This window comes from Aplidium turbinatum, chromosome 2 (genome assembly GCF_918807975.1).
Source record: "Aplidium turbinatum chromosome 2, kaAplTurb1.1, whole genome shotgun sequence".
In the NCBI taxonomy this organism is placed as follows: domain Eukaryota; kingdom Metazoa; phylum Chordata; class Ascidiacea; order Aplousobranchia; family Polyclinidae; genus Aplidium; species Aplidium turbinatum.
The window spans coordinates 24494387-24638565 of record NC_137473.1 but is presented as its reverse complement, the minus strand read 5'-3'; the positions used below and the strand labels follow the sequence as shown (position 1 = coordinate 24638565).

The 144179-nt window shown below is 38.4% G+C and overlaps 2 protein-coding genes and 2 long non-coding RNA genes across 6 annotated transcripts in view; 3 read left to right on the top strand and 1 right to left on the bottom strand.

Annotated features, from left to right (window-relative positions):
- LOC145785884 (uncharacterized) overlaps positions 1-1647 on the top strand; it is a 3907-nt gene extending 2260 nt beyond the window's left edge. The window contains exon 3 of the long non-coding RNA XR_014291223.1: positions 1382-1647. This is a non-coding gene — a long non-coding RNA (uncharacterized LOC145785884). The remainder of the gene's footprint in view (positions 1-1381) is intronic.
- A 17129-nt stretch (positions 1648-18776) lies between these two features.
- Positions 18777-21540, top strand: LOC145765329 (uncharacterized). 3 transcript variants are annotated; one of them, XR_014288559.1, is made up of 6 exons: positions 18777-19008; positions 19332-19404; positions 19549-19681; positions 19952-20320; positions 20504-20634; positions 20727-21540. It is a non-coding gene; the product is annotated as an uncharacterized LOC145765329 (long non-coding RNA). The 3 variants fall into 3 exon arrangements; XR_014288560.1 differs by having other exon boundaries at positions 19952-20634; positions 20730-21540; XR_014288561.1 differs by having other exon boundaries at positions 19952-20634.
- Positions 21541-48120: 26580 nt separating this feature from the next.
- Positions 48121-93773, top strand: LOC145764883 (glutamine-dependent NAD(+) synthetase-like). The gene is made up of 13 exons (XM_082576577.1): positions 48121-48335; positions 53232-53387; positions 62202-62295; positions 68940-69123; positions 69247-69456; positions 71404-71689; positions 76782-76929; positions 79956-80148; positions 80644-80760; positions 81685-81842; positions 82786-82937; positions 91825-91985; positions 92368-93773. Exons 1-13 carry the CDS (start codon positions 48132-48134, stop codon positions 92405-92407), a joined length of 2103 nt encoding a protein of 700 aa, XP_082432703.1. The 5' UTR covers positions 48121-48131; the 3' UTR covers positions 92408-93773.
- Positions 93774-99496: 5723 nt separating this feature from the next.
- Positions 99497-135345, bottom strand: LOC145765074 (drebrin-like protein). Its single transcript, XM_082576812.1, has 18 exons — positions 135225-135345; positions 126903-126958; positions 123002-123114; positions 120836-120910; positions 120326-120463; positions 114332-114409; positions 113978-114069; positions 113340-113460; positions 112520-112585; positions 108243-108320; positions 107889-107980; positions 106571-106691; positions 106123-106203; positions 105584-105678; positions 104225-104613; positions 102355-102387; positions 101816-101914; positions 99497-100476 (listed from the first exon to the last, which is right to left on the bottom strand). The coding sequence occupies exons 1-18, from the start codon at positions 135305-135307 to the stop codon at positions 100340-100342; spliced, it is 1947 nt and encodes a 648-aa protein (XP_082432938.1). The 5' UTR covers positions 135308-135345; the 3' UTR covers positions 99497-100339.
- Between the last annotated feature and the right edge of the window lie 8834 nt (positions 135346-144179).

Below are 144179 nucleotides of genomic sequence, written 5' to 3'. Positions count from 1 at the left end.
AGAGAGAATTTTTTTTCCTTTTTTTTTGCTTGTGAAAATGCACGTGGTTTTTATCAGGGCTCTGGAATAGGAGTTTTAAAAAAAAAGGCAGACTGCAACTCCGGCTGCGTACAAAACGATAAACAATAAAAATTTTGTTTGCAATTTTAACCTGCATGCAATGAGATATATAAGACCAAGCTTCTATTACTTACAACAAGTACAACACAACTTAATGCACAACGTTTCATAGAACCACTGATTATTATTCTTTTTGTATTCTTTTTGAATACTCCAAAAAACAATCTGGAGGCCCTAAAAAACCTTAGTACAACACTGAAGCCGGAGTCAGCCAGTTATAAATCGAGGAGTCGAAGTCGTATATTTTTCGCCCAACTCCACAGCTCTCGTTTTGACACATTAAAGCTTTGGATGGTTTAAAAGAATTTTATTTGAGCAAAATGAAATTTCAAGAAACGTGGTGAGAAGCAAAACTAAATAAAAGAATTGAAACTGAAACGAACCAATAATTTCAAGTAGCTTTCGGATTAATTTAAAAAAAGCAATTTATTTTTATGTTTTTTTATTTCTTTGTCTTAGTTTCGTTTCGAAATCCGGCAATGTTGCAATTCGAAGTGTTCGGTTTGCCCTATTTTCTAGAAACGTAAGTGCGTTTGAAAACAAAATCGTGTCATGACGAATTTTTGTTTTGTTTTTTTTTTTATGCACAAATTCTGCAAAAAAGTCAAAGTGTTTATGTTAAAAGAGTTTTTTTAACCATAAATAAATTCACATTGCAAATTAACATTTTAAAAACAAAAACGACATAACAATCGTTCTCGGTTATGCAATATGCATCTAGTAGTCTTTATCAAGCCTTTAAAACATCTTATACCTTGAATAAGAAATACTAAAGATTAGACAAAAGTATACAGGATAACAACAAAACTATGGTCTAATCTAAACAATTGAGAAACTGCTTTATCTTGCACACATACAAAATGAGAACTAAAGTTACAGGTCTTAAAAAAAAAACGTTTTGTTTTGCCTAATTGAAGATGAAATTAAAAATGAAATGCAGACGAGATGATCAAAATTGAATTGAAATTTGAATTCTATTGAATAAATATATGATTAATCAGATCGTAAACAGTTTTTCGAGGGTCGCATTTTGCTGCTGAATACTTCATTGGCCTGCCATTTTTATATTGGTACGAAATTGTTACATTGCCAATAATTCTGTATAGCTTATTTGTGTGCCATTGAGATGGTAGTGTGCCACAACAACAGAATTCGTTTGCATCATATAAATCTATACCTTTTCCAAGTATAATCAGTTTTACCATAGGCCAATAATTCTTATAAGGTTGGATCAATGCTAATGTTACATATTGTTTTACAGGATGGCAGTTTCAGCTTGACAAAAGTCACAATCACAACTCCTTCTCCGGAGCACATCCGAGGGATTTTCTCTATACGTGCACAAGCAACTGCTATGCCACATCGAGGAGCCTGAAACTGCACTGCTTCTGCTTTTGTACACGTATTGGATATTTGATATTAACTTTCCCCAAGAAGTCGCCGAAACGCTACAACTTTTAAATTACCTGTGTGACATTTCCCGGTTTCGTTGATATTAGCACACCTGTGCAAGCTTTAATAAATCAGTTTTGAATAACAACTTGGTAGTGCTGGTGTAAGGCAGTGATTTTTAACATGATTGTGTTCCGCGGTACACTATATCGTTCCGTAAAAGATCGTCAGGTGTTCCGCAAGAAATTGTTAAAATGGACTAGCGTTCTATGGAACACAGGTCGAAAATTAATATCACAACGGCTTTGCGTTTGCCTTTCTGCAATTCCTGCCCGAATATCAACTTTGTGCAATTGTGCTCATCCAAACAGGCCAAGATATCGCATTGAGAAAAACTGAAAGTGAATAAACTGTTGTTGTATTGTTTATTTTATTGCATTATGGATTAGCCCATATTGTAAAATCCGATTTGGTGTTCCGCAACATTATTTTAATACATAAAGTGTTCCGTGGCTCAAAGAAGGTTGAAAAACACTTGTGCAAGGAACACTTTTTACGCAACCTGACGGATAGGGAGGCAGAAAGTGCAACAAAAAGATACAGGAACACGAATTAATGCGATAAAAAAACAGTCTGAATTGTAGAGTGGACATTTCCAACTCAAGCAAAAGGAACAAGGTAAAAATTAGGACCATCCTAAAGGGTGGAAATTTAGACAGCCCGAGAGTAAATGCTACTGAGGTGGAAATTTCTACCTTAGATGAAGGGTGGAATTTTACACTTTTTGTGGTGGAAAAATCCACCCTATGAGTGTATAGGCCTAGGGTGGAAAACAGAGACTAGGGTGGAAATTTCCACAGTTAAGGGTGGATTTTGCTGGGGGTGGAAATTTCCACCATTGCTCAAGGGTGGAAATATCCACCATTTTTGGTGGAAAAATCCACCCTACAGAAGCATAGGGTGGAAAACAGAGACCACCCTTAGGGGTGGAAATTTATATACCTTTTGCTTAACAGTGTATACGGTCTTTCGCACTCTCTCATTGGATGCACACTGTCAGTTTTTGTTTTATGTATGTTTCGGCGTTTCGCATCCAAACAAAAATAAAATGACCATCCATCCATCCAACACCTTCGAAGAGTTTCAATATTTAGAAAAACGACGAGGAAAAAAGAGCAAGGAAAATTTTTTAAATTATATTGGTAAAAACAAAAAATAATAAACAGTTGCTATGTTGATCGGCCTTGGTGCGTTATCAAGAGTGTTGATGGTCTGGAGGGGTGCGTTATAGTCATGGGGTGGGTGTCTCATCATGGAGGAGAGCAAGCTATTGAAGGTATTGCATCATGAAGAAGAGCTCCATTCAGCTACACTTACTGGATGGAATAATAACAACACTTCAGCAAACGAAACTTCACTCTGCCAATCTAGGTGACCGGGCCAGCGGCGGTGGTTCAAAGCCTCTATAAGTAGGCTATGGGAAACTACAAGAATTAAGCTTTCAAAGAAGGTTTTTTAGTCCAAGAATAGAAACATCTCAAAATCAATTATCATTCCGTTGGCTACACCTAGTGCCGCCGCTCGGCACACTACGGTGCCACGGCATGCTGGTTACAAAGTAGCCCACTGGGCTGTAATGATGTTTCTGAAGAAAGGAATTTGAAAACCTTTACTTTTGTAGTTGGTGCATATAGGGCCTAGATGATGAACTGTTTTATTTTGATCAACGTCGTCGTCGTCGTCGTCGTCGTCGTCTGAGCTTCTGGGGCCGAGGGTCTATCCTTTTACCACCCCAGATTCACGATGTTCCCGGGCTACACTGGAAGGCTGCTAGAGAGCAGCCAGTCTTTAGTTTCATCATTCATGACGCGCAGACCTTCCACTCCGTTAGGTGGCTTGAAGATGGTACAGTCAACGACTTGATCAACGATGATACAGTCAACGATTTGATCAACGACGCACGAGTACAAAATAATTGACACGGCGAGAAGAACACAATAAACATAGCCAGGTCAGAGACTTTAAAGAACCGGCCTGCCACGCCCCGTGGAGGCGGGAAGCGGCGTGATTATGGGGTGGCGATGCACCTGGAAGGGAAGTCCACCAGCTTAGGTCGCGGGGGCCAGGCTGGGGAGTCTAGGTACCTGTGGAAGGAAAGTGTGGATCGAGAATTTTGTGCGACTCGTCCGCAAAAGTTAGAATGGCGGAACGGGCCAGGGAGACGGGCTTTGCTTTCTGCAAACGCAAAAAGGTCAGCTCACGACGGGCCAGGCGACAGAAGTTTTATAAAGCCAGGCAGCGCCCACGTCTCCATCACGTGACCGTAATACAGGTACGTTTGACTCCTATACCCGGTCTGCCCGTAGGAAGAGCGGATAAACTTTGGGGTCTCCCACGAGGAAGAGAAGCTTAGCTACAAGGACGATTTGAATACTCGTGGGAGACGAAAATTATATAAAATCTGGAGCAAAGGCTCAATTAATTGGTGTAAAAAAAAAGATGGCAAGTGGGAATATATTGTATGCTTTACCTACCGAAAAAGTGTTGACGTTGAACCAACGAGCACGGATGTGCACTGGCCAGACGTTGAGGCAGGTTCGCCCAGATAGGTCGGGGGGACTAGCGATCGAAGCATAGATATGACTAGGCTACGTTACCAGGAAAAATATAGAATAGTGGGATGATACTTTGGAGGTTGCATCGAGTTGATCGGGAAATCATGTTTATCGATGAGTTAAAAGCAACGCGAGGTTGATCCGAGCGGGAAAGAGCAGCATATCGGGAGAAGGTAGTGTGTGATAATCTAAAATATTGCTTTAACTGCAGACAGTGCACACCGTTTCGACCTCCCGGTCTCATCAGTGCAGTAGTTAAGGTGTTAAACTGTTTTATTCACATCAACAGCGCACGGGTACAAATAATTGACACGGTGAGAGAGCACAAACAAACATAGCCAGGTCGAAGACTTTCAGAAACCGGCCTGCCACACCCCGCGGCGGCGGGGAGCGGCGTGCTTTAGGGGTGACGATGCACTCGGAGGGGTAAGTCCACCAGCTTAGGTCGCCGGGGCCAGGCTGGGGAGTCGAGGTACCTGTGGAGGGAGAGTGTGGATCGAAAACGTTACATGACCCGTCCGCAAATTTAGAATGGCGGAGCGGGCCAGGGAGACAGGCTCTTTCTGCATTGCCCAGAAAGATGGCCTGCGACGGGCCGGGCGACCCGTCGCGTGTGGACGCTGGAACCGGCAGTAATTGACCGCCGGACGGCGCCCACGTCTCCCTCACGCGACCTCGGCGCAGGTACTTGACTCTTATATCCGGTCTGCCTGTAGGCAGAGCGGATAAAATTGGGGTCTACCATGAGGAAGAGATTTTTTTTTTTTCTGAGGAAGAGAGTTAACTATTTAAGGATAATTTGGCTCTCGTGGCAGACGAAATTCAAATAAAAATGTGGAGCAGAGGCTTCCCATTTGTGGTGCCTAAACAGTAACCAAAAATGGTAGCCTGCTACTGCCTGATATTTTTTCAATGTTTTTGCAAACATTGGGAAGTTAGAAAGTGAATTGGCTAAAGACATTCATCGTGTTTGAATCATCATCATCATCGACGTATGAGCAGGTCTTTCCAGGCTAGATTGGAGGGCAGGAAGTCATCAGCCACTCAACAGTCTCGTCGTTCAGGACCCTTAGGCCATGCGCACAGTGTGGAAGCCGGTGGATTAGGCAGTGGTGAATGACAGGGTCTGCGGTCTGTTCTGTGGCGCCACACTCGCGTTCTGATGGAGAAGCCAGGCCCCACTTGTGCATGTCCGAACGAAAGCGGCCGACGCCAGTTCGCAGGCGGTTAAGCCTGATCCACGCAAGCCTTGCGAGGGACATCCCCGGCGGACGGGGATCGGCGTCGGGTATGAAGTCACGGAGCGTGGAGGTATATGGTTTTGCCACTCCGTGTTCCACATGTGGTTCGTCCAGTGTTCCCCACTTAACCCAAGTTCTTCTTCGTTCTTAAGTAGTTGTTGTGCGGCAGGCACAAAGGGGCGTCTTGATTTCAGTCGCTGCTTTATAGGTGGTGGTCGCTTGAATGTTGCATGGAGGGGATGGTCGGGGTCCAGAGCGCGGCGAGCGAGAGGAATCGTGGCTCTTTTACGACGTTGCTCAGCAGATTGGATGCCTGCTAGGATAGGTAGACTTAGTCTGTCGGGGTGGGACGCAGGCATCCAGTCACAGTACGCAGCGCATCGTTGATGGCGGTATTAATATGGTGGGTGTGAGAACTACGGCACCAGACTGGTGCGCAGTACTCAGCAGTGGAATGAACAAGGGCTAGGGTAGTTGTACGAAGAGTTTTAGCACCAGCTCCCAAGCAGGAACCCGCCAATCGCCTCAAAAGTGCGAAGCGTGTAAATATTTTTTTGCGCAGTGACTCCAAGTGTCGGCCGTACGTGAGTGACCTGTTCTGGGTTATGCCGAGATAAGTAGGTTCGGAAAGTAGGGAAGGCGTTCCCCGTCAATGTTGATGTTTATCTCGCGCTGTGCTTCCCAGTTGTTAAGGTGGAAGGCCGCCGACACTGTCTTAGCCTTGCTGAGCTGTAGCTTCCATTTCTGGATATATGCTGATAGTGTTTGCATGTCTTGGCTGAAGTTCCTCTCCACTGACTGCCAATTTCCCTCTGAGTGCAGGAGTGCCAGGTCGTCTGCGTAAGCATATTTCGTGGAGATGGTGGGGGCATGTCGTATGTGTAGGCTATGTGTTGAACAGGACAGGAGCCAAGACTGAGCCCTGTGGGACGTCGATTTTGAGTCGGCATAGTCTGCTTCGACGACCGCTACCGGTTGTGAGGGTAAAACTGCGGTTTTTCACAAGTTCCATCATCATATGAACCATGTGTCTGTCAGGGAGCAGACGGAGTAACTCGCAAGTAAGGCCGCTATGCCATACAGTATCATAGGCATTAGGCAGCCGTGAGATTGACAACACGGCGCCAGCCTTCTTCTTAGCCGAGAAGCTGTCCTCAATGTCTTGGGTCATAAGTGTGACCTGATCTACGGTTGATCGTCCGTGTCGGAAGCCAGCTTGTTCACGGGGGAGCTGCGGATCTTTTATTCGTTCGACACGGGCGTAGATGAGTCTCTCGAGGATCTTGAAGGGGATGCAGAGCAGTGACATTGGGCGGTAGCTCTTCGGGTCCCCTGGGGGCTTCTTTGGCTTAGGAACTGCAACCACAAGGGCTCTTCTCCAGATCCTGGGAATTCTCAAGTGGCGCAAGCAGCAGGAAAGGAAGTCTTTTATCCAGGACTTTGAGGAGGCAGCAGCATGGAGTATCAACTCCGGGCATAGGTGGTTAGGGTCCGGGGCTTTACCTGGCTTTATGTGCTGGAGGGCGGCGGAAAATTCGTCCGTGGTGAACTCACCCGAGATGTTGTCTCCGTCTGGGGTTGTTACCCTCCAGAGGTCCGTCATTTCTTGTAAGACGAATCTGTCTGATTCACGGTCTCTCGGTTTGTATTTCCCGTTCTCCACAAGTTGTGAGGCGATGGAATTTGCTGAAACGGGACGTTGTTGACGAGAGCGCATGTGATCTGCCAGTTAGGTTGTTCAATGTACTCCATGCTATGCGACTGGAGTGCGTGAAGTTGATTGATTCAACGGCTTCTGTTCAGCGCTCCTTCCTCTTTGAGTCCAGCTTTGCCAACAGGGCTGTGGCTGAACTGTTGGTGTCATTGCCCTGAGGGGCGTGGAGGAAGTCGGAGAAGAGGCTTTCGCACTCCTTGTCCCAGCACGGCATGTAGTTCTTTCGTCGGCCGCGGGGGATAGAGTGTTTTGCCGCTGATGTTATTGCATCACAAAAGTCCTAGTAAGCTTCTTCCACGTTCTTGGTGTGTGGTGATGGAAGATACTGCCTGGCTTCGTTGGTGAGGAGGCTATAGTACTCCCAGTTAGCCATTCTGAAGTTCCATCGCTTAGCAGGCTTGCTCGGGACAGGCATTGTGAGCGTTGGAGCCGTGATAAGCGAGGGTCGGTTTTGGGACTTGGGGAACTTCTCTAGCACACGTTTGTCCGGTTGGCCATTATCGGGGTCATCACTCACGAAGCCAGGTCGGGGTTTGTACCAGTGTTCCAGCGCCCGGAGAAGAAGCTCGCTGCACCCTTGGGATCGTGCAGTAGGGTGAGGTTATTATTGGCTGATCATGAGGCCAGGCTTTCTCCGTCTGTGTTGGTGGTGTTGTAGCCCCAGTGAACGTGGTGGCAATTAAAATCGCCAGCGTAGAGGCTGGGTTGGAGGAACTTTGTTTTAATTCTCAATTGATTGATTTTAATGCATTGCCATAGGCTACTTCATTATTACATTGTTATAGGCCTACCCTAAATAGTCGAAGATGAGCTGCCATACTGTATTTTCTGGTTATAGGCTACGATAGAAGCTGACTTTTCTCACCCTGTGGTATTTCACCCCCATCCAAAGTAGGACTTGAGTATGGTATCAGCACCATACGCATGATAATCGAAATAGCCTACTGCAGCAGTCCCCAACCTTTTTGCTCTCATGAACCGTTTTTAAATAAAAATAGCCTTGCGGACCGGCGATAGGAAAAACAAAGTTTGACATCTACGTATAGCCCAGGTCCAATTTTTTATTGCGGTTTAAACACACTTTGAGCAAGATTTGTAAAATATAATAGACAATGTAACAGTTGAGGTCGGAAAATGAAGCTAGTTTAGCAGGGAGTCTGTGAGGATTGCTCCCCAGAAAATTTTGACTAAATTTACTTTGTTTTGATCGCATTTTGATGCACTTTTAGGCCCAATAATGATTTATTTATGAAGTCGCACACCTTGTAATTGATCAACATCATCAAATTAAAAATAGATTTTTAGAAGTTTGAGTGACAAATTTTGATTTAAATTAAAGTTACTTTTTAAATATATTTTCTTTCTCGACTACAGAAGGATTTCAATAATTTATTTGTTAAAAGTTTGTATGTAGTAGTATATTGTATGAGCTTAAAGTAAAATTTCGAAAATCCATTTCAGGTGCCCCCACATTTCATATATAGCTTATACAATGCACGTTTCACCTTATACTTCAATTTTATTGTTGGGTAGTTGATTGATTGATCTTTATCCTCGGACTGGGAAAGCTTCTTTGAGAGCTTAATCCTGACAGTTTCGCGTACTTGTAGAGGCTTTGAACCAGCCGGTCACTGAGATTGACGGAGTGGAATTTTCGCTTGTGTTCTTGTCGGTGTTGAAGTGTTCTTGTCGGTGAATTATTCCATCTACTTGGTGCCACTAAATAGAAAGCTAAACTGAAATGCGTTGCTCAGTCAAATACACACCCCGAGTGCCGAACCAGCGCCGCTTGATCTTGTTTAACTGTAATTAGTTTATTCTATGGCTAAGGACATACTGGGTCGCGACCCGGTTATTGGGAACCCCTGGCCTACTGTACAGCATAGCTTACTCGCGATCTTCATATTTCAAGCTGCATCGAAGAAATAAAAACAAACTGAATCTCACAATGAAGATAGAGTGGAAAGTCTAACTTTTATAAGCTAATGTCTTTCTTATTCCAATTTTGCAGTTCGCAATTTGAAAATTCGCATCTCGAGTTGGCCCATGTTTAGTCAAAACACCAAGTAAAATGCAGAGCTTTTTATGATTATATGACGATTCAAGATAATGGAAATAAAAAACACGATAATCGTGGATGCGCAGTGTGAAACATGGCTTTGGAGTCGGAACCTGGCGTATTCAGACAATGCCTGGAAATCCTAGACAATGCTTGGAAATTCCCAACAATGCCTGAAAGTAGCTACTCTACAATGCCTGACAACCCCTGAAAATGCTCGACAATGCCTGAAAATGTTCTATAATGCCTAACAAACCCGTCAACCACTGATAATGATCGACAATGCCTGGAAATCCTAGACAATGCCTGGAAATCCTAGACAATGCCTGGAAATTCCCAACAATGCCTGAAAGTAGCTTCTCTACAATGCCTGACAACCCCTGAAAATGCTCCACAACACCTGAAAATGTTCGACAATGCCTGAAAATGTTCTATAATGCCTAACAAACCCGTCAACCACTGATATAATGATCGACAATGCCTGGAAATCCTAGACAATGCTTGGAAATTCCCAACAATGCCTGGAAGTAGCTACTTTACAATGCTTGACAACCCCTGAAAATGCTCGACAACCCCTGAAAATGTTCGACAATGCCTGAAAATGTTCAATAATGCCTAACAAACCCGTCAACCACTGATAATGATCGACAATGCCTGGAAATCCTAGACAATACCTGGAAATCCAAGACAATGCCTGGAAATTCCCAACAATGCCTGAAAGTAGCTACTCTACAATGCCTGACAACCCCTGAAAATGTTCGACAATGCCTGAAAATGTTCTATAATGCCTAACAAACCATTCAACCACTGATAATGATCGACAATGCCTTTAAATCCTAGACAATGCCTGGAAATCTTAGACAATGCCTCGAAATTCCCAACAATGCCTGAAAGTAGCTACTCTACAATGCCTGATAACCCCTGAAAATGCTCGACAACCCCTGAAAATGTTCGACAATGCCTGAAAATTTGTTATAATGCCTAACAAACCCGTCAACCACTGATCATGATCGACAATGCTTGGAAATCCTAGACAATGCCTGAAAGTAGCTACTCTACAATGCCTGACAACCCTTGCAAATGCTCGACAATGCCTGAAAATGTTCGACAATGCCTGAAAATGTTCTATAATGCCTAACAAACCCGTCAACCACTAATAATGATCGACAATGCCTGGAAATCCTAGACAATGCTTGGAAATTCCAAACAATGCTTGAAAGTAGCTACTCTACAATGCCTGACAACCCCTGAAAATGCTCGACAACCCCTGAAAATGTTCGATAATGCCTGAAAATGTTCTATAATGCCTAACAAACCCGTCAACCACTAATAATGATCGACAATGCCTGGAAATCCTAGACAATGCCTGGAAATTCACAACAATGCCTGAAAGTAGCTACGGTACTCTACAATGCCTGACAACCCCTGAAAATGCTCGACAATGCCTGAAAATGTTCGACAATGCCTGAAAATGTTCTATAATGCCTAACAAACCCGTCAACCACTAATAATGATCGACAATGCCTTTAAATCCTAGACAATGCCTGGAAATCCTAGACAATGCCTCGAAATTCCCAACAATGCCTGAAAGTAGCTACTCTACAATGCCTGATAACCCCTGAAAATGCTCCACAACCCCTGAAAATGTTCGACAATGCCTGAAAATGTGTTATAATGCCTAACAAACCCGTCAACCACTGATATAATGATCGACAATGCTTGGAAATCCTAGACAATGCCTGAAAGTAGCTACTCTACAATGCCTGACAACCCCTGCAAATGCTCGACAATGCCTGAAAATGTTCGACAATGCCTAAAAATGTTCTATAATGCCTAACAAACCCGTCAACCACTGATAATAATCGACAATGCCTGGAAATCCTAGACAATGCCTGGAAATTCACAACAATGCCTGAAAGTAGCTACTCTACAATGCCTGACAACCCCTGAAAATGCTCGACAATGCCTGAAAATGTTCAATAATGCCTAACAAACCCGTCAACCACTGATAATGATCGACAATGCCTGGAAATCCTATAGACGATGCTTGGAAATTCCCAACAATGCCTGAAAGTAGCTATTCTACAATGCCTGACAACCCCTGCAAATGCTCGACAACCCTTGAAAATGTTCGACAATGCCTGAAAATGTTCTATAATGCCTAACAAACCCGTCAACCACTGATAATGATCGACAATGCCTGAAAATCCTAGACAATGCTTGTAAATTCCCAACAATGCCTGAAAGTAGCTACTCTACAATGCCTGACAACCCCTGAAAATGCTCCACAACCCCTGAAAATGTTCGACAATGCTTGAAAATGTTCTATAATGCCTAACAAACCCGTCAACCACTGATAATGATCGACAATGCCTTTAAATCCTAGACAATGCCTGGAAATCCAAGACAATGCCTGGAAATTCCTAACAATGCTTGAAAGTAGCTACTCTACAATGCCTGACAACCCCTGCAAATGCTCGACAACCCCTGAAAATGTTCGACAATGCCTGAAAATCTTCTATAATGCCTAACAAACCCGTCAACCACTGATCATGATCGACAATGCCTGGAAATCCAAGACAATGCCTGGAAATTCTCAACAATGCCTGGAAGTAGCTACTTTACAATGCCTGACAACCCCTGAAAATGCTTGACAACCCCTAGAAATGCTCCACAACCCCCCGAGCAGCCGAAAATGCCCGACAATGCCTGACAATGCCTGACAATGCCTGACAATGCCCGACAATGCCCGACAATGCCTGACAATGCCTGACAATGGGTATTTAGAGGTACCCACTGCAATCTCCTTTGCTTTTTGTTTACTGTGTAGGCCTACACAGGCTACACTTAAAACTCGATTTGCATGAGCTAATTCCAATCTCTTAACTCAATTGCAAACTTATTTGTATGAGCCAATCCTAAGCACACTTGCAAAAACATTGACTGCAATAGGAAAGTAAGGAAATGCAATTCTTGAAATGAGCGCTTGTGGTTGCAGATTTGCTAGTAAGAACCAATAAGCTGCCAATGTGACAGTTACACTAAAATCTCATTTAGTTATTTACGAACAGTTTAAAAAACTCCAATTACAGCAAATAAAATGCTTAACTTGAATATCCACAGCCGACCGATGAGTCTGCAACCACTTCTCAGTTGCCGCAGTGCCATTTCATAAATGAGGAGGTGGTCCATTGACGCTGATGAACAACAATGCTGAAACAAGTGATTGGTCAGCCGTGATCGTAGCTGTGTGATGACCAAGTTCATTTGTGAAAATCCACGTTCGGCTTCAGCAGAACTTATAGCAATCATGTCTAGTAGTTAGTACTATGTTCTTGAGCAACTTTATTGTATCTGGCATATGACAAGGATTGTCAACATACAATCGAAAATAGGAGTGATGACATGAAATCTCTCCTCCATTTCGATTACGATCAAAAGAAGGGTAGTCTCTACGTCGAGCTTTGAACTGGCCCAGTGTTATGCTTTTAAAGGAGTAGTTTTTTGTACTACCCGGACTCAAGTTAACAACTTCATCAAACGAATACTTTCCTTCTTGAACAGCTTTTTTTATTTGAAGTAGAGAATTCACAGTCCATTTGACATGACGATTTGCTACTACGAAGTTGATATTCCCAGTCTGGAGAGTTTCTGACAAAAGTGATAAATGCCGAAGACAATCATTTAAAAGCGCCAGATCTTCTACGAATTCCTTGGTGGTCATTTTGATGGGACCTAATCAGAGAAAACGGCGATTGCTATCAACTTATGTTCGTGTTTTTTTGCAGTTATGTTGTGAGAAAGCTGTTAAAGTGTTACTTGTTCAGTCGAGAAGTTTGTAGGGTTTTTACGTGTCTGAAGCCCCTTAGTGTAGGGTTTTGCTTGTAGGGTTTGGCTGTCTAGTTGTCGTACTTTGTTATAAAAGGAAAATAAAAAAGGATATTAAAAAAGGCTAATTTAAAAGGATTTGAGAGACTCTAAGTCTCTATTTAAAAGAGGATAATTTAGGCTTCTGGCTGTCTAGTCTAGGGGTATGACTTCCTACAAAAAAGCAAACGAATTAAATAGAATGAATCATTTTTTATTAAATCAAAGTTTCAAATTTGCTATTCGGGAATTGAAAAATATCTCTAATCAATATAATTTAGTGCGACCGGTGTCAGAAGAGTGACATTCCCCAGTCGTGAATTTAACCTTCTTGTTCTAAAATCAGTCCGTTCGTTTTGCTAGTCAAATTTCGAATCAATGTCTTTTTCAATTCCCCGCTTACTTCATAATATACCGGTAGAGCCTTTTCATCAATAACAGCTATCGTAAGAATCAAGGGAAAAGCTATACCGGTTTCATAGTTATGTCGCTTTAGAAATACAGATGTGTTGAGCTAGATTCTGTGTGAGTGGCGTTTGTTAACAGGAAGCTTGACTTATGTTCTATGAGAACGTTAGGTTTTGAATTTGCAGCATTGAAATGCATTTTGCAATACTGATAAATTTCGGTTAAATGTTAAAATATAAATTTGTTAGTTAAAAACATGGTACATGTTACACACTTCCCTCCTTACGGCAAAATAACAGATAAATAATATTACAATAACTCGGTTATACATGTTGCAACAATATATAGGTGTGTGGTTATAAGATATGTTTTTTACAAAGAAAATTGACAATTGTAGGCTAACAATTGCTAGGGGAAGACACATGACCCCCCTCCTTTCGTGGGATGAGGAGATTGGACGCACACATAATTTAACAAGTAGTCGATAACGTGATTGCAGGGATAACAGTCGTTTATCATAAGAGATAAGGCGATGTCTTAAGTTCCCTGGGAGCCATTTTGGCTTAGTAGGCTACGATATCCAATAATTACAGGACTGTAATAGGCTACAGTAATTGCGGTTACAGGGGTAACAGTCGTTTATCATAAGAGATAAGGCGATGTCTTAAGTTCCCTGGGAGCCATTTTGGCTTAGTAGGCTACGGTATAGGCCTACCGTACAATAATTGCAGGACTGTAATAGGCTACAGTAATTGCGGTTACAGGGGTAACAGTCGTTTATCATAAGAGATAAGGCGATGTCTTAAGTTCCCTGGGAGCCATGTTGGCTTAGTAGGCTACGATATACAATAATTGCAGGACTGTAATAGGCTACAGTAATTGCGGTTACAGGGGCAACAGTCGTTTATCATAAGAGATAAGGCGATGTCTTAATTCCCTGGGGTCCTTTTGGCTTAGGACGATATACACAAATATGGTAGGCTAGGCTATATAGGCAGGTGAGTGTCCTTGATTGTTCATGCCCCGCGTCCGGGGAGATAGGCTTGACACTCATAGAAGCAAACATAATAATAATAAAATAACGGCGAGCGGCGCGTGCGCGAAGGTTGTACTAGCTAGACAAAGATGGCGTTTATGAGAGTAATGTATTTGAGGACCAGATATGCTATGTAGTTCAAGCATGTTGAGTTCGAGACTATGACAAGCAGTGCTGATGAGCAGTTCAGTTTATGTCTGTTGACGGATGATGAGCAGTGAGCACGACATGAATGAGTAGTCAGCTTGTAAGGTCGCAAGCTGTAAAGCAGACGTCTTGAGCAGCTGGATGCTGGATAGACAGTGCAACTGTGGTGCACGTCGGTGTGTCGCAAGCAGCAGTGCTTCTTGTGTGAAGAAGGCTTGAGTGCGTAACAATGCAACTACGCGTGGTGTCGCAATGTAGCAGTGGACATGGGATTGACCATGTTGAAAGGTAACGATGCAGCTTCGGTGCATGTAGGCGGCAATGAGGTTAGCCGAGTTGACGTCGTGTCCGTAGAGCTTCTTTAGTAAAGGCATGTCTGAATAGAGGCATCTCACGTGGAGGTAAGTTGATGAGGGCCACAGTGTGGTGGCGATGACGTTGATAACTCTGTCGTGTCATCCGTCGTAGTGCTGTCAGTCTCTCAATGTCTCTCGCATCCCGTCGTAGCAGCAACCATGTGGCGAGGTGGCGCTTCTGCAAAAAGCGATACAGAGTAGCATCCGCAAGGTACATGTAATAAGTAAGGTATGTAGACTACACGATAGTATAACACAATAATAAAAGTATAGCAAAATTGTTGAAACAACTGGGCGACATGATTTAGTCATGGCGGCAAATGCCAGCATATACGAGAAACTGTTTAATATGAAAACAGGCGAGAAAATCGGTAGACTGTAATTATATACAATGTGATACAATACAGGGGATGCAATGTCAGTGTATAAGCGAAGTCGTTGAGAACGAATAGCTTAGTTAACGTAGGCAAGGTGAAATGGTGAGCACCTGAAATTGTAATAAAATGCAGTGAAAAACAGGTGATGATGCGATATCAGTGAATGAACAATGTCAGTGAGACATGGCTTAGCTTGAAGTACGATATGTAAAAGCGGTAAATAATAAGATAGGGTAAATGGAAATACTACGTAACATGACAGTGTCATGGCGTAGGCTAAGCTTACGGCTAATAGGGTGTATGTAACAGGAAACAGTAATGGTTCAATAGAACATACCGAGATAAAATCGGTAGGCATAAAACGTCTAGCATGTTTTGTAATGGGTAATCAACGTTTGAACGACGTGGGATGAATGGTGCTGTTTAATCGATTTTAGAACGTGGCAGCGCTCCTGCCTTATCAAGAAACAAAAGAAATTACATGGCCAAATGCCAACCAAGCTTTTGCACACAAAGTTCCATATTCAGGGTAAATAACTGTGCATATACTGCAATTCCAAACAAAAGAAAAACAGCGGCTAAAATAACTAAACAAAATTCCTCAAATCATGCTAGCTCCTAATAATTATAAAAGAAAATGGGAGGAACGATAACAACCTTATGTGTCCAGGCGGCTTCGCATGATTTCCCCTTTCCTTTGCCCCAGGGAGTTACACGAACTGATGGCTTCAGCTGAGAACGTATAAGGGTACCAAAGTGTCTCCTAGCCGGAGTAAAAACACGCACAAAAATTACGATGGTTGCTTGGGAGCGAAACCACAACGCTTTGCAGAGCGGTGCCTGCACGTCTGTATAAAATAAGATTGGGACGGGGTGTCCTGCAATCTGCGATGCCGAGTAAGGCAAAATAAAAGGAATATTAAAATGAGCTAAAAATTCAAGTTACATTTGACGCTGTGAATTTTAAACAAAAAATTACATGGTTATGTTTCCCTGAAAAGGCAACTTGTTGGTAATTACTAATTAGTAAATCTAATTATTCTAATGTGAACGTTTAAAAATATTAAAAGTGGCAAATGGCGGTTTAGCATGTAAATAAATTGTTGACATCGGCGTCTAAATGGGCTGTCTGCCGCTGAACAATTCGCTTTATTACTTTCCATGAGCAAACAACAAAAATCAGTTACGTTTGACAAGCAATAAATGCCGGCGTTGCGCTTAAGAGTACAGTAGGCTACACATAGTTTGTTGGCGAATCAACGTGTGAAATGTTATCAAGTAAGTTAACATGTTTTTAAAAGATATTTATGATAAAAATTGTAGCATAGGGTACTTACCAAATTTTTTTATAGCTAGTTTGAAGAATATTTCTAAACTTACTTGTCTGAGTGTCACCAATGTGGTAGGCTAACATTTATATTACATATGTTAAATTAAAGGTTTAATAAGTTAATTATATTAAGACTGTCTGACTACCTGATAAATATTCTGTCTAATTTGGCTACACTAAAAAATTTTTCACAAACTAAAAATTTTTTACTTTGTTTGGACGAGCCCCCAGTGTAGGGTTTTTACGTGTCTGAAGCCCCTTAGTGTAGGGTTTTGCTTGTAGGGTTTGGCTGTCTAGTTGTCGTACTTTGTTATAAAAGGAAAATAAAAAAGGATATTAAAAAAGGCTAATTTAAAAGGATTTGAGAGACTCTAAGTCTCTATTTAAAAGAGGATAATTTAGGCTTCTGGCTGTCTAGTCTAGGGGTATGACTTCCTACAAAAAAGCAAACGAATTAAATAGAATGAATCATTTTTTATTAAATCAAAGTTTCAAATTTGCTATTCGGGAATTGAAAAATATCTCTAATCAATATAATTTAGTGCGACCGGTGTCAGAAGAGTGACATTCCCCAGTCGTGAATTTAACCTTCTTGTTCTAAAATCAGTCCGTTCGTTTTGCTAGTCAAATTTCGAATCAATGTCTTTTTCAATTCCCCGCTTACTTCATAATATACCGGTAGAGCCTTTTCATCAATAACAGCTATCGTAAGAATCAAGGGAAAAGCTATACCGGTTTCATAGTTATGTCGCTTTAGAAATACAGATGTGTTGAGCTAGATTCTGTGTGAGTGGCGTTTGTTAACAGGAAGCTTGACTTATGTTCTATGAGAACGTTAGGTTTTGAATTTGCAGCATTGAAATGCATTTTGCAATACTGATAAATTTCGGTTAAATGTTAAAATATAAATTTGTTAGTTAAAAACATGGTACATGTTACAAGTTTTTGTTCAGCCAGAAAAGCTGAAAAATGGCAGCTTGAACGAGCCCCCCTGAGCCCCCCCTACATCAAGCCTTTTCGTATTTCGGGGGGCTGAGCCCCCCAAGCCCCCCCAGGAATGCAACCCTGATCCTAATCACATGTGTTACCATGATACGTTTTGCATTGTGTAACCATATCGTAATCATATGTGTTGCCATACGTTTTGCATTGTGTAGCCATATCGTATTCATATGTGTTGCCATACGTTTTGCATTGTGTAGCCATATCGTAATCATATGTGTTGCCATACGTTTTACATTATGTAACCTAACCCCCAAATGATCTCTCTTTCATACTATAGTAAACCTGCGATCCTATGCATAACGCCTTTCATTGAAAGGGGGATGTTGATGACGTCATATCATTACCAGTGGCGGCTCGTCAGAAGGTGCTGCGGTACTGCAGCACCCCCTAGCGTAATTTCACTTGTTACAAATATAACTTAATGTATAACCTAACCTTTATTGAAGAACCTAATATATCTGTATTTCTTGAAAATCTTCTCAAACCTATCGTCATATCTAGAAAACAATAGCACAAATCACCGCATTAAACAAATTCTGGTACGGAAACTCTGGTACTGCAGTCCCAGTTTCGGCTAGTTTGTGCGGTATTGCGCATGCGCAAATTTCTCACAAGCGACGATTTTGGCTGGGAGAGGGACTGCGTTTTTTGCAGTACCAGAGTTGCCATGTTGTAGTCTTGAAATTTCTCTCACGACAGAAACTGCTGGACTGTAAGCCAGTGGTATTACTATTGGCAACCCTGTCAGTCAAAGCTAGTCAGGCAGCTAAATGTGTGTTCTCCCTCACTATCACCATCTATGCTATCACTAACTTGCAGACTGCAGTTGCTTTTTGAGCTGTTTAGAGTTAGACTAATGTAAATTAAGTATTTTTGTAGAGTTAGACCTAGACGTCAGTGTTTTAGACAATTATGATGTTGGACTAAGAACAGATGCTTACAGCATAGGCTACATTTATTTTCTTTAACATTTCTCAGTAGGCTATAGATAGACCTATGCATAGCATTAACTGGTTACCTTTTCCTGTTTATTGGCATGTTCGTATACCGTATTGATGTTAGGTCTATATTGTAGCTTTCACAACCATTTTCATTCCAGACACGTTAATGATAAAAATAAACTGAACTACCGGTATATGGCAACAGTGAATAGGCTATGAATCTTTAAACTGCATAGGCTACCGTATGAAACATCAAATCCATAATGCCAGATCAAACCAAAGTGACTTGTGCAGCCAAAGTGACTTGTGATGTAGCAACACAATATGACACATCGGATTTTAGTGTTTCACTGTCAAAAGGATGCCAAGCTACAATTAAGCCCAAAAAAAGCTTCAAAAAGTAAGGAATGTTTAACACTAATTTTCTGTACAAAAAGTTTATAAAGTGCACATTAGTTGGTTTGTGAAATAGAATTATTGTGAAACAGCGTATTTCTGCCAAACGGTAGTACAAAATCTACAACATTAATATGTAAATATGTTGAAACACGTGCTTATTGGAATTTTAAGCTCTGCAGACTACATCTGAAGAGTTAAAACCTTAGAGGGAACACCGAAACCTTCCCTTGCCGAAATTAGGCGAAAACGAAAAATTATATATATCAATGTGCAATTTGCACGTCGTGGATAACCACAACTATATTTATAGTATTTTTATTACAGAAGAGGTGATTATTTACTTGGCATATATGCAGCATTACAACAGAACGGTAGCAGAGCATGGACAGCAACAAAGGTATGTAACTGAGTTTGATTACTTTTGTTAACGCCATGGTCAAAAATCGGCATGCTGAGTTGCTATACCATGTTACGGTTGCTCACTGTAAAATCTTCACGATTGTTGATGTAATTCAAATAGTAACAACGTTCATGTATGCAGGCGTTATAGGCACGCAGCTTATCGGCAGTTTGTGCGTAGGGTGGTGGGGTCAGGGTCACCTTGGCTGTTCAATTCGTGTACCTGTGCCAGCGCCCAGCATATGTGATCAACAAACTGAGGAGAAGTTTTCGAGGTAAGTTTATGTTGAATTCAAGTATCCGGACCTTCAATAAGATATTGTTGCATGAAATCGAATTTCATTTACTTTGAAATAGTAGCCTAATACGGATTGGTATACAGCAAATAAGCCTTCAAAATGTTTCTGAGTTCCCAAATGAAAAACTTGGCTCTGAGCTTTCCGGGTGCCCTACCTGCATTTCAATATTATTGCCGATAATATTTTGTTTCATTCAACGTACGTCTTTGCACTATGAGATTGTTATAACGGTTATTTTTTCCAAAGGTTACGTCAAAGATTTAATGGAGTTGGCAGTGGCACTTATGCGATCATAAAAGTTTGACATCATACCGAGCTGAGTGGGAGAGTATATCTGTACACAAACGCTGATGCTCTGAATTTTCACGACCAGACCCCATTGATGCGGCTGCGTTATGCCTTTCTGGATTTTCCGCTCCAAAACTCTCCTATTTTGTTTGATAAGTCCATAGTTATTGTTGCTACTTTTACCATTATCTTGAAAACACAAACAGCACTGTATAGCCCATGCACAATTTTTTATATATACATCTTTTCATGGGGAAAATACCTTTTAATGAAATGCATTAAACGTAGTGGAAACATCAAACTTGAAGTTTGAAAAATGCATTACAGGTAGGCTATTCTACATGTTTAAAATTTGTCGATTAATAGAGACTGAATTACGATTTTTGTTTTTTTATTATTGTTTTTCTTGACCTGATATTGCAGTTACAGAAGACAAATTTTTGCCTGTTGCTGTCAATGCTTTACTAGTATTTTTATGTGACCACTGACCAGTTATTTTTTGGCATGCAGATGCTCGTGTTTTCAATGAATTGGCTTGGAACATCACAGCACAGCTTGTTCAGCATTTTCAGAAACTGCTCGATACATCAATTTTATCACCAACGTTTGGAAAGTAATGTCTTTTAAAACTTGCTTTGAAGGTATGTACAGTCTGTGGAGGTCAAAGACACAAGCAGTCTAGTGCAGATATGCAGTATAGTGCAGATGTATTAAATTTTGGTAATTTTTTCAGAAGAGAAAGAAAGAGATCACAGTGTTCATGCTATTAAGTATCAGCCATGACCTGGACGACGAGACTGTTGAGTGGCTGGTGATTTCCTGCCCTCCAATCTAGCCTGGAAAGATCTGCTCATACACCGATGGTGAGCATCAGCCATGAAAAATCATGTCGGGTTGCCTTTTTATGAAGGAGGAAACAAAAATTTTGAAGAATGGCGTGTTTGTGGAATAGCTGGGCTTTCGAACGAAACATTCACAGCTTGCATTCAGTCCATGGGAGCAGTAGTTGAACTTTCCACCTACCTTCAAATCAATCATGGTTTTGATTATCTGCTTTCAGGCAAGATTATGTGCAAGTATTACTGTATAATTGCCAAGTCAGGTTTTTCGTTTTAAGAAAAAACAATTTTTTTGTTTCAAAGTTCTAAAAATCCACATTTTCAACTGCTTAAAATTTTTATTTTTTGTCCTGAAAACACCAGGAATGGCATTTTAGAGCATATAAAAGTGCAAAATTTTCTGGGGGGGCATGCCCCCAGACCCCCCTAGGAGGCTCGCGCCTTCGGCGCTCGTCCGTTCCTGTCACTTTATGACGTCATATTCAACATCACCATTTACAGCACCCCCATGGCCAAAAGTCACGAGCCGCCACTGATCATTACGCAACACAATACCTGTCCAGAGATCAGTCACTTCGCCTTTTTCTATTCTATGACCACGTGAGCTAATCCGTTACCGCCATTATTGTGACACGATTTCATTCTGTTACTGAAGTGCTTCGTATCAACAACGTTCGCAATAAAGCTCGAGACATAATAAACACTAAACTTATTATATATTTGCTTATTGCAAAAAAATACAAAAAATGTTGAGTCAATTGCTTGTTGGCTATATGCGGCAACCGCAGGCTTGGCGTTTTTATAATTATATTTTCTCTGCAAGTTCTTCTACAATCTTGAAAATCTTGGTAGGCTATTGAAATGATACATACAATCAAATTCTTTTCTAAACTTTGCTTTTCTCCAGACTTTAATTGTTTAATTTGGGCCTGAAGAAGTGAACTTATCGAAACAAAACGCAAAAAGTCATGATCTGATAGCTCAATTGGTTAGCGCGTCACTTCTGCAACGAAGAAACTTCAACATCAAAAGCGGCGCTGGTTCGACTCTCGGGGTGTGCGCTTGAGCAACGCACGTTAAGGACTGCTCTCCATTCAGTGGCGTCTAATGGATGGAATAATTCCCCGGCAACAAGACTTCAACAATCGGAAACTTCACTCTGTCAATCTCGGTGACCGGGCCTGCGTCAGTGATTCAAAGCCTCTACAAGTATGCGAAACTGCCAGGATTAAGCTCTGCAAGAAGCTTTCCCAGTCCGAGGATAAAGATTCAATCAATCAATCAATCTCAAGCAGAGTGGAAACCCGCTATCCAGTGCTTCCACTTCTGACAATTGATAAATCCTCTTCAAATTCCTTTTTTGTCCTGAAAAATCCCTTTTTTCTCAGTCGGAAATCTTTCAAAATTTCCTTCATAGGCGAGGTTATTTTTGACATTATTTAGGTTAAAAAAGGTGCTAATACAACTTTAAAGTTATTATAATCTCAGTTAAAGCCATTGTAATCTCAATTTTATTCAGTAGCACCGGTATGTCAAAGCAACGTTGTTTTATTAGAACAGTAGGCTGCACAAAAACAGCCTATATTTTACAATAATATGGTTTACTTCCTTTGTTCACTGTCCATCCAAAAAACTGCTTGTCAGTTAGTCGGTTCTGGGACATTACCACCTGGTCCTGGACATCATTTACGAACTACCACTCTCATCTTTTCTACCCGGACTCCTAACCTATCCCTAACAGCGAAAATGTACAGGTGGTAAATGTCCAGTTTCAACAAATTATCCATCCAGATCCATTAACAAATTTATTTTTGTGTTTAGTTTTCCTTGATGCGCTAAGCCGCTAACTTAACACTATTGGCTAGGCTATCTCTTTTTTCTCCTTGTCAGTAACGTCTTCACAATCATCTGAGACTGACGAAAAACTCAAGGATACTAGACCTATTTATGATACTAACTCAGTCTGACTGTGTACACTATACATGTTGTATACACACTACATAGCCTAGCCTCTATTATTATGACACCATAATCAGATAGCATAGGCAAAAACTAACTTTTATAAACCGGAAGCTTATCATACCTAACTGTACGTCGAAGGTCGAACCTCAGTGAACTTTGTCATTGCTACTCAACTTCAACTGTAAATCAACGGATTACCTAATTTTAACTAAAAGAACTGAGAACTTACTCACTCACTGCAGTCTGCAATCATGTCCAATTCCCAAAATGGCGAGAAATGAAATCAAGTGACAGAAAGGTGAGGATGGGAGAGAGAGCAAGAGGAGTTCCGGATGTCGAGGGACGACGGAAACCAGCTCTTCATCGTTATTTCAATCGTTGTTAAAAAATTTTAAAGAGTTTTTTTTTTAAATTGCTAAAAACAACAATTCCCTTTTTAAGACAAAATTTCCTTGTAAAATTGTTAAAAATCCTTAAAAAATCCTTCCTATCTTCATTTCCCTTTTTTATCCTTCAAAGCGTTGAAAAATCCCGATTTCGGGATAAAATCCTTCAAATTGGAAGCACTGCCGCTATCAGTTTTATTAACCTCGTTTTGCAAATTACTTACCTTCAAAGCGTCAACAACGGCGGAGTGTTTTCTCTTCTGTTTTTTATCAAACGTTTTTAGTCTTTTATCGAATGTATACCGTATATACTCGAGTAGCCTATAGGTCGAAATGTTCGCAAGTGATTTTCACCTCAAAAAGACAAGTTCAACTTATGCACGAGACAAGCTGTTGTCTCCAGTTTGCAGTTTTCAAAATGAACGCATTTTTGCTGCGGCAAAATCATTTCCGACGTAGATTACGGAGTGTGAAATGGCAGATGTAAAAGTTTTGAATATGTTTATTTGCAGTAATTCAAATTTAATTTTCAATTTAATAATTTCTTGTCAATTCTAAACTTTATGCACTTGTTGAGCAATGCACAAAGCTCATGAGACAAAACAGTAGATAGAGCTGTTTTAAGAGATCATTTTTTTTATGCGTGTAGAATATAATCGTTCTTAATATGTAACATTCCATGATCGTTGAAGTCGGTGTCAAACCTTGGCTAGGTGATAATAGCGGTGAGAGACGTCGTTAATGCAGGCAATATCTGAAACCAAGACTATTAAACACCTTTTCTTTTATCGGTTTTCGATTTAATTCTCACATATTGTGAACAAAATAATGCGTTCTGTTGAATCATAATTGATCTCATAGTTACTATGACATAGTAGGAAGACCTCATTGAAAATAGCGCGTCTAATTTAGCTGGTTTATTAATATTGCAGTGAATAGTTACGTGAGTAACCTATTCGCAGCGCAAGTTACGGTACAATCTACTTTGAAATTTCCATACTGTTATGTCAATATCAATACTTGGAGATAGGCGGGACAAACATAAAACAATGATGTCAGGTTGGCTAGGTGATAATAGCGGTAAGAGACGGCAATATATGGGACCAAGACCATTAAACACCTTTTCTTTTAGGCAGTGGCTATTTGACCGCCTCCGGTCTTTTAATCTGAAACACTATTTGAACGGTCATGATGTAGCCTATTTCTTCTTCTTCTTTTACAAAGCAAAAGACGAGAAGAGAAAAGCCCAGACAACTCAATTAGTTAGCGCGTGACTTCTGGAACGAAGAAGCTTCAAGATCAAGCAGCGCTGGTTCGACTCTCGGTGTGTGCGTTTGAGCAACGTACGTTAAGGACTACTCTCCATTCAGCGGCATCTAATGAATGGAATAATTCCCCGGCAACAAGACTTTAACAATCGGAAACTTTATTCTGTCAAATTCGGTGACTGGGCCTGCGTCAGACATTCAAAGCCTCTACAAGTATGCGAAACTGCCAGGAAAGCTCTACAAGAAGCTTTCCCAGTCCAAGGATAAAGATTTAATCAATCAATCAATCAATCAAAGTGCCTATATAAGTTTTAAATTTAATAGTTTTATTCAAATGAATCAGCAGCGCGTACGATGTTTCTCAGTCTTGTATCCCCTAGGGCAGTGGTTCCCAACCTTTTTGTTGTCACGGACCCCTTTAGACAAATTATTAATTCTGCGGACCCCTACCTAAATTTTGCTTGAAACTCATATTGACTATTGCAAAGAAATTTATTTTCACACGAGTCAGTTCAATCACAGTAGGCCTACTATTGACTATTTGTAATAATTATGCTGCTCAATTACTGTAGCCTACTGTGTCATATTGCATTGTCGCTGTGACTTCTGCGGCAAATATCAGGTTAAACAGTTGCTCAAATAAGAAAATGAATGGATTGTTCAAGAAATGTCAGCAGTATTTGAATATAGTGACCCAAAGTGCCATGCCGAAACATTTTCAACGTAAGCAAATTTAATGAGATGGTTGTTGTTGCCTTTCCTGAACTAAACGACTGAACTGTGGTTGAGTTTTTGACAATGCAACACGCATGTCATCTTCAACGTCTACTGTCCAGGCGATTTCGATGTTGTTTTTATTGTAACAAGAGCTGAGAATCCTGCCTCGCAAAGGTTAAGTGGTTATGAATGGTAACAAAACAATAATCGCTTGCGTTGCCAAGAATGGGTAGGTTTGCAGTTGTGAGCACCAAAATTCTTCCACAGTTTTTGAATGAAATTCAATACGTAATAACTCTTTTGATCTCAAATCAATTAGGTCATCTTTACTGAGATCGTCATCGCTAATATTGTTCAAGTCAAAAAGAAAAGGATTTCGAATCCACGTTTCAACTTCGTTCGGCAGGTGTTCTAAATTAAAATAACGTTGAAATGACATTTGCAGGGTTTCAAGTGTGCGCAAAATTTTTCTCTCATAGAGATAAAAAGAGTCCATTCTCTTTGAGTTTCATCTATTAAGATAAGATCTTCTAACATTGGAAAGTTAGCGTAATTACCTGCTTCCAATCTGCGTTTCCAAACCAGCAACTTGGCTAAAAACGCTTTCAGTTTTTCAGTTGCATCAATTAGCCTATTGTCACACCTGGTCCTTGAATGCCACGATTAACATGGTTAATATGACCGAAAATATCGGCTACGTAGACCATGCCGTACAGAAAACTTTTACTCTCGAACAATTTTGAGAGGCTACTTCCTATTGCTTTCAAAAGAGTTGATACCTCATATTTAGCTGCTGCAGTCGTTTTAAAACTTCTCTAGATAACCAACGTACGGTTCCTTAGAATGATACGAATGCACTCCGTAATCTGACCCTACTTCTTGAAGTGGCCGAGTGGTTAGCGCGTTGGGCTTGCAGTCGAGAGCCTGCATGTTCAACTCCAGCCACCGGCACTTGCTGTTGTTTCTCTGTGCAAGAAACTTTACGACAATTGCCTCTACCCAGTGATCGATTTCGAGTAATAGGTAGTACTAAATTTAAGTCATAAGTAGAGTAGACAACCGGAAACAGACATTGCCGTCGGCTGCAGCGTGGGTCAGGTGTACGTCGAAAGGCGTACACCGATGCATAGCGCTCAAGTCCGCTTTCCCGCAATGCAGGATAAATATACCTTATGAAAAACAAACAAACAGAGCGCTTTAAAAGTACGGTGGTTTACAGCTCTGCTTTTGATGAAATTAACGACTTTCAAGCAATTCGTCAGAATTTCTTTGAGACTTGCTAGTATAGCCTAAAGTTTTGCTGCTAAGACGTAGCCTACCTGTGCAAGAAGCAATGGGTAACAACCACGCGAGGAGCTTCATTTTTTACTAAAGCAGCAAACCCGGATTTGTTCCCGAGCATAGCTGGTGCTCCATCCGTGCATATAAAACAAAGTTTTTTTTCCAAAATTTATCAAGGTAATCACGGACCCCTAAATGCTTTCTCACGGACCCCCAAGGGGTCCGCGAACCCCAGGTTGGGAACCACTGCCCTAGGGTATTAGTTCAATACTACCCAGAAGCATTTTATTTCAAACTAAACTGCCTGCTAAAAAACACTGCCTAAAAGTAAACTTTTTTTAAAGAAGTATTGTAACTTTTTACAACCACCAAACTAACTTGTTGAGAGCAAAAATGTAATGCGGCGTTTGGCAAACACGGTCACATCCTCTTATGACGAACGCTAACTTACCCAGAGAAATTCTCAAATTCCAGCAAATTAAAAAAACTCTAACTTTATTACTCATATTTGAAAAGACATAAAAAATTGGGCTGTAAGCTACTCAAAAAATTGACCACAAAAATGTAGCAGCCTGACGACTGAGTCACTTCGTGTCAAAATTTAGTTACTTAAAAGAACGTTTCCGGGTAGTATCGAACTCATTCCCTCGGGAACACCAGCCCGAGAAATATCGTAAGCGCCACTGATCCAGTTGAATAAAATTGTCGAATTTAAAACTTATATAGGCACTTTTTTTCTCTTCTCGTCTTTTGCTTTGAAAGAGAAGGTGAAAGAAAAAATACGTTATGTCGTGCCGGCCAAATAGTGTTTTAGATTAAAAGACCGGAGTCGGTCAAATAGCCACTGCCTCGTAATTTCAACTCGATAAAGTTTGCTAAAATCGATTTCCTGTTTGAAGTCACAAAACATGTAACGGATGTTTGGATAACTCGTGAAATGGGAATTGATTAATTGATTGTTATAGTTTGTTTTATGTCGCTTTACAACATCTAAGGTCTTTTAGCAACAGTCATTATTATAATAGCCATTTAGCACAGTTAGAACACAACAGGGCATAGTGAAGGGTGCAATACGACACAACATAATCCGATACAGTAGTTTAAACACATCATTAGTGGAAACGAAATTCTTGTAGAAGGTTAGGCCTACAAAAGTCAGATACTTCTATGGAATTGCACGTTTGGTGTAACAAAAGGAAACAAAATAGGAAGTGGCTACATTTACGGCGCCGTAAATACAGCCGTTCCAGGCCTTTTTTTAAATCTTTACATCGCTTTTACTGCGCATGCGCGCTGGTGCGTATTTTTTCTTCTTTCTCGAAAGAACAAATGAAAAAAGTGCATACATAAGTTCTAAATTCAACCGCTTTTGCCAAGTGAATCTGTGGCGCGTGCGATCTTTGTATGGCTTGTACTCCCAAGGATATTTTATAATAATAATAAATATTTGATGTTGTAAGTACCGAGGTGCTTTTTCATCATACTGATATACATAACGCATTTGCTGTTAATTTGGTTAACAGCTAGTTTCATAACTAATAACTCTAACCATCAATAACATCTGATCACATATAGAAACTTTTAGAAGACATATTAGTGGGAGCAGAAAATGAAAAAAAAATACGATCATATGTACATGAAAAATACATACACAATAGGGATGCAACCTAGTTCGTACCATGAACAGTTCGGACCGTCAGTTTGTACCTTGAAAAGATCCTGAGAAAAAATTAAAAAAAGCCGAAGTCGCTGATCGCAGTTTCCGCAATCATTTAAAAACTTTCCCCCTGAAAAGATCAAGAGAAAATATAGCTCAAAACCGAAGTCCGCTGATCGCAATTTCCACAAACATTTTTCCTCAGTTTCCGCTAACCTTAACTCTAACCATAGAGTAATCTATGCTCTAACGCTAACCCTCGCTGATCGCAGTCTCCGCAAAATTTTTTCCGCAGTTTCCATTAACCCTTACCCTAATTCTAACCATAGAGTAATCTATGCTCTAACCCTAACCCTCGCTGATCGCAGTTTCCGCAAACATTTTTCCGCAGTTTCCGCTAACCGCAGTTTCCGCTAACCCTAACCCTCGAGTTTGTATCGGGGAAACTCCGATCAGCGACTTCGGCTTTGTGCTATTAAACTGCGATCAGCGACTTCAGTTTTTTTAATTTTTTCTCTCGATCTTTTCAGGGTACGAACTGACTGTACAAATGGTTCAAGGTACGAACTAGGTTGCACCCCACAATAGTACTGTCGCTTAATACATATCATAAGATGATTTCAAGGTAAATTTCAATGGATCACTGTTCCAGTGTTTGTCAAGTCTTGCCTTGAATACATTCAAGCTAAGTGCATTTATGACTGTTGGTGGTAAATTATTCCAGGCATTTACTACACGTACTGTGAAAAAGTTGCTTCTCAGCCTTGACATAGTTTGTGGCTTATACAATTTTAAGTTATGGCCTCTTGTATCATAGGTATTTGGATTCATTTGAAACAATACAGTATAATTTACATCATAAAAACCATTTAAATATTTAAACCATAAACAGACATAACTCAGCAACAACACTACATTTAACATTATAAAAACAAAAAAACAAAAAGCGAACGTTTTCGGCTAGTCATATAGCCCTTTTCAAGCGTTTCTTTTCAACCGAAAACGTTCGCTTTTTGTTTTTTGTTTTTATAATGTTAAATGTAGTGTTGTTGCTGAGTTATGTCTGTTTATGGTTTAAAAGAGTTACCTCTCTACCCAAATTGTATTTAAATATTTATACAATACACTTGAATAATATCATGGCGAAGACGTCGGAATGCTAGAGCAGGCAAGTTTAATTTTTCTAATCTTTCAGAATATGACAAATGCCTTAATTCAAGAACCAATTTGGTTGCACGCCTTTCAGTTACAGAGTACTTATAAATATGTTAGGAACCAGATTAAATTATTGTATTCCAAAATTGGACGCATTAAAAAGAGTGACAAATACTGTGGTATCAAAATGAGATATAGAACGTCGATTCAGTCCTACCTGTTAGCTCTAGAAACCATTTTTTCTATGTGTTTTCTGAATGATAAGTCCTGATCAATAACTACACCAAGGTCCTTATAGTCACTGACAAATGTCAATTCCTTTCTTGAGTTGTCAGTATAGTCTTGAATCATGGTATACTTGAATGTTGGTGGGTCTTTTCCCATTCTTAAAATACAGGACTTTTCTGGGTGGAATTTCAATTTCCATTTTTCTGGACCACTCATTCAATGCATCAAGATCATTCTGCAGTTTTAAACAGTCACTTCTGTCCGTTATTTTTTTTTTTTAGTTCTGACCATCATATCACAACGAAAAAACAATATATGACAAACATAGCAGAGTAAGGTAGAAGCGACAAACACGGACGTTACAGGCTAGCGTGCATGATACCAAAGCAGGACAATCAGTTCAAAATATGGCACGGCCGCAACACCTTTATTGAAATTTTTATAAATTGAAAACAGAGAGAAAAAAAAAGGCTAGTGAGCTTTTTTCTTTAACAATTAATATGAGTAAAAAAAAATTCTTGAGTTCATAAAATTTTGGTGCAAGTATAGAATCCGCCACCCTGGTCAACATGACGTCACAAAACGGACGCAACTACTACACAAGGGGTGAAAAAAAGGATGCTGAAAAGCGGCGGAATGAAGGTGATAAAGCGGAATGGATATGGATTTTTTGACAATTTTAGTGTTTTTACAATAAAAACATTAAACCAACGTCGAATGTTGAATATAACTACCTAGAATGACATAAAATTTACCAAATTGCATCAATTCAACTAAAAATTTACCCAATTAAACTTTAAAAATAAAAATATGAAACGGTTGCTACTAAATGTATTGTAGCTATGTAATTTTTGCTCGAATTTTAATGTTTACAATAAAAATACCAATCTAAAGCAACTGCAAAGGGTATGTCTTGCTTTATGCACGTGGAAATCTTATCTACAAAGCGAGCAATCGTCGTTTAAACGTAGCCGCTGGGCGAAACTTTTTACCAATGCGTTGTAAAGGCGAATCGATTCTTATTCAGTATACGCCTGTACAGTATTCAGTATCAGTATATACCTGTCTGCTGTGATCAGTAAATAGTGCTTCTACTAAACTTGCGGTAGTTTTCTCGTTTCTGCTCGGATTTTAACAATTTTGCCATCGTTGGAAAGCAAGATCATACATCTACACGAATCAATTGGCTACAAATCCAAAACAAGTACCATCTTTTTCTTGTGATAACTTAAACTGCACCAACTTGTACCAATTCTCAGCAATTTACTTTATACAATAAAGTTATTAATCTTTTGCAAATTGAAAGAATATGTCTTGATTTATGCACATGAAAAGTTTCAAGTTTATAGCCTATCTCATCTACCAAACGAGCAATTGTTGTTCAAACTTAACCGCCCAGCGAAGCTTTTTTCCAATGCATTTGTTCCCGACAATTATTCACCAAATCAAACGTCATATAAAACCGTTTGGTCTACTTAACCTAGCTGGCATCTTACGTCATGGAAATTGCTAGAAAATGTCCAAATATTGCACCATCGGTCGTAAGACCTGATGAAATATTGCATCAGCCTCTTTGAACACCTGTTTGAATGACTTCATAATTGTCTTTCATTATTACGTCACAGAAACTGCTGACGTGCCTTTGAAATATTGAAAATCATCCTGGTCATTCGTAAAATTGTTTGTTGGAAGTCAGTCGCATATTTAACTGTTTGCTTGGTGCTTGCTAGCTGGACAAATTTTCCGTCTTTTATCTAAGTAATCTGTTCTGTAGTGACAAGTTTTAGTGGTGTACGGCGTTGCATCCAATTTCGACAACCAGGTGGCTAATTTTACAGAAATACAAATTTGAATAGACGTTTCGAAGGAGTGTTTCTTTTTCGGTCATTACATGCAGACGAACGGATTCGGGAATCTTATGTTACAATTTTCCTACGAAGAGATTATGGTTTACCGCTGTGACCAGCATTGTAAATGCGAATCGATCCTTATTCAGCATAAGCCACCCCCTGTTTGCATTGATCGGTAAATAGTCCTTCCACTGAAAGTGTTGTAGCTTTCTCATTTCTGCTCGGATTTTAACAATTTTGCCATCGTTGGAAAGTACAATTATATATCTACCCGAATCAATTAAACACAAGCACAAAGTAGGTAGGTAACTTTATCTTGTGATAATTTTAACTTCATCAAATTGTAACAATTCTCAGCAACAGAATTTTTACAATAAAATCATTAAATCTTTGCAAACTAAAAGAATATGTCTTGCTTTATGCACCTGAAAGGTTTCAAGTTTATACCCTATCTATAAAACTGGCAATCGTCGTTCAAATGTAGCCGCTCAGCGACACTTTTTTCCAATGCATTGTAAATGCGAATCGATCCTTATTCAGTAAACACCACCCCCTGTTTGCAGTGATCGGTAAATAGTGCTTCTACTAAAATTGCTGTAGTATTCTCGTTTCAGCTCGGATTCGTTGGAAAGTACAATTATATATCTACACGAATCAATTAAATGCAAGTACAAAGCAAGCACAAAATTTATCTTGTGATAACTTAAACTTGACCAATTTGTACCGATTCTTAGCAATTTAATTTTTACAATAAAATCATTAATCCTTTATAAATTGAAAGAGTATGTCTTGCTTTATTCACCTGAAAAGTTTCAGATTTATATCCCATCCACCAAACGAGCAATCGTCGTTCAAACTTAACCGCCCAGCGAAGCTTTTTTCCAATGCATTGTAAAGGCGAATCGATTCTTATTCAGTATACGCCACCCCCTGTTTGCAGTGATCGGTAAGTAGTGCTTCTACTAAACTTGCGGTAATTTTCTCGTTTCTGCTCGGATTTTAACAATTTTGCCATCGTTGGAAAGCAAGATCATACATCTACACGAATCAATTGGCTACAAATCCAAAACAAGTACCATCTTTTTCTTGTGATAACTTAAACTTCATCAACTTGTAACAATTCTCAGCAATTTATTTTAGCCTATAGGCTACAATAAAATTATTAATTTTTTGCAAATTGAAAGAATATGTCTTGATTTATGCACATGAAAAGTTTCAAGTTTATATCTTATGTACAAAACTGGCAATCGTCGTTCAAACGTAGCCGCTCGGCGACACTTTTTCCAATGCATTTTAAAGGCGAATCGATCCTTATTCAGTATAGCCTACGCCACCCCCTGTTTGCTGTGATCGGTAAATAGTGCTTCCACTAAACTGGGCGGTTAAGTTTGAACGACGATTGCTCGTTTGGCAGATGAGATATAAACCTGAAACTTTTCAGGTGAATAAAGCAAGACATACTCTTTCAATTTATAAAGGATTAATGATTTTATTAAAAAAATTAATTTGCTGAGAATCGGTACAAACTGGCGAAGTTTAAGTTATCACAAGATAAATGTAGTACCGTACTTACTTTGTGCTTGCATTTAATTGATTCGGGTAGATATATACGTGTACTTTGCAACATGGTAAAATTGTTAAAATCCCAGCAGAAACGAGAAAACTACAGCAAGTTTAGTTGAAGCACTATTTACCGATCACAGCAAACAGGAGGTGGCGTTTACTGAATAAGGATCGATTCGCCTTTACAATGCATTGAAAAAAAGCTTCGCTGGGCGGTTAAGTTTGAACGACGATTGCTCGTTTGGTAGATGAGCAGTGGCGGATTCAGAACGTAATTTATGGGTGGGCCTAGTAAATATCTTGGTGGGCCTTCGCCAATAATGCCACGACAGGCCAGCATACAAAACTTAGTGTTACCGAATATCTCTTACAAATGCTGTGAAATAGTGATGCCACAGACAACTCAGTGCCACTTGATTGTTCTAGTGTTAAACATTAGTAGGGGGAAGGTGGGGCAGGACGGGACACTTAACTTTAATCGATGTTTTGCAGAATTCCTTTTTATCAATATCGGTAACTTTGGTATCATGTTATTTCTATTGCACACCACTACCAACCAGCAAGATACAAAGACTCAGTTAGTATCGCATGACCTTATAATTAACAAAAACAAAAAAAATTAATTTGTCCCATCTTGCCCCACACCTGGGGCAGGACGGGACACGTATTGCTCATATGAGGAATCACCTGTAAAACCACAAATCTACTGATAATATCTTGTAATTTCAAAAATGACTTGCATTTACAGCACACGTAATTACATCAGGGCAAAATGACAGACTACTTTTTTCCATAAAAATCACATACAAAATTGCCACGCCCATTATAAGCAGAACAGATGTCCCATCCTGCCCCAAGCAGCTCTGTCCCGTTTTGCCCCAATGACTGACATTTTGAAATTTTCTGTTTGTTTATTATATATGCAACTCACATCTAAAAAGTCAGATGCCCCAAAAAGCACTTTTATTACTGTATCTCCAGACCACGTATCATCTTCTAAATTTTTCTGAAATCATGCTAAAATGTGAAAAGTTTTGATAAGATTTCTTATAGCAACTAGCCTCTAATCAGTTATCTTGTTGCCACGACCACGTTTTTTCTCTGAACATCTTTTTTTTTGCAAGTCATCAAGAATCATGGTGTCCTTTAACATCTAAATGGGTAGAGGACGCTAAAGCTAATACTTTTAAAAATATCCACGGTGTCCCGTCCTGCCCCACGTCCCATCTTGCCCCACCTTCCCCTATGTTTTTTTTATGAATCTGATTTTGGGTGGGCCAACTGTCAATCTGGGTGGGCCTGTACCAACCAGGCCCACCCGGTAGATCCGCCCCTGTAGATGAGATATAAATCTGAAACTTTTCAGGTGCATAAATCAAGACATACTCTTTCCATTTGAAATAAATTAATGATTTTATTGTAAAAATTAAATTGCTAAGAATCGGTACAAGTTGATGAAGTTTAAGTTATCACAAGATCAAGTTAGTACTTACTTTGTGCTTGTGTTTAATTGATTCGTGTAGATATATAATTGTACTTTCCAACGATGGCAAAATTGTTAAAATCCGAGCAGAAACGAGAAAATTACAGCAAGTTTAGTAGAAGCATTATTTAGCGATCACTGCAAACAGGGGGTGGCGTATAGGCTACTGAATAAGGATCGATTCGCATTTACAATGCATTGGAAAAAAGTGTCGCTGAGCGGCTACGTTTGAACGACGATTGCCAGTTTTGTACATAAGACATAAACTTGAAACTTTCTAGGTGCATAAAGCAACACATACCGTTTTAATTGCAAAGTTTAATAATTTTATTGTATAAAATAAATTGCTGAGAATCGGTACAAGTTGGTGAAGTTTAAGTTATCACAAGATAAAGTTAGTACTTAGGCTACTTTGTGCTTGTGTTTAATTGATTCGGGTAGATATACAATGTACTTTCCAACGATGGTAAAATTGTTAAAATCCGAGCAGAAACGAGAAAATTACAGCAAGTTTAGTAGAAGCACTATTTACCGATTAATGCAAACAGGGGGTGGCGTAATGGCGTATAGCCTACTGAATAAGGATCGATTCGCCTTTACAATGCATTGAAAAAAAGCTTCGCTGGGCGGTTTGAACGACGATTGCCAGTTTTGTAGATGAGATATAAACCTGAAACTTTTCAGGTGAATAAAGCAAGACATACTCTTTCCATTTGCAAAAAATTAATGATTTTATTGTAAAAATTAAATTGCTGAGAATCGGTACAAATTGGTGAAGTTTAAGTTATTACAAGATAAAGATAGTAGCCTACTTGTTCTGGATTTGTAGCCAATTGATTCGTGTAGATGTATCATCGTGCTTTCCAACGATGGCAAAATTGTTAAAATCCGAGCAGAAACGAGAAAACTACAGCAAGTTTAGTGGAAGCACTATTTACCGATCACAGCAAAAAGGGGATGGCGTTGGCTATACTGAATAAGGATCGATTCGCATTTACAATGCATTGGAAAAAAGCTTCGCTGGGCGGTTAAGTTTGAACGACGATTGCTAGTTTGGTAGATAAGATATAAACCTGATTTCCTTCTGACACATTATGAGATCTTTGCTTCAGGAACGCCGTTGGGAGTCTTGCACACTGGCCTAGTTATGTCTGATTTCAATTTTTTTTTATCTTTTATTTGAAGACGGAAGCCTAACCTACTTCTCCAGTCCACTTACCTCAGGAATTATGGTTTTCCCTTCTCACTATTGTCACTTATTGTTTTCCCTTCGCTGGCACAAGAGTTGGCCAACCTCCTAAGAAGAAGCGACAGAGAGTCTACGTTGAGCAACAGCAACGTTTGAAGGACCTTGTGGCACGGAGCAGCTAAATCCGTTTTCGGGGTTTTGCTTTACTTCGTTACGTAGGCAAACCTTGTGGCCGAGTGGTTAGCGCGTTGGGCTCGCAGTCGAGAGCCTGCATGTTCAACTCCAGCCCAGGGATATCTAGAGAAGGGGATATGAAGGCTCGCAGCCATTGCCTTATTCTCGTGACACTACCAGGGCGGTAGTTTGTAACACGTTAAACATGTGGTTCTTTTTAAAATCGCAGAAAGTTTTGTAGTGCAGCTGGTACAATGAGCTACAGAAGACAGTTAGCAAATGTTACGTAGAGCATATTCAAAGAATACTTGTCTACAAAGACAGTTGAAAAGTTGCCAGTAAGCTGTTTTTTTAACAAAGCCAATTTGCAGTAGGCTAGATGTAAAGCAAGTATATGAGTAGTTGAATTAACAAGCAACCATGAGCATGCAGTGAGTATCCAAGCCTGATGCTAATAGCGCAATGCAAGTTGTCATACAAGATTTATTGAACTACTATCGGTACCAATTGTTATTTCACGATAAACACAGATTATTTACGATAAACAAAAGCCCTTCTATTGTCAGACGTAATAAAAGCCTTCGTATCCCCTTCTTTAGATATCCCTGCTCCAGCCACCCGCACTTGCTGTTGTTTCTCTGGGCAAGTAACTTTACGATAATTGCCTCTACCCAGTGATCGATTTCGAGTAATGGGTAGTACCAAATTTAAGTCATAAGTAGAGTAGACAACAGGAAACAGACATTGCCGTCGGCTGCAGCGTGGGTCAGGTGTACGTCGGAAGGCGTACACCGATGCATAGCGCTCAAGTCCGCTTTCCCGAAATGCAGGATAAAGATATGAAAAACAAACAAACCTAAGTTGTTTCTGATAGAACACAAGGTGGTTACAGCGGTAAACCCAGGGATACCTAGACACTAAGTCCAATATCCCTAGGTAAACCATAATCTCTTCGTGGGAAAATTGTAACATAAGATTCTCGGATCCGTTCGTCTGTATGTAATGACCGAAAAAGAAACACTCCTTTGAAACGTCTATTCAAAAAGTGTATTTCTGTAAAATTAGCCCGCGGCTATCGAAAATGAGGTGCAACGCGATACACCACTAAAAACTTGTCACTACAATCCAAACTACTTAGATAAAAGACGGAAATTTTGTCCAGCTTATTCAAGCAATAAGCAAAACAGTTAAATATGCGACCAACTTCCAAGTAACAATTTTAAGAATGAGAGAATAAATTTCAATATCTCAAACTCATGTAAACAGCTATGTGACGTAATAATGAAAAGAATTGTGAAGCAATTCAAACAGGTGTTCAAAGGTGATGATGCAATGTTTCATCAGGTCTTACGAACGATGGTGCAATATTTGGACATTTTCTAACAATTTCCATGACGTAAGATGCCAGCTAGGTTAAGTACGGTAGACCATAACGATTTTTATATGACGTTTGATTTGGTGAAAATTGTCTGTAACACAAGGGTCGACTTGCCTTCGCTGAGCACCTCAACATCGGAAGCACCCACTCTCGCATGTAAGGCAACGTCGACCAACGGGTGTGAGGACTAGGACCCTCCCCCGCAACTTCTTTTCGGAAATTTGGAAGTTGGAGTTGCAGACAGCTACAGCATGGTGGGAAAAAGGGCATCAAGACTTCAAGCAGCAAGTGCGTTTAAAACAATCTGGTTGAGGAGGTCGTCATCCCTTGACATGTAGACTCATATGATGCTTCTTCTGCTCACGTCATCTCCAGATGTTCATAGAAGTGATGAACAATCGATTGGCGCATAAAGTTGGTAAATGCCAATCTTGGTCTGGCACCAAATCAATTGGCCAAATACGTCTTCCCAGTGAGTCGATGGGCGGATTCTGCTTTGATATTTTGCTCCAACGTTTCAGCAACAGCATCTCTAAGGAAGTTTTTTTTTTAGTTCGTTTTGCAAACAAATGCTTTGCTCAAACAGTTCACTTATTCCGGGATGAGTTTCTTCCATTTTTAGCATGCTATCTTGTGGTCCCAAAATCCATCTTAATGTAGGCTATAATTTGGTTGGTTAAAAATGAAGCACAAGCTCGACATCTCCCTTATGCTGTGTATAAGGGTTGTTACTCACTACGTCTGCTACATTTGTTACCATATTTCATCTAGCCTACCCGTAGGCCCATAAACAGCTTAGGCTACTGGCAGGCGCGAATCTAAGAGTTTTTTTCGGGGGGGAGGCCCAGAAAATTTGAAAATCAATTAAAAAGAAAGAAAAGGCTAAACAGATATGAACAATGATACTACGACGTATACGATATGCTATAAAATAGACATTAAAAGAACCATTTTCATCAATTGTGATGCCGAGGGACTAATATCAGCTGTTTAGAAGCTTATTAAACCATTTGATGCGGAAACATACAATTTTTCACAAAATTTTTGGGGGGGCCTCCCCCCATAAATCCGCGCCTGGCTACTGGTAACTTTTCAACTGTTTTTTTTTTAACAAGTTTTCTTCAAATATACCGTACTCTACATAACTTTTGATAGCTGTCTTCTGTAGCCTATCGGCTTTCGACTACAAAACTTTCTGCAATTTAAAAAAGAATCGTATGTTTAACTCAGTAGGTTATTGCAATCTCCCATCTAGTGCCGTGAAAATAAGCCAAACACTGCGAGCCTTCGTACGGTATCGTACCCCCTTCTTTAGATATCCCTTTATAAACCGAAGAATCGGTGTTGAAGTCGTATACGTGGTCTGAAAGTTACGGTGATTTTCAGACCGCAATAACTCCTTGACCGTTACTCCAGTAAATCTTCCATCTGGGAGAGAAATAGAAAGGGTATCGCCAACGAACAGGAGCTGTTTTCGTGTCGCAAATCCACTTTTCCCATCAGGAAACACAAAGCATTTTTAAAGGGAGTTCCCCTAAGAAAGGATTGTAGAATCGAAATGTTATTGTTAAATCATGGTTGGATTGGATCGCCTGGCGCTTGCGTAATTTGCCTGTTTCTGCGTGTGTCTTAAATGTATCAAACCTTATACAGTTGGATTGATGGCTATATTTACACTACATAGTGTAGTTATAGCCTCAATAGTGTTGCCAGATAAGGAATTCTGCCCTAATTTGAGAAAAGTTTAAAGCTGTTGAAAACAAAAACTTGTATTTTGGAAACTTGGGCAAAGATCAAAACCCTAACCTTATTCCTAACTCTAACCCTTACCTTAACTAGGCTTACCATACGTCCCGTTTTAGGCGGGACAGTCCCGCTTTTTAACGTCTTGTCCCGGCGTCCCGACCGGTCAGCCAAACGTCCCGCTTTGGCGTTCAGCCAGCATAATACACGAACATTACCAATTAGCATGTTCTCGTTACTGTTGTTGCTGTGTAGGTGAATGCGTGATTTTGGGCAAATAATGGGCAAAATAATGCAAAGGCAAAAGGGCAAAATAATGTTTTCTTCAAAGTGAAAGAAAAGATCGAAAGAGATCTGACAGGGATCGGATGTATAATACAGCTCATATTGTTCACAACTGCCTCCAACATGCTGTGGATACTCTCCCTGTATGTGTCGAAAGTCTTGTTGTGAAAATCTATAAATTTTTTCACATTTACACCGTTCGAGTTACTGAGCTGAAAATTTTTTGCGACTTTGTAAATATTGAGTATCAGCGTATCTTGCAACATGGCAATAAGTTACAAGATTTCTCTCTTTGCTACCAGCTTTGCAAATAATACTTGAAATGTTCCAGGGATTGAAAGGTTACTTCAACTCCCAAGAAGGTTGTCCTACTCTCATCAAAAAATGCTTCGAAATTTGTTCATGGGCAGTTGAAATACTTTAACGAGACTATTCTAAAGTTAGAAAAGAAAAACGCTAGTGCCGTAGCTGGGGCACATGTTCTGTCACAGCTAAACCTAAACTTACTTGAAAAGAAAGAAAACAACTTCATCCCATCTGCAGCATTGACTCTCTTAGACAAGATAGAAGAAGCAGGCGAAGTAAACGTAAACTTGTTTTACAAAGATGCAAGATATTTTTACGATAAATGCTTATCGTATCTGGATCTTTATGATGGTAATTATAAAGATGTGCTTCCTCATCTTTGGATCGACCTAAACAAAGAAATATCCTGGGGGCGGTGTGTGAGTCTGCAGAAAAGATCAACATGATGTTTGGGAAGCAGGTGATCAACAGCGACTCTCTTTTCGACGAACAAGTAGGCCTACTTGTGAAGCGGCACATGTCTGAACGTTGTAAGAAAGAGAGCTGGCAAAATGCGTCTTTGGAACAAAAGTGGGTCGAGATGTTCAAAGAATTTGAAAAAAACATGCATAGCCTACGCGTTGCAAACTTTCAAAAGCTGGTAGAGTTCATATTTTTTTTACCCGGAACATCCGCAACCGCTGAAAGATTTTTTTTCCATCATGAAGAGCATGTGGTCTGAGAGCAGAAGCAGGATGCTGGAGCAGAACGTGAAAGCTGTTATCACATGTAAAATCAATACTGATTCGTCCTGCTCTGACTTTTACGAGAATGTAAAATTGAACAATGTCTTTTTGAAGGTGTTATCTACAGAAAAGTATGATTGGGCGAATAAGTAAATTCGCAAATGCTTGTACTCAGTGTTGGGTAAATTCAGTGCAATTGAGAGTTACTTATCGACTTGAAAACCGCAGGCTATTTTATTATTCTTTCTTCCTTTTGCTTTACAGAAAAAATCTAAATTCGAATTATTTTGTATCGTTAACGTCAATTCCTTTCTATTTTTCGAATTGAAACCGATATTTAGACAGAGAATACGCGTATGAACTCTCGATGACAACACGGTCAATGAAGACAGCCGGGATGGCTTTAAATGTAGGCCTATGTAATAATATCTGAAAATGTAAAGTTAAAAAATCACAGCTAAGTGGTCTTGGTCTTTGGAGGCGTCCCGTTTTGAAGTCACAAAAATATGGTAAGCCTAACCTTAACCCTTCCTAACTTTTATACTAACTTTGATTTGCAACACCTGATTTTAACAATGGCATTGAGTGTGGAAAAATAGCCACTTCCTAAATTTGATAGCTATAATATGATGTTTTCTCACTTCTCAGCCTACATAGGCAGGTGCAACCTAATTCGTACCCTGAACAATTCGTACCCTCACTTCGTACCCTGAAAAGATCAAGAGAAAAAATAGCAAAAAGCCGAAGTCGCTGATCGCAACAAAGCCGAAGTTGCTAATCGGAGTTTCCGCAAAAATTTTAAAGTTAGGGTTAAATGGAAACTCCGATCCATGTGCTATTTTGGCTTTTTTTAATCTTTTTTCTCGATTTTTTCAGGGTACGAATTGTTTAGGGTACGAATTAGGTTGCATCCTACATAGTCTAGACTGTAGACTGTGTTGGTGATTATAAAAGACTCCTATTGTGGCAGATGGAGCTTGTGCAGTTGGTAACAAAGCTATGACTTTGTGAAAGACTTGATTAAAGACTTATGCCATTAACATATGACATTTCGGAGCTGGTATACAAGACCCCCCTCCCCCCCTGTTGGCAACTCATGACGAAGAGGAATTGACCAAAACATGTGAATTGAAGTGTGTGAACAGTAAAGCAAAGTTAAAGCGGTCCCACGAATTACCCATAAGTACCCATAAGCCCCATAAGTCGCGTCGAATTACCCATAAGCCCCATAAGTCGCGTCGAATTACCCATAAGCCCCATAAGTCGCGTCGAATTACCCATAGGCACCATAAGTAGCATCAAATTACCTAGAAGTAACGTCGAATTACCCATAAGCCTGTAGTGTAGAGTGTAGTCTATAGCCGTCTAGAAGCCTAGTAGTCGGCTACATAGCCGAGTGGTGAGGAGCACTGGCTGGGCGTTCCAAAATATAGTTCGGCACCGCTCAAGAGCAGGACACTTGAAGGCATGCCTAAAGGTGGACATGAAGATTGGCTTCCTTGCCTTCTCGTCCGCTTATGTGTAATCTGCAGTTTACTGCAGCAGATGGAGTGTTTTGTCCGATAAAACACTTTAACATTGGACAATTTTCCCTATGAACCAGGTGACTGAAGCATAGCAATCGTTCTCGCACTCAGCTAGAGACTTAATTCTTGCTTTGAACTTGATAATTAAAGAAAAAAAGAATAATGGCAAGGATGGGAATCAAACCCATGTCACCAAATTCAATAGCCCTTTGGCTAAACCACTGCGCCACGCAAGCGCTCGTGAAATCCTCGCTTAATTTGGTTTATATCGGTAATGTTTCGAGAACGCTCACAATATTATCAGTTTATGCAATTGATTGAGTTTCGCTTTTAGCAGCATGATCGTTGCTTACTTACTAATAAGTTGCTTACTTACGTTATATTACCCATAAGTAAGAATTATCAGTTTAGTTTGTTTTTATTTCTGACCATCACAACGAAAAAACAATGTACGACAAACTTAGCAGAGGTCTATAAAAGGTAGGAGCGACAAAACGCGGACGTTATAACGTGCATGATACCAAAGCAGGACAATCAGTTTAAAATGACACGGTCGCAACAGCAACCTGCAGATTACATATACGCTGACATGAAGGCGTAAGTAATTTCACGTTGCTTATGGGTAATTCGACGCTACTTATGGTGCCTATGGGTAATTCGACGCGACTTATGGGGCTTATGGGTAATTCAACTCGCGTTGAATTACCCATAAGTCGCGTCGAATTACCCATAAGCAACGTGGAATTACTTACGCCTTCATGTCAGCGTATATGTAATCTGCAGGTTGCTGTTGCGACTTGCGACCGTGTCATTTTAAACTGATTGTCCTGCTTTAATTGGTATCATGCACGTTATAACGTCCGCGTTTTGTCGCTCCTACCTTTTATAGACCTCTGCTAAGTTTGTCGTACATTGTTTTTTCATTGTGATGGTCAGAAATAAAAACAAACTAAACTGATAATATTGTGAGCGTTCTCGAAACATTACCGATATATACCAAATTAAGCGAGGATTTCACGAGCACTTGCGTGGTGTAGTGGTTTAGCCAAAGGGCTATTGAATTTGGTGACATGGGTTCAGTGGCGTACGCAGGATTTTCTCAAGGGGGGGGCCATTAACGGTAGTGTAGCCAGGAAATTTGGAAGGGTGGGTTTGACGACCGGCGGGCGAAGCCCGACGGCGTTTTCGCCTAAGACGACACCCAGCGGCGGGGGGTCTGGGGGGTCTCCCCCAGAAAATTTTGAAAAATTACTTTGAATTTGGTGCATTCTGAGAGCATTTTCAACAAAAATGTGAGTATGAATCAGGGATATCTATAACTACGGGATTGGAAACTCTATCCAGTGCTATACATCAGTAGGGTCATCACATTACTACGATTACAGAGAGATTAACAAAACAAAATACCGACTAAAAGATACACAAAATTCGATTTTACAATAATAATACAAAATGTACACTCACATTAAAACTTAATTGATTATAAAAGTACATTTACGCTGCTAGAAAAAAAACGATGAATCCAAAAAATGAATGAATGCAACGAGTCCAAAATCCGCCTACTGTTGTTCTTTAGCATTTTGCGTGCTGCAAATCGGATCAGAAGTAAATGAGAAGTGTTCAGCAATCAGTGAAATATGCTGTTGTATCATCAACTTGTTCACAGACCAATCTAGTACCGTACGAAACTAATCCGTTTACGATGTCATCAGAACTAAAACCAATAGTCATTCTGGAAATTTTTTAAGCAGCAAACAAAATACAACATGACTGCACTAATGGAATACAAACAAATAAACAAACCAGGCAAGCGTAGACCTTACAATTTACAGCAGGTGAATTGATTGTTACACTTTTGGTTGTTCGTTTAGCCTAATACTTGCTGCCCTTTGAGGTCAATTTATGTGATTACTTATCACAGCAGCGCACAAAGAAAAGTGACCCTACTGGTGTATAAAATGGTTTTCAGTTCCACAGAGTTTCCAATCCCGTAGTTATAGATATCCCTGGTATGAATATTCCTGTAAAATGGTGGTGTCAGGTGGCATAGCAAAAGGATAAGATCATGTTTTCTTCGGCATTTTTCGGAAATAAAGCTAAGTCTCTACGTTTTCTTGTTGCTAATTCCTGGCTGAGATGTTTGAATGTTTGGTATTGGCAAAACTCGCTCTTTTAATTCAGTTTTGTTTACAATTAGGCAAGTTTTTTTTAGACTGAAAGCATCATTCCCAAGCATAAAGAGATTGAAAGCACCATTCTCAATATCGTGACGTCACACAACATCTTAAGGGGGGGGGGCCATGGCCCAATGGCCCCCCCCCTGCGTACGCTAGTGCATGGGTTTGATTCCCATCCTTGCCATTATTCTTTTTTCTTTAATTATCAAGTTCAAAGCAAGAATTAAGTCTCTAGCTGAGTGCGAGAACGATTGCTATGCTTCAGTCACCTGGTTCATAGGGAAAATTGTCCAATGTTAAAGTGTTTTATCGGACAAAACACTCCACTGCTGATTACACATAAGCGGACGGGAAGGCAAGGAAGCCAATCTTCGTGTCCACCTTTAGGCATGCCTTCAAGTGTCCTGCTCTTGAGCGGTGTCGAACTATATTTTGGAACGCCCAGCCAGTGCTCCTCACCACTCGGCTATGTAGCCGACTACTAGGCTTCTAGACGGCTATAGACTACACTCTACACTACAGGCTTATGGGTAATTCGACGTTACTTCTAGGTAATTTGATGCTACTTATGGTGCCTATGGGTAATTCGACGCGACTTATGGGGCTTATGGGTAATTCGACGCGACTTATGGGGCTTATGGGTAATTCGACGCGACTAATGGGGCTTATGGGTAATTCGACGCGACTTATGGGGCTTATGGGTAATTCGACGCGACTTATGGGTAATTCGACGCGACTTATGTTGCTTATGGGTACTTGTGGGTACTTATGGTGCTTATGGGTAATTCGTGGGACCCAAGTTAAAGCTGTTTCACCCTATATGTTTGGTTGAGTCCTGTGTTTGTCATGAGTTACCAAGGGGGCGGGGGGACTTGTATACCAGCTCCGACATTTCTCCACTTAAAAAATTATACCTTGTCACTTCCATGTAAAAGAAAATTGGAAGTGGCTATTTTTTCACAATCAGGTGTTGCCAAAGTTAGGATTAAAGTTAGGAAATGTTAAGGTAAAGGTTAGAGCTAGGAAAAAGATTAGGGTTTTGATCTTCCCAGGACTAAAAAAATTTCCAAAATACAAGTTTTTATTTTCAACAGCTTTAAACTTTTCTCAAATTAGGGCAGAATTCCTTATCTGGCAACACTATTGAGGCTATTATTACACTACATAGTGTAAATATAGCCACAGCCAAGAAAATTTGTGTATATATATATATATACTGAGATGAAATAAATCATTTTAAATTTATGCAATTAAAGCACAGCATCAACAATTGATTGATGATGAATTCAGAGTGTCTAAACACACAAGTATTATTTTAAATGCAATTTAATCTTTAAACAGTACTTATAGGGCCTGGGAGGCCGGTTAAGCAAAAAATTGACATACAGTTTTATTTCTTAACTTTAAGAGCTGTTGCTCCAGAAATGCCTCAAATGGTTTCTTCTGCAAAACTGCCCAAGAAAGGTTCAGTATGCCAAAAACCAGAGCACACCTCAAATTGTGATTATGGGCCTCCAAGGCCCGGTTTGTTATTCAGAATGAACTTTACAATTTGATCTACTTTTTGCATATCCTACGTTGTACATCTACAAAAATTGAATTCTTTTTGTTAATTTACTTTTTAGAATTTTAAAATGCTGACAGAAATGTGTTTTAAATGCTTCAAGCTGAGTTTAATCAGAGATATGGACAGCAGTAAAAAGTCGTCAGGAGATGAATTGAATATGTGCCCTCCATTGAGTCACTCATTCAATACCCGTACAACGTAATGAAATGGAATCGGAGTTTAAAACTCCTTTACTGCATTATGAATTGAGGTAGAGTTCTAAATCCAAAGCTTCAAAGAGAATTTTAATGTTGAAAAACAAAGTCGTGATTCTTGTAGCAGAACAAAAGTCAAACTTGGTCCTCCATTTTTGCAATGACATTGCTGGCCTTTGAAATTATGTTGTTTGTCAGATTTTCTTGAAAAACTGAATGAATTTATTTGTCCCTCCAAGGAAGCAACACAAATGTTTCTACTGTACATTGAAATCTAAAACAGAATTGTTTATCAAAAAATTAAACATCTGGAACCAAAAGGTTAAAAATGATTCATTTAACCCCATTCGAACCAATTTATTTTTGGCAGCTAATGGCTTGACATGTCGACTTATTCTATCCACACTTATATTTTCTAGTAACTTTTGATATTAAAACGTTATATACGAGGTTTCACATCAGTTTCAAAAAACATTTCAAGATTTCTCTCTTAAAAAGATCAAGGGAAAAAATACAGAAGTGCCAAAGTCGCTGATTTGAGTTGCCAAAACAGTTGACCAGGCTAAGTTTCTTGAAATAATAGTTGATCAACCAAACTTCACTTTTTATAGCCCTTATTTACAAATGATCACGAGCTGCCATGTGCACAAGAATGATCTATTCACTTCCAACTAGCATTTCTAGACAAAGTTACAAAGAAAAAGTCACCACTTCTTGGTGGCCCATAAAAATTCAATGATTAATTTAAGGAGAAAATTTTGAAATGTTTGCGGAAACTCTGATCAGCGACTTCTGCGGATGCAACCGATTTCGTCCCCCGAACAATTCGTACCCCGATTTCGTTCCCTGTAATCAAGGTACGAAGTGTTCTGGGGATGAAACCGGTTGAATCCTTGGCTTAAACATTTCTAACGCTGATGTCACTGCATAGCACGAACAATTGTTGCGAGAATACAATTTCCAGCGCATTCTAGCGCTCATCTACAAAATGTTAATACTATATCCTTTAGCTTCCATTTAAGCAGAAAAGCTTTGGATTTTTACGTCGCTTTAACGATTGATGACATTGAATCAGCATACCTACTTCTAAACTAATCACGCGCAATTTAGTTCAAGTCTTACATCACAATATCTGGCTTTGATCTCTGAGTAATGTTGAAAAGGCAAGGTTGGTGACAAAATAAGATTATATATACGAGTACCGTAGGCTAAGTTATGGTATTATAATACAGTAAGAAAGAAAGGGCCCAGGGAAAATTCTATAAGTGAGAATCAATACGATGAACCTACTTGCTCTTCATCATTTTCCCTCACATGACAAGCAAAAACAAACTTAATGGAAAAAAGCCTAGTGAAACGTTTGACTCTTCAAGCGCACGTTGTTGATCTGATGAAAGCGTTTCAAAGTGACTTCGCTGAAATTTTATAAAGTCTTCTAAACCGTAGATATAGTTCAAGATAAACAACCGACGTTAAAACTAGTGTGTCCGCCGTGAGACTTAATTTGTCTGCTGAGATAGCTGCTCAGACCGGACACGTTTGTCTGCTGTAAACAAAATCGAATTTTGAGGCCTGCAACCTATTTCGCCCCCCGAAAAGATTGAGAGAAATTTTGAAATGTTTGCGGCAACTTCTATCAGTGACTTCGGCTCTGTTGTATTTTCTGTACTGAAATTGTAACACATCATAAATCACTCAATAAGAAGTAAAAAATTGTACTCCTAATTGTGGTAACACACTCTGCCACTTAGATTTACACAGATGGTAGTATAAAATAATGTTTGTTTCTTATTTTGTAATGTTGTTTGCTTGGATTGTTAGGTCTACTGTTCGTTATCTCACAATGCTGCACTTATGTTGTGACTATATTTTAGTAAATACTTGAATGGTCTTAGCAGCAGCTATAGTTTTCAGAAATGGTAACCATAGGCTCTGAGGCCATGTGTCGAGTCACCCGAGCTAAGGTCTCAAGCATAACCTAAGCTTTATTATCTTTAATCTGTAAAAAATTTCTCTGCCCTAATAGGAGCCTTTTACAATCATATCTGCAGTCTAGCCTACCGTATCTATTCCATGCAGGCTGAGAAAATCTCAATGCTATAAACTACACAAGTCTTTTTTAAAGTCATAGCCTAGATACCAACTGCACCTCTATACCAACCGTATCTGAAACAGTAGAAGTCTTTTACAATTACCAATACAGCCTAGTTTATCTATTGTATTGAGAAAACCTTATGGCTATCATTTCAACTGTACAAGGTTTGCACATTTAAGTAAAGACTCTCGTTTCTGCAATGAGTGATGTATTTCTTTTCCAATGTTAAGTTGTTTTTTTTTCATCATTGCTTGGTTACAATAAGAGTGGATATGTTATGTAACCTATGCATTATGCAAGCTTGATTTCAATGGCATGGCCAAATTAGAACTAACAAACTGGTTGTTTGTGCAGCTTGATTGCAACCAGACTGTTTGTTTTTGCATAACAATGGTGAGAAAGGTAAAATTAGCTGTTTGTACTTTAAATCAATGGGTTTTGGATTTTCAAGGAAATTATGACAGAATTGCCAGGAGCATTACAATGGCTCGTGAAGAAGGAGCTACATACAGACTTGGTTCAGAACTTGAAATTGCATCTTATGGATGTGAAGATCACTTTTTTGAAAATGACACTATAGCTCATTCGTGGCAGGTAAAATATTGAAGCAATACTTGATTTTGATACGTATGGTAAGTAAGAGGAGCCAAATAAGTATGTCTGATACACTTGATACAGTAATCTAGTCGATCTTCTTTCATTGTCATACTTAATATCAAGCATTGGCTGCCTCTTGTATAAAAAGATGCCAATATTCTCAGTCTTTTGCTGTGTATATTGGTGTTGACATCTAGTTGATCAACTAGATGTTGAACATCGATTCAACATTTAGTTGATGTAGGGTTTAAAACAACTTGGTAAAAGAAAAAAAAAAGTTTATTAACAAATTAATTTGCAACAGTCCCATTTTGGCAGCTTTGAATTGTCCCTGCATGATCCAGTTTTCAACAACCCGCTTAAGCCAAGAGTTAACCAAGTTTGCATTATTGGAATACCAACGCCCTATCCACTGCACTATCCCACCACTCCGTTTTTGTAACTTTATTAAAATATGAAAGAATTGAATACAAAAGCCACACAACAAGAATACTTCTTTGTAATCTCTTCTCTCTTGCTGTATTAGTCTGAAATCTACTTTATGGATGCTTTATATAAACTCTGTATCAAGCGTAAAAAAAATTGACTTTACTAACTTTTGGTTGCCGTAATTAATTCGGAAGCAAAACTGCAAATTTTGTGGAACAAAGTAATGAAAGAAGTAAAGAATTTGGAATAGAACTGAATAAAAAGGAAACAGAAACAATGGTAATTACAAAGAAAAAAGAAAGTGAAATTCCAATTTGTGAAATTAAAATGAATAGAATAACTAGAAAGCAACTAAAAACTTTTCGATAGCCTACAGGCCTCGAAATTCCGGCGGTCATGGCGGACATGACCTCCGGAATGACCTCAAATGTCTGCCGAAGCTGACTCACCGGTCGGTCATAAATGACCGCCGCAAAATTCTTGACAAAAATAGAGCTAATGCAGCAAAAATATATTTTAAATTTGAATTTTTACAATTGTTTGTTTAACGCGAACAAATACTGAGCTTAAGCAATAATAGTACAGGCAATTGCTTTAAAGATCACATTCGAGTGGCGTGGTTAACGAGCTGATGGCAAAAGTAGCCATTTTCACATCACTTCAACGCCTTGCAATGTTGCCTTGGAATAAAGTTGTCTGAACTTTTCGGCAGGATATGTATTCTAATTTTAACAATGAGGATTATTGCGTTACATTGATCGTTTGTTAAAAAGAAACGTCACAGAGAAGCAAGTCTCAGCTGGGTTCCGCACGTGCTTAGGTGAATGTGGCGACCTTATTCATGCTGATACTGATAGAAATACAATTTCTGCACTGAAGGGAGGGTGTTAGACCAACACTAATATTGTGTTAGTTAACACTATTGAGTCACTAATGCGCATTTGTCTGGACGGTCCTGAGCTGGAGATTTACGACCCCACGCTGGCAGCAATAATTGGCACAACGATTCTATAACGCGAAAACCACGGAATAAGTGATCGTAGTTGCTTTTGTAATGGAAAATTTGAATTGTTGTTTTCAATTGTGTTTATTGCTTGCGTCATTACACGACTGTCATTAACGCACTGATTTATTTGCAAGCAATCTGCTCCAGTATGCTTCAGGGTCGGTTAATTAAGCCATCAACCATTGCAGAGTTATTCTATTGTAGAAAATCTTCTTCTACAAACACTACTACACAATACTGTAGTGTGATTTTATGCAAAATCTACACGCAAAAAATATGTCCGGTTGAGATATTGAATGTCCGCTGAAATGGCCAGTCCGGTAGGACATGTTTAACCTCCGGAAAAAAGTACAAATTTCGAGGCCTGGCCTATCTTGGGACAACAATAAACTGGGCCGCAAAAGATGATAATGAGTTTAATATACAAATTACTCAAGCAAAATCCGCTTTTCAGAAAATGAAATCAATATTGTGCAACAAGTACATATCTTTTTCAACCAGATACAGAGTATTAAGGTGTTGGGTCTGCTACTATTCGGTGAGTCCGATTCGGTGAGTCCGATTCGGTGAGTCTGATTCGGTGAGCTCCTAACCTCTAAGTCTAACCCCTAATCCTCACCCCAAACCCTAAAACGGCAATGATAATTTAGGCTACGGTACCCGATAATTAAAAAAAATAAATAAAAAAATCCCCCGTTAAGGGATCGGACTCACCAAAACGGGCCATTCCGTAAGTAGTTATATATATTTATCCAATTTTTAAAAGTAATTCAGAAACCTGGACAATTAACCAAAGAATGACTTAATAAATAAATGGATTTGAAATGTGGACATTTTGTAAAATGAGGATTTCCAGGACTGCCAGAAAAACTAACCAAAATGTTTTAAATCAAATAAATCAACCAAAAGAATCTACTGAAAACTATCAAAGAAAAACAATTTCAATTTCTAGGTCATGTGCTGTGCAAAGAAAAATTAGAACATCTCTCTCTCACGGGCAAAATTAAAGAAAAGCGTGCACACGCAGACAAAAATTAACTTACTTAAACCAACACATAAAAGTTAAACCAACATAGACTGATTGATTGGCGTTTATTTTGGTGCGAGTATAACTGCACACATTCATTAAGCAAGGTCAAATACTGTAGTACAAATGATCACATAGAATCTGTGGATACTGCAACGGGTGGCTGTGAAGTGACTTGAAGGTCTTTTAGTCAAGCAGCCACCCTCAACAAACGAAAAGATAACAAGTTAAACATAACAGAAGCAAACCAAGCAAAATAATTGAAACATAAGTTTACAGCGCTTACAGTAAAGTTGCTGAAATAAACACAATACGAGTCAGCTAATAAGAGATCTACATACAGGCCTCGAAATTTGTACTTTTTTCTGAAGGTCAAGCGTGTCCTACCGGAATGGTCCTTTCAGCGGACATTTAATGTCTCAACCGGACATATTTTTGCATGTAGATTTTGCACAAAATCACACTACAGTATTGTGTAGTCGTATTTGTAATTTTATTAGGTGGTGCTAAACCTGGGCTTTCCGCAGCTTCGTCAGTGATTTCCTCTATTTATTCTTCTATATGTATATTTTTCTTCGTTATACTGCAATTGAATAATGTTTGTTGCATTTCTATAAGCTGTTTGTTGCTATACTCAATTTATCTGAACCTTATTCGTAAAATACAGCAGCTTCACCAGAAATTCTATTTCTATCTAATGGTGTGAGACAAATGTGTCTAACACCCTCCCTTCAGTGCAGAAATTGTATTTCTATCAGTATCAGCATGAATAAGGTCGCCACATTCACCTAAGCACCTGCGGAACCCATCTGAGACTTGCTTCTCTGTGACGTTTCTTTTTAACAAACGATCAATGTAACGCAATAATCCTCATTGTTAAAATTAGAATACATATCCTGTGGAAAGTTCAGACAACTTTATTTCAAGGAAACATTGCAAGGCGTTGAAATGATGTAAAAATGGCTACTTTTGCCATCAGCTGGCTAACCACGCCACTCGAATGTGATCTTTAAAGCAATTGCCTGTACTAATTGTTTCAGCTCAGTATTTGTTTGCGTTAAACAAACAATTGTAACAATTCAAACTTAAAATATATTTTTGCTGCATTAGCTCTATTTTTGTCAAGAATTTTGCGGCGGTCATTTATGACCGACCAATGAGTCGGCTTCGGCAGACATTCGAGGTCATTCCGGAGGTCATGACCGCCGGATATTTCGAGGCCTGTACAATGTACATAGGCCTTAAAGCCATCAACATTAGTACGGTAACACGATAGTGGACATTTTTATAATGATATTAAAATGAGTTATGTGAACTTTTTCTCATTTCTAGCTGGATTGAGTTCCAAATTTCCAGGGTTGATCTCTAACAGGTCAAAACCCAGTTTTGACCACTAAGCGGTTTAAACCTGGTTTTAACCGGTTAAAACTAGGTTTAAACCGGTCAAAACCCTGACCGGACCCTGACCTGACTGGTCAAAACCCTGAACTGACTGGTCAAAACCCTGTAATGAGTTACTTGATCGTGTTCGCCAGAAAATCACTGAAAATGTGAGGGAGAAGGAAAAGATGAAATTGACTGGTGAATGAAGCATTTGAATATACTGGAGAGACTTGTTAATTCCAATTGTTCAATTGAGGTGTTCTACATAAAGTAGATAGGCATAAGGCATCACAACTTGTTCCTTTTCCGATAATCCTTTCTTGGCTTGACATGTACTTTGCTTCAAAGAACGAATCATAAACTATCCTGTCTTTAATTTTTAAAGCATCTTAGCATATGCATTCGCATTGTTTTATTTTAACTGGATAAAATTTGATGGCAAATGTTATTCATAAAAAAAAAAATTGTTGGAATAAGTTCTTGTACTTCAGTTGGCTGTGCAAATTGTTCATCGTTCTACCAAGCATTTTTGGTTCATCAGAAACTTATTTTTAGAATTTGAATTTTCTCCATAATTGAAATAACCAATTGATTGAAATATCAAAAACAAACAGAGAAGTTGAATATTTTTTGTTCCAAATCCAGCATTTAGGTTATGTTGATCAAAACAAAATATAGTTGAACATCATTACTAATAACATGGAGGGTAATACTTTTAATTCAATTGAAAAGCAACTTGATTCATACACTAAAGGGGTTTTGACCAGTTTTGACCAGCAATAGGTGGTCAAAACTGCCCGGTTTAAACCAGGTTTTAACAGGTTTTAACCGGGTGGTTTAAACCGATCAACCCTGCAAATTTCCATACCTTTATTGTGAATTTTTTTCTCATTTCCAAAGAAAGAAAAATTGTAAGTAATGATGCATTATAAGTAAACTGCACTACAATTCAAACGATAAACAAACATACATTACATAAAGTGATATTACAGTCATTTCAACTGTAAAATCTGCTGCTAGTTTGATTTTATAAAAAATTTATATTTAGGTTGTAGCTGAGTTGCTGAAAATGGAAGAAAGCAAACACATGATTTGTGATGTTGGAATGCCAGTTATTCATAAAAGTGTCAGATACAATTGTCGGATTATCTTCCTCTATAAACGAATTCTACTTATTCGACCGAAATTACATTGCTGTAATGATGTGAGCTTTCTTTTGTTCATTGTTGATTGGCTTATCATTTAGTTCAAATACACTGGTGGATTCTTTAAGGGTTTTTGATGCCGATTTCAAAAATGTATTTTTTTTCTAGTACATCAGGTTTTAGAGGTATTTGCGTGTTACATTTTCAATGTTATGCTATATTTGTATTATAGACAGAGTGTGCAATGCGATACGTAATGCAATAGTGACGTAGCCTAGTTAATGAAGCATTTCATCTGTGCCTGACTGATATTGCTGATAAGGACAGTATAGGGAGGTTCTTTTGCCAAACAAACTAAGTGATACATACAATATCGAGCGGCTAACTCCAAAAGTAGGTAGTGCTTCAGGGCTGATTATGTATATATCGCCGCTTGAATTCAAAACTGACTTAAGTCCATTTTTAGCGTTTTGAGATAATTGCAAATAACTGCATTTGCCTGTACAACTGAACAAATTTCTTTGACATGGATGTGCACACAGAGACTTACTATTTACTAGTGATAGGCAATATGTTGGTCTACAAAAATCACCGAAGAATTTGCCACTAGGTGGTGCCATCAATTTTTTTTTGTATGTTGTTGGACTTAAGTCTTTCTTGCTCCGAAATATTTTTGATTCATTTTAATGTAAATGGACATAAGTCTTATTTATCCTTAAGGTTAAGATACCTACATGCTGAAAAACACGAATGAATTGTTTAATACCAGTGCAGCATCATTCATTTTCATTTAATGAATCACTTTTAGAGGTAAAGTATCATAGCATACAGAAAAATAACATAATTTTTACTCAAACTTTCATGTTCAAAATTTCTTTATCACAAATTTAATTATTCAATCACACTGACACAAACTCTTCCAAAAAACTCTTCTTCTTCTTAGCAAACTCTCACACTAACTGTGATTTTGCAACATTTTCCCAAAAGAGAGTAAAACTGCTGTGTAGTTGACTAGTTGTGCTGAATTATCTTTCTCTGTTCAATTAACATGTTGCCATTTCATACAGACTACAGTTAGTGCAATTCAACCTGTAGTCACTGTAATTGAATTTAATGTACCGTACTTAAACAACTACCACTGTTAACTCAACTATTGCACATAGTAACTACTGCACTTAATTTGTTTATTAAATCCACTGCACTTCACTAATTACCACTATTGCCAACTCATTACAATTTACCAGCACAATCTCCTTATTAAATTTCCTCAATTTTTTTCATATTTGCTAAATTGAATGTGCTTTCATTCACTTCACTTATTAACTGGCACAATTTATATATACCACCATACTGCATAATGACATTGACAAGTTCACTAGACATAACAGAATGATGCGTTATCAATATGCATAACTTCTTCAATCATCAATATGCATAAAGTCTTTAAATCAAAAGTGTCTGCAAAGAAGCGCTATCACTTATTTCTGAGCCTAGTTTATGAAATTATACTTCAATACTGGCTTTGTTGGGAGTGACCGGAAGATTTCGAAAGAAGTCGTGATGTTGAATTGGAATTAAGCCTTTGAGGCAGAGTTTTTTCAAATCATTCTTCTTATCCATTGAAGTGCCAGGAAAAGATTTATATAACCTTGGCATAGTGGTAGTGCTCAGCTTCGTCTTTCTGGATTTTCGAACAATTAAGTCTAGTTTTCTGAATGTGCTTTCACTGTAGCTGTATTTTATAAAAAATGTTGTTGGCTCTGCTTTGGTGATTTTTAGTTGCATAATTTTGGACCAGTAGATTCTTTCTCCATTGCCATCATTGACATTGGCTTTCATCATTTTCGAAAACTGAGTGAAATCCTTGCTTTGAAATCAATCACATCACTATGTTGCAGACATTCAACAATTGGTTGATGCTTTTTGAAGGCAGTCATAATCAAAGTTTCCCATTGTGCAGTAGTGTAAATGGTCATTTTGCTTGCAGCACGTTCTATGATTGAATGATGGGCTGTATCATTTTCGTTTTGGCTATGCCCAGATACCAAAAAGTTCAAGGTGATTTCATCAAAGCCATAAATCTCGAGAGCAATAGCCAGCATGATATAAACCATACGGTTACTGTTCTGGCCACAGCATCGATCACAAAACAAGTGAATTTTCTTTGCACCATTGGTGTTTGCTTTTGATAAAAAACTTAGAAGACATGATGCTACTTCACAAGAACCTTTTCTTGCATGACATTCGTTCCACAAAAAGCAAGCAGTTTGCATAGAGTTCAAATTAGTCACAGTAAAGTTGTAATTTTTCAACCTTAAACTGTAATAAAATGAAGATGCTTTTCCATGAGGTGAAAGCAATGTTTTCTGGAAATCGAATCCTGCAGTAAGAACAGATGCATCGTTAGAAGCTTCCTTCTTCATTTTTTCTTTATGCTCTCTTGCAAGTTGCTTTTCAGCAAGGTGTTTTTGTTGATCAGCCTTCATTTGATCGGTAACAAGATGTTCTGGAGTATTATCAAAAGTAACACAGCTATCACATTGATCCTTCTTCGGTTTGTGAAATTTCAGATTGAATTGTTGGGTTAATACTTGGTAATACGTGGAATAGTTTTCTGGTTGAAACTTACGTTCACTGCACCATTCAACATACATTCTATGCATCTCTGCAATATTTAAGTGTTCTGGCAAGTATTCACAATTTGATTCTTTTCTGATGTAATGGGATTCAACAGTTTTGAACATCAGAATATGCTGCTTTATAGTGTTGATTCTGCTTTCTTCTATCTTGTTGTGATCTGATGTTTGACCACGCAAGTCTCCTTCAATAGCTCCACTCTTTGATGTTTTCTGGATAACTGTTCTCACCATCTTTTCTGAAATATCAAGTGTATTAAGAAAGAAACTTTGACATACTGGTACTGATGTACTTGTGCCTGAGCTGTTGGGTTTAATCAAGGAGTAGGTTCTTGTGAACTGTCGGTTACGTCTCTTTCCTTTCGGGTTCTTACGCTTCCTTTCTCTCTTCTTTTTTGACACATTAATTAATTTACTTAAAAATGTGCGTTTTATGCCTATATTAGATAATTCCCAAAATTCGTCATGGATTAGCTTTCTTTCTTCTTCTGTAATGTTTTCTGCACATTTCTTTATACAGATTCCAGAGCATTATTGCTTTACTGCTCTAGCAGATTTCACGAAATCTTGACCACATTTTGATTTATAACTGTATTGCTCTCCTGCTTGTCTCTTCTTTTTTAAAACGTTCTTCTCCCACTCTGCTTCATTCCGTTTGCGCTTTCTTTTCTCCAATGGAGTCGGAGGTCTTCCTTCAACTCCATACTTCAAATCACCCTTTGAAACAGCACTTTCATTCCAAAGTATTGCACTTCCCTTGCAGTGTACATCTTCATCAAAACGTTCCCACAAATATGCATCACTTAGCACTTCTGTAATAAAATATCGCCTTTCAAAAGACTGAACTTGTACGCCGTGCACTGTACCACAATCTCTTTCATCTATCATAGCTTTAAATAAATGTTGTCCACTTTCACAAAGAAACACTTCCTCTTCTTCTGTGTTGACATTGGCAGTAACTTCCACATCAGTAACAGCATGATTATGGGGCTTTGAAGGTGGCACAAAAGCAGGATCCATATCTGAATCATCATCAATATCGCTTGTTTTTGGAAGAATAAATTTTTGTTGTTGATCACCAAGTCTTTGTTCTGTTATAGCATATTCTTTGTTGATAGATGTAACATCATTATCTATCAGAAATTTTACCCTCAGTGTGTTACTATATACACTCAACACAATTCCTTTGAGGAGAGACTTTTCTTTGTACAATAAGCCATCTGTATACTTTGGTCCTACATCACTTTTGTTGAATAAATCAGCTTGAACAAATATGCAATCATTCGCTTTTATTTTATCTGTGCTTGACATCCAACTTCTCGTACCTGCACCTTTTGAGCTTTCTGCTATTTCCATTTTCACTGCCCTAAGTTATTATCTTACCATACTCTAAAATACTACAACCTATTTAAAAACAACACATTATTATATTTGCAATCATCAACATAATTCAGGTATAGGCTGCTGTAAATACCATGACCATAGGTAGGGGTAGGCTATAAGTAGAAATGATTGTCAAAAAATGTTAAAGATGTTACAAACAAATGACTGATTCATTTCTGTATCATACTGTCATGAAAGAACGTTTTCCCTGCTAGGAGGTATAGCCAACAACCTTTTCTGATGCTGTATTGGTATAAAATATCTATTATCTAAGAGATCATGGCAAGACTGTGTGGTTTCTGTTCGTATGTTACGTACAGGTGTAAAATCTGAAAGTTACTTAAATCCCCGAACGCATAGATACAATGTGCATATGACTGTTCAATTAAACCGTACTTGCCATGCTGCCAGTTGAAGTGCAGGCCAACTGCTGTAGTTTTGTTGCAAGGCAAAGTGATTGTTATTATGATGTTGATACAATGCAAGCTTAACTAGTTGCCAGTAATTGGTAATGGACTTACAACCAAAATTACACTGATAGTTTTTGGACATAAGTCCACAAAAATATCTTAAGTCCAAATATTTTATAAAAAAATTTATCTTATGTCCATGCATGGACATAAGTCTATAAATTATTAAAACTTGGAAAAATGTGTGGACATAAGCCTACAGTATCTCTGGTTTTAAGGCAGGTACAGCTTAGCAAATTGCTCATAACATGGGCTTATGTCCAATTAGCAAAAAAATGCAAAAAAGTCAAAATCATGAAAAGTGGACTTAAGTCAGTTTTGAATTAAAGCGGCGATATGTTGTTTGAACAAGTAGAAGGGTGAGCTGAAAAACACTTTTTTTTTAATTTCAAATTTTGACGCTCTGCTATGACCTTTAATCTGGAAATTTATGTTGCATTCAGTTTGGCCAATATAATATAGGCTACTGCGTCTCAACTGTTGCACAGAATTTCGTAAACAGCGCCATATTTATTGTGAAATGGAGTTTCATAATGACTTTAGCTTCAGCCTGGTTTAGTGCTCGCTTAGAAACCCTTTGTATATATATATGGATTATGGAATGGTAATAAAACTGTTATAAGCTGTGCTAGTGATTTGTTTGCTGCGATAGTTGATCGAGAGATGAATGTGTTTTGCTAATTTTTGTTGCTTGGGTGCTACCATTTCTGGTGACTCAATGGTGTTCCAACAAAAAAGTAGCATGCTATTGCCCACCTCTGCTTTTCGGTACACTTTTGCACATGCGTGTAGTTTTGTGCGGTGTGCATAAATCCAAATGACCACTTTACCATGTTTTACGACGAACTCAAGGCCAGAAAAATGAATGTTTGTGGTTGTCTTGCAACATTATTAACGTGTTTTAGTGCTGTAGCAAATACTATTGAACTTTAAGCCATAAACAAAAAGTAATTTGGGGATATTTTGGATCGAAATTCCAAATTGTTTGTGCCACAGGTCTAACAATATGCTGTTATATCTTATAGCCATGGCTAACATTTAAATTAACCCTTCCTCCAATACTAGTAAAAGTCTTTTAATTTGTACAGCAAGCTTTTCTATGATTGACCTCATTTCTTGTGCATTGTCTGGTAAAGTCTTCAGGCAAATGAATGATATACCCTTATATACACTGCAACTTTTCACGTTCCCCTTGAACCATGGCACAACAATGCTTGGTTTCCATTCTTGTTACATTCCGCATTATCCAATATCTTTTGACAGTTGCAACATTACTTTATAAACCTCCAGCTTTTATCATTTCTTCACGCACATAATTATGATGGAACAGGCTGCTTCATGCATTTTCATTTTCTCCATTGCTTTCAGCATTTCTTTTCAAGTACCGTAACCTTTCCTAGAGCCTTGTCCCTAACAGTTGCCTTTAAGATATTCCATATATTTTCCTTATTTATAGCATTTTCCATTTGTTTTTCCGTGCTTCTTTTCTGCTTTCTGGACCTTTTCAACAACTTTTAGCAAACTATTTTAACAAGTTTCGGGTTTTAACAAGTAACAAGTTTGGGCGACGGTCAAAGTGGGCGACGAGCCAAGTTGGCGACGGCCAAAGGGGGTGACGGTAGCGAAAGTTTAGCCGTTCGAATTGGTGGTGACATATTTAATTTATCTAGTTGCTTTGCGCCGTCACGGTTTATCGTGAAGCTTAAGAGAAACCCCTCAGAAAAGAGACAAACGAATGGCCAAAGAGTGGTTAAAGTCAGTTATGAATGCTCCCTAATCGTTATCGAAGCTTGTCAGTCGTTGTAAAGTCATATTTTCTGTTTTAGATCATAAAATATGACTTTTCATTTTTACTTTAAAATTCAATATTGAACCCTAGCAACTTCGTAAATGCAGTTCAAACAGCTCCTGTAGACATTGAAATTTAATAATTTGTAATAATTTAACAGTGGTAGTTGTTTAAGTACATTATATACATTTAATTGCAGACACTAAAGGTTGAATTGCACTAACTGTATGAAATGGCAACATGTCAATTGAACAGAGAAAGATAATTCAGCACAACTACACAGCAGTTTTACTCTCTTTTGGGAAAATGTTGCAAATTCACAGTTAGTGTGAGAGTTTGTTAAGAAGAAGAGTTTTTTGGAAGACTTTGTGTCAGTGTGATTGAATAATTAAATTTGTGATAAAGAAATTTTGAACATGAAAGTTTAAGTAAAAATTACGTTATTTTGCTGTAGCCTATGCTATGATACTTTACCTATAAAAGTGATTCATCAAATGAAAATGAATGATGCTGCACTGGTATTAAACAATTTATTTGTGTTTTTCAGCATGTACGTACTTTAACCCTCAGGATAAATTAGACTTATGTCCATTTACATTAAAATGAATCAAAAATATTTCGGAGCAAGAAAGACTTAAGTCCAACAACATACAAAAAAAAATTAATGGCACCACCTAGTGGCAAAGTCTTCGGTGATTTTTGTGAACCAACATATTGCCTATCATTGATAAATAGTCAGTCTCTTTGTGCACATCCATGTCAAAGAAATTTGTTCAGTTGTACAGGTAAGTGCAGTCATATGCAATTAGCTCAAAATGCTAAAAATAGACTTAAGTCAGTTTTGAATTCTAGCGGCAAATGTTGCAAAAACTTCCGGTCACCATTGATGCTGATGAAAATGCTACAGCCACCAACATAGCACGCGCAATCTGTTTTTTTTTCTTTTTCGCTGAGACTTTTCGGTCATTTGTCCGAAATGACTTGTAAAAGTTTGGTCATTTTATATTTACTTCGGTCATTTTTTCTGATGAAAATATTTCGTTTCAAGTAGATGATACAAACCAAAATTTGCACTTCCTAACTAGCTGCAACATTAAGTTTCGCTGAGAAACGTTGTCGTGTTTTATCTGAGAAAAGTTACAACAGACAAACGTTTCTTCAACGTTCATCAGCAAAACTCAACCTTGCAACACCCGGCCGAATTGACTATATATTTTTTTTGGACATTTTGACCAAATTGACAATATATATATTTTTTCGTACATTTTGCTAAAACATCGGTCAATGACAAATAAGTGACCAAAAAAATAAAAATAAAGCGCGCAATTAGTGTTCTAGATGCTCTAAATCGTATGTGCGCGGAAAATCCAATGTCTCACAGAGACTTGCTATTAACTTACGTTTACAATGTTGTATGTCAAAGTACCAATAAAACTTTAATGGACAGGATTCACCACAGACTATGTAGGACTTCTCAAGAGGCGTAAGTCATAATTTTAACTTGGGCACTTAAAGTCAACTGATATTTTTTAATCCGAATGCTCTAGTCTAGACGCTGCGTAGCCACATCAGCAGTTTACAGAACACATTGTGACTGAGTGACAGTCATTACTAGGGCCATTTTTTTATGAACTAAAAATGAAAAACATGACTTTATTTTTAGAGCATCAAATTTATGCTAATCTCCGTGTCTAATGCATGTGGCCTACCTACCAAACAGACACTAGATTGTGTGTTGCAAAATCATGTGTCATGATGATGTCACAATGCAAATTAACATCAAACAGCAAGCGCTATTACAGCATGCTTCATGAAACTCAGCGTGAGAACTCTCATTGCCTCTCTTCCACAAATTATTAAATTTCAATGTCTACAGAAGAGCTGTTTGAACTGCATTTACGAAATTACTAGGGTTCAATCATTGAATTTTACAGTAAAAATGAAAAGTCATATTTTATGATCTAAAACAGAAAATATGACTTTATAACGACTGACAAGCTTCTATAATTAACGGTTTGGGAGCGTTCATAACTGACTTCAACCACTCTTTGGCCATTCGTTTATCTCTTTTTTGAGAGGTTTCTCTTAAGCTTCACAATAAACCGTGACGCCGCAAAGCAACTAGATAAATTAAATATGTCACCACCGTCTCGAACGGCTAAACTTTCGCTACCGTAGCCCACTTTGGCCGTCGCCCACTTGGTCTGTCGCCCACATGGTCTCGCCCAAGTGGGTATCGCCCAGTTTGTCTTGCCCAGATGTCGTGTACCGACTCTTTATACATCTTCAAGTTAAAAAACCACCCTCCAGTCAAATGTGAATGCTTGTATGTTAGCGAGGCCTGTGCATATTATATTAGTAGGAACACAGTTTTAGAGACATTGGTTACCGTGCTCAACTGCTCAAAGTTGAAGCACTGCTGAACAAGAAGTGAAAGTAGATTGTGCAGTGCCATTTTATGTGAATATAAAAATGGCTGGACAGTATACAGGATTTCTTTAACCATTTACTTGGCAAGTGAAAGTAAGTACTTTTTAATATGAAGCAAAATTTAAAACGTGGAATATATGTTATAGAATATAATCATCTTTACAGGGTAACTATCGAGAGTTGCGTTGGTTCACGCCATGGATGAAGGCAAAGACAGTCGAGGACTTCATACTCCCACAGTGTGTGTATGACGTCACAGGTTGGTTGGGTGCATGTTTTGTGACGGTTTGCTACTATTCGATGAGTCTGATTCGGTGAGTTCCTATTCGGCGAGAGCCTTATTCGGAGAGTTTCCTATTCGGTGATTTTTTGAATTTTTTTTGAAAATTATCGTGTACCGTAGCCTAATTATCATTGCCGCTTTTACATCGTTTTAACGTCGCTAAACGTTAAAATAAGACCCTAACCCCTAACCAAAATTTCAAAAAATTATCGAATAGAGAACTCACCAAATCGGACTCCCCGAAACGGGCCATTCCGGTTTTGTGAAGAAATTGTTCGTTCAATTTTAATGTTTCAACTTAAGCAATAGAATAATGTTAAGTTAATGATTGAAGTTGTAGAATGAATATCAAATTTTTATATTCTTGATCAAAACAGAAAATAACTTTTTATTAGTTTCTAAAGTTATGATGATTATGATGACTCAGTTTTTGTAATTAAAATGCATGTGATCAAAATGCAGGGTTTTTCCTTACACCATGTTGCACTGTTGCAGTGTCAAGCTCAGAACAGTTTCTGAGTCAGGCCAAAGTGATTTGCCAACCACTGCTTAAGGTTAAGGAGAATAGAATAAGATCTTTAGTGAAGCTACATACAAGATGCAGTTTGGATTTATGCCTGGATTTATGCCCGGGAACAGATGTCATTTTTATTTTGATAAGGTTGCAACAGGAATATCGTGGACATGGAAAAGGCGTTTGATAGAGTTCTGAGAAGAGTGATTGAACAGGCGATAAAAAAAAGTGCCAGAGGCACTTGTGCAGTGTGCACGCATTGATGAGTTTTTATGGCAAGGACAAGAGTCCGCATTGGATCTGCCCTCTCAGACAATTTTTCAGTTTACCACTTACCAGGGTTCTGTAAGCTGTTCGGCGGCCAATCACAAGCACATGGTGGCCATCGGAACTTCGACACGCATCAACATACAGTTTTCGAAATTAGCACATTTTTACTTCGGCAGAAGCGAAAAATATACTAGAGTAGTTTATCACGACCACACTGTTTGGTTTGTTGTGACGTAATAATGCCAAAAGTAGCGATAAAGCGAGCTACAAGATACGGACGTCGCACGCTGTTACAGTAATTCACGTTAAGAAACTCACGAGGGGATTTTGGGTTGATTCAACGTTCGAGTCAGCACAAATCGATTTAATTTTCTCGGCGGGGTTATATTGCGTAACAACAATGCCCAATAAGAAAGTTACGTTTGTTTTACATTAATTCGACATCTAGCAACGTTGAATTATCATAAAAATAACGTCAATTGGTCAACCAGGTACCGGCAACAAATTAATAGCTCTCTGCGAGAAGATTGCCTCGATTTACGTATGCACTAACATAATTTCGGCACAATTGGGATACTGCGAACAACACAAAGCCTGTTTGATAAAGAACTAGCTGTCAGAATCGGAATCATCAGATGCTGTATCGGAGGATGAGGTTGCCGCGTCATCACTGGAATCAGACACATCAAGAGGCTCATCGGCATCGCTTAGCTGTAAATCTACATCGTCGTTGCCGTTTGCAATGAAGCGTCCACGTTTTGTGGCTTTCGTGCTTTGATACCCAATGCTTTGATACCCATCCACATTCCACATGCCTCTTTCGCAGAGCTCCATCAGGGTATTGACTAAGGAACAAATCTATGGCTGTGCAATAACGACTGGGAGGAATGTCTGACCCTAACCTTACAACCGCTCGTGTGGCCTCGGCATTTTTATTGCCGACGCTAATGCACCATTTGCCGACGCTATTTTCGAAGACTGAATATATCGCATCAATAAAGTATATTGTGATGTCACTTGCATCCTGTGGATGTCGGACATCAGCTGCTTGGTCAATAATGTTAACAATTCAAACATAGACAGGTGTATTGTGATTTATCGGATACTTTGACTGCTTTTTAATTCTTTGTGATTATAAGTGGCAAAGTACTTTATTTGCAAGGCCGCTTGCGTAAATTTTCTCGGAACTTCATGGCGGACAAATGCGGTTGACAGAAGGGCAAGACCCGGTGGACAAAATGTCAGTTTTTGTAGGTTAATTGCGGCCTTGGCCGCGATGGCTGCCTTCAGTTTCGAGGCCTGCAGGTGTGCATATGTCAACATCAAAAAGACAAAGGTTGTAATACGTGAAACAGAAGGGTAAATCACAATGAGCAAAAACGACTCTTTTGGTGTATGTGGAAGAAGAGGGATGGCAAATTCAGTTATGTGTACAAGATACAGGAAGTTGGTACCGGTACATGGAAGATGTAGGCTATAAAGATGAAAAGGGTAACATACAGATCCAAAGATTATTTTGAATGTGAAAGGTATGTGACGCTCAAGAGTTTTTTATTCTCTGACGTAACGCGCTTCACTTCTCTGACGTTGAGTCGGACTCTGGAACGTTCTCTGTGGCACTAGAGAGCCTTTTCTCTGACGTAACGCGCTTCACTTCACTGACATCAAGTCGGATTCTGGAACCTTCTCTTCCAATTAGAAATTACTGCGTGCTTTCGGAATCCCAGGAATGTCGCCGCCTCTCTGACGGCTGTATATGAGCGTACGTGTTAACTACAGCATCCGCTACAGATGTAAGAAGGTTGAGATAGAAGAAAGAATGGTTGGTCCAGGTCCTGTTGAAAAGCTAAATGATGAAGTTGAAACAGTGAATGCCTTTTTCTATCTGTTGTGAAGCGGCAGTGACTGCAATCTTGAGTATGGTTTGGTTGGGTGAAATTCAGAGAATTGTACTGTGGTCTGTGGTAGGAAGATTTTGGTGAATAATGAGAAGAATTTATAATATTTGTGTGAGATCTGCTATGCTGTACACTGTACAGCAGTGGTTCCCAACTCGTTTTTAAGGCAACCCATTTAAAAAAAAAATCAGTTCGGTAAAATCTTGCGACCTAAGCAAATTGTCATAATATTTTAAAAGCCATACAAGATTGTGTTGCAAACAAACAGCACTACAAAAGCAGTAACTTTTTCCGAAAATAATATGTTTATCAAATCACTAATGAGTAATGAGATAGCTGTGCTGGCTTGCTGTCAGTGAGTTTTTGAAATCGAGGCGTTATTTTGCTTAGGCATAGCCGCATGTCGGCTTTAACTTCCAGCCGGTTCGCTGTTCAGTTTTCAATACACACATGGCGCTAAATCCAATCTTACAAAGCCAAGTTGTTGCAAATGGAATCTGTTTTTGAATCCCTAATTGTAAAACTGTGGGATACACTTTGTACATGGAAGCCCAAAAGTGGATATTTGCAGAATCTTTGGGGTATTTGTCTTTGAAGGACGCAAAAGAAATACGGTTTGCTACTTCTGTCGTTATGTCCATAAACTGTTCTGCAACATGGATGGAAAGTTGAGGCAGATCTGTTCCAACAAATGGATCAATTATTATCCAATCATTTTGGTTATTAAGTGTTTGAGATTCTCCATAGTAGCGCACAAACTTTTTGGCAAACTGTTCCAGGTGTCTAATTAATTATCGTTTGCTTAATATCAACTTCATTGCCACAGATATATTGCGTTAGCTGAGAAAATATATCGTACTCATCTCTGGTGACATAACTTTTTCAGGATATGAGTTTTTTTGTGTTAAGAAGAAACTTTTGCGGCGTGATCAATCACCGTAAAACCGTTGCCTTGTATATATAAATTTAGAGAATTTAGAGAGTCAAATATATCGGCAAGGTAAGCAGCTTTTGCTTTGAAATCTTCTTGCAAAAACTTCTCGGCTAATCTCACACAGTTCTGTTGCCTCAGGAAGATAGAATTCTCCTCTTGCAAATTACAAACTCGCTTCAGGACACAACCTCGTGACAACTATCGCACTTCTGTGTGCAACAGCAATGCTTGATAATAATCAGAATCCACAAAGACGAAAACAAATGCCGATTTAGTGGACTTGTTTTGATGAAGTTTACACACTTCACATCATTCAACACTTCGTGCAGCTCTTGAGACAGCTTTTTTGCAGCAAAGGCCTCTCTGTGGAGAAAGCAATAAGTCCATCCAGCACTTGGGGCTTTGTCTTTGATGCGTTTTACCACACCAGACTATGCGTGGTCCAACGTGTGGAAAACTTTGTCATACTTTGTCCGACATAGCGTTCGTGACATATAGTGCACGTTGCAATATATATCCCTTAACTTTGTCAAGTTAATTTATGTTTGAGACTGAAATTTTTTGTTCGGTTTACATTTAATAATAATAATAACAATAATAAAAGCGAAAATTGTTAAAACTTCTTGCACTACGATCATGCTACAAACTTTCCGATGTCTCGACATGAAATGCTTCATGACCATTTATGACATGACATTTATGACGATGCTTCAAGATACAATATGCCTGAAAAACAAGCGACTCAAAAAAATTATCAGGCGACCCAACTTTGGGTCGCGACCCATGAGTTGGGAACCACTGCTGTACAGAATGAGACATGGTGATTACGGGAAAACGAATTGGCAATTTTAAGAATTGAGAGAGTGATAATGAGGGCAATGTGTAGTGTGAAGCAGATGGACAAAAGGAATACCGAAGAACTTATGAACTTGCTTGGGTTGAGTAAGAATGTTGATAAGTTTGCGAAGGCGAATGGAGTGAGGTGGTATGTTCATGTTTTGAGCAGAGATGAAGACTGAGAGATGTTTTGAGCAGAGAGAAGAAGATGTTTTGAGAAGAGCGCTGGTGTTGCGAGTGGAGGGTCATAGAAATCAAGGAAGACCCAAGAAAACGTGGAAAAGGCAAGTTGAAGAGGAAAGCAGCAAGGTCGGCTTAAAGGAAATGATGTTTTTGACAGGTCAATGTGGAGGCAGGGTGTAAAGGTGATTGCGGCACGTGGAAGTGAATCCGGCCATCCTCGGTAACGGGGACATCACCGGATTAAAATTACCTTACTACTACTAACTGTCTATTGAAAATTGAATTTTTATGTATGTTACTATCAGAGTCTGCTTTATTTGTTTGTTTTACGTATGTTTCAATGTTTCTTTTTTACATTCAAAATGGAACAAAACCATTGAACAAAATAAACCGCAACTGCCAAAATTTTCCCGCAACTGTTAAAAATTTTTCACGAATTACAATACCAATGTACCGTCTGGTTTGCATCATGCAAACAACTAAACTTATACACAACATTCGAAGAAAGAGCAAAGGGGGTAGGGCAGGCGACTTCAGTTGAAAATATGGGTGCACTTTAAATGTTTTATATACAGAATTAATGTATTTTTTATAAGTTTTGCTAGATGTTTTGCACATGTACGTGTCGAAAACGTTTCAGTTGATTTTTTAACTATTTTATATCTCTTTGTAATAAAACATGTTAAACCCGCTTAAGTTACTTTGTTTTATTTGTCTATGATTCAACAAAACAAACTCTCTACAAAAGCTTTATCAACTGTAATCTCGATCACAACTTTTAATAGCACCAACTCCCATCTACTTGTTTTCAATAATTTCAACTTCAATTCAATTCTCAATTTCAATAATCATCTCAATAATAATAATCTACGCAAATTATTCCACTATTTATAGCCAGTTTGTTTTGACCAGCAACTTCCAGAAGGTACGATAATGTTACATCATAAGAATTCATTCTTCTGGTCAAGTTTTACTAACCTTAAACATCTTTATGATGCCATAACAACCTTACTACCTTGCAAATTGCTCGATCTAGTCGGAGAACCTTCGAGTCTTGACCGTATGCAGCAGATTCTTCTAGAAGTAAATTACATAATAATAAGGATTTTGCAATCAAAGGTCACTATAGGACAGTAACCGGTAATAACATTTCATAAAAATTATACAATTAAAATAGTACGCTTGGTCAAGACGCATAATGTAGCCTACTGTGTGAGCTATATCTATGGATTGTGACAAACATGATATGTAAATTGTGAATGTTTAACTTCTTGACAAATAGACAGGTACATGTCGAAATAAGTTGAAGGTACCGGGAGCTTACATCATTATATAGTAATATGAAAGTGTTTCATTGCCGATCAAGGTTTGTAAGCTTTTTAGACATATATAACCTTCTATTCTTAGGCTAAACTACTTTGATAAGGTACTGAAATGAATTACTCCACTTTTCACAGGGATTGCTAAATTGACGGTAGTTTTTCAAATTAAAAAAATAAGTCAGCATTTATTACAGTATGTCTTCGAATGGCATGAGCTCAATGTGTTTTCTTTGGAAAAACTATGGTGTAGAGGACTTTGACAATGATGGTTCTCATGAACAAAATGATTGAAGAGGAGCTGTATCATCCTGACGTTTCAAGCAGCTCATCTGATATCATAAAGATGAAGAAATGACTATAAGGCTCAGTGCAATTTTTCAAAAACAGAGAAAGTTGGCTTCCTCTGTTGTCTGCCAGAGCTTGGAAAGTTGTATTGAAAGTCGCAAAGTTGCATTTTCTGGATGAAACCCTTGTATATTGTTCTTGAAAAGCGTCACCATCCCAGATCGTATCGTCTAAAATAGAATCTAACTGGATGTTGACTTACAGTTTCCAACCAAAGTCCGCTTATTGGAAGGCGGACAACTTTTAAACTTTAATATCATTCTTGTCTATTGGATGTCATGATGAGATTGTTGTAAGTGAAGCTTTCTGTTGATTAGGACAATCTACTGCTCCCATCGGTGACGCGATTATCACAACAAGAGATACCTGTATCGGCAGCGAAATATGTGAGGAGCTATGGACGGCTAGAACCACACATTCATCACAAGCACTCGCTGGCGTGGAAATCTTCACTAACTCCAGCGGGAGTCACTTCAACATCGGCAAGTTGTTGAAGTTAAGGTGCGTAGCATCTTTGAAATATGTAATGATTAGTATTCAGTGAAGTGTCATTTCAGGTGTAAGCACAAAAACAGTTATAATTGATCACTTGATCAGGTATGTAAAAATAACGTTGCTGTGCAGGTCTTTGATGGTACAGTCTGCCACGCAAAGAGTGGGAGGCGTGTATTTACTTTCCAACCAGTTAGGATGTGATGCCGGCCGCCTCTACTATGATGGATCATCTTTGATTGCCATCAATGGTCAGATAGTTTCCCAAGGCTCACAATTCAGCATGAAACATGTAGAAGTCAATGTAGCAACAGTTGACCTTGATGATGTCGCCGCATTCAGGTTTGATTCACATAATTTTTATTTTTACCAGACTCAATATGACTTTGATAGGTGGCAAAGGTCTATTGAGATTGTGAATAGAAATATATTGCATTAATTATCTTGATGGCATCATGTTGCAAAAGAGATAAATTGCTACTAATCTACTTGCCTAAGGTAGACGCAATGTAACTTTTATCTTTCAACATTGGTTTCTTGAACATGTCACACTTCTTTTAGCAAACTGTATTTCAGTGTTTCTCAATCAAAAAAGAGTTCCACCATTATTTATGTGCAGTCTAAAATCGATTCTTATTTATTGTTTCTTTGTGAACTGCTCATCCACATTTCACACACTTCACTCTGTTGGTTAATATTGTGGTTTTCTTGCGAGCTTTTTTTGTGACATCATGTTATACTCAAAACAATTAAGTACAAGCTTAGTAATGATAGTACTAACCAATTGTTAATATAGTACCTGCAGTGTCAATGTTTTTCACTGTTTTATTTCAATGCCCCGACAAATTTACCTTGTACGGTATTATTAAACCGTATCGGCCAGGGGTGTCCAAAGTCTGGCCCACGAGAGCCAGCTATGGCCCGAGTTGCATTTTTATATGACCCGCACCTATTGTTGCGCAACATGTTACTTTTAGACCGCATTTTAATCATTCAGCTTGCAATTTTTTTAAAATTAACAATTGCAGCTACAGGCCTGCAGTACTTCTCACAAATTTTTGAAAAGCCCAGCGAGAAAAAGTTGTCCTGATACTGTTTTGATGAGTACTGTGACGCAGACAAACAGGAGAAACATAATTAGATTTTTGTTACTAAAACTGTCATGTGTACAGCAAGTAAGAAAATGAAGTGGATAAAGAAGTGCACTTCTTCCAGGGAAGATGGAACTTACAATGTTTTTTCAGTGAAAACAGAAACAATTGTACCTTCATAGTTCAAAGGGGGGCAACCTATTGCCCCCGGGCCAGATCCGCCCATGCGCCGCTTTTATGCAGCTCGCGACAACACTCAAAACTGCTCTATGTATCGACATTGTATCGTGTCCGTATTAAAATGGTGTTTTTTCTTGGTTTGCCAGATGTAATGTAATTTATGCTGTATATATATATATCTTTTATATATAACTTATAAGCACTAAGCAATGATCTTCAACCGGGTATGCTGTATACCAAAGTGTATTCCAGATCACAAATAGGGTGTACTGTACCACTGAGAATGGTGTACAGATTACTTCTGGGCTTCAATTAATATTTTTTCATAAATATGAAAAATATACTCGTACACAGTGAGTCAGTGACGGATCCAGGGTTCATGTTTATCCCCAAAATAAGGAATAAGAGTAATTTTTTGTCGTTATTTGCAAAATTTTCATGCTTGCTGTGCTCTCTCAATCGTATTTTATTAACCTATCCAGTCGCATGAGACACTTGCGCTTTTAGCAATTGATCATGAAGAAAGAATTTTTGTGTGCCCTCAATTACTGAAAAAATAATGAAACACTTCGAAGTAGACACAACTGTTTTCTCAGTTAACTGTTAAACTAACCAATTTCAGTGTGAATAGATAATATGCAAGGTAAAATGCCTTTTGTAGATCTTTCTAGGGCTAGGCCAATGAGGAAAATCGGGACACTACGGAAGAAATTAAAAATTTCAATGAAATAATGTATATATACCTAAAACACTAGGCTATACAAAATTTGTTAAAAACTAGAAATGATAGAAATCTTTCTGCCATGATTCCAACTTACAGAGCTCTGCCTACGACACCATATGGCACCGTACATACCACCGTATAACATGGTATGAGTACTAAGGAGAAAGGAAGAAAGTTTTCTTCGAAAAGCATTGACTGGAAGGGAAGTGCAGTCCGCTTTGTTTTACTTGGTAACTTTAGAAATACTTTGTTGTGTAGTGGACTGTTGTCTTAGTTTTTAATTTTTTTTTTTAGAGGAACTCGTTCCAGTCAGTCTGTGAGTAACTCTCAAGAAGACGAGTATCCTAACATAATCCTCCACGACTTCTCTCTCTCATCCAGTGGAGTATCTTTGAATCTTCAATTAACTCCAGAGATCCAGCTGAAGCGTTACTCTTTAGAGGAAGAGATTGCGTTAGGACCTGCCTGTTGGTTGTGGGATTACCTCCGTCGGAGCGGACAATCCGGGTTCTTCCTCCCGCTTAGTGGAGGAGTTGATAGCTCTTCAGTAGCTTGCATCGTGTATTGCATGTGTAACTTGGTGAGTTTACATTAAAGTAGATTAATTTAAGCTACTTAATTTATCGCATCAATGGTATAGTACAGCCATGGTGACCAGTACGCACAGGCCGTGTTAGCGTGCAAGGTTCAGGTTTGACTGGAGATAGAGTGGTGAGAGCCATGGTGCAGCACTCAAAAGGGGGAGCCGGTTCGACACCACTCAACGCCATGTGGCTGCGTCTTTGGCAGGTTTGAAAATGGACACGAAAATTGGCTTTCTTGCCTTTCCGTGCACCTAATCTAAATCTTCTACCACCGGGCGTAACCTTGGATACGACGAAAATAAATAAAAACTGTAGGCCGCTCTGTTACGCTTTATTTGTTGTCACAATAGTTTGAGTAGTGATCGATAAATGAAGTCTTTATATGATTTTGAGCTGCTTTTGTGCTATCGTTACATTTCAATTAATAATGGACTATATTTTGGCACTTGTGCTGGAAATCCAAAGACCATCGGGCAACACTGCTAACAATAAAATATTTTTTTAATTTTTAAACGTGAAGCTAGGAATTTGCAGTTATTTGAGATTCAATGATCACACTTTGGCCATTTAGCTTCTCAAAACTCTCATTTCAAAGATATGCAAAACACTTTTAGCATAGAGTGCAGCTTCTTAACCGGTGCACCATGGAAGACCGCCAGGTGCGCAGCAGGGAAATCGAATAAATATATATTTTTTTTTAAAACAATGAAAACTATCAATACTACAAAAAAGTGCTCAATGCTAAGCCAAAAAAGCAAAGCAGAGCAAATTAAATCAAATATAGTTATTACTATCTGAAGCCTTTACAAATTGTTTCACCTAACGGATCATCAGAAGGTCTTATTCAAATTTGAATAAGACCTTCTGATGATCCGTTAGGTGAAACAATTTGTAAAGGCTTCAGATAGTAATAACTATATTTGATTTATGTTTTTTTAATGTATATAGTATTTTTTAGAGTTAGGAATAGAAATTATGTGTTCTCTGACTCGCAATGAAGTTCAGTTTGTTTAGTTTATTAAATTTAGTTTATTAAATTCAGTTTAGTTTAGTTCAGTTTATTAAATGATGTGATATTTTGTCGGTCAGAGCCAAAATTTTTTCACCCAAAAGTTGTGCTGAGTATTTTTATAATTTGAATTATTACAGTATTAAAGCTTAGTTTCTTGTAATTTTCTAGCATTTTTGGCTAATTTTATTGAGGATACAGTCATACGCGCCGACTTCCGGGGGGGGGGCCAAGGGGCGGCGCCCCCCGTAAATTTATGGTTGAGGGGCAACAAAAATGGCTATTATAAGTGGTGTTTCAAAGATAAAACACTTCACGAAAGAGATTTAGATTATTTAAACGGACTTAAAGAATGCCGAAAGTGAAAAACAGCCTACGTTGCTCTTGCCCTCAAAACAGCAACTGATCGCATGGCTTTCTCTGGAACATGAATTACTACTGAGATGCGCACGGCACGCGCGCTCACAGTCACACACTGCTTATCTTCCCGCGCGTGAGAAGCAACTTCAAAGTCAAAACGCGTGGTAGCGAAAAAGCGAATGCGAGGTTGAATGTATTCTCAATTCACGAGTTATCCAAACGTCTGTTAGATTTTTTGTGACTTCAAACATGAAATCGATTTTAGCAAACTTTATCGAGTTGAAACTACGACACAACGAACAATTACGTGAATACAGCTTAAAAACAATGCATTTTTCAAAACTGTCGTCCGTGTTTTGCTTCAATAAGCACTGTATTGATGTATATCTCATACTAGTATGGTCATGCTCATACACTCATCAATATACACTTCTGCACTACAGTATATACTCAAGCATAGGCGATCTCGTGTATAAGTCCACCCCCACTTTCGAGCTGAAAATCGGTGATATTTCCTTCTCCCGTGCATAAGTCGAATAGCTTATTCCCGACACTACCATTGGATGGTTCATATAAGTATTGACGTACGGTATGGAAATTTTAAAGTAGATCGTAGAGTAACTTACGCTGCTGGAATAGTCACGTAACTATTCACGGCAATATTAAGTAAACCAGCTAAATTACACGAGCTATTTTCAACAAGGTCTTCCCACTGTGAGATCAATTATATGATTCAACAGAACGCATTGTTTTGTCCACAATGTGTGGGAATTAAATCGAAAACCGATAAAAGAAAAGGTGTTTAAATGGTCTTGGTCGCAGATATTGCCTGTATTAACGACGTCTCTTACCGCTATCATCACCTAGCCAACCTGACATCATTGTTTTATGCGGCCGCAAAGGTTTGCCATCGACTTCAACGATCATGGAATGTTACGTAATAAGAACAATTATATCCTACACGCAAAAATAAAAAAAATTGATCTCTTAAAACAGCTCTTTCTGCTGTTTTGTCTCATGAGCTTTGCATATTGCTCAACAAGTGCATAAGTTTAAGAATTGGCAAGAAATCGTTAAATTTGAAAATTAAGTTTGAATCATTGCAAATAAACGTATTCAAAACGTTGACTTCGGACGACGCCATTTTCACACTCCGTAATCTACGTCGGCAATGATTTTTCCGCAGCAAAAATGCGTTCAGTTTTAAAACTGCCGAGCTGGAGACAACGGCTTGTCTCGCGTATATAAGTCGAACCTGTCTTTTTGAGGTGAAAATCACTTGCGAACATCTCAACCGATAGTCGAGTATATAGGCTATACGGTATTCGATATAAGACTATAAAGACTTTCGATAAAAAAACAGAAGAGAAAACACTTCGCCGTTGTTATCGCTTTGAAGGTAAGTAATTAGCAAAACGAGATGAACAAAAATGATAGCGGGTTTCCACTCTGCTTGAGATCATGATTTTTTTGCGTTTTATTTCGAAGACTTTACTGTCTTGGTCATTGTTATTCACTCGCACGAAAAGGAAATGAATCGGTTTGTTTTCCAACTGTTCCAATTATGAGCTAACAATATCAAAGTTTTTACAACTAGGAGTACTGCATGCGTAAAACTAATCGTTTCATGCAGCGGTTCTAATAAATTCGGTTTGCGACCTAGGTGTCAATATAAACAAGACTCTAAGCTTAATCAAAGACTATTTTAATTGAGTAAAATAGCGTTATAGTTATGACGTCATCATCTTTCTCGCCCCCCAAGGTTTATTGAAAAGTCGGCGCCTATGGATACAGTACTTTAGAGATAATGCAAAGTAATGAAGCCCATGTAACAAAAAGTTGCAAGCAATAAATGGTACAACCCTAAAATTTCGCCCTTGCTTCGCTCGTACAGTGCGCCACCACATTTTCAGAGGTCTGCAGGTGCGCCCTGAGGAAAAATAGGTTGAGAAGCACTGGTCTAAGGTTTAAATCAAAATTACGTCGGCTTCAAGCCATCATTATTAGATTTCCACATTGGCAAGGCCTGTGTATATATTGGCAAGGCATGTGTGTGTATGTGCAGTAGCTTAGATAAACTTGGATTTAGATTTAACTTTAGGGACCGGAGTTAGATTTAAGCTATTTTAGCAACCGGATTTGGACTTCTGCTATTTTGGATATTACGATAATGACTTCCTAAAAACTATAAAAAAAAGGCTGTTCTTCATTTTAATTGTAATACAGTAGATTGTTTTCAAATGAATTTCTGTCTACAAGGCGCTGTAATATTCTTACTTTTAGACTTTTAATGTTAGCTTATTTTCAAATCCGGATTTGGATTTTGCAATGCTTATAATCTAGATTTGGATTTTAGGTTGAAATCTCGAAGTAGATTTAGATTTTAAATTCTAAAATCCATTCATCTTTGGTATATAGGTCGTTATGAGCAGGGTTGAGAAAAACCCGTTTTTTTTAAAAAAGCCCAACCCGCCCGGGTTTTTTTGGGTTTTATTGGGGTTTTTTAAAAAGACACAAAAAAAGGTAGATTCATGCTTATTTCACCTCAAAACTACTTTTTACGAATGAAGTGCCTTTCACTCACAGTACATGCTTGCATAACTCAATAAAATAATGCTAAATAATGCACTAGGGATGTTGTTGCTTGAATGTTGCATCATCCATTAATTTCAAGATCAAGTTGGATGTTGCATCATCCACTGATTTCTATACCAAGTTGATGCTACCGTGGTAGAAGTCACATTATTGCATCATTTGCTTTAGATTTGAAGGCAAGGAGCATTTATGCCATCATGTTTAAATATTTTTTATCATTTATATATAGTAATGGATGAGCAATTGAGCGATTGCGTGGCCAATGGCCAGTTAGGCAAATGCTCTGAAACAGCCATGCGTTAGAATCCAGAATCTGTAATTGGTTAATAGCCTCCTACATTGCATTTCACATCATATATACAGACTACAGTAGAGTAGTACTTTCACCAGTTTAACTATAAGGCCTTCTTGCAAAAATGAGTTTTAATGTAGTATACACAAAGTGGCATTACTTGATTTTTGTGTACGGTACTGTACAATATCCACTGCGTTTTCAGTTTATTCTTGGAAATTTACTTCACAATCACATCCTTAAGTCCTAATTTAAAGTTTGTTTTAAGTGCCTTGTAGTGTTTTTGTTCATTTTTTTAATTTTCTAATAAAAACTGGACAAATATGATGCTCTGTTTTTTTTTATGAGTTTTTTTAAGTGGGTTTTTGGGTCGGGTAAAATACCGACAACCCTGGTTATGAGTGCAGCATTTGTTGAGTATGCTGCTTTAACAAATACGGAAAAAGAGCTTTCTGATGCAGAACGTATTCGAATTTTTTTAATGTAATGCAACTTGTCTTACCTTTTCAATCTGAACTTGCAATTTTGCTTAATTTTCTGTAGCTTTTTGCATTTTTTTGCTTTAATTTTCTTTGGGGATTCTTTGACCCCTGTCTTAGACTTATTTTTGACGCTTTGGTTATTAGTATTTTTTGATAAGTCGTACGTAATACGACCAACTTTAATTTCTTGCTCGATTTTTTTTAATATCAAATTATAATGCATCGTTACAGAATAATCTTCCAATAATCTTACAAAATAATTACCTCCGGTAATTCCTAGGTTTGAACCTTCTTCCGCTCTAGCTCGAATCAACAGTTACATATTTATTTGAAGTCTTTTTATTTCAAAGCTTCACAAAGAAGTAAAGAATGAAAACACCGAAGTCCTGACTGACCTTCGCAGGGTGATAGGCGATGAGAAGTTTTACCCCTCCTCTGCAGAAGCATTGTGTAATGAAATCCTTACCACTTGCTACATGGCAAGTGACAATTCTTCTGGTGAGTTTTATGATAAATTTACTTTTAAATAAATACTTAAACCCGTTATTGCACATAACAAAGGGAATTGTGTTTGGAAAGCGATTGACAAACCGCTACAACTACAGCGGACCCGGAGTATCAGGCTAACCAGGTCGTTTGCATCTATATTTGTGAAGTAAACAGCGATCATGCTGCTGAAAGCGAAAATCAATCTGTTAATAAATACATGAAGCCTAGCAATATTGTCAGATTCAATACATTTATTTTTTTAGCACTCACAGAAAAAGTAGGCCATAATTTTTTTTTTTTATCAAACGTTTTCGACACCTTATAGGATCGCGTCAGGAATAGCAAATATATTTTATCTACATTTGATGAACAAAATACAAACTTGAAAGTTTAAATTTACTGTATCGAAAACAAAAAAGCACAGTGCTTCTGACCAGTTCAACATCATGCATGCCAATGTTGCAGGGCATGGGATGTGAGAGACGTTTTAGGGTATTTCGAGGTCTCTGATTCCAAAAATGTACCTTTTTTCAAATTGGCTCTAGTTTTTGAGATACGCTAAGTATTTCTTTATTTTTGTCTTTGCAAGTAAACTGGATTAAAAAACATGTATGTCTCGGAGGAACAACTAGTAAAGAATATAAATTAAAAATGGAGTTCCCCAATAATCAGTATCTGGCGCCAACCCTCTTCAACATAAACTTTAGCGACGATATACTGACCATAACTTCACTTCTTCTTCTTGCTTATGAGGCAGCAATTCAGGCAACATCTCCCTGATAACTTCACTTAAATTTGGACACGCCGATGACTGGGCTGTTGTCGTCCAGTCCAAATTCTTACAAACAACAGAAGATCTATCAAGACTAAATGATTACTTTAAACAATGGTACCTACGTATGAATACCGCCAAAACAGTTACAACTCTTTTTTACCTTAACAACCACCATTCAGAACTGAAACTAAAAATTGAAACAGTAGGAACAACACTGTCATATGAAAAACATCCCATATATCTCGAAGTTACACTTGACAGGAGCTTAACTTTCAATAACCCTCTCTGGAACAAGCTGTGTTCTGCTTAAAACATCTTGCGTATTTCCACTCTAGCACTCTAGCCAATTCAGTGGCGCACGTGCTGCGGAAATTACAGCTGCACTACAATTCTGTACATGTGCTTCCCTTGGCACTAGCAACCGTCTTTGCCTTTTTGTGTAATAGAGACTTCTTTGATAAACTTGTTCGTTCTTATAGTTTGTTGTTGTATGTTGAATTTGTAGGCTACATTTTTCCACCAGGCAACCTAAATGTTGGTGTTCTGTTTGTATCATTAGGCCACCACAAATGGGGACAGCCTAGACCAAATTTGAAAAGGTGTAATATTTTTTCAAGAGCACGATGCCCTCTAGTGTATCACAGCAGGGGATAACTATTCTAGCAACTTTTCGATTTTCATCACAACTTTGCTATTCCACCGCTGACTTTGTTATTTATTGTGCTCAATTCAAGTCAGTGAAGATTCTAATTGTTGTATAATGTGTATCTTTTCGCAATCAGCATCCGGCCCGCAGGTGTTATCTCGCAGCAATCCGGCCCTCAGAGAAAAAAGTTTGGTGACCCCTGATCTAGATCACGAGTGGAAAGAATATTGGACAAAAAATCGACCATGCGGTGACGACAATTATCAATCATCCACGCAACCTCTCCCAGGCTTCTTGGCCTGTAAAAGAAAGGAATGGATCACTTATGATAGAATTTTATCCCGTCATATCCGAACTGCTACCACTCTTCATGGATGGGGCTACAAAAACACACCAATTTGTCCAAATTGCGAAAAAGCAGGCTAACTGTTGATCATCTGATTTTAGACTGTCCATGGACTGCACTACCCGGTGGTTTCAACACAGTTTACCAATGCAGAAACATATTTAAAAACTGGCTAAAAGACAACGAGCTTCAAGTGTAAAAACGCCAAAGGAAACTGTGCGCAAATGGTCTTGTTCTCTTTCCTTTCTTTGGTCTAGGTTTATAACTCCATGCAAATAATAAGAAACAATTGTGCACGTCTTCGTTTTATTTCTCCATTTTTCTCTACTCTGGTGATAAGCAAAAGAAACGACCGTTCTGTAACTAAACCAAACTAATACTGTTGAATTTTTCTCCACGTAGTCAAAAAATGCATCGTGTGGCTTACAAAAATGTGAGATCATCTGAAGGCAAGCGCGAGACTAATTTAGTTTCTCGCGCGAGCTTGCGGTGATCGAAGCCAAACGTCACAAAACTACTACCATGCCTGTTTCAAGGAAATCACCACTTGAAACAAGAAGAAGGAGGCAAAGAAAAACCCAGAAGTGACAATGGCCGCCTTGCAGACTCCACGTAAACATGTTATCACAACTTCCTTTTGTGACGATTCTATTCGAACATGTTGGAGTATTTTTTGTTTTTGATGTTTCCGGGGCTCTCTTTACGCCGTGAAACTCTAAACTTCATAGCCAAAAAAAAAATTAATTAATTTTTAATTTTATCATCAGATGTAGATAAAAGTATAATTGTTATTTCTGACGAGGACATTATGAGATGTCGAAAACGTTTGTTATAAAAAATAATAATGTATTTTTTTTCTGTGAGTGTTTAATTATGTTAAATCTGGATATGTTACGCGGCTTCGTGTGTTTATGGTGCAGGTAGAAGACGAACACTTTGCCGAAGCTTTATCACTTTTAAATTCTGACAAGTTCTTCTGAGATCTTTTTTGCTTAAAAGAAAAGCTAAAAAAGAAAAACAGAATTAAATTCTTTTTATGTTGCTTAATTTTGGAAAGTAATTTTGAAAATTTTAAAGCTGAGAAAGAATTATTAATTTTTTCTTCATCTCCAGTCAAAAATGCTGTAAATTATTGAAAGAAAATTCTTGGTTTATTGCCAAATTTTTAATCGTAAATCAAGTGTGTCACAACCACGATTTAAACCTGTGCCTCACGTGATTTTAAACATACCCTGTGCCATTTAGCGACGTAAGGCATTATCTTTCAGTTTCAACACGGCGAAGAGCACAGGACTTGGCACATCGTATTTGTGCCAGCCACCTGGAAGTGTCGATAGATACAGTAGTTAAAGCTGTTGTCATGATCTTCACCGCTGCCACCGGTTTCATCCCCAAGTTCAAGGTCCGAGGCGGAAGCCACCGCGAAAACTTGGCTCTGCAAAATATCCAAGCCAGGATCAGGTGAGGCCGACTACTTTTCTTTATAAAACGATGCAAAAACGACTGATTTTCTTAGCTTGTAAAAATATATCGGACTAATTTAGAGAAAATATTATTGTTTATGTTGGTTTATTAAAACTTGGCACGTTAAATAATATGAGGCGTACTACTGATGCAAATTATACTGGTGCCTCAAACTGCCTCATATTATTTAATTGAATGCCTGGTGAACAGCCTCATTCAATTTGCTTGGCATGTTGTTGAAATGATGGCGGATTGAAGATTGAACAAACTTGTGGCCGTGCGTTAATTGTTGAAAAATAATTTCCTCAATGGAAATCTCAAGCTTTATAAAAAAAAAAAACCAAGCCACACCAGCATATGCAAACTATTTTATTGCACTTTTAATAAAGCCAGAGCTGATTTTTGTTCATTTGTTGTTACCAAGCAATATTAGCCGTAGCCGCTGGAAAAACAAAGTTGAAGATTAAACACCACTATGTTTTGTATTTCAAGGATGGTTCTTGCGTACATGTTTGCCCAGCTAATGCGATGGGTTAGAGGGAAGGAAGGAGGTCTGCTGGTTCTGGGGACATCCAACGTGGATGAGGCTCTCAGAGGATATTTCACCAAGTCTGTGCATCTAATTTCTTTAATGATTGTTTGTTTAAGCAGATGGAAACTTATTTTTTAAATATAGTTTTTCTTTATATTTCATATTAATTTGCGCTGATTTTATGGTGCTGTTATCATGCAGATACATACAGGGTGTTTCAAAAAATTTGACATCATTGTACACTGTACAGTCTTGTAACTATGCCAGTTATCGTTTATACAATCTCAAATTTTAACAGTATGTACAGATACAACATTAAATTTTATCTTTCAATTTTCAGGCGTTGTGCTTTTTAGATATAGAAATGCCATACAATAGCCTAGCGTAGAAAAAGCATTTTGTGTACTGGAGTATGCAAGAACACAGTTGAATAATACTGTGCAGCGTGCATTTGCGCAACGATTTGGAAGAAAAGAAAAGGGCTTAGATGGAAAGCAGATTTGGACATGGCATAAAAAGTTCGAACAAGAAGGTTGTTTGTGCAGAGTAAAAGGATCTGGGCGGAAGTCAACGCCAGTAGAAAAAGTGGAGAAGATTCGCAGAAAACTCGCTCTTCTTGTGGGCTTTGTTGGATTGTTCACAAGTTTTCTGCGAATCTTCTCTATCTTCTTTGCTTGGGCGTTGACTTCCACCCAGATTCTTTTACTCTGCCCAAGCAACCTTCTTGTTCGAACTTTGAGTTTTGAGATTCAGACTGATCACACTTTGAAAATTTCTCATAACTATCGTTTCAAAGAAATACAAAGTACATTTAGCCTAGAGGTCGAAATCAAAGTTACATCAGCCTCTAGTCATTCCTACAGGTTCGCATTTGGATAAAGCCTGTGTATAACGGTCTATCTTTGAACTTTAATCTTGGTGCAAAACCATTTTAAGTAAATGTTTTTCCTTGTTCCGGAATTGCCCCAGTAACCCTGACAATGTGTGTGATATTCTGTTAGATACGACTGTTCGAGTGCTGACATCAACCCGATCGGTGGGATCAGCAAGACCGATCTTAAGTCCTTCATTCTGTTTGCAATCAGCAAATACAACATTGAACCTTTGAAGGAAATCGTCGAAGCTACGCCAACCGCTGAGCTTGAACCTCTCAATGAAGGTTGGCGTGCATTTCTATTTTATATTTGTATCGTGTGTTTGTTATTATTTGAAAAGTACGAGCTGCAAAATCACAATATTCATCGTATTAAAATCAGGGTTGTAAAAAAAACGTTTAAAAAAAAAAACAGCCCACTCGGGTTTTTATGCACAAAATGGACTTTATCACGTAAAAATAGTTGTAAAAAAATTATTTTGCATAATTTGTTTATTGGTTTAAAAGCAAGTTGACTATTATTTATGCAATATGCATTAAGTGAAAAAACATGTTCCTAGGCAGTGAGTTGCCGGTTGCTAAGCCTGCTAAATGTAACAAGAGTTTGAATATAGTTTTTTTCTTTTCTAGCAATACAGTAGTTGCAACAAAACGTATGTTAGAAAAGATAACAATCTGGATAAACACCTAAACTTTGCAGTGTTGATTTGATTACTTGTTGAATATATAGCACTTTTGAAAGGTTTGAGAAAAAGCTTTGTTCCATCACAGGTGTTGCCATAGGTTTATTTTTTGAACAACTTTGAAGTTTTCTCAAATTGAAACAGAATTCCTCATCCGTAATAGTAGTTTTGTAGATCTGGTCACGTCCTTTTATAAAAACCCAGCCCACCCGGGCAGCTACCCACTACAACCCTGGTTAAAATTGAAACCATCTAATTTACCACTATACGACAGAATGTTTTGAAAAGTCAAAACCGCTTTTCAACTTTTGAAGATAGCTTAACCTCACATGGCATCCGGATTGTGGTCTGTTTGAGACCTTTCAACAGCGGTTGTGACAAGACGCTGGCCACGGTTAAAGGCGGACACGCTTGTCGTTCCATACATTTAATTTACATTTTTCTCTACCAGATCCGAAATTGCATTCGATAAAACCACGTTTTATTGAGTTCATTTTTTCTATTCAGCTAGTTTTGTGTTTGTTAACGTCAATCTAATATTTCAGGCAAGATAGCACAGACTGACGAAGCTGACATGGGAATGACATACAATGAATTATCTACCTTTGGGAAAATGAGAAAAATAACCAAGTGTGGTCCCTACAGCATGTTTGTCAAGCTTGCCGGCCTGTGGAGTCAGTTTTGCTCTCCCATTGAGGTAAGGGGTTCTCAGAGATAGTGATGCATCGGACGCAATATTTTGGCGAGAGGCTAGATATTCCATCTAGAGAATTTCAACTCGGGCCGGGAAATATTCATACAAGAGAAAGCCGGTGGAGAAAATTGTTCTCTTTTTTTGTCAAATTCTCTTTATTTTGTCTATCCACTGGAAATTTGCAAATTCGCCACCGGGACAAAAGACAAATTTTTGTGATTTGTCAAGAGGACATTACAATTGAAGGCGGATACGTGGTTTGGCTCAATCTCAGATTTGTAAATTAACATTAATTTCAACGTTAAAACGCCACTTGAAACTTGTTCTAGTCAATGTCAGCATTAGGGTGTTTCATTTGCTCCCTTTATTTGAATTTTGATCTGTCCCTAAGTTAATTCTGTTCCATTTGGGAAAAAAATAACCTGGAAATAATTTTTAATTTCATGGCCCCCCGTTTACCCCCCCCCCCCACCGCGACTCCGAAATTTCTGCCTACTCCAATCGCCATAACTCAAAAACCACTTTAGATAGACATGGGTTGTTGGGTATCAAAGTTATTGCCATACCCCACTTTAACTCAAAAATGCTGGCAAAATAATAATCTGAGCAAAATTTTTTTTTTCATATTTGCACAACATAAGAAAAGCAGTTAGCATGAATATTGACTAGCCAAACATACGATGTGAACAACCAAACATAAGTGGCAACTGACACAACACCAAAATTAATCACATGACACAATATTATCAAAAACCATCAATGAAGTAATAGGACATCACAATAAGTAATAGCACAGCTGGGGCTCACACAACCTCCATTAAGCAGGCAGCAACGTGGTGTGTTGTGCTTAGGGCATTGATCTTCGCACCAAAGAGTGTTTACATTAGTTTCAGCTGTTGAAACCACTGTGTTGCTGTTTTCTAGTGCAGGAAAGGTCAAAATGATTGTTTAGTAATGGGTAGTTAAAATAAATTTCAGTCATGCTAATGTAAGTCACTGGAAACAGTGTATCACAGGCAACTCCAAAGCGAGTGCTGCAAAAATTGCCTACTATGTGCTGTGCTTCAATGATGTTTTTCCGTCCTGGAGGATAAAAATTCAATGACGACAACACAAGTGGGACATGAATCATGAATAGTAACGCAGCAACAGCTAACGCTAATTAAGTAGGACATGGATAGGATACTAAGGCCCGCATTCTAAGATCCAACTTGAGTTCAAGCTGGAACACAAGTTGGACTTGGGTTATGGTATACCAAATGCATGGACCAAGTCAAACTTGAGTTTCAGCTTGAACTCAAGTTGGATCTTAGAATATGGGCTTAAGTTATCTATAATCCTGCAAATAGTTGCATTTTTTCAAAAACTGCAAGTACGATTACTATCCCAGCCAGTTGGTTGACATATTATCATGATTGATGATGCATGCATATAATCGTCAAAGAGGCAGTTGGGCATCATCAACAGAGGGTGCTTCTTTTGCGAAGGAATGGTTGACACTTTCTGTGTTTTTTTTGCCACTTGCAGGGTGTCTTGGTAATGGTCTTCGTTGTGAGAAGATCCCAAGAAGTTTGAGCTTAATTTTATATACCTTTCAGCACAGTCATTAATTACATTGCTTCCTAGGACATTTACCAGGTTTTCTTTTAAAGGCATACTAAAGGAAAATTTCAAACCGGAATTAAGCATTAAAATGAGTAAACTGAACATTCAAGAATACATTTCAAAAACAATTACCGAAAAAAAATTGTTTTCAATGGCGCTGGCAAGGCCCAAAGTCCAGAGTTTCATTTATTTTCATTTTTTTTCAAAATGACCAAAACGTGCAAACACTGCTCGAGAATACGTCATAAAGGCCAGCAATAACAAAAGCCACGTTACCAATCTGATGTTTTGAGCAAACTGTCTGCTGTTTTGATGTTAAAATGTGCTGTTTTGATGTAAATACATTAGGGTTGTTCAAAAAAACACTTTTTTCTCGAATTTCAGTGGGGACCCCCTGGAATTGTTAGGTTGCATCTAAAAACCCCACAAACCAAATATGAGCACGTTTGGTTCAGTATTAACCGTGCAACGTCAATTTGAAAATTTAGATTTTGGTTAAAATTTTCAAAATTTTTTTTACTCCCCCCTGAAAAAAATTTTTTTTTTAAACTTTTTTTGCATTGCTGGCAATGGAATAGCTGTAAATAAACCTGTTGACAGTTTAAACGCGAGTAGTCACGATATAAATGTCACATTTTAACAATAGTTGTGAGGTTGTTTCATGCAAAAAATGGCTTTTTTGCATGCTTTCATGAACTTCGGATAAGTTCTGAATGTTGATACAATTGTGTGAATTTTAACTGCACTATTTTTTTTGATCTTTGACAGCACAGATCATTGTGAGTATAACAATGATCTCTTTTGTATAACATTATGTTGAACTTCAAGTCTTGTGTGTAACTGATAAGCTGCAGTCAACTAATCTTTTTGATTTTCTCATTTAGATATTATTCTAGAACAAATATTTGTATTAAGTGATAGCTAGAGTTTGTTCCTGATTGCATAATTACTGTAGAGTGCGGTAATTCTGCAAATTTGTTCACCTGCTTCCATGCATTCCACACGTTCAAAAGATGTGGAAGTATTTTTATTCGGAAAGCCCAAAGATCAACTATTCTCTCTCAGTTACAATTGCCAACAAAGAGAGCTGTTTTACAAAAGTTTTTTTCTATTTGAAAATTCAGAAAAAGCCAAGACAGGATGCTGTGGCCACTACATGCAGTGAGGTTGAATTCCTGTGGAAAAAGATCTCTGGAGGATCCACACCTGAATATTCCTGTTTTCAGACCAAGAAAACAATCAAACTAAAACTGAAAAAACTGTGAAACGACTACAGGAAAATTGAATCGCCATAAGATCTCAAGTAATGCATTAAATGATGTTTTGGCTGCATTACTTGAGAGCTTATGGCGATCAGCAGCTGCTATGACTTGTGGCAGTTTAGTTATCTGCCTTGGCACTTCTAAGGAAACCGATTGTGGTTTCGCTGGGATGTTGGATGCACCTTCCCAATCTTCTCTGCTCACACAGCTTGAACTGGCATCAGTATCACTGCTGCTTAGGAAATCAAGGTCAGTCTCCACAGAATTTAATACTTCCATCTCCTTCACCGATTTGTTTTTCATTCCCAGTTCAACTTCTTATGCTCTTGTTTTCCGTAGAAGGCGTTTTTCCAATGCTTTATCTTTGCATCCAAATGTAGACTTTCGCTGGCTTTGTTGATCTTTCACGAAAGCATAGTCTTCTTCATTAACTTTTTCTTTAATATTTGCTTTTGCTATATCAAAAAGGGGATCCAAATCAGCGCCAAACTGATCTTTTCTCGTATTACCTTGTTTGGAATGTTTACGAGCCTGTGCTTCAATTTTCCTGTGCTCATTCCACAGTTTGTTCAGTTTTAGTTTGATTGTTTTCTTGGTCTGAAAACAGGAATATTCAGGTGTGGATCCTCCAGAGATCTTTTTCCACAGGAATTCAACCTCACTGCATGTAGTGGCCACAGCATCCTGTCTTGGCTTTTTCTGAATTTTCAAATAGAAAAAAACTTTTGTAAAACAGCTCTCTTTGTTGGCAATTGTAACTGAGAGAGAATGGTTGATCTTTGGGCTTTCCAATTAAAAATACTTCCACATCTTTTGAACGTGTGGAATGCATGGCAGCAGGTAAACAAATTTGAAGAATTACCGCACTCTACAGTAATTATGCAATCAGGAACAAACTCTAGCTATCCCTTTTCACCAATGCAAATCTTTGTTCCAGAATAATATCTAAATGAGAAAATCAAAAAGATTAGTTGACTGCAGCTTATCAGTTACACACAAGACTTGAAGTTCAACATAATGTTATACAAAAGAGAGACAACTCACAATGATCTGAGATGTTAAAGATCAAAAAAATAGTGCAGTTAATATTCACACAATTGTATCAACATTCAACAACTTATCCGAAGTTCATGAAAACATGCAAAAAAGCCATTTTTGCATAAAACAACCTCACAACTATCGTTAAAATGTGACATTTAAACCATGACTATTTGCTTTTAAACTGTCAACAGGTTTATTTACAGCTATTCCATTGCCAGCAATGCAAAAAAAAGTTGAAAAAAAAATTTTTTTTTCAGGGGGGAGTAAAAAATATTTTGAAAATTTTAACCAAAATCTAAATTTTCAAATTGACGTTGCACGGTTAATACTGAACCAAACGTGCTCATATTTGGTTTGTGGGGTTTTTAGATGCAACCTAACAATTCCAGGGGGTCCCCACTGAAATTCGAGAAAAAAGTGTTTTTTTGAACAACCCTAAAATACATACATAGCCTACAGTCAAATCGCCCGCAGTAACAATTATTGCGTGATCGGTTGATTGCTAGCCTTTATGACGTAGACTGCACAGTCGCACGCTTCGTTGCTCAGGCAAAATCTCATTTTGAAAGCTCTGACAAAAGCACGCCCACAATGGTGGTCAGACCGCAATGGGGCAAAATTTTATTGAAAATCGTTTTATGGTAGCATGTTAAACACAAAGAACGTGGAAAATCGCCAAGTCAGGTTTTTCCTTTAGTACCCCTTTAAGATGCTGTTATCATGCCATTCATTAACAGGCAGGTGCAAAATTTATGGTTCAGGTTTAACAAGTTGATAAAATAGCATGAATCTTGTCCAACTAAATCACCAAGCCTTGTTGATGGACCAAAGTGTTGTGGAAATTTTGGTTTTTCAAACCCAGATCCATGTCGCTGGTTTGGGATGGCTGAGTGTGTACTGTGTATCAATGCATTGTAGGATTCGATCAGCAATAAACCAAGTTTCTTCAACAGGGGTGTGTTCTCTGAATAGAGAAAGAGAAATCATTTCCTCTGTCAAGTACCAAAGGTGTCTCTTTAATGCCTTCAGAGCAATACAGTTATTGATGTTGCTGTAAGTGAACAGCATCTTGTAAAATTTAGATCATTCCATGGAGCATCAGTGGGCGATGAACATGTCAACCACCACTGAGAATACACATGACATGAGTGACGAAGTTGACAAAGCCTCTTATCTTTGAGGTTTGTTGAGTGGTAATAACAGTGCTAAGTGTAAGCTCTCCAATGTACTTTCCCAGAAGATATATCTTAATGGAGTAAATCAGCTTTGCCGTCCATCTGGCTTTATGCAAAGCTCCTGAGTTTTTGAAGGTTATTGGATTTTGCAGTGAATTTTCCAGGAAAATACGACAGAGTTCAATGAACTCTAATTAATCACCCCTCTGGAAACTATGCTGAGCAGTACAGCGTAACATCAGGAGACTTGGTAATTTCAAAATTTAGATCATTAAAAATTCGAGACAGAGTGACTTCCCCTATACTATGGTGTCTACAGGCAGACTACAAGGGACGTTGGAGACTATCTTGATACATGCTGCTGAATACATCAGAAAGTTGTATTTGGGTTATGGTATACCAAATACATAGACCAAGCCAAACCAGTTTCAGTTTGAACTCAAGTTGGATCTTAGAATACAGGCCTTAGTATCCTATCCATGTCCTACTTAATCAGCATTAGCTGTGTTAGCCTACTATTCATGATTCATGTCCCACTTGTATTGTCGTCATTGAATTTTTATCCTCCAGGATGGAAAAACATCATTGAAGCACAGCACATAGTAGGCAATTTTTGCAGCACTTGCTTTGGAGTTACCTGCAATACACTGTTTCCAGTGACTTACATTAGTATGACTGGAATTTATTTTAACTACCCATTACTGGATGGAGGCAATCATTTTGACGCTTCTTGCACAAGAAAACAGCAACACAGTGGTTTCAGTAGCTGAAATTAATGTAAACACTCTTTGGTGCGAAGAACAATGCGCTAAGCACAACACACCACGTTGCTGCCTGCTTAATGGAGGTTGTGTGAGCCCCAGCTGTGCTATTACTTATTGTGATGTCCTATTACTTCATAGATGGTTTTTGATAATATTGTGTCATGTGATTAATTTTGGTGTTGTGTCAGTTGCCACTTATGTTTGGTTGTTCACATCGTATGTTTGGCTATTCAATATTCATGCTAACTGCTTTTCTTATGTTGTGCAAAAATAAAAAATAAAAATTTTTGCTCAGATTATTATTTTACCAGCATTTTTGAATTAAAGTGGGGTATGGCAATAACTTTGATACCCAACAACCCATAAAGTGGTTTTTGAGTTATGGCGATTGGAGTAGGCAGAAATTTCGGAGTCGCGGTGGGGGGGGGTAAACGGGGGGCCATGAAATTAAAAATTATTTCCAGGTTATTTTTTTCCCAAAAGGAACAGAATTAACTTAGGGACAGATCAAAATTCAAATAAAGGGAGCAAATGAAACACCCTAGTCAGCATGGAACTCATTTGCAATGATTGCTGAAATAATTAACACTTGACTTTGAAAAAACTAGAAATTGCATTGAAACTAGATTTGATAGACTTTTTTCTATATCTCGCATCTGTCATCAACTCAAAACATCGAGAAAAATTGAAATGTTCTCGAGAAAATATGTAGACAAAAACGATGATATGAATGGTAATGGCAATACCTTAAAATTCTGTTCAGCGAAAATAACTAATAACGAAAATAAGTGCAGACAAAATTAATGAAATCAGCAAAAAATACGGAATGACACTAAATTTAAAGAAAACAAAGACACTGTTGATAGAAAAAAGCAATAAAAAAATGAAATAAGCTGGAAGGAGAATAATTGGATCAGGTCACCGCCAACGCAAACCTTGGGTCCTTCATAACACAAGATGGAAGATGCACCAATGATGTAAAAAGAAAAAGCGATCAAGCAAAGCCGTCGTTTTGGAAATGCAAGGAATTTTTAAAAAGAAATATAGATTGCAAGTAACACTGGAACTATTATCTTGTTATATCAAACCAGTTGTGTCATATGGAAGTGAAAGCTGGATCTACAGCAAAAAAATTCACAAATAATTTAATGCTTTTTAAGTCTAGTGCTACAGAAGAATATTAAAATTATCATATAAAAAACACATTACAAACGAATCAATTAGAACATGAATTGGAGTGCACGATAGATGGACAAATGGTTTAGCAAAGCAAAAGATGAAATTCGTGGGATGTATTTTGAGAGGATTGGCAGGACAGCTACATTAATTAGTTATTGAAGGTATGGTGGAAGGAAAGAGGTGCAGAAGAAGAAGATGAGCTTGGGGAGATGATGTAAAACAGTGAGTTGACTTGATTGAATCTTTATCCTCGGACTGGGAAAGCTTCTTGCAGAGCTTAACCCTGGCAGTTTCGCATACTTGTAATGTAGAGGCTTTGAATCACTGACGCAGGCCCGGTCACCGCGATTGACAGAGTAAAGTTTCCGATTGTTGAAGTCTTGTTGCCGGGAAATTATTCCATCCATTAGATGCCGCTGAATGGAGAGCAGTTCTTAACGTGCGTTGCTCAAGCGCACGCCCTATGAGTCGAACCAGCGCCGCTTGATCTTGAAGCTTCTTCGTTCCAAAAGTGACGCGCTAACCAATTGAGCTATCGGGGCGGACACTTGTCAGATATCAAAGAAGCAAAAAGAATAGCGGAAGAGCGTGACATGTGGAAGCAGTTGACAGCCTACGTTCGGCTGGGAGACGGCACATGACGTTAATGATGATGAAAATAATTATACAAGCTTGCTTTTTCAGTTTTTACAGACTTGTTTTTTTAGTTGAGATATCGTGCTCTAATTACGATACACGTTCATACTTGCGTTTTGATTAGTTCAATGGTTCCCGACCGAGGAGGAAGTTCATGCTTTCTAAGGAAGAATTTTGCCTGCAGAAGCATTTTTATTTTTAAGCGAACATTGGCTTTATTAATTAATTGCAACAATTTGTATTGTAAAATTGGTAAAGTTTTTGAACTTATTTTGTCATATCCTGCTTTATGTTTTATGTATGGCAGATGAAAATTTTTAGTGGTCATATGAACGGGAAAGGGACCATTAAAACCAATTAAGTGTCTTGTATCATACGGTATGTTGCATGTCCACAATAGGAGTTTAATTAACGTTCTAGGGTCGTAGCCCACAGATGCTCTTTGGCCTCAGTTGCTGAACCGTCAAATTAATTTTTCGTTTTTCTACTCATAGTTCTTTGACTTGCTTTTAAGTGGATGGGTCGGCCAGGGGATGTGATTAAGTGCCTTGCTTTACTAGCACAGTTATTGCTCTTGCAAGGATATTTTTATTTAAAACACGCTTGTTGTCGTTTTAACTCTTTGTGACATGTTTGGCGGCTCCCAAAGACGCAACAACTTGGCTACAATACTATGAACAAACATAAAAACGAGCAATTTTTAAAGAAATGCTTTAGTTCAGGTCTAAAGCGTCTATAATAATATAATATGGAAAAAATGAAAAGTTCTAACATAGCCTACATGAGGAGACGGACGCATTAAAAAAAGGTTACATTGGGTTAATCCAGGCAAATTTTTGTTGACAGAAGCAAATTATGCAAACATATGAAACCATGTATCATGGCAATCTCAAAATTATTTCGATATTTGATCATGATGTCGCAACAACCAAACTGTTTCTTCTTGTGTAAAAGGAAAAATTTTCTTTGTTCAATTTCAGCAGGAAGCGCTATGAAGCTTTTCAGTAGTTCGTCAGTATAGATCCGTTTATGCACAATGTAGCCGGTTTTTATTAAAGTAAAATCTTGCAGTGATTCAATTTGTGACGTAAATACAAATCATAACAATCGTTCGTCCAACTATTCATATACCGCAATATTTTTATTGTTATCATACGCTACGAAGTTGGATATCTCGTAGTTTCGGTTCAATGCTTTGCTTGTTTCCTTCTTTTGTACGATGTGACAGGTTGCAGCCAAAGTCAAACATTTCTTCATTACGCATTCTATCAACCGACACAAGATGACCACTTTGACACCCTCCATGCACGCAGAGGACTACAGTCCTGATGACAACAGATTTGACCTTCGACCTTTTCTTTATAATAAGAACTGGACTTGGCAGTTTAGGTATGACCTTTTCATTTCCATGATTCAAAATTGTAGTTTGAAGTGGAAGGTCTGCGCGTCATGGATGATGAAACCTAAAACTGGCTGCTCTCTAGCAGCCTTCCAGTGTAGTCTGGGAACATCGTAAATCTGGGGTGGTAAAAGGATAATAGACTGTCGGCCCCAGATACTCACACGACGACGAAATTGTAGTTGAATAGTTTTGTTAGTTTCTAAAAGGAAGTGGTCGTATATTTCAATAACCTCGTCGTTAATGTTTTAATTCACTGAGGATATTTGCCACAAGTGGCATAGTGGAGTAACCCACTGGGAGCGATGATGTGAACAATAAACGGCAATTGGTTGGTTGATGTTTTACCTTAACGCCACTCATCCATTGCAGAGAAATAGACGAAGCTGCTGAAAAACTTGAGAAGAATTAATCTTGAGAAGAGGGAATAATCAAAGTGCAAAACTTTTTATTTTACGCTTTTTGCATTTTAATCGTGTGTATGAATTCGTAAATATTCCATAAATTTAAAGCTTCTTAATTATTGTGGAAATTTTACAATTAGTTTCTTTCCCAGAAAATGTTTCTAAATCAAATAATTATAATATAACTTAAATATGCCATGACTTCCATGGTTTGAGGTCTCACATGAATGTCGCGTTGCAGGCTTATCATTTAACATCGCAACGCTCTTGTAAATTTGTATTAGGCCTATTTCGTGTTACGTGTGAGTAAGCTTCATCCGCTCATTTTAGACGAAAGTTGATCATTTTCTTGTGGATGACATAATTGTCACACTTGTAGTTTCTTTGGTTTGGACGGTAAAGAAGTCAATGGAGGTCTAACCTTTGCAATCTTTTTGTAATGGGTCACAGTCATGCGGTGGTAATAAGGGCCACAAGCCCGTCAGCTGCCATCCTTGCTGTTCTTTCTGTAGTCTACTACCGACTGTATCGTTCATTCGGACATGCCCGATACTACACAACACACTGTAGCTGTGGCGTTATTTAGTTATTTTATTATTTAGCATTTTTAACTAAACTTGATCTTGTTATTTTTTTCGGGTAAAGCTGATACAATTTTATGCACCAACAGGTAGTTTGAATGCAGTTTCTTATCGGCATAAGCTACACGTTTTTTTTGTTTTTTTTTGTTAACTTATCATAGATTGAGTTTCGCTTTTAGCATCAGTCCATGATCGTTGTTTACTTCACAAATGTAGATACCGTACAAACGACCTGTTATAGCCTGACGCTACAAGTGCGCTGTGGTAGTTGCGGTTTGCACTGGCTTTCGGAATATAACGAATGGTGTTGAAGTCAGTGGGTCGTTTTTTTATAAGGTTCTTTTTTTCGGCTTGAGGCTGCTTGATGAGTGTAAAATTGTCAAATCAGTTGATCGTTTGTAGCTTGTGTATGTAGAGACCGTTCAACTGTCACTCATCAGTGGTGCTACCAAAACCGTCACATAGGAACTGGAATAAAGCATGTGTTGCTTTCGCTGATAACTCCATTTTTTTATATAGGCTATTCGTTTTATAACTAGAAGTTGCATGTACGTATTGGACGTGACAACGTAATGGAAACATTTTACTTGTCCTAAGTTTATGGACACTTAGGCTACGAGATTTTTATCGAAACGTCTTCCATGTTGCATTGATATGCCAGATGTCCCCACGGCTCTGTCGACTTCAAATACAAAGGAAAATGATTACTCACTACTCAGGTTAACAAATAAGGTGCGTCGAATGTTACACCTATTTTAGGGGTAGGCACTTTAACATTACCCACTCGTCGAAAAGCGTACTCGCGATTCAGCTGATTTCAGTCATGTGACTTGACACGTGATATTCTGATCGAAAATTTTTGATACAAAGAAATTTAACTGAGTGCTTCGCTACAACCAGCGTTGCCTAATGGTTAGGGCAGAGGAGTAGTAATTTCGATTTCGTGGGTTCGATTCCCACCCTCTGCTATTACTATTTTTTCTTCTGCAACTGAACTGAGTGCAAGAAGGATCTTAATGACTGCAATCAATGGAGTTTATAAGGAAAATTGTGACTAAAACACAAAGCAATTTCACATTGAAAAGCAGGCACTCTTCGACGAGTGGGTGATGTTAAAGTGCCTACCTATTTTAGGGCACTGATTTAAAAACATATGTAGCGAGATTTTTCCACCAGCTGCAGTTTTGAATACACAAGAATGAAACGGCTCGGTGGAGAAGCACGTCAAAGGGCGGTTAAGTACGCAAGGAAAAAAACACATTAGGGTAGGCTACATGACACATAATTATTCAGTGAAGACGTTTAGCAGATAGGATGCATATTGGTTTGCGCGTGACTTCGTAAACGAAAAAGCTTGAGGATCAAGTAGCGGTGGTTCGACTTTCGGGGTGTCCGCTTGAGCAACGCATTCTAAGAACTGCTCTCCATTCAGCGGCACTTTAGGGATGGAATAATTCCCTGCCAACAACACTTCAACAATCGAAAACTTCACCCTGTCAATCTCGATAACTGGCCCTGCGTTGAAAGTCTCTACAAGCATGCGAAACTACCTGGACAAAGAATTAAACACGCAACTTACATGTGTACTGGCTGTCCTCCGGTGGCTAAATTAAACCAAAAGCAAGACTGGCCCTGACGTCATAATACTGGGCAACATCAAATTTATTCCTCAAATGAAAATATATGACTTGTACTAACTGTGGGATGCTGATTCCAAATCTAACCTCAGATTTATCCTATCACGTCAGGTTTGTGAGAAACGATAACAGCAAATTGTTACTTTTGCCAAAAGTGTAAGGTTTGACGTTACGTTTATTACACATACATATTGTGCTACATCCAGAAAATCCATGCCATGGAGTGCATAAATAGCTGAAATACATCTACAAACTACAATTTTGATACTAATTTGTTTTGGAAACAACATTATTAACAAAACAATAATATCAAGCTAAAAGTGACGCCAAAAGTATAATTGACTCCTTCCCCCCCTGTCAATGTTTTGCATGAAATAACAAAGATTTAAGAAGGCTTATGGCAATGCTCGTCCAGTAACCTTATTTAAGCTATTTTGGCCTGTCTAACACTAACCTTTCGCTGTGGCACTGCATAGGTTGGTGGTAAACGGTACGCCAAATCTTCCACTTTTGGCAAAAATAAGGTATTTTTATTATCATATCTCAAAAACGTGATGTGTTATAAAAAATCTAACACCAGATTTGAATTCAGCATGGCCACATTAGTCTAAGTAAACTTGAAACGAGAAAGGAATAAAAATAAGTTGGAAAATGTTGCCCAGTGTAATAAATCGACTTAAAAGGCCGGATACGGAAATATTGCGAGCTTGCTCACTATGAACAAAAGCTGAGATGGTATTGCAGGTGAGAAACTGGAAGAATAAGTGCATCCGGTGTTGGATGGGAAGATCACGCCTCTGCAGTTGATATGTTGGCGCTGGTCTGATATGCTGCGGTGCAAGATAACTTTAAAAAAATGTGGGTAGGAAACAGGAAATTTGTTGGTACCAACATCACACTACAGACGCGCTTCAATAAAGTAGCCAGAGGTGGGCACCCGCTACTTAGACCAAAATAGCGCGCGCTACCGATTTACAAAAGTAGCGCGCTACTCGGACCAAAGTAGCTCGCGCTACCGCTACTTTTGTCTAAAATGACACTAGGAAACACTCTTCAAGTCTCTAGTGATGCAAAAATTACCTTGAAAACGAATGTTATCATTCGTTTACACTGTCATTCTAACGTTATTATAGAAAACACATTCTAAAAGGAAAAATTATTGTTACGCATCTTTCAAAAACACGAGCTTTTCAAAATGTGAGTCACTAAGTCCTGCCCGCTTTGGCTTAAGCACATTTTTTCCAACAGAGAAGTCTCCACCGCAGCACTGGAAGGAATGGGGATGTTGTATACAATGAACAGATATTTCTTGGCATTCGAAAAGCTCAAGGACTTGCTCCAGTCTGAAAAAAAAGAGTCCACAATTGCTGTTTCCTTCTGCACCGACGTTTCACAAGATGGCGCCAACACACCCAAAAAATCCATCCTTGGAGTCGTGACTGGTGTTGGTGTCACTCTTCTCGGTATCAACCTGGCTTGATGTTTCCCGCAACAGTCGAATTACATCTGTCTTGACTTTTTCTGGCAGTGCGTCAGCATCATCCGTGGAAATGTAGTGCAGAAATTGTAGCCACGACGTCTTGAAGGAGGGATAACGATATGATGCAATAACGCATTTCATGTCGCTGAAGCACTTGTTGAATCGTTTCTTCACCCCTTCAAGGACTTGTCTCCTCCTCACAGGTCACAAGATCACTGATCCCGGTCAACTTCTTCGCGTAAATTGTAATGGTTGGAAGCAAGACTCCGTAATACGCCTTGGACTCGACCTGGAGAATGTCTAATAAAGCCTGGCAGATAGGCTTCATCACACAAAGATATTCGCCCAAGAAGTTGACGTCAGCTAGAAATAAATGAGCTGTTTAGAAATAAGATAAACTATGTTGAAACTTTTAAGTTGTAAGCAAAACACATCACACAAAATTGTCCCGTAATGGTTTCTTTTAACAAAAATCATCGTGTAAGAAAATTTTATCAGCAACAAATATCTTAGCTAACCATTTGTCAACAGTTTTACTTTAACCAATACATTAAAACCTTATTTTGGACATCTTAGCATAGGTGATGACTGATGATGCAATGCTCACTGCATGTAGTGTATATAATAGGGTGGGTCGAAATTTGGACTTTTTCGCCGATTTCATTGCTACAAACTTTTTTTCTTGCAAATAGTCATAAAACGACATTCCTGAAAATTTGAGCTTGATCGGACATCGTCTTCATTTCTAAAAATCGCGATTTATAAAGGTACCTGAAGCGATTTTTTCGAGGCTTGAAAATGCATTGTTTTTAATAGGAAGTTGTTTTCACGAGATTTGAAAACGTCATAACTTACTTAGATCTTATTGTAAAAAGATGATTTATGCGTCAACAGATTCAGTATAATTAGGAGAATCCAATTCATTGTGTACTGACTCTGAAAATGATGACGTCATCAATGACGTCATTAAACAGTAATTTGCAAATAGCGATAAAACTGATAATCCTACATGCTTCATCTCTGAATTGATGTACTTTCCAAACATAAACATCATGCTGGTACTTGATGACGTCATCCATGTTTTTAAATTATATTTCGGTATGATGGCTTCTGGAAAATATTGCGTGTTTGTGATAGATAATGGATCGCTATCAATTAGTTATGATTCACTTGATTTTAAATAACAATATTGCTCTTTAAAGATTTGTTCTACACTGCCTTTCCGGATGTGCAAAATAGGCATTCTTTTTAACATATTTCAACGCAATGTCTCGAATTTTATCAGGCAAAAGTGAACAACACTGCAATGATTTGAGGATATGCTTTGGTCCGTTTTTGTACAATGGTTCACACTTTATACCGAACCAACATGGGGCATATTGAATGACTATGCGCAACAATTATTTTCAAGTTTTCTGCAATGTCACTTGGCAATTTGTGATCACTGATGTATAGTTTGTAGCAACGTGAAGCGAAAGTTAGCCACCGCGAATGATTTAACGGACCATTCTTTACGTACATTAGTTTAGATGAAACATAGCCATTCCTAATGACATTGGTAATCTCGTACAGATACCTTTGATCAGTCGATAGATCTTTTACTGTGTGCTCCGGTAGCAAACGATTTCCTGGCCATATCTTCGCAGGCACAAATAGAGGGTTGACTTCTTCAAATTCAACTCTACTTAGAAGCTTCCCTATTGGTCCTTTAAATGGTCTGTCACCACTGGTAGGTCCATCTAATGTACGAAGACGTGTCGAAAGGGCAACTCATTGGCTGCAACTGTGCAACATGCATACAAACCAACTCACACGATGACCAAGGCGTTGTTCCAGCCCAGTTATCACACCTGATTGAAATACAGTGTTTACATTCACGGAATCACACCCAACTACTTTGACACAATGCACCATATTATATTTTTTGATACAGTCCATGCATGAGACATTTGTAATATCTTCAGCTGTTCCTGATATTGGACTGACAGCAGTTAAATACTGATTTCCAGGTTTCTGAACAACACTGTAGTGTTTTTCGGAAACAAAAATCTTGCTACCTGTTCTTGATGCTATCTTGACAGTTTCATCTTAATAATGTAGGTGACGTCATCAAGTACCAGCATGATGTTTATGTTTGGAAAGTACATCAATTCGTTGTCAAATAACTTAAAGATGAAGCATGTAGGATTATCAGTTTTATCGCTATTTGCAAATTACTGTTTAATGACGTCATTGATGACGTCATTATTTTTCAGAGTCAGTACGTAATGAATTGGATTCTCCTAATTATATTGAATCTGTTGACGCATAAATTATCATTTTACAATAAGAATTAAGTAAGTTATGACGTTTTCAAATCTCGTGAAAACAACTTCCTATTAAAACCAATGCATTTTCAAGCCTCGAAAAAATCGCTTCAGGTACCTTTATAAATCGCGATTTTTAGAAATGAAGACGATGTCCGATCAAGCTCAAACTTTCAGGAATGTCGTTTTATGACTATTCGCAAGAAAAAAAGTTTGTAGCAATGAAATCGGAGAAAAAGTCCAAATTTCGACCCACCCTAGTATATAACCATATACAATCAAATATAGTTATATATATAATATAGTTTGATAAATATAGGTATATAAATATAGTTTGATACAATCAAATATAGTTATTAGGCTACTATCTGAATCCTTAACAGCCTGTTTCACCTTAACGGATAATCAGAATGATCTTATTCAAATTGAATATTCCTATATATATAGGTCTTATTGATTATAGTATATATTATATAGGTCTTATTAACATGACCCTTTAAGGTGAAACAGGCTGTTAAGGATTCAGATAGTAGGCTAATAACTATATTTGATTTAATTCGCTCTGCTTTGCTTTTTTGCTTAGTATTGAGCACTTTTTGTAGTATTAATAGTTTTTAAACCATATGCATATTATACAACGTTATTTCGGCTAGTATTGAAATGAACATTATCGATTTCATGCCTTGATCGCAGCTCCACCCCAGAAAACGAGATTCCCAAAAGACCGAAACTTTGCAACCAAACCGATTATAATAGGCTATTATGGACTATATAATACATCTGCTTGACCACGTCAGTGTTGCGAAAAAAACGAGTATTTTTTTCACTTTAAATTAAAAAGTAGCGGGTAGCGGGAATGCGACTGAAAAAAAGTAGCGCCTCTCCCGCTACTTTGAAAAAAAAATAGCCCCGCTACTCCAACTAAAAAGTAGCGCCGCCACCGCTACTTTTACCTAAAACGTAGCGCCGCTACAAAAGTAGCGCGCTACTTCCCACCTCTGGAAGTAGCTAATGAGTAAATATCAAGTCTTGACATGAGATTTTACGGATGTGACACTGGATGCCGGTTCAAGAGACAGCACGGACACAGAGAAGCAGTAGCTGCATGTAATTATCATAATCATTGGATTCAAAGTGCAGCAAAAAAAAGCATTGCGATCTGATAAACTCCGCCATGACAAAACAAACCCAACGCTGTACACGTAGAATCGATGATAAAAAAAGGTAATCTTTATCAGATGATAAGCACAGTTTTACATAACACCCCAAACCTATTTTTAAAGCTATATGAAGTAATTTCCAACTAGAAGATAAAGAAATTGAGTTTGCAACTTTAAAGAGACAGGATTTTGGAACAGCATAGATTTCATTTGTAAGATGGACAATAAAAAAAAAACTATGAACAAATTGAACATTCGCACATTTAAAAAAGCATTTGGTTAAACACAATGAGATGCGTACTGACGATATCATAATAGTTCTGCGGGTGCAATCAAGAAAATCTTTTAACAAAAAAATTATCTTATCGATAACAATATTATTAATAATTGAGTGAGAAGTTGGAATGAATGCAAACACACAACGCCGAGTTTTATGTCAATGGTTTCAATTTTGCTAAGTTTACCTTTTTTCGTTGACCAACCTTTGAAAATCTAAAGGTAGAAGATGTTTACATAATCAAAGTTTTTAAAAAAGCTAGTGCCAAGTTACATGATTTTGAAAAATAGTATAAGAACACAGGTGAAGTCCCGACGGCCCTCGCCGCTCGGAGGGCTTGGGAAATATGAATGGTATAATATATGATTTACAATGCAAAGTATACAAAATATTCCAAAGCAAAAAAGCACAAAAGTAGCGTTTTCATTCTCCACAAGGAACTGATGAGTTGACGTCTGCACTCTGCTTCTGCAACGTACAATAAAAAATCTTGTTTCTTCTATACAAGTTCCACATAATTCGCCGGAAACAAACCGTAACTTCCATCCGGGGCCTGTCCCCTCCACCATCCCTCATCGATTTGCTCGATGTTGGTGATGACATCACCGGGATCGAACGTTATTTCAGAGTCATCGGCTGAAAAAAACAAATAATGATCTCTAAGTTGCAAATCAGGGTCATGCGCGTTGAAGACACACGATCCATGCCGAAAATGCTCCAACGTCCTCATTTGACTTCAACAGTTCATAAACTAGATGAGACAATTGACAGGTTTTAGATGATCAGCTTCAATGAGATGGTTGGTGCTGCATTATTTTAACAAGCTTGTTAATGCGTGGAACTGTTGCTGAAAGAACTTTCAAACAAAATAGTCTACACACTGAAATTTTTCAATGCCAATGGAAACGATAGACAAATCCATATTTGACATCGGATTCCAAATAACCTTGCTTTTTTGCCATAGGATGGTTACTGGTTAAATTTAGTCTGAGCAGAGCAACGTACAAGAACTAGGTGAAAAATATGGAATGCTTTTCTATTGTTAAAGCCTTTGCATCGTCTGAAAGCTTAAACAATAACCTCGGGTCGAGGAATGGTTGACAGCGAAAAGAAACAGTTTTTAAAACGATACATTGGATTTTCAGGCATCTCGTGACGCCCCAAAAAGCGGCTCGTGACCCCCAGGTTAAAAACCCCCCTTATAAAGCCACAAAAAGTCATCTTTTCTGTGTTAGGTCATAAAAGATGACTTTTAGTTTTTACTATAAAACGCAAATTTATTTAACTCTAGTAACTTCGTAGATGTAGTTCAAGCAGTTCCTGTAGACATTAAAATTTAATAATTTGTGGATGAAGGAGGAAATGAGAGTTTTTACGCTGAATTTAACGAATTATTGGAAGCAACACTTTCATTGTTTTCTGTGGCCTAATAGCGCTTACGGTTTGATGTCAATTTGCATTGCGAGATCATCTTGACACATTATTTTGTAACGCACAATCTGGTCTATAATATTCTACATGAAATAAGTGTTTTATTCATTGTTCGAATATGTTATTGTTCAAAATACATGTAAAACCTTAGAATGAGAGTTTTTAATTACGTAAATTAGCATAAATTTGATACTTAAAAAAAAATCAATTTTTTGGTCATAAAAAAACTTGCCCTACTCATGAGTTAGTTTTACTAAATCACATTATGAAGCAATTTTACTGAGCGGATTGTTTCATCACAGATCCACTAACAAAGGCATACATTCAAATGCGTTTATGGATTAAATGTATGTACAAAGTGTACAATTTGGGTAAAGAGGTAACTTTTTTAACCATAAACAGATATAACTCAGCAACTACACTACATTTAATATTATAAATTCTCAAATAGAGCAATAAATACACGAAAAGGGCCGCACGTTGCCCACCCATGCTTTATACTCTCCATATAATTTAGTAACGGTAAGCATAGAAAGATAACTACCTGCTTGGTAGTCATAAAGAGCCCTGGCACTCATCTCGGGGACGTTGCCATAGGCTGGTTGGTAGCTCTCATCTGGGGTTTCGTCATAAGCGCCTGCAGCTATAATGTGGTTTGTCACTGGTTTGTGTTTGTGAGAAAATAAAACAAGATGATCGAGCGATTAACAAAGAGACAAACAAGAGACAAAACAAAGAGACAAACAAACAAAGACAAACAAGTCAAATACACCACAAAGATGGTTTTGCAGCCTACATTCAAATAGTAAACGTGATGGTGCTGTCCTTGCATTATACTTCTTTGGCTGCCGTATCAATGGCCTAGCTATAATTATCAGTCATTTCGATGAAGTAGGTTCCACTCACATTGCTGTTATCATGCTGACAAAAAATGGTTTTATTTACTTGAGAATCATTCATTCTGTTTCAACTTTTCAAACTTGTACTAAATGCCGTTTACAAAAACTGATTCATAATAAGATCATGTTCTAATGATCAAAGTCAATAGAACAAAAAGAAGCCACCACAAAACACCTCACTAACCTTCATTGGCGTATTGAGCTTGATCGTCATAACCTGCGAGATGACAAAATAAAAGATGAGATATACTGTAAAACACAAAGTAAATTTCTTCGCAAAAAATCATTTTACGCAAACAACATAAGTGAAGGCAAAAAACTTCTTCAAACTTTGAGTCCAAGTTTAACGAATATACAGATGTTTAGAAAGAACTATTAAGGAGTTTATTGAAAATGTTATCAGATGGACTTTCCACTTGAAGTTTAAGTTATTACACAAGTTTAAAATAATCGTTTACACCAGGGGTGTGCAACCTTTGTTACAGGAGGGTCAGATATAAATATCTCGGTGAAACCGCGGGCCGCACGTTTATTTAACATATGCTTTCTGGTGGTTGCAGGCACAAAAAAGTAGTTTTTTTGTTATTCATGTTATTCCTATGGCATTATTAGGGGACCTTATCTCTTTGCAGAAATAATAAGTTAAGACGCATAAATTTCTAAAGAAAACTGCTATTCAAATTTATTGTGACACTGACTTTAAACGAGTTCAGTGAGAAATTTGCAGCTGGCTTCTTTTCCGGACGACTTCTTTCATTTAAAAAAAAATTGTTCGCACAAATACGTTGAGCAAAAAAGAACCAATTTTGAAGCCATGAATGTTTTCAAATGTGGAAAGTCATCTTGGTTGAGAAGTTTTCGGTAAGAATCGCCAAGATTCATTTTTAAATACTTTGCTTTCAAATCCGTTTTCTCTTGAAGATCAATCAGTTCGTTGGATATCAGCTGGTGCTTTGTCAATGTCTGTGTTGAATGGCGAAGAATAATTTTTCAAATTAGTCTGCAAGTTCAGTTTTCTCCTCAGGATGCATTCCATACGCCTCGCTATCGTCCACCGAGACAGACTTACTTTCTCAAACTCACTCTTCCTTTTAGGGCACATTTCTTCTGCGACATCGATAAGACACTGCTTCACAAAATTACCGTCAGAATACGGTTTCATGGTTTGAGCTATTCTCTGTACAATTCTGTGCCTCTGATCTACTGACGTTCCAAATAATTAAATACAATCGGATTAGCGGTGGATGGTGGGAGATTTCTAAAATTGTTAACAGAAGGTGCGAAATGTACAATAATCCACTCTAATGAATTGTTCGCACGTAGACTACTTGACTAAACTAAATTATAAACACGTTTCGCGGGCCGCACACAATCCAAAATTGGCATATCTTCGCGGGCCGCACAATTTTCCTTCGCGGGCCGCATTTGGCCCGCGGGCCGCACGTTGCACACCCCTGGTTTACACTTATCAGTAATTTGTTTGAAGATGGCTTTTAAATCACATTTTTTCTCGAATTTTAGTGGAGGACCCTATAAAAGTGTCACCATACTTATTGACATTTTTTGGTTCAATCCCTACTTTTCAAAAATAGTTTACCTGCTTTAAAAGTTTTCATAGTTTTTTGTATTATTTCCGATGGGATAACTATGTAAAACACCTCGTGACAGTTTAGAGGCGAGCGGTGATAAATTAAGTGTTAGGCTTGACCAACAACTGCATAGCATGTTTTCATGAACCTCCAATGTATGGTTTACTCATTTCACATTTATTCACAACAGATTGTTCCAAACCATTCTTATTGTTACAAAGCCGGAACATGAAACAACTTAAAACTGCAAAGTGACGTAGCGCAGTAAATCTTGAACCAAACTCGGAAAACAGGAAGAACCTTTGTGAAAACCAATCAATAAAGATAACACGTTGGTGTCAAATAGACATTTTTCTCAACAAACAACATGCTTTTAAAGAAAGTGTAAACTTTTACTTTGCTCTTAGCATTTTTCTGAACAACTTATTATGTTGCAACCAGCATCATGTCTCTATCAGCACAAACCTTCATTTTGTTGAGACGGTTCATGGTGTTCTTGGAGCTGGTGGTATGAGTTTGGTTGCTGTTGGTAATCTGGTTCTTGTTGGTGATTTTGTTCCTGTTGATAACCTGATTCTGACTGGTAATTTTGGTGTTGGTAATCTGGTTCTGGCTGGTATTTTTGTTCTTGGTAATTTGGTTGATATTTTTGTTCCTGTTGAGCAGATGGTTCCGGTTTATAAATTGGTTCTGGTTCAAGAGCAGGCTCCGATGGGTACGATGGTTCAGGCTCCGATGGGTACGATGGTTCAGGCTCCGATGGGTACGATGGTTCAGGCGCTAGTGATTCTTGCATTGGTTCAGCAGGATACTCACTGATGCTCGATGTTTTTGAACCACTCGAACTGTACTTTCTGCGCAAATAAAATAAAGTGGACGAGGAATTAGTTTCTGAAAAGTGAAGACTGGAGATGCCATCGATGGCTCTTCGCTGATCACCTCTAAACACAGGAGTTGAAGTTGAACAGATGTCAACGAAGAGTGTTTCAAAAGAATAATTTTAAAACATTATAAAAACACAATTAAATTTCTTACACCTAACGTGCGGTGGTAAAACTTTTTTTCCTATTTTGTTAGTTGCAAGACATAATTTTTAAAAATTTACCTAGTATTTTTCTGAAAACTGGGCATTTCTACAATTTGGGTAGAGAGGTAACTTTTCTTAACCATAAACAGACATAACCCAGCAACAACACTACATTTAACATAATAAAAACAAAAAACAATAAGCTAACGTTTTCGGCTAATCATACAGCCCTTTTCAAGCCTATAAGAAAAATATTTTTAAAAGAAATATTAAAGAGTAATACACTATCGTAAACAAAATATGGATAAATCTAAATATTTGAGAAACTAGCTCACACGAACTGACAACTAAAAATTACGCAGCACATGCACAACGGGTAATGTCAAGTATTTGAGAGGTGAAATTAACTCATTGTTCAGAAAAGGACTAAAGCAGATTACGCAAGATGGACAGTTCAAGCACAGCACGAGATAGTGGCACAAACAAAGTAAAAATACGAGAAGCACAAGACGTGACAAATCAATCAAAAACTGTTAAAAGATAGGAAGCTCCGCCAGCAAATAATTACTTGTTGAACCTGGGCATTTCTGTTGTAGGAGAAACGTCGGTGAAGCATTAAAGCGATTTTTAATTTTCTGCTTATACTTTTCCGGAAAAGCGGAGCAATAAAATAATGTGAAGTCTGGAATTAACAACCCAATATTCATCAATAAATATTTGCAAGCATAAATTATATTTTGCATGAGCAACAAGATTCAGAACATTGAACGAAATAAAGTTAACATCCCAAAGCCTACCTGACAGGAGGAGGGCCTTGGCTGGCTTGTTTCTCCCGCTGAGCCCACAAGGCACGTGGATTATTGCTGCGCTGGGACACCAACTGCTCAGCTTCCTGTAAACAACAAAAATTGAGGTTAGTACAATACGACATTGAAGGACAACTGGCTTTTGTTTAAATGATTCACCTGAGGTCAGTTAGCTACGACAAAGGAATGTACAAGAAACTAGAACGATACGTGCTTCACTATGTTCATAAAATGTTGCTGCTATTTACTACTTTCAGAGTCATGCTCAAAGTAGATCCTATCTACGAAGCTAGCACAACGAGACGAATCGAGTCTTCAAACAATCATTTTGTAAATCAGAGTTGTCGACTCAATGAGACGACATATTACAATCTTCGAAATGAAATTTAAACCTACATTGTCCTAGAAGTAAGTGACACACTACTCTAAGGCAGCAACAAGCTTAAAGTTTTCGCCATTATGGTGCAAGTCTTAGACCAGTTGACAATTCTAAAATACTTGGCATTAAATAGACAGTTGCCACAACTTACGTGGGCATGCTCGATTGACTGGGATCGTCTGACCTTACGCAACTCACGGAGGGAGGCTTCTTGGTCAGCTTCCTGTTGCTCCTGCATTGGAACATCAGTTCAAATTTGAAACTAAAGTGGGCCAACAACGATGTACGTGTTTGGAAAATAATGGTCACTGAAAAGTTACAAATTCAAAAAGATCACTTAACCACTGGGGGTCGTGATACTGATAACAGACCATTTCGCCCGGTATTTAAAGTATTGTTTTGCAAATATCTTTGCTCCGCTTTCAAGACATCACTTTGCTTGGCTACCCTGCTTCCTACTCTACCAAGACTCACGTTTTTGCTCTGCCAGGACTCAGCTTTTGCTCTGCCAGTGTTGCTTGATAGGATCATATTACACTACAAACGAAACGCAAAATAAATTTGAATCGGCTAGATAACAACTAAACAGATGTAGTCACCCATCTTTTTTTCTCCTGGGAGCGTATTTTAGCTTGTTCATCCGCCAGCCTTTGAGCTTTTGTCTTTTCTGATATATCTTTCTCACGAGCCTTCACAAGCTTGTTACGATTCTCCTCCGATCTAAATGAAAATAAACAGACAATACGAGGTAAAGGAAGCGGAAAACTGAAACAAATTCAAAACTCGCTTGAAAGCATTCTATTTTGTTGAACATTATATGAGTGAGCGAATTAATTTATCCCCATCGCCATGTTCAGCGCCCAGTAGCATAGTTTGCACTGGGCATGTGACGCTATTTATTCGTAACATTTTTCTTATTCAAGCTCAGTAGCTTTCAAAACATGTTTGAACGTTATGCAATCGAAATAACAAGAAATATGCAAATGTTGTAAACTCTGAGATCACAAGATGGGATCAAAATGGAGTAGTTTGATATGTTTAACGGGCTTTCCCTCACAGATGTAGAATTGTGTTGGTTCAGAAGCATCATGAGGATTGAGGAATTTTTATCAAAACTGAAGTTCTCCCATCCTACTTTGCATTGTCATTTGGATTTCGAAAATGTAATTGAAAATGGTATAAACTTATTTCTTGAGTTCAATTACAAGAATCTAAAAGTCTGGGGCCTACTTTAATATAATCATTTTGGATAAACAGCTGAACTTGACAAGCTTCTAAAATGAACAGCAGTTACTAGTGAGGTAGCAAAACGTCCTCGAGAACCAACAGCAATCTGATTAAAACTTTACAGTAGCAGAGTAGATATTCTAGCGAGCTCTTGCAAACGAAAATCGATAACACCCAAACAACAACCTTCGCCGGTGCAAACAAACGAGGAACGTTCTTAGTACACTCCACACATCTGTTATGGTTAACATAAAAACAAAAAGAAACCGGAAAATGTCACATTGTAATGCAGGGGTTGAACCCATATGCGGTGTTGGTGTTGCTGAACAAATGGTGTCTTCTACAATATGTTGGACCTTGCTTGTACTAACGCCTATGTGTTGAACCAGAAGAAAACTTGAGATAATATTTCGAGAAGGAAATTTATGTTTCAGTTCGCCACTGAACGGAAAAAAGCTCATGTCCATGGAAAGACACCAGCCACAGTCACTAACGGGACTGTCACTAACGTTCCTACAAACGTTAGGAAAAACTTAAAAGCATAAAATAAAGCTAAGTCATAAACCATTTTTTGACCGCTCGGGGTATTTATAGATAGGCCACAACGTAGTAATTCGAACAAATGTTAATCTCATCATGGTCAATGCTCGAAACAAACAATGAGGGACATCCATCTTATTTTAAATCTACCTCGCCTCCTGCTCTCTCAGCTCCATAGCCGCCAACCTACGTCGTTCAATTTCTCTTTTTTTGTCTTCCTTCTTGCGCTCATCTTCTTCTTGCTGAACAGATAAAAATCATGGAAAAGATGGAAATTTTCATGCACTGATATTGCTATCCGAGTCTCCAACATACAAGTATTTGAACAAATGGTTTCTTTACAAACAAACAAAAATTATAGAAACCACTCAAGTAAAAGCATGACATTGTACATAACTTTTAAAGTGCTGACTTGTAAAAAATGAATCGATTTACGTAAATAAACCAAGTAGTACTGTAATTCGCATATAAAAATGTAATAAAACGAATACAAAGTATGAAGACCTGAGCTTTCAACCAAAACGAGTCATCCTTCAATGCTTTGATCTCTTGCTCGGGGTTGACTCGTTTGTAGACCGAACCCTGAAACAAGAAGTAATGCACATGAAAATGTACGTTACTGTTTATCAACAAATTCATGTTGTGTATGAATTGGAATTAAAAGCGAATTGAAGTTCATCTAGTCCTTTGTCTCCATTCATAGAATTTGAGCATACGCTGACGACGATCATCCATTTGTCCATTCTTTAGTAAATGAAACTTGGCGTTTGTTCCCGCTAGCAGGAGTCTCACCAGTTTTTGCAGTCCTTTCGACATGCTTCGAGGTTGATTCTATCCAGGTTCCTCACAATGATGTCTACTCTCACCAAAAATCTTGATATTTCATTAATTACATTGGTCAACACAAAGTTTGGTACCTGGAATGCTAGACCTTTTTGGGTACATTTGGGACGTTGAAAATGCAATCATTTTTTCCCATTGGGTCTACTTTTCGAGATATGGTACAATCCCCTGTGACATCTTGGGTCCTAGAACTACTGTAGACCAGAGGTCCGCAAATTCTTGCCGGCGTGACCAAAAAAAACTTCTAAATCTCCCAAACCCAAACATTTCGGAAGCATATAATTTTACGGAAAATACTTTGTAATTCAATGTCAATACTATTGACAGTATAAACTTTGTTTAGAAGGAGTGATCTTCCCGGCGTTAGCACAAAGCTGCCTACTCACTATAGAACAGTGAGCATAGCGCTAACCATACCGGTGTAGCCGGTGTCAACTGCTGTCAATTCATTCTTGTTACACTCGACTGCCGAGAAAACAGTATAAATTTCTTGTAAAAAATTATATGAAACTTAACACATCAGAGTAAATGAGTGTATTTATTTTTTCCAAATGCGATTTATGGGCTGTGTTTAGAACACAGTTAATCAATTCTAGGTTTAAGTTTCCAATTGTTACTGAAATGTTGTTCTCTGTGAGTTATGCCATCAACAAATAGCAGCTGAATGGAAAGCAGTCCTTGAAATGCGAAAATGCCTTGAGAGCCGAACCACCGCCGCTTGATTTTGCAGTTTCTTGGTTCGATTCTAACTAAGCTATCGGGGCAGATCAGTGTCTGAAATTTTATTTTAGTGGCATCAACGCTTCAGTGCACGCTATGAAAATACAAAAAAAAAAAAACGATCAGAACTCCAAAATGTTAAAGTTTCAAGTATCTCAGAAGTACTCTTTCTGACACAACCACTATTGACTTAGAAACCAAGAACAGAATGGTCAAAGCATCTATCGGCTTCAGCAGACTGAAGTCTTACGCGTGGGAGAGGCAGGGAATTAGGATGTCCACAAAGCTAAATGTGATCAAGCTGTTATTCTAACCACCCTTCTTTATGTGTGTGAGACCTCGACTCTTCACAGAAAACACGAAAAGCGGAGAACTAGCTTACGGCAGACGCCCAGTGGGTGGTCAAAGAAAACGCTTCAAAGACACTTTGAAATCCTCCCCCTACAAGAATTTTCTATCGACGTTGATTCTTGGGAAGGCTTAGCCGCAGAATGACCAACATGGCGCAGTCTCCTATCTGAAGGCACAGAACCAGTGGTCTGCTACTATTCGGAGAATCAATTTCGGAGAGACCGATTTGGAGAAATCCTTTTTCGGGGAATTCTAAAATTCCACAGCGGCGTCTGTTTATTCAAAAGAATTAGCATATAATAGAGGTTAACCAAGTAGAGTCAGCGAAAAGTCTCAATTAAAGAAAAAAACAGTCATGATTAAACAATAGTCATAATTAACAAAACAGTCATGATTAACAATAGAGGTATAAATAAACTCTCAGCCGAAAAAGCAGTGGTCAAACAGTAATGTAAAATGTCAGCGAAAAAGTCTCAGCAAGAAAAAATAAACAGTTATCAAATGTTGAATGGCCTTTGAAACTACCGTGCCGGTAGGCCATGTTAAGCCGGCTTCCACAAGCCAACATTTCTCCATTCCGTTGGTATTCGAAATGTTTTTCTCTTCACTCGCAATATTTTTTCACCAACAAGGCAAAGTATGAGCGTCGCTGTCGACCTATAAAAATTCGTAGACTAGCTCTTCACCTACCTGGGAAGCAATGCATTTAAAAACAACTGCAATTTTGCGTTTCAGGTCTTTGTTTGCGTTGTTATTCTCTGAGTGAACGCAAAAACACGATATCAATTAACAGATTTTTATAAACACAATTTTTAACGGATTTTTTATTATGGCTGCGGATGCGAGAATTTGGCCGCCGGGAAGCAGCTGCGGTAGGCCATGCTTGGTCTCTGGAAAAATAAACGAGCTTAGAGGCCTGCTAGAGTAGCCTAGTTAGGTCTACCACATCGAATCCGATTCGAAATATTTCCGCTATAGGAAATGAAGCAAACGCAAAATGAAATCAATGCTTTGTTTGCGACAACAGATTACAGCCTCCCCATTAAAACGTAGACTTTTCGCAGTTGTGCACTGTATATTTACTTTTCTTTATCGGAATGCAGAAGAAACAATATTGTGGAAATAAAATACAGTGACATAACCAACAAAAGGAAAAGGTGGCAAAGCCGTAAAGGTTTAAGACATGCATGTAAAAATCCAATTCCAAATTGCCATCCATACTTGTTACGCATGAGTCATTACCACGGTCGACATATCAGTGGCGAATCTGGCAATCGCATCCTTTATTAACTCAGGCAAGCTTGTGGATAGCTTTACAGAATCAGAAGGTAAATGTATACCTACTCTCGGGATATGAAGCAAAAATTTGTTTCAATGTTCAATCAACCTAGGGACAGTAGAATATAAATCAACCTTATCTTGAGCTACTTATTCTAGCACTCATACTTATTGCAGTCACTCTTGTCACTTATGCTAACAACAAAAACACAGCAACTTCAAAGCTACCTTATATAGTTTAAGCTTCCTAAACAATACTAATTGTGACCGAGCATAGCACTGGCTGCGTGTAAGTATTGAATTACTTACTTGGGCACCAGAATTACTTGGAAAGGATTGTTAGTTTGTCTTGTAAAAACTTTTAGTTGACCAGTTTTATAGATTAAGGTAATTGCATAACCTTTTGCATGGGTATGGAAAGGTAAACACAAGAACCACCTACCTAAATAAACCCCACAAATTCGCGAAAATTCTCCGAATCGGTTTTCTCCACAAAAGAATGTTACCGAAATGGGATTACTCCGAATCGGCTTCTCCAAAAAACAATGTCACTGAAATGGGATTTCTCCGAATCGGCTTCTTTAAATTGGATTCGCCAAAACGGGCCATTCCGCAGAATCAGCCCAGAAACAACGTACGTTATCTGCTGTGAAAAAATGGGAACAGCGCAAGAACCGAGCCTTAATTAAGAACTCTAGCCAATCATCCTTCCTGTGTCCATCCTGCAGCCGAAGCTTCACCGCACAGATAAGCCTCATCAGTCACCTTCGCAGCCATGCATGCCAACCACGCACTAAAGCTTGATTCAGACTCGTTGGCCATCTTTGGAAACGAAGGATGAACAATGAACATCACTCATCTAACAGTCACCATAATGGTTTTTAGATCAGAATCATTACCGCTTATCGTTGAGGTCTGCAAAGAAGTTGCTATGAATCTATATACTCGAAAAACCTCTCCAAGAGAGATTTTTTGATGATGCCTAGACATTATAAAACTGATACTTTTATACATTGCTTGCATTTATGATATCTTTGGCTGCTTTTGAGTTGTTAAATTAAGATATCACTAAGACACAATTATGTTGACGTTAAAAAGTTTAAATGCATTCTGGTCATGTTGAAGTACATGAAAATCAGGCAAAATCCAGCGTCACAAGGAGTATATCACATCTCAAAAACTAGAGCTGATGGAAAAAAACTGATAAGTTTTTTGGGATCAGCGCACCAAATATACTCAAAATAGTTCTAACATTCCAGCTATCAAACAAAAACTTTTTGGTTAGCCAGTGCTATCTGCTATCATGCCTCTCAAAAAATTGATGTGATCCCATTAACAATAGATCAGTGACAAAGAAAGTAACTCGCAGTTCTTGTTCAAGTCAAGTCTGTGAAGTGCAACAACACAAAAACAGTCCTGCGGTAAAGTTATGTTTGGAAGAGTCCAAAAGTGATGAGGAACCAGTTGAATCAAGCCTTTAAATTATCCTTTTGTGAATCAGAGTTGTCAACTCAATAAGACGATAATTACCAATCTACTCAGTATAACGAGATACACTTGTTTCACAAGCATTAGTCATTGCAACTTACTGACTGAGATCCCCTAGTCCTTCTTGATTCCCGGAATGATGCCTCTTGCTCTGCTTCCAGTTGTTCCTGCAAAAGTAGCAAATTTAAATATATATTGAAATTAAATAACAATGCCGTACTAAACCGACTTGACATCTGCTGAACGTCGGCCGATCGAGGTAGGATTGTTTAGAGCAGCAAGTCAGCATTAAAGCTATCCTGTCACATCAAACAAAAAAATCTTATTTCTACCACAACTCCAGACATTTGTAAAGTGGCAACATGTGTCAGAAAATAAAAATCGACCGGTTAAGGAAACAGGATATCCAGTGGCGGCCGACCGGTCGCCAGGACACCTCACAACTGGGTAAATCTCACCACTAGACGACTTCACGCTAATGTTACTCATCCGATTAACGCATTCTTATCATAGCACACCCATGGTCTGTTTAACTCGCACCTTGAAATCTGTTCGCTTATTTTGGAAAACAGTCTAGTGGTGAGATGTCATGGCGAAATATGGACAGTGGTCAGTTATCCCGCCACAGGATGCCGTGTACCCACCGGTTAAGTAAGTACTGAAATTTAAAGGAAGTCTGTCACAATTAATGTAGTTAAACAATTCCCACTAATAGTATAAGCATCTCAATAAAAGTTGTGAACCAAACGAAAGGCAAAGATTCGAACCACCTCAAACTAATGAACTTAATGGACAAGAAAGTAACGAAACGAACAGCGATAAAACCATGACTTTCTTGCAAGAAATGCACAAAAAGCAAAGTGAAAAAAACAACTTCAATTCGGTAAAATTTATAGATAACAACTAAACAGATGTGGTCACCCATCTTTTTTTCTCCTGGGAGCGTATTTCAGCTTTATCATCCGCCAGTCTTTGAGCTTTTGTCTTTTCTGATATATCTTTCTCACGAGCCTTTACAAGCTTGTTACGATTCTCCTCCGATCTAAATGAAAATAAAACGTGATAATAAATTTATTGATGTTGACAACGGGCTTTTTGAGCTTAGATAGCTCAAAAACTAGTTCGACCTGATGCAGTTGAACAAAAAAAAGACCGCATAAAACTGGATTTCAAACTGTCTTGAGTTTGCACATTGCACAACAATGTAAAAGATTAAAAATCGAAAAATATCAACAATTGTACAACTATGGCTCTTGTATCCAGGTTTTATAGCAATTCCAGAATGACGTTTAAGGCTAAGTATAGCAGGAGTAAATTATGATTCCATGGATTTTTTCAAAGCCTGTTGATCAGATTCAGGGGTTTTCCACAACAGTGTAATGAAAGCTGTTAAAATGTTTCAAACTTTAAGATCAATTATAGGAAATCGTTTATTAGCAAACAAAATATTTTAAAAGGCAAGTATTTTAACATATTTTAAGGATCTTCCTTTCCTTAATCTCATCATGGTCAGTGCTCGAAACAAACAATGAGGGACATCCATCTTATTTTAAATCTACCTCGCCTCCTGCTCTCTCAGCTCCATAGCCGCCAACCTACGTCGTTCAATTTCTCTTTTTTTGTCTTCCTTCTTGCGCTCATCTTCTTCTTGCTGAACAGATAAAAATCATGGAAAAGATGGAAATTTTCATGCACTGATATTGCTATCCGAGTCTCCAACATACAAGTATTTGAACAAATGGTTTCTTTACAAACAAACAAAAATTATAGAAACCACTCAAGTAAAAGCATGACATTGTACATAACTTTTAAAGTGCTGACTTGTAAAAAATGAATTGATTTACGTAAATAAACCAAGTAGTACTGTAATTCGCATATAAAAATGTAATAAAACGAATACAAAGTATGAAGACCTGAGCTTTCAACCAAAACGAGTCATCCTTCAATGCTTTGATCTCTTGCTCGGGGTTGACTCGTTTGTAGACCGAACCCTGCAGGAAATCATGTAAGATATTATACATATGTTGACAAACTTTATAGATAAGCATCAAGGTTTTTGTCATGTCTGACTTGGAGATCAAAAAGAGTGAATAATCTTTACTTATCCAATTTAAGTCCATGTTAACTGAGACGATACACCACAGAGCCAATCACAGTGTCCGATTTGAATTTTCTATTTGATATTGACAATGAAGTGACAAACGAGGTTTTGTTAACGTATGAAAGATCGAGGTATTGTTTTGTCATTTGGACGATATTGAAAGGAAAGACAACAAAGCTAAAGATTCTACCTATAGCATATCAGCGCTTGCCGATTTGGGTTACGAGAAACTATTGCTGTGAGAGCTAGAATTCATTGAAGAACTATAAAAGAAACTTTATACATAAACGAGTGGGATAAACTTAGTTTGCAAAATAGTGCGATGTATTCAGGTGAAACTAGGAACAAGACTGGAACGTGTCATAAACTTTTTTTGATAACCACTGCGCTTTTAAACAAGAGATGCAAGATTAGCTTCATCAATCATGTGAGGGCGCGGGTATACATACACTGTGCAACGAATCGGGAAACGATGTCCCATAAACCTTTTTGAATAGAAAATGAAACCAGCATAGGTTTGCCTGAACACAACGGAACTGTTTATAAGAATGATTTGTTATTGCTCAGTATTGAATTAATTAGAGTTGATTGAATTTGAATTGAAGGTGGAAATGATGAGCTCGTCTTTGATGGCACACATTTTAAAAATTAAAAAAATGACAACGACAGATGTGACTGGGAGTGTCATATCACAAAGAGGAAATCCGTTGACATAAAATTGCGAAACAATAATGTTCATACACGTTGATGGGATATTTGCACACATGCAATCAGCAATGATTGGTGACCAACCTTTGAATCGTGACCATGTTGCCAAATTATTTGAATTGCAAAACAAAACACGCTGAATACCAATCACCATTCTGTGATTGAATCATGATGATAAACAGAATGCGCTGTGAAATGCGTTGTTGTGATGAATACAACAACCACGGCAGCATCAGTTAGTTGTCTTCGTGGTCCCACTTGGGTGTTGAGGGTCATGCCGCGACATGCAGGCAACTTCGGCACACAAAAATTAAATAATAATAAATTAATCTCAATTCTCCGAATAATAGCAGACAGGAAAATTCTGCCTATAATTTAAAAGGGAAAACTGCGAGCACTTCGATCTGCGCATGTGAACGAGTGCAATTATTCTGTGTGGAATATATTCGAAATGTTGTGAGTTAAGCCAAAAATGAAATTTCCGGTCTAATTCGACATTATACCGGTAGCGTATCAGATATAGGACTTTGTCTAAATGGTGGCAGTTGTGCGATCGCCGGGTAAAAAGCGTGCGACCACGTCATAGAATACTTGAAGACAGACAAGAATTTTAGATACCTTGCCTTCCCATTCACTTAACTCAAGTCGTCGCCAATGTAGACAGAACATGCATTCACATCTCCCGTCTAGAACCTGTTTTCTGTTGCGATTTTATAACAAACACTAGTTACTATTAGCACTTGTACAACAGTGGAGAGATGAATGCATGATTGTAAATCGATAGAAAGGTAAAGCATAGCCTGAGCTGTCATTAACTTTTTAAAACGAAAAACTATTTGAAAAAAAATAAGTGAATTTGTGCTGACACGATTTCACGATTAATTTTGGAAATGAGCTAACAAAAGAACATTAACATCTAGACCGAGTCGCAGCCACTACTCAAGAGTGATAAAAGGCAGAGTCTCCTACCCTTGGAGTGGTGATGACTGAAGAAGGCAACTGTTCATACGAACAAGAACACATAATGTCAATTACGATCGACTTAACAAATTTAAATACTGGGGTTAAAAAAGCAGTTTTCGCAGCAACTTAAGACAGAAACTTCAATCTTGCCGCTCGGTAACTGCCGAAGCAATCGAAAAAAATTTTCGAAGTAACTTTTTCAACTGCAGAGAGACAAACTACTACATCAACAACTCAACAAACTTAATGCATCCATCCACAATCCACATCTGTTAACATAAAATTAACATTTGCACACGTCGTAAATGTTGAATTTCAAGCTGCCTTTAAGCAATTTATCAGACTTCACAAAAGCCTTGACATGATGACAAAACGTAACAAATTATCCTGCACACAGCGCACAATGTGCACATTCTAGGGCAAAACCACCACATCACACATTGATGCTGTCATTTCGTATCTTTTACTTCCCAGCTAGCAATTCGTTTTTGAAATTGAATCAAATTCAATGTCTGTAGGAGATACAACATTGTTTTGACTTCTCTTATGATTGCTCAGAATTCAATACAAATCAGACATTTTTGATTTTGCAAATTAAAGCTAACGAAAACTTCAAAAACAGAGCAGATCGTGAAATGTAATATGCTTTGTTGACCGGTTTCGTTCGCAATCGCACACTGAGCCTGCTTGCCACCTACTCACATTATGTTGCTAGCTGGAGACGCCAATTCTGACGAATTTGTTCGCACATTTATGATTTGATAAAGTAATATTTTTACAAAAAAATACGGTTTCAATGGCCTCAAATGCATCATGATCTCCACGTGGAACTTGCAAGATGAGACAGTATCACAAATGTAGCAGTAGCATAAATTAAATATGAAGCTCTTCATGAAAAACGCAATGCACGACGAAGAACATACAGTACATTAGTCGAAATAAAATAATGAAGTTTGAAAGGTTTCAGCAACATCTTTTACTGGATACAAATACTGTTATGATGACCAATTAAATGTAAACAAACAAATTAAGAAACAAACTGTCATTCCTTAGTCACAAAACACATGCAATAAAACATACATAGCTACCCAAAGCAATGCAAGCTAAGACAGATGCTTCACCTTAAAAAAAAAAGTTTAAACTTCATACAAGAATATCAGAAATTGAATGAGATTGTTTACCAGGCACTTAGTAACTAACGTCACACTGATGTAGATTAATAACAACCTGTTCAAACTTTTGATATCTCACATTCCCATGAATTCTTGCAGCACCTTTTGGCATTGGTTACTTGCAGTGATTCTTTTACTCAAACAAAACCTTTTGTTTCAGCAGTTTTGCGTTGCTCCATTCTTAAATTGTGAAGGAGACTCAATTTCTCCAATGTTTATTATCGTTTTTATTTCTTACTCTCAGCGGAACATAAAAATTTGTTAAGTTTTTCGTCCATACGACATCATGAAATTACCCAATTAAACAACCAAATTACATGTGTTTTTTAAACGTTTAGCGACGTAGAAACAATGCAAAATTATACATTTTTGCTGCCGGGGTAATCTTATCAAGCGCGGCAAAAGTAAACAAACAAACAAGCGCCCTTGCGTTGAACATTACTTGTCGAATAAATTTAGTATGACTACACAAAGGACTTGGTTTAAATTTTATATGTTTTTATTCTAAATTATGATAGCCTATTTAGAGAGTTTGTGTAAACCCTTTATTCGTTTTTCAGAAACCGCAATTATGATGTTTGTTTCTTCCCTTATGCCCCTCCTCAATCATAATGGTCTTTTATTACTAAACACTACTTCTTCGTCGTATGAGCTGTTCTTCCGGACTATATGTTTGGGCATGATGTCATCAGCCACTCGACAGTCTCGTCATCCAGGGCCTTCAGTCCAAGCGTTCCATGTGGTGGTTGATGGATTGGGCAGTCATGGACGACATGATCTACTGTCTGGTCTGTGGCGCCACACTCGCATACCGGTGAGAAAGCCAGGCCCCATCTGCACATGTCTGAACGAAAGCGACCGACGCCGGTTCGTAGGCGGTTAAGCCGGACCCACGCAAGTCTTGCGAGGGACATTCCCGGAGGGTGGGGATCGACGTCGGGTAGGAAATCACGAAGTCGGGAGCTGTTGTTTTACCACTCCATGTTCCATGTGTAGTTCGTCCAGTGTGCCGCACTTATTCCAAGATCTTCTACAGGGTCATCAGTATTTATCGTTACAACTTAAATTGGTTATATTTATGAAATGAAAGAAAATTTAGAATTTTGGCAAATGTATTATTGTGGAAAAAGCAATAGAGAATTAATACACAAAATATTATTCAATATGTCTTCCATCTGCGTCAATAACTAGTTGAAGACGTTTAGGAAAAGCCTTGCATGTGTCACGAATTACTTTCTAAGGGACTTTGGCCCACTCCTTCTGCAGTTTCACCTTCAGAGCTTCCAAACTTTGATGGTGAGTGGCCGAGACCTTGCTCTGAAGGTATGACCAGATCCCAAAATCAAGGGGATTCAGATCGGGAGAAGATGGGGGCCATTCCTCTTTGAGAATGAAGTGCGGGACATTCTCGGAAAGCCACTCCTGAGTATTTTTAGCCCCATGTGATGGTGTAGAGTCCTGCTGAAAAGACCAGGGACGTTTTTTGAAGTGCTTGTGGGCCCAGGGCAACAATGCGCTAACGAGGATGTCATCTCGATAGTTTTGCTGGTTCAATTTCACCCCCTGGTCAACGAAAAAGAGGGGTCTTTTACCGGACTCTGTCACGGCTGCCCAGACCATCACTGAGGTGGCACATTGTTTCCTTGTTACCACTCGAGATGCTTCATCCCATCCCTCGACCAAACCCAATCGTTTTGGGTGTTAAAGTGATGTTCAACATCAAATTTCTTCTCATCACTGAAAACGAGATTTGGTAGCATGCCATCCTGAATGCAGGAAAGACGAATCTGGGATCTTTGGAGTTGTTTATCAACAACTTGAGCAGAAAGTTGTTGTTTCTTGACATGCTTGAATGGAGACATCTTCAGGTCCTTTCGGAGTAAAGTTGACATGGTCCCATACGACACTCTCGACTCTTTAGCCAGAACCTCGATGGATGAAATAGATTGTAACGCTAAATATTGATGACCCTGTATAATGACATGACAATGCAGAGAAATTGGATTGATTGTGTCTTTACTCTTTATAACTAAATTATGCCAGTGCAAAGCTTTTTGTAATAGTTTTATGCAAATAAGGCCAAACTTAGCATTTGATCCAATTCTTTGCAAATACCAAAACTGCTTCTTTTTGCAACACTAAAGTATCGGTATCGGTGAAGAAAGTGTTGGTGTCGAAAGATCTCTATTTAATGACTCATACTGATCACTTTCCTTCTCTGCTCTTGTTTGAGTTTCTAGTTGATTGATAACATATAAATTTGCTTATCTGGTTTCAAAATTTGCGCGCGATGATTTTGTTTTGAAGTTGAGTTGCATTTTGCATGGCTTGTTGATTCTTATAGCAACATGGTCCTGTGTTTTGTCATGCAACACAAGTAATCATAACCTCGTCTATCCCCCTGAATAAGACAGTCGTGTATGATTGACGAAACGTCGGAATAAATGCAGATTATGATTTAAAACTATGCTATGCAAACAATCTCTTTCCTTTTAGCATAATATTTGAAGATATGCTTCTTCAACTAGACTAAGATGCACACACAGCCATCGCAAACATGCTAAACAGCTCATCAGCCAAGCATGCTTCCTATGACATCATGATCATAAAACAAAATATTACATGGTGCATCGTAGCTCTGACGACTGACACACACTGAAACTCAAACTAATGAAAAACTAAATATTCGATACAAAGGTTTTCAGCTACTGCACCATGATCAACATAGTGAAAAGCATCAACAAATTCTGTATTTGGACCTCCGTAACTACTCTATGATATACAATACATGCATTCACGACCCGGTGCAATGGATATCTATTATACACAATAGTTTCAAAACCTTCAAAACCATAGCTGTTTATTCATCTGCATTATACAAGAATTCCTACATTTATCAACAATTTAATTTGTGAAATACAATAAGAAACATGAGCGGAGGTATAAGACGATGGCGATCTCACCACTGGAGCAGGCTGGGAAGAATGATCCTCCTTTGGAGCAACAAATGTGAAATTGGTCGTGCTCTTCAGAACTTGGCGCATGATCTCATCAGGAGTGACGTCATCTTCATTTCTTGCATAAATCGTGACGTGGCTGCCCTGTTGGCAGAAACAAATGACATCAGTCTATCATACGTGAAGCTAATCCTAGCATTTTTAATTGTGGGGAAACTTGGAAAATGCTGTTTTTGACAATTCAAATAGTTTGTTAAAGAGTAAAGGCTCAATGAAGTTGTCGATATCACATCATGACGTCTGTGCCCAAACATTGAAATAACAAACATATTTGTTCATGAACATTTCAATTGCAAGGATTACCGAGAAAGAACAATAAAACTAAATTTAAAACTCGAAAAAATTAACTCATCAAATAAGATAATAACTAGTAGCCTAAATTAGTGATCCTTCCAACAGTTTTGCAGTTAAGGTCTTTTCAAAATACGCTTGTTCAGTCAACAATAAAAAACGTACCTTAAAAAAACGATTAATATCTTTGACATGATTTGCGCACGCTCCTTTCCTGGTGGCAGGCACACCATCTCCTTGCTAAATATGCAAAATAACATCAAAAAAAATTTATGTGTATATTCATAGGCGTCAATTTTTTACTGAAGTAAGTTAATACAAAGGGCGCCTGAATTTTATGAAAAATTATTGTCTGAATATTATTGGAAGTTTCGTTCACACACTCTTGATAAGTAAATTGAACAGTTTTGCGTTCCATTTGTGAAATGAAGTCACAAAGTCGATCCAAACTTATTGTGCAGTTAGTGTGACGAGTTTGACTTGTGGATTGTGGAAGCAAATTCATCTACGCCTTCAGTGAGATCAAGAGCTTCCGCGTGACCTCGATGTGTGTTTGATAGCCAGGTCATTTATAAGCTTGCTGTGTTTGTGTATACTGTAAATACGAGAGCACGTCTTTTAGGTGCAGACAGTTAGGCGCCGGTCAAATAGGCGTGCACACTGTGGCGCCAGGATATTTAGGTGCAGAGTACAGTGGCGCCCGGTCATTTAGGTGCTATTCCTAGTAAAGTCTGCAAATTATATCAGCTTGGCAGGTAGGGCAATGCTTTTCACACAAAATCTGATATTGAACAGAAAAATATATTATTTTGCTAATGCGCGTGCATTTATTTGTTGTTAGTCATGGCTTTAGTGAGTGAAGCTGCTTAAATCTGCAATGCTTTTCACACAAAATGTTACATTGAACAAAAAAAAATAGTGTTGTTTTAATGAGCGTGTTCGGTATTTATTTGTTGTTAGTCCAGGTTTGCGTCGACGACAGCTTTATCAATAAATTATTCAAGTTTCTGAACATTACTGAGTTCACTTTTAATTAAGTCAAATTATAACTACACCAAACATCAGTAAAAAATACCGTAGCCTACATTCAAGCGGGTAGTAGGCTTGAGAGAAGAGTAACTTAGTTTTCCATCAAAAATCCCGACTATTTCAAAATCTGATACTTTTCAGATATAATCTGCAGATATAACAGGTGGGAATAACAATGACAGTTTTCATTGCAGAAACAAAGTTTGATGCCATGTCTGCTAAAGTGCGATTTCTTTGCTGATTTCAGCAATAGAGATAGAACGGTTGTCGGTTAAGCCGAACAAACTGTAGCTTACATTCATGTATAATTCTTGTGAAATTTCAATCTCTATCATCGTTGTGTGAGCCTATGGGGCCAAGGGTCTAACCTTTTACCATCTCAGATTTACAATGTTCCCAGACTACACTGCAAGGCTACTAGAGAGCAGCCAGTCTTGTGTTTCATCCATCCTAGACACGCAGACCTTCCACTTCCATTAGGTGGCTTGAAGGTGGTACATTTTGGTACAACCGTTGATGATGTGGTCTGCAGTCTGTATCTCAGAAACACATTTGCAAGAAGAGAAAGAGGTCATTACCCATTGGTGGATGGTTGAGCGGAAAAGTCCAAGTCCCATGCAAAGACGGGTAAAGTGCACCCAAAGTGCGTAAAGTGGAGTTTACAAACATGTGGATTCACTTGACTCTATGCACTTAAGTGCAGTAAAGACTTGTGTTTCCAACCCAGGTTTACCCGAACTAGAAACTTGCTATTTTGGTTATTTTTTGCTTTCCAAAATCAGGGTTTTGAAATCAGGAAACCAGGTTTTTAGTCAGAAAAAGGAAAATATTTTTATCTAAAAAAAAATTAAATCATATGATTTAGTTAAGCCATACGCTATTCATACTGTTCACACTAACTTTTGTACTGATTCATCACATACGAGCTATGTAAAGAAATAATGGTGGCGATGTCAAAGCTTGAGCAAAGTTTGAGTTTTTGGATATGTTGTTGAGCGTGAAACAATCAAATGGCTTTGGAAGGCTCTTAGTGTTATTGAAATGACAGTCGAATACCTTAGCAAAGAGAATGCGGACTTTCGTCAGGTTGAAAAAGCAGGACTGGGGAGTCGGCGGACAAATAAATGATTCGGACTCCTCAATTTATAACTCACCGACTGCGCATTTATACCCTGCAGGTCGCCACAGCAACCACGTGATATTGAGCGTCTATCTTGAAACTTTCTGATTTGAAGTAAATTAAACAAGCGATTTGGTAGCTGCAGATTGGCATAACGGATTATGAAAGAAATGGGACCTCACCCAAACAATCAAGATGAATTTCTTTAAATTTGTATTGGGATCATCGACGCGCACAAATGCATACATTATCTTTCCGCTGTTGAATTCTGACTCCAATTCATCCAGCCCTTCGTCTGCAAATACATACCATCGGTACTTTAATTTCTTGAAACCAATCACCAAGGAAATATATAGTTTTTGGTTTCTACCCTGACTAAATATTGAATAATAATAATTCATTTGCAACAAACGACATTCAAATCATATCATCATTTTCAGCTTGTGGTTACCCACTGCTGCGTAAAGGCCACCCCCTTTTTGCCAATCCACTCAACCATGTGTCTTTGTATACCAGTTTGTTAATATAATAGTTTGTTCGATGTGATTTATTTAAATTGCTTTAACTTTGATTATTTTTAAAGATTTGAACTTGGACACAAGACCCAGCCACCGCATTTCTGGTACAGACGTTGATATAAATTACATTCGTATTTGTAGGTTGCAATCTAATCAGCATTCTGTACAATATTTATATACAATTTATAAGTTTCTTTACATCTATATATTTGTTAAGTAAAATAAATGTCAGTACGTCACTCTGTCAATAATACTGCGCTTAAAAAATATACAGTTTGCTTTTTAGTTTTGCCTAAAATTCTACTGTATACCTTTTATAGCTGTAAAATAAGAATAGACAACTTTTGTTGACATTGAAATCTTACCGTTGTGAAATCCTGGGTTAGGGTTAAGCCACAGTGGCACTGGATCAAAAAACCACAGTTTCCAACTAACATGACTAATCCCACAACACTGGAAGATTTAGCCACGAATCAAACATGGTTTATGTTTAGTCTTCTGTGTCTGGACAGTGACTTCTTCATTGAAAAAGTTGATGAGTGAAAAAAGTTGTTTTCTTTTACAAATTCAAATGTGAAGTGTGCTACAGCTGCAAGATTGTTTCAGTGAGAAAAATGATGAGTTGATGGAATAGATCTCACAATAGCATCGAATCGGGGCTTTCTGTCACTTATTGATATTCTCAAAAGCTCATAAGGATGAGCATTTGTGAGTCTCGTTCTACGCTCGTTTTTTACAAAATTCATTGATGAAAACAACGACTAATAAAGGTACGGTGCATAGAAGCAAAGCAAGTAAGGACCCTTCTAGCCAGCCTGGTTTATAACTGGGTAGTGGGTACCTTTCCAAGGTTACAAGTGATAACACATTTGGATCTGCAATACAAATCTCACCTCCTTTAAGATTATACAGTTCTACATGCATTTTAGACACCAGCAATGCATAATGCATATTCAGTGGAAAGTTGGGTTTTCCAAGAGCAATCAACATCAGCAGACAGTGGATGAGATATTAGCTCTATAACTGAACTGACCTCAAAAAATTCCTTGAACCTGTTACAGAACTCAGTGTCCAAATTTTCCAGGAATTCGATAAAGCATGACAAATCACTATCACAGGTAACTTCTTGTAGAGTCACTTCAAACATGGAAAGTGGAGCATGTCTTTGGTGATATATGAAACGAATAGCAACAGCTGTTGCTTGAAAGATTTCACTGCTGACCACAGCTTAATGATAATGTTCCCCTTGACCTGGAGCTTCAAGTTTAGAGTATTTAGATGGATAAAACAGTCAACAAGAAAGTCCAAGTTACATAGATTGGTACCTTCAAGCAGAGTACTAGTTTGACCCTTTTCATTCAAAAACATGTGAGGGCATAAATCGACAAGTGTTTGAAAGCAGGAGAAAGCAAGCAAAATGATTCACTGTGATCCACTGGTATGGCCATCTTTTTCATTGACATTGGAACATCCACACAAAAAGTTGAAAAGATCCGGAACCGGATCGAGATCCACCATTTGAACACCACCGGCCACCGCTCTATACTTTTTTATTGTACTACCCAATTTCAGAAAATAATTTTCTATGTGACCCCTTGGTGGGCACTTTTACAAAATTCAAGCAATTGGTTTGGGGATGGGACTTTTAAAGTTGTACCAGAGCTTTTCTATCAACTTTACACAGTTTATTGCTTGACTGCAAACAGGATTATTCCATGTGTTTACGCTCTGCTACCAAACAAGCAACAGAACACTTATCAAGAGATGTTTCATCAATTGCAAGTGATCAACCCACTGCTTAGTCCCACATCTTTTCTAATCGACTACGAACAAGCTGCTAAGAATGCTATTGAGCTTAACTTCCCAACGGCAGTAGTCAAAGGCTGCTTTTTTCCATTTATTGCAGTGTGTATACCGGAAAGCGCAGGCGGAAGAATTGCAAGGGCAGCATCAGGAAGATGCTGACTTTGCTCTGAAAATTCGTATGCTTCCAGCTCTGGCTTTCGTTCCACCAAATGACGTAGTTAGCGCGTTTGAAACTCTTCAGCACAAACAATTCATTGGAAGGATGGCATAACCACCTTCAAGCCAACATTACTGCATGTCATCCAAACATTTGGAAGTTATTAAAGAGCGAGCAGGCTTTAGCAACGGTAACAATTAACCAAATGGTTGCAGGATTTCCTGCACCACCGCGCAAAAAATGCTATCAAGACTGTTCAGCTCGCATTGCAAACATTGTGCAAGACTATGAAAATCGCAATGTGCTTCACTTTTTAAGAGGAATCGCTCATAATTTACATTTGTAGTGACGATGTTTATATATCTTTCTGTCGCAAATTACAATCAAACTGTTAGCGCTAATAAAGAAAAAACTTTATTGCACTTTTCCATGAAAGAAATTGAGGGGGGCAATTGTCCGGGGGGCAGTTGTCTGGGGGGGGGGGGGGCAGTTGTCCGGGGGACAATTGTCCTAAAACCAAAGTACAGACAGAAGGACATAGCACAGTTGGCCATATCTGTAAAAGGAGTGGACAAAGGTTTGAATGAAACGGAAGAGCTTCTGTCACTGCAGTCAATGAAGGGGTACGACAACTGGTGCTAACTTCTTTACTGAAGTAATTTATGCTTTTGACAAGTTCGAACTGTACTTGTCCAGCTTATGCAGAATCGCAACTGATGGTGCTCGATCCATGTCCGGAACTGGCATTGGGTTCATAAGTCTATTGAAGTCTGGGTCTATTGAAGTAAGAAGAAAGTTGAGGGAGAGAAAAAGCGATGATGACTTTGCAAGTTTTCATTGTATCACTCACCAGCAAAACCTTTGTGCAAACTCCTTGAAGTTCAAACACGCCTTGAGCCCGGTTATTAAGGCATTAATTTTATTCGAGCATAAGTGCTCAACCATCGTCAGTTTTAAAAGTTCCTGGATGATCTCAACACGACTCAATAACTTTGTGAACGAAGAAGCTTCAACATCAAGCGACGCTGGTTCAACTTTTGGGGTGTGCGCTTGAGCAACGCATTCTAAGGTATGCTCTCCATTCAGCGACACCTGACAAATGGAATGATTCCCTGGCAACAGCACTTCGACAATCGGAAACTTCACTCTGTCAATCTCTATAACCGGTCCTGCGTCAAAAGCCTCCACAAGTATGCGAAACTACCAGGAACAACCTACCAAAGCTTTATCAGTCCGAGGATAAAGATTCAAAATGAACCAACCAAAAATTGGACTAAATTATAGCATTTGTAATGGAAATCTGAAGAGCACCTAGGAAAGATTTCTCATTTACTTAATTTAAACTAGGAGCTAATGATTTGAGATTCAGTATTCACACTTTCTAAAAACCACCATATTAAAGATAAATAAGTAGGCTACATTTAGCCTGAAGTTCACAATCAAACTTGCATCAGCCTCCAATCATTCATAGAAACGCACATTGGTAAAGATCTATGTATTTAGGTTACTATCTTTTTAACACTGACACATGAAAACATCTATTCAAATAAAAAAAAATTAAAAATCTTGTCAGTAATATCAATTCATGAACAAAACTCTCACCTCCTGTGGCATGCAGTTTTAATTCGTTTTGATTTCCTTCATAGGAAAACAATGCCCTGCAAACATATCAATAAAAACACTTCACTTCATTGCAAAAATGTAGTTTTGCATTAATAGTAAATGGCATGAGGATAGGTTGATTTTTCTCATATACAATTTATTTTTAAAAACAATAAAAACTATTCATACTACAAAAAGTGCTCAATGCTGAGCAAAAAAGTAAAGCAGAGCGAACTAATTTAATTTGATTTATTTTTATGTGTTTGGTCATAACATCTCATTGTGTCACATAACAAAATGACAATATAATTGAGCTGCAAACCTAAAAACGTTGAGAAGCACAGCTACAAGTATGCATATTGCACATTGTACCAGCATTAAGCTTTCAAAAAGTTTAGTAAAAAAAACGTTAGGAAGCAGCTACAAATTCTATGTTAAGTGACCTTTTTCTGTGTTGCGTAAGCTGAAGATGTATTTGTTGTATACACAAACACAGCATCATTTGAATGACCTGGCCATCGTCAATACATATTGTGGAAGGCTGGAAGCTGTTAATCTCACCATATATTAATTTATACCAAGTTTTTGTTGTTGTTGAAGTATTTCTGTTATTTTCAATTTAATTCTGTCATTTTTCTGCGATTCAAATATTTTTCTAGCTGATTAGTGTCTGCTAGTCCTAAAATTGCTTGATTCTCCTACAAGTCAGCAGTTGTAAATTGAGCAACTAACAACTGAGGTATAGCAACATGGAATGAAAATTGTGCCCCGGGCCCTGACCACCTATGCCCGGAGTTGATACTCCATGCTGCTGCCTCCTTAAAGTCCTGGTTAAAAGACTTCCTTTCCTGCTGCTTGCGCCACCTGAGAATTCCCAGAATCTGGAGAAGAGCCCTTGTGGTTGCAGTCCCTAAGCCGAAGAAGCCCCCAGGGGACCCGAAGAGTTACCGTCCAATCTCACTGCTCTGCATCCCCTTCAAGATCCTCGAGAGACTCATCTACGCCCGTGTCGAACCAATAATAGATCCGCAGCTCCCCCGTGAACAAGCTGGTTTCCGACACGGACGATCAACCATAGATCAGGTCACACTTATGACCCAAGACATTGAGGACAGCTTCTCGGATAAGAAGAAGGCTGGCGCCGTGTTTGTTGATCTCACGGCTGCCTATGACACCGTATGGCATAGCGGCCTTACCTGCAAGTTACTCCGTCTGCTCCCTGACAGACACATGGTCCATATGATGATGGAACTTGTGCAAAACCGCAGTTTTACCCTCACAACCGGTAGCGGTCGTCGAAGCAGACTACGCCGACTTAAAAAAGGCGTCCCACAGGGCTCAGTCTTGGCTCCTCTCCTGTTCAACATATACACCTACGACTTGCCCCCCACCATCTCCAGGAAATATGCTTACGCAGACGACCTGGCACTCCTGCACTCAGCAGGAAACTGGCAGTCAGTGGAGAGGAACCTCAGCCAAGACATGCAAACACTATCAGCATACCTCCAGAAATGGAAGCTACAGCTCAGCAAGTCAAAGACAGTGTCGGCGGCCTTCCACCTTAACAACCGGGAGGCACAGCGTGAGATAAACATCAAGATTGATGGGGAACGCCTGCCCTACTGTGCCGAACCTACATACCTCGGCATAACCCTGGACAGGTCACTCACGTACCGCCGGCACTTGAAGTCACTGCGCAAAAAACTATCTACATGCGTCGCACTTTTGAGGCGATTGGCGGGTTCCGGCTGGGGAGCTGGTGCTAAAACTCTTTGTACAGCTACCCTAGCCCTTGTTCATTCCACCGCTGAGTACTGCGCGCCGGTCTGGTGTCGTAGTTCTCACACCCACCAGATTGATACCGCCATCAACGACGCACTGCGTACTGTGACTGGATGCCTGCGTCCCACTCCAACGGACTGCCTACCCATCCTAGCAGGCATCCAACCCGCTGAGCTACGCCGTAAAGGAGCCACGATTTCTCTCGCTCGCCGCGCTTTGGACCCCGACCATCTCCTCCATGCAACACTCAAGAGACCACCACCTATAAAGCAGCGGTTGAAATCAAGACGCCCCTTTGTGCCTGCCGCACAACAACTCCTTAAGAACGCAGAAGAACTTGGTTTAAGTGCGGCACACTGGACGAACCACATGTGGAACACAGAGTGGCAAAATCACACCTCCACGCTCCATGACTTCATACCCGACGCCGATCCCCGTCCACCAGGGATGTCCCTCGCAAGGCTTGCGTGGGTCAGGCTTAACCGCCTGCGAACTGGCGTCGGCCGCTTTCGTTCGGACATGCACAAGTGGGGCCTGGCTCCTTCATCAGAATACGAGTGTGGTGCCACGGAACAGACCGCAGACCATGTCATCCACCACTGCCTAACCCACCGGCCTCCACACGGTGCGCATGGTCTGAGAATCCTGGACGACGAGACTGCTGAGTGGCTGAAGACTTCCTGCCCTCCAATCTAGCCTGGAAAGATCGCTCATACGCCATCATCATCATCAACACGATCATCAAACAACGCTAACAGAGCAATATGCTGAGAAAAATATTGTGAATAAGAAGTTTTGCCTTTGAATATCTTTGAACAGAAGAATATTGAAAAAATGGTGTTTTATGCATCCTGTGGTAAAAAACTGAAAATCTGATTGACCTTCAAACAATCTCCAATCAGTCTATTTTTTACAAGGGTACTTCTATGGGGAATGGCACATTTTAAGCCTTGTGGAGGAAGATTCCTAGAAACTTGTATTTTTTGAACCACTCTATTCGCCTAGTGTATGAGCAATTGAGCATTGGGTATGATGTCGGTCGGTCGAAAAATTTGATGTCGATCTGCACTCTGCATGTCAAATGCTTCAAACAATATCATATTTCGCAATGACTTGTTTCAGTGATGTGTTGCTCTGCTACTTTACATCTTCGTATTTTGTGAACTTTTATTTCAATAAAATGCTCTATGACAAGACATTTCCCATTTATCACTTTGAGCGATAACGATTAGGCCTACGCATTACGCACAAGAAACTTGTGAAATTTGATAGCGGATTTGCCTAGTGTCCTATATGTAGGACGGTATGTTTCTCCATCAGTACTAACATAATTAAGAAAAAATTAATTGTGAAATGTTTTTTATTGATCATGATTATGCAAGATTTAAATTTTCATAATTTTTTTTTAAGTACGGTACTTTCCCTTTCGGCACAAATGAGTTAAGCAAGAAAATCTTATTTGCTACTAAGTTACCACATGCCGAGTGGTCTGAAGACCAAATTGCTTACCCAGATAACAAAATTTGTTTTTTGCCATCGCTAAGTTGTATAACATCATGAAATCAATATAAAAAAAAACGGATTTTGCTAGTGAAGTATTTTATAACTACCACACACAAAAATAAGTTTTGCTGAGAAACGTTTTCTTGTTTTGTCGAGCTTAGTGACCAAGCAGCAGAAATACTATTGGTGATGAAACGGAGATGTTTTTGCAAAAAGACCAAATTTTATCCTTTGAAAATCTTGACAAAATACTTGGAAAAATTGAGGTCGATTTTGGTTTGAGTTCATCCATTGTAAATTATACAATCAAGGACCAGTTAAGCGTGCAAAGTTCAGAATGCAGTTTAGGTACTGGATGTTTTCTACTTAAGGTCTCAAAAGATTTGTCCTTCGAGTACCATCATGGTATCAGGCACACCATAAAAAACTTTGTCTAAAAAAGATTTAACCAATCATGTTTGTGTCCTGGATAAACTATCAAATCTTATTTAAGCAATAAATTTTTAAACAACATCACCACAAGCAACAAATTTTACTGCAGCAAATGTCCAGTATGTCTAGCACTTCCATTGTAGAAAAAATATACACCTGAAGTAATAGTAAGAGCTTTTCAATATATCTCAATATCTCGTTCACTCTACAGTCGTCTTCGAGAAGATTTCCAACTCCTATGTAATTTATTGCTTACAAGATTGTTTAGCAGAATATATCAATTAGAAGACTGTGACTTTTTAAAGCGATATTTTGACAACTGCACAGATGTTCGTCACAGGAATGTGGTTGTATTGATTAATGAAATTTATGTGAAGCCTGTCTTGACATACACTATCAAGGTGGAAGTATTTTTGGAACAGGGTTGGAAAAAATCATGATTTTTTTAAAAAAATCAAAAAAATCGGATTTTTTTGATTTAAATTAGACTTTTTTTATATAAAAAAGCGTCGAGTTTACTTGGGTGAAGAGATCATTTTAGTAAGGTAGCAGAATTATTTTTAACCCCTTGATTGATTGAAAGGCTTTGGTTTGCAAGTGTTTAATCATTTTTATCATCATATTGTAGGCTAGCCTGTCTATTGCACATATTTTTAAGTAGGTGTGATATGTTGCTTTATACTAAATCATAATGTGCATATCAAGATTGAGGTACGTCTCAGACTGTCATCTCACTACACTAAGATCTTTCCTTACGTTTGAGCACACATCACTTTGCTTTTTTGCTCAACTGATGCATAGCCTACAACCAGACTTTTTGCAAAGAAAGTTTAACTGTGTAATATAATTATGTTACCGACGTACCATACCAAAACAATGAAAGTTCAGATGACACAAAATTGCAGTTTATTTTGCATTGAGAAGTTTGTACATAAATACAAGCTCGCCAGCTTTTGCAGTGCCCAATCGATTTCGAACTTCTGATTGAACCAGACCAAAAGTGGAAAAAACTCGGTCAAAAACTATGTTTAGTGAACAACACTGTTTGTGAACTGCCAAGTAAACTAAGTTGCCTTTCAAAGCATGCATAGTCTATAGCCTTAAGTATTTAAATATAACTTTTGTATTACAGAGAAGCAGTGAAACGTTTGTTGATGTATTTACTTTTTATTTTAGCAAATAAAAAATCATTTGATTTTTTCAATTGATTTTTTTGATTTTTATTGTTTGATTTAAATCATGATTTAAATCAACCAACCCTGTTTTGGAAAAGCTATTAATAACCCAGAACATTGTGCGACTACAGCTTTAGGTTTCATGTTATGTTGCCTGTTTGACGGAAAAAAAATCATTTTCAAGATGTTGCCTGTTTATTGCTTAGATGTAGATTTTCAATTTCAGAAAGCTTAACCCTTTTGCTGCTATGGGTACCGGTATGTCTAGTCCCTGTGCTAAGCCCTTTTTTAGGAAAAAATATGCATTTTCAAATGAATGTGCAAAAAGGACTACAAGAGCTTTTTTGAAAATTTCTTTTGTGTATTACATTTTAAAAAAGGTTGGACTAATAAAAACAGGCAAAATTTTAGAGTTTTGCGCAGTTAGATGGTCACGTGACGTCATGGCAGCCATTTTGGATTTTTTCATTTTTGTAAAATTTGTAAAGAAAACGTTTTTTTGTAATGAAATGTAGTTAGAAAGTCTTTTTGCTTACTAAATATGGATAAAGATACACAAAACGAACAAAATCAATTACTGAATAACATTTAAAAAATGAAACTGGTAAAAAAAGTAATAAATTAAAAAAAAAAAGTTTAGAAAAAATATGCATTTCATAATGAATGTGAAAAAAATAAGCTCCTATTGGAGCTTTTTGAAAATTTCTTTTGTGTTTTAGATTTAAAAAAAGGTTGAACTAATTTTAACAAAGAAAATTTTTAAAATTTTACACAGATAGAGTGTCACGTGACTTCGTGGCAGCCATTTTAGATGCTTCAATTTTTAGAAAATCTGTAAAAAAAAGTTTTTTTCTAGTAAAATGTTGTTGGAGTGTCAATTGTTGTTTACTGAAAATGGATAAAAATACACAAAACGGACAAAAAGAACCATAGAATACCATGTATAAAATAAAAGATACATTAAAAAATAGTTATAGCTTGTAGGCTACATAGTGATTGTAGTCTTCTATCACACAGGCTAATGCTTTTCAATAAATGTTTTTGCTTTCTTTCACAGTACAAACTTCAGGCTGTTGAGTTTGGTGAGAGCATAATTTGGACATTTACTCGTAGGCTATACGTCTAATGAATCTCTGTTCTTTTCATCAGGTGCAGCCAGGCCCGGATTTAGGGAGGGGGCAGAGGGTGCAGGTGCCCCGGGCCCCCCTTTTGAAGGGTAGGCACTTTAACATGCAGATATCCAATCCAGCACGAACCAATCAGAAGCTACGCTTTTCATGACGTCATCAAGATCGCGTTTGGGAAGAATAAAGGAAAAACGCAAATTCTAGCTAAATTAAATCATCGCTTTGCCATCGGTTGGCTTGGTGCATTGGGTTAGGGCGGTAGTAGTCATTACAATGACGTGGGTTTGATTCCCACCTCTGCTATAGCTCTTTTTTCTTCTGTAATTACCAAACAAAGTTCAAAGTAATTATTAATTCTCTGGCTGAATGCTGGAATGGTCACAATAGCAGATAACGTAGATAACGTACAGATAACGTAGCATCTCATTGGTTCGTCGTTGGATTGGATACGCGCGTGGATTATTAGAAATCTGCTTGTTAAAGTGCCTACCCTTTTGAAGGGACCCCCAGCGTAGAAAAAATGTAATTTTGTGTTTTTTTCGGCCTTTGAAGTTTCTGCAAAATGCTGTGCAGTGCTGGATTACTGCTACTGTACAAGTAGAGGTGGTTTTTCGCGCCAATGGAGCTAAAAAAATTTTTGCACGGGGGCCCCCGATCTAAAAGTGCCCCCCGCCCCCCCCCCATCAGCTAAATCCGGCCCTGGGTGCAGCTCCAGAATAATCCAATTTTATGTGGTAAACCCTAAAACAATCTTTATTTGCATGCAACCCTGGCTGGCTTGGACAGTCAGGGCAAACTTGGGCGGACCATAAACGCGGCTACTTGGGCGGACCATAAATGGAGTTCTGAATGGAAGTCAAGCGCCACCAAACTTTATTCGTTCAGCCCCGACGCCGACACACGCCCCATCGGCCTAAGACTACCAAGACAGGCATGGGTGCGCCTTAACTGTCTTCGTACGAGCGTCGGGCTTTTCCGCTCAACCATGCACCAATGGGGAATGGCTTCTTCCTCCTCCTGTGACTATGGTGCTGAGGAACAGGCCGCAGACCACAACATCAATGACTGTTCCATCTTCAAGCCATCTAATGGAGGAAGGTCTGCGTGTCATGGATGATGAAACCAAAGACTGGCTGCTCTCTAGTAGTAGCCTTCCAGTGTAGTCCGGGAACATCGTAAATCTGGGGTGGTAAAAGGATAGACCCTCGGCCCCAGAAGCTCACACGACCACCCTCTTCATCATAATCGGGAGACACATCCATGGATCTATCGTTAAAATGTAAATCATACAAATCATTCAAATCACATTCCCAATCACACCCCGGGCTGTCATAGTCAACATGCGGAAACAAAACTTCTCTATCAGCAATATCAAAATTGTCCTCGCTGTCTGTGTCAGCAAAAATCTGACCTACCGTCCTCCGTATTGAATCGACTACCTCGCACATTGCTCCCCGACATTTTAAAGTTTGACATTTTTAAACAGCTACAAATAACTTCTAGTGCGCAGAAACAAGCCAAGCTGGCGCGTGCAAGTCAATAACTAGTTTTAACAAGGTTTTAACTGACTACCCGGTATTACCGGGTACACGCATATCACCGACATATTGCTATACCCGGTAACACCGGGTACACGCACTGAAAGGGTTAAGGTGCAATTTTGAGAAATATTCTATGTTTTGTGGCTTCCCTATTGCAGTGATTTGTGATAATAATCGCGTCAATCAAAGTTTTTTCAAAAACTTTGACCTTATAGTTATACCAGGAAAACCTTGGTGTACTACAGACAACATGCACTTTCTTTTTGGTGATGTGAATTTGATGAAATCTATACGAAATAACTGGTTCACAGAAGCATCAGAAGAACTAAGATTTATGTGCAATGGCAAGGAAATGATTGTCAAATGGAGAGACTTGAAAAAGTTACATGAACAGGAGAAGGAAAATCTTTTAACGCTTTCAAAACTTAAGAATGACATTGCTGTCAGTCCAAAACCTGTTGAGCGACAGAATATGAGTCTTTGTCATGGAGTTCTCCAAATCGGATTCTCCAAACTGGATTCCCCGAAACAGACCATTCCGGCAAAACCTTGTCAGCATGAAATGCAGACAAATTTTTGAATTAAAAAAACTTTTAAACTTACACCAGCCAAAATTATGTTATCATTTTAAGAATTAGTGGAAAATTTTTATCGGAACCCTCTGGAATTTGATTATGCATTCAATAAAAAATGACGCTTACGTCACTGTCTGCAGGACATTTTATGTACGAAACAAGAGTAGAAAAAACATTGTTAACTCACCAAACAGTGTCAGTGTTATCATTTAATACATCTTTGTAAGCATCTATCAGCTTCTGTTTGTGAGCAAAAAAAGTTACACTCATCTTATTGAATGTAAATACCAAATCTGACACCGTTATTACAATCTGAAAATATAGAAATAGCCAAAAGTACCACTTTAGTAAATGTGTATCAAACATAGTTCAAAAGGGAATGCAGTGTAAAACTATAAACCTATTAGTCAATATACTAAACTATAATCTTAATTTATACAAAAACTGCTGAGCTGTGACAAAGAAAATAGAGAATAACAGTCAATCAATCAGTTTCTCGGCAGCCGATTAGTAGCAAGAATTGACAGCGATAGACACGTGTTTCGCCCATGAGGCTGGGCTTATCAGTATCGCACCGTATTCTTGCCACAAATTTATTCGACCATAGCTAGCGTGGTAGCTACACCGTTGTCCGTTATGGTTAGCGAATCGCAACTGCTCGCTGTACTAGTGAGTGCTCAGCCTTGTGCTGACAGCCGGGAAGAACGCCCCTTCTTCACAATGTCCTCTGCCCTGGCGCCTGCTGGTTTTGTTGGCTCTTTTCATTCCACAAAGATAAGAGTTAAACTGACTGGTAAAGCGGCGGTCGAATAATTTTGTTGATGATGAACTGTTTTATTTTGATCAACGACGCACGAGTACAAAATAATTGACACGGCGAGAAGAACACAATAAACATAGCCAGGTCAGAGACTTTAAAGAACTGGCCTGCCACGCCCCGTGGAGGCGGGGAGCGGCGTGATTATGGGGTGGCGATGCACCCGAAAGGGAAGTCCACCAGCTTAGGTCACGGGGGCCAGGCTGGGGAGTCTAGGTACCTGTGGAAGGAAAGTGTGGATCGAGAATTTTGTGCGACTCGTCCGCAAAAGTTAGAATGGCGGAACGGGCCAGGGAGACGGGCTTTGCTTTCTGCAAACGCAAAAAGGTCAGCTCACGACGGGCCGGGCGACAGAAGTTTTATAAAGCCAGGCAGCGCCCACGTCTCCATCACGTGACCGTAACACAGGTACATTTGACTCCTATACCCGGTCTGCCCGTAGGCAGAGCGGATAAACTTTGGGGTCTCCCACGAGGAAGAGAAGCTTAGCTACAAGGACGATTTGAATACTCGTGGGAGACGAAAATTATATAAAATCTGGAGCAAAGGCTCAATTAATTGGTGTAAAAAAAAAAGATGGTAAGTGGGAATATATTGTATGCTTTACCTACCGAAAAAGTGTTGACGTTGAACCAACGAGCACGGATGTGCACTGGCCAGACGTTGAGGCAGGTTCGCCCAGATGGGTCGGGGGGACTAGCGATCGAAGCGTAGATATGACTAGGCTACGTTACCAGGAAAAATATAGAATAGTGGGATGAAACTTTGGAGGTTGCATCGAGTTGATCGGGAAATCATGTTTATCGATGAGTTAAAAGCAACGTGAGGTTGATCCGAGCGGGAAAGAGCAGCATATCGGGAGAAGGTAGTGTGTGATAATCTAAAATATTGAAATATGAAAATACAGATCCAGTGTTGTTAATGATATTACGTCATTGATAGATGATATGAGTCCATTCACGATATGCAATATATACTTAGTTCATATATTGCTATTTTATTTTATTGATGATGATTGTATTCTTCATTGAGCTGCAGCATGCTGATGAAACGACAATTGTTTACAGGTAAATTGATAATGAAACAATGGATTTAACATACTATGACGTCACACAATTACTGGCGGGTTTTGAGGTTTGCTGTCTTGCGCGCTCGGATGCTTACTGCAGAGCTTCTGCTGTTGGGGAATTGAGCTTCTGATCGCTGGAATCGTCTTTTCTATGACGTAGCCCCTCCACGAGTGAGCCCGGCGTTCCAAGCTTTCCAGACACAGAGGGAACCTTCGATTGAGAGGGAGGCCACTTTTCTAGCCACCTCTGCTACCCCACGAGCAGGAACACCCAAGGCCGCCAAAGCCCGAGAGCTCAACGGAGCATAGCTCTCAAGGGAGCCTACGACGAACGGAAGTGACAGGACGTCCCTGCAAGGGCGCTTCCTGTCTTCCAATATGTTTACACATAACTCGCCGTACTTGTCGTGTTTCCTGTCGGCGGCTTTTCGAAGGGAATCCGCGCCGTAGTCGAACGGGCAAGTGACGTCACATACAACCGTCAGGGCGTTGCAGGACAATGTCAGGGCGCAGATCAGCACTGCCCGCTTCCACGTGTTGTGGAACCGTACTATCTATGGTAAGCAAGGGTTGCCATTCGGCAGGTACATGCTTCACGATCTCCCACAATACTGAATTGTGTCGTTCCGTGACAACAGGCATCACGGTAGGGCAGTGGTTCAATATATGAGGGAGAGTCTCTTTCGCTTTCCCACACGCGCGACATATAGCAGGTTTATATGGGTGGCCATGGCTTGGTTTTGATTTCAAGGGAAGTAGGTTTAGGCGGGCTTTATAAGCACATGCACGGTTCGCGTGATCCAGGAGCTCCGGTCGCCGAGTCCAAGAATTCGAAAATCCGGACAGACAGTGGGCACTGACCGTCTTACCTTGGTCAGGTTTGGATTCCCACTGTCTCCTCCACCACAAGTCATTGTGTTGGTGGAGGGTCGGAACCACTTTTTTTCTTATATGATTCAAGTGAACACTTCAAGGAGAAAGAAAGTTATGGAAGATGCGTGTTTCAGATGCAAGAAAAGGAAGATTTTGCTGACAACTGGCAACACTAGATTACCAATGCAGGAGTTTGAATGCCGAGATTTCGAAAATTAACTGAACAAGGGTGTTTAATTTGGGTAAAAAAAGGATTTTCGGATGGATTTATTATTGCAATAGAGGCACAAGTCTACGAATTAATTAATTTAAGTAGCAAGATACTAACTGATTAGAATTAAGGTTAAAAATGAAACAACAAAGTGAAATGGAAAAATAGGCTAGGAATTAATTTAAAACTCGATAAAGCTAAATTTAGGTTAAACAATGAACATATAGCAATTACTGTAGTATACAATTAACACGACATAAATAATTACAGTTTTATATGATTCCTTTCTTGTGAAATGTTTTTCCTTTTCTTCTTAAACCTTGTTCTTCGGGGGAAAAGATAGGGGTACCAAGCCCGGGCTGGAATTGCAGATCCCAGGGTTTGATTGGGGTGGAAATAGTTAACTAGGATGGGGGTGGGGATAAAAAAAAGGGGGGGTTTTCAGAACAACTCACTTTTTCTTTAAATTCTTTCTTTTCTTGACTGAGATTTGGAACTAAGCATCCAGTTATTCGCAGTCGTATGACAGAACGGTGATCTGAATCTAACTTTAAGCTTTCTTTGTAGCCTTTTCTTTATTTATTTCAGCACTTTCGCAATAACAACTAAATCATCTGGCTCACTTACTAATCTCTTTTCAACTTTCCTAACCAAGTTTTGATTTCTTTGCTTAATGCCTCGTATTTGGTAAAACAGCAACCCCCTAATATGTGTGGAGTGTGCGCCCAATTGAATGCATATCACAAATCGTTGCTCAATCACACCCAACAAGGCCAACATGTATAAACATTAAACAATATTGTCACAACCTACTGTATTTAAGTGATTCCCTTGAGAATTGTATGTCAAATGTACAAGTTTGGCCTAAAAGGCAGAAGCTGCATGTCAAGTATGTGTTAATAAGCATTTAGCAATGTTATATAATTATGTTGGGTGTTTGAGGTACGAAGTTTGTTGCATTAATTAATAGGTGCTTGTTGTGTAGTGTGTACTGAAAAATTTGGTTGTTCTTATTCTATGTGGAATGCAATAAGCTGAGTTCTCTGTTTTTCTTGTGCCGCCAACAAGCAAGGCACATTCATTTACAACAGTGGTTCTCAAACTGGGGTCCGTGGTCCTTTTAGGGTCCGCGAGACAATTTTCTAGGACCGCAAAGCACCTTTCAAAAAAATTAACACGATTCCGAAGAAAACATTTTTGTGGAAAGTAAAAATTTTCAGGCAACTTATTTTCCAAACCAAACTTAAAAGATGTATTTTAGTAAGCTGGCTTGGCATCCCTCCACACAGTTTTTTAAGCCTGACCTTTCGTTTGATTGTGATAGCCTTTGTTTCGTTACTATCGCCTTTGTGACATCAAGAAGTGCATAGTGGTGACGTACTCCTAAAACACTCGTGTTTACCAGATCAAGAACAGAATTACGGTACCAAATATATTTGACTAAAAAAGGAAGAGAGAGAAAAACTTTTATTTTGTCTGTTGCAAGAATAGCACGGTACAATTATACCGTACACAACATGAACAGAATAGCACCATAGCCATCTAGATATCACAACAGACAGGAAGAAGCGAAAGACTATATCAGTCATCGAGTCAGCTGCTTCCCTGTTCTTAATCTGACAAATGTCAAGCATCGGTAAATTATGTTTTAATTATTTTTCCAGTTTTCCGGAAGTAGGCGGAGTTGATTAAGGCTGGTTATTTTTACTGATTTAAGTTTTGAATTGAATGCTTTACCGAACTTTTAGCTTTTTTAACATTAGTCAAATTAGCTTAAAATTAAGAACTTTTTAGGCAGTGGCTATTTGACCGGCGCCGGTCTTTGAATCTGAAACACTATTTGACCGTCATTATACAGTCACTTTTTTCTCTTTCAAAGCAAAAGACGAGAAGCGCGTGCCATATATAAGTTCTAAATCCAACCATTTTATTTAACTCGATACGTGGCGTGTGCGATACGTCTCCGGCTCCTATTCTAGAGGGACTGAGTTCGATACTACCTGGAAGCGTTCCTTTTTTTATTTATTTTTTTTTAACTAAATTTTGACCCGAAGTGGATTTTTGTAGTCAATTTTTAATTTGAGTTGCATTACATTTAGGCTACATACCATTACCACCTTTTTAAAAGAAGCATTGTATATATCGCCGCTTGAATTCAAAACTGACTTAAGTCCATTTTTAGCGTTTTGAGATAATTGCAAATAACTGCACTTGACTGTACAACTGAACAAATTTCTTTGACATGGATGTGCACACAGAGACTTACTATTTACCAGTGATAGGCAATATGTTGGTCTACAAAAATCACCGAATACTTTGTCACTAGGTGGTGCCATTTATATTTTTTTTGTATGTTGTTGGACTTAAGTCTTTCTTGCTCCGAAATACTTTTGATTCATTTTTATGTAAATGGACATAAGTCTAATTTATCCTGAAGGTTAAGGTACGTACATACTGAAAAACATGAATGAATTGTTTAACACCAGTGCAGCATCATTCATTTTCATTTGATGAATCACTTTTAGAGGTAAAGTATCACAGCATACAGCAAAATAACGTAATTTTTACTCAAACTTTCATGATCAAAATTTCTTTATCACAAATTTAATTATTTAATCACACCGACACAAACTCTTCCAAAAAACTCTTTTTCTTTATAACAAACTCTTACACTAACTGTAAATTTGCAACATTTTCCCAAAAGAGAGTAAAACTGCTGTGTAGTTGCGCTGAATTATTTTTTTCTGTTCAATTAACATGTTGCCGTTTCATACAGTTAGTGCAATTGAACCTTCAGTCACTAATTAAATTTAATGTACTTAAACAACTACCACTGCTAACTCAACTACTGTATAGCAAATAGTCACTACTGCACTTAATTTGTTTATCAAATCCAATGCACTTCATTAATTACTACTATTGCCAACTCGATTAAAATTCACCAGCATAATCCTCTTATTAAATTTACTCTATCATTGCTGACTTGATGTTGTTATCATCAATATGCATAACTTCAAATGAAAAGTGTCTGCAAAGAAGCGCTGTCACTTAATTCTGAGCCTAGTTTATGAAATTATACTTCAATACTGTCTTTGTTGGGAGTGACTTGAAGATTTCGAAAGAAGTCATGATGTTGAATTGGAATGAAGCCTTTGAGGCAGAGTTTTTCAAATCATTCTTCTTATCCATTGAAGTGCCAGGAAATGATTTATATAACCTTGGCATAGTGGTAGTGCTCAGCTTCGTCTTCCTGTATTTTCGAAAATTATGTCTAGTTTTCTGAATGTGCTTTCACTGTAGCTGTGTTTTATAAAAAAATGTTGTTGGCTCTGCTTTGGTGATTTTTAGTTACATGATTTTGGACCAGTAGATTCTTTCTCCATTGCAATCATTGACATTGGCTTTCATCATTTTCGAAAACTGAGCTTTTGAAATCAATCACATCACTATGTTGTATGCATTCAACTGGTTGATGCCTTTTGAAGGCAGTCATAATCAAAGTTTCCCATTGTGCAGTAGTGTAAATGGTCATTTTGCTTACAGCACTTTCTATCATTGAATGGGCTGCGTCATTTTAGTTTTGGCTATGCTCAGATACCAAAAAGTTCAAGGTGATTTCATCGAAGCCATAAATCTCAAGAGCAATAGCCAGAATGATATAAACCATACGGTTACTGTTCTGGCCACAGCATCGATCACAAAACAAGTGAATTTTCTTTACACCATTGGTGTTCGCTTTTAATAAAAAACTAAGAAGACATGATGCTACTTCACAAGAACCTTTTCTTGCATGACATTCGTTCCACAAAAAGCAAGCAGTTTGCATAGAGTTCAAATTAGTCACAGTAAAGTTGTAATTTTTCAACCTTAAACGGTAATAAAATGAAGATGCTTTTCCATGAGGTGAAAGCAATCTTTTCTGGAAATCGAATCCTGCAGTAAGAACAGATGCATTATTGGAAGCTTCCTTCTTCATTTTTTCTTTATGCTCTCTTGCAAGTTGTTTTTGTTGATCAGCCTTCATTTGATCGGTAACAAGATGTTCTGGAGTATTATCAAAAGCAACAGAGCTATCGCATTGATCCTTCTTTGGTTTGTGAAATTTTAGATGGAATTGTTGGGTTAATACTTGGTAATATGTGGAATAATTATCTGGTTGAAACTTACGTTCACTGCACCATTCAATATACAATAGACATTCTGTGCATCTCTGCTATAAGTGGAAATGATTGTTCAAAAAATATTAAAGATGTTACAAACAAACAACTGATTTATTCCTGTACTGTCATGAAAGTGCGTTTCCCCGCGAGGAGGTATAACCAACAATCTTTTCTGATGCTGTATTGGTATTAAATATGTATTCCCTAAGAGATGATGGCAAGACTGTGTGGTTTCTGTTCGTATCTTACGTACAGGTGTACAACTGTACATGACATATTGCAGTAATCTGAAAGTTGCTTAAAGCTCCGAACGCATAGATATAATGTGCATTCGACTTGTTCAATTAAACCGCACTTGCCATGCTGCCGGTTGAAGTGCAGGCCAACTGCTATAGCTTTGTTGCAAGGCAAAGTGATTGTTATTATTATGATGTTGATACAATGCAAACTTCACTACTTGCCAGTAATTGGACATGGACTTACAACTAAAATTACATGGATAGTCATTGGACATCAGTCCAAAAAATATCTTAAGTCCAAATTTTTTATAAAAAAATTTATCTTATGTCCATGCATGGACATAAGTCTATATGGAATTAAAACTTGGAAAAATGTGTAGACATAAGCCTATGGTATTTCTGTTTTTAAGGCAGGTACAGCTTAGCAGATTTGCTCATAATATGGGCTTATGTCCAATTAGGAAAAAAATGCAAAAAAGTCAAAATCATGAAAAGTGGACTTAAGTCAGTCTTGAATTAAAGCGGCGATATGTAACTAACTTGTTGAGAGCAAAAATGTAATGCTTCGTTCGGCAAACATGGTCACATCAATCACTCAATCATTTTATTTTTCGTCATCAACGCGTCTGGGACGAAAAAGATACTAACTACAAAAATCGATATAAACTTACCAGCACGTTAATGAACGAGAAACAGTGGCAAAACCTTGAAAGGTTTAAAACGTGCCTGAGCCCTGAATGAAAAATTATGTAGTAGGCTATAGTTAGCACGGCCACAAACGGAAAATTACCCAGAGAAATTCTCAAATTCCAGCAAATTAAAAAAACTCTTAACTTTATTACTCACATTTGAAAAGACCTATAAAGATGAGCTGCAGACATCTCAAATTGACTACAAAAATCCACTTCGGGTCAAAATTTACCGGTAGTTAAAAAAAATAAATAAAAAAAGGAACACTTCCGGGTAGTATCGAACTCAGTCCCTCTAGAATAGGAGCCGGAGACGTATCGCACGCGCCACGTATCGAGTTGAATAAAATGGTCGGATTTAGAACTTATATACGCGCTTCTCGTCCTTTGCTTTGAAAGAGAAAAAGAAAAAAAGTGACTGTATAGTGACGTCATGACCGGTCAAATAGTGTTTCAGATTCAAAGACCGGCGCCGGTCAAATAGCCACTGCCAATTTTTTAACTTTCAATGATTCCTATTTTCAATTTGGTTTCATTGTGATAGGCTACATTCCAGAGAAGCTGCAGTGCGTGCTATGCTGTAAAGTTTTAGCAAGTTTTGCTCTAAAACCTAGCAAGCTGAAAAGACATTTGGTAACACATCATCCAGATTTTCAAAACAAAGATGCAGATTTTTTTAAACGGTAAGCTGATAGTTTAGTTACGTCAAGATTTGATAGCACTGGTGATCAATGGAAGGAAAATACTGCAGGGTTAAGGGCCTCCTACAAAGTTCCAAGAAAAATAGCTATCGTTAAGAAGCCCCATACCATCGGAGAGCAACTGATCTTACCTTGTTGCCAAGATATTGTATCAAAAGTTTTGGGAGAATCTAAAGTTCACATGCTGAAGCAAGTGTCTCTGTCAAACGACACTGTGAGTAAGACAATATCTGAGCTATCGGAACACATTTTGTCGTAGGTGGTGTCAAAGACACAGAAGTCAATGTCACATTGATATCTAGCTCAAAACAGGTTGGATGTAATGCATAGCCTACTGGTAATAACTAAGTTATCAAGATCATATTGAACCAAACGGAACCTAA

What these genes read in the sequence shown, in the direction of transcription:
- LOC145765074 (XM_082576812.1), bottom strand. Translation starts at nt 135,307, where the DNA reads ATGAGTGTAACTTTTTTTGCTCACAAACAGAAGCTGATAGATGCTTAC. An exon ending in GATAACACTGACACTGTTTG is followed by an intron (nt 126,959 to 135,224) that starts GTGAGTTAACAA and finishes ATATGTTTGCAG; the next exon opens with GGCATTGTTTTCCTATGAAG. An exon ending in CTGAGAGAGCAGGAGGCGAG is followed by an intron (nt 113,461 to 113,977) that starts GTAGATTTAAAA and finishes ATTTTCATTTAG; the next exon opens with ATCGGAGGAGAATCGTAACA.
- LOC145764883 (XM_082576577.1), top strand. Translation starts at nt 48,132, where the DNA reads ATGGTGAGAAAGGTAAAATTAGCTGTTTGTACTTTAAATCAATGGGTT. An exon ending in GGCAAGTGACAATTCTTCTG is followed by an intron (nt 76,930 to 79,955) that starts GTGAGTTTTATG and finishes ATTATCTTTCAG; the next exon opens with TTTCAACACGGCGAAGAGCA. An exon ending in CTCAGAGGATATTTCACCAA is followed by an intron (nt 80,761 to 81,684) that starts GTCTGTGCATCT and finishes ATATTCTGTTAG; the next exon opens with ATACGACTGTTCGAGTGCTG.